At 61.1% G+C, this 119692-nt stretch overlaps 48 protein-coding genes across 48 annotated transcripts; 28 read left to right on the plus strand and 20 right to left on the minus strand.

Moving 5' to 3' along the window:
* Positions 1-414: 414 nt before the first annotated feature.
* COLE_03628 (uncharacterized protein) lies at positions 415-4719 on the minus strand (the record flags this gene model as incomplete). Its single annotated transcript, XM_018420695.2, has 2 exons — positions 415-4577; positions 4611-4719. 2 exons carry the CDS (start codon positions 4717-4719, stop codon positions 415-417), a joined length of 4272 nt encoding a protein of 1423 aa, XP_018281497.1.
* A 589-nt stretch (positions 4720-5308) lies between these two features.
* On the minus strand, positions 5309-5788 carry COLE_03629 (uncharacterized protein; the record flags this gene model as incomplete). The annotated part of the gene is made up of 1 exon (XM_018419714.2): positions 5309-5788. One exon carries the CDS (start codon positions 5786-5788, stop codon positions 5309-5311), a length of 480 nt encoding a protein of 159 aa, XP_018281498.1.
* Positions 5789-6513: 725 nt separating this feature from the next.
* Positions 6514-7788, plus strand: COLE_03630 (uncharacterized protein; the record flags this gene model as incomplete). The annotated part of the gene is made up of 3 exons (XM_018420211.2): positions 6514-6590; positions 6720-7453; positions 7487-7788. The coding sequence occupies 3 exons, from the start codon at positions 6514-6516 to the stop codon at positions 7786-7788; spliced, it is 1113 nt and encodes a 370-aa protein (XP_018281499.2).
* An 83-nt stretch (positions 7789-7871) lies between these two features.
* On the minus strand, positions 7872-9812 carry COLE_03631 (uncharacterized protein; the record flags this gene model as incomplete). Its single annotated transcript, XM_018421175.2, has 4 exons — positions 7872-9096; positions 9131-9483; positions 9559-9668; positions 9707-9812. 4 exons carry the CDS (start codon positions 9810-9812, stop codon positions 7872-7874), a joined length of 1794 nt encoding a protein of 597 aa, XP_018281500.1.
* Positions 9813-10922: 1110 nt separating this feature from the next.
* On the plus strand, positions 10923-11273 carry COLE_03632 (uncharacterized protein; the record flags this gene model as incomplete). The annotated part of the gene is made up of 1 exon (XM_018419715.2): positions 10923-11273. The coding sequence occupies one exon, from the start codon at positions 10923-10925 to the stop codon at positions 11271-11273; it is 351 nt and encodes a 116-aa protein (XP_018281501.1).
* Positions 11274-13081: 1808 nt separating this feature from the next.
* On the plus strand, positions 13082-14407 carry COLE_03633 (uncharacterized protein; the record flags this gene model as incomplete). Its single annotated transcript, XM_018419716.2, has 1 exon — positions 13082-14407. The coding sequence occupies one exon, from the start codon at positions 13082-13084 to the stop codon at positions 14405-14407; it is 1326 nt and encodes a 441-aa protein (XP_018281502.1).
* Positions 14408-15597: 1190 nt separating this feature from the next.
* COLE_03634 (uncharacterized protein) lies at positions 15598-17209 on the plus strand (the record flags this gene model as incomplete). The annotated part of the gene is made up of 4 exons (XM_018419717.2): positions 15598-15972; positions 16004-16724; positions 16770-17025; positions 17056-17209. The coding sequence occupies 4 exons, from the start codon at positions 15598-15600 to the stop codon at positions 17207-17209; spliced, it is 1506 nt and encodes a 501-aa protein (XP_018281503.1).
* Positions 17210-17500: 291 nt separating this feature from the next.
* On the plus strand, positions 17501-18961 carry COLE_03635 (uncharacterized protein; the record flags this gene model as incomplete). The annotated part of the gene is made up of 5 exons (XM_018422158.2): positions 17501-17714; positions 17753-18134; positions 18169-18287; positions 18320-18766; positions 18810-18961. 5 exons carry the CDS (start codon positions 17501-17503, stop codon positions 18959-18961), a joined length of 1314 nt encoding a protein of 437 aa, XP_018281504.1.
* A 1271-nt stretch (positions 18962-20232) lies between these two features.
* On the minus strand, positions 20233-20952 carry COLE_03636 (uncharacterized protein; the record flags this gene model as incomplete). The annotated part of the gene is made up of 1 exon (XM_018421176.2): positions 20233-20952. One exon carries the CDS (start codon positions 20950-20952, stop codon positions 20233-20235), a length of 720 nt encoding a protein of 239 aa, XP_018281506.1.
* A 271-nt stretch (positions 20953-21223) lies between these two features.
* On the minus strand, positions 21224-22253 carry COLE_03637 (uncharacterized protein; the record flags this gene model as incomplete). Its single annotated transcript, XM_018422160.2, has 3 exons — positions 21224-21339; positions 21680-21897; positions 22195-22253. The coding sequence occupies 3 exons, from the start codon at positions 22251-22253 to the stop codon at positions 21224-21226; spliced, it is 393 nt and encodes a 130-aa protein (XP_018281507.1).
* A 1287-nt stretch (positions 22254-23540) lies between these two features.
* On the plus strand, positions 23541-25238 carry COLE_03638 (uncharacterized protein; the record flags this gene model as incomplete). Its single annotated transcript, XM_018421177.2, has 4 exons — positions 23541-23952; positions 24006-24994; positions 25043-25127; positions 25174-25238. 4 exons carry the CDS (start codon positions 23541-23543, stop codon positions 25236-25238), a joined length of 1551 nt encoding a protein of 516 aa, XP_018281508.1.
* A 247-nt stretch (positions 25239-25485) lies between these two features.
* Positions 25486-26305, plus strand: COLE_03639 (uncharacterized protein; the record flags this gene model as incomplete). The annotated part of the gene is made up of 3 exons (XM_018426389.2): positions 25486-25572; positions 25606-26074; positions 26106-26305. 3 exons carry the CDS (start codon positions 25486-25488, stop codon positions 26303-26305), a joined length of 756 nt encoding a protein of 251 aa, XP_018281509.1.
* Positions 26306-26478: 173 nt separating this feature from the next.
* On the minus strand, positions 26479-32592 carry COLE_03640 (uncharacterized protein; the record flags this gene model as incomplete). Its single annotated transcript, XM_018419718.2, has 4 exons — positions 26479-27544; positions 27579-28297; positions 28335-29396; positions 29434-32592. The coding sequence occupies 4 exons, from the start codon at positions 32590-32592 to the stop codon at positions 26479-26481; spliced, it is 6006 nt and encodes a 2001-aa protein (XP_018281510.1).
* Positions 32593-33276: 684 nt separating this feature from the next.
* Positions 33277-34079, plus strand: COLE_03641 (uncharacterized protein; the record flags this gene model as incomplete). The annotated part of the gene is made up of 3 exons (XM_018426390.2): positions 33277-33378; positions 33424-33518; positions 33551-34079. The coding sequence occupies 3 exons, from the start codon at positions 33277-33279 to the stop codon at positions 34077-34079; spliced, it is 726 nt and encodes a 241-aa protein (XP_018281511.1).
* Positions 34080-34178: 99 nt separating this feature from the next.
* On the minus strand, positions 34179-35042 carry COLE_03642 (uncharacterized protein; the record flags this gene model as incomplete). The annotated part of the gene is made up of 4 exons (XM_018426391.2): positions 34179-34365; positions 34402-34482; positions 34528-34720; positions 34775-35042. The coding sequence occupies 4 exons, from the start codon at positions 35040-35042 to the stop codon at positions 34179-34181; spliced, it is 729 nt and encodes a 242-aa protein (XP_018281512.1).
* Positions 35043-35210: 168 nt separating this feature from the next.
* COLE_03643 (uncharacterized protein) lies at positions 35211-36263 on the minus strand (the record flags this gene model as incomplete). Its single annotated transcript, XM_018421178.1, has 4 exons — positions 35211-35418; positions 35522-35901; positions 35939-36094; positions 36126-36263. The coding sequence occupies 4 exons, from the start codon at positions 36261-36263 to the stop codon at positions 35211-35213; spliced, it is 882 nt and encodes a 293-aa protein (XP_018281513.1).
* Positions 36264-36469: 206 nt separating this feature from the next.
* On the plus strand, positions 36470-36845 carry COLE_03644 (uncharacterized protein; the record flags this gene model as incomplete). The annotated part of the gene is made up of 2 exons (XM_018420217.1): positions 36470-36619; positions 36663-36845. The coding sequence occupies 2 exons, from the start codon at positions 36470-36472 to the stop codon at positions 36843-36845; spliced, it is 333 nt and encodes a 110-aa protein (XP_018281515.1).
* Positions 36846-36864: 19 nt separating this feature from the next.
* On the plus strand, positions 36865-38127 carry COLE_03645 (uncharacterized protein; the record flags this gene model as incomplete). Its single annotated transcript, XM_018421179.2, has 2 exons — positions 36865-37699; positions 37733-38127. 2 exons carry the CDS (start codon positions 36865-36867, stop codon positions 38125-38127), a joined length of 1230 nt encoding a protein of 409 aa, XP_018281514.1.
* Positions 38128-38377: 250 nt separating this feature from the next.
* COLE_03646 (uncharacterized protein) lies at positions 38378-39822 on the minus strand (the record flags this gene model as incomplete). Its single annotated transcript, XM_018422161.2, has 3 exons — positions 38378-39030; positions 39386-39604; positions 39693-39822. 3 exons carry the CDS (start codon positions 39820-39822, stop codon positions 38378-38380), a joined length of 1002 nt encoding a protein of 333 aa, XP_018281516.1.
* Positions 39823-40935: 1113 nt separating this feature from the next.
* On the plus strand, positions 40936-43304 carry COLE_03647 (uncharacterized protein; the record flags this gene model as incomplete). The annotated part of the gene is made up of 3 exons (XM_018426392.2): positions 40936-41645; positions 41681-42215; positions 42336-43304. The coding sequence occupies 3 exons, from the start codon at positions 40936-40938 to the stop codon at positions 43302-43304; spliced, it is 2214 nt and encodes a 737-aa protein (XP_018281517.1).
* Positions 43305-43864: 560 nt separating this feature from the next.
* On the plus strand, positions 43865-46012 carry COLE_03648 (uncharacterized protein; the record flags this gene model as incomplete). The annotated part of the gene is made up of 5 exons (XM_065626303.1): positions 43865-43891; positions 43925-44494; positions 44526-44946; positions 44992-45328; positions 45361-46012. The coding sequence occupies 5 exons, from the start codon at positions 43865-43867 to the stop codon at positions 46010-46012; spliced, it is 2007 nt and encodes a 668-aa protein (XP_065482384.1).
* Positions 46013-46073: 61 nt separating this feature from the next.
* Positions 46074-48686, minus strand: COLE_03649 (uncharacterized protein; the record flags this gene model as incomplete). Its single annotated transcript, XM_018426393.2, has 9 exons — positions 46074-47246; positions 47285-47352; positions 47389-47494; positions 47532-47862; positions 47897-47990; positions 48026-48106; positions 48141-48403; positions 48438-48568; positions 48657-48686. 9 exons carry the CDS (start codon positions 48684-48686, stop codon positions 46074-46076), a joined length of 2277 nt encoding a protein of 758 aa, XP_018281519.1.
* A 1654-nt stretch (positions 48687-50340) lies between these two features.
* Positions 50341-50856, minus strand: COLE_03650 (uncharacterized protein; the record flags this gene model as incomplete). The annotated part of the gene is made up of 1 exon (XM_018419719.2): positions 50341-50856. One exon carries the CDS (start codon positions 50854-50856, stop codon positions 50341-50343), a length of 516 nt encoding a protein of 171 aa, XP_018281520.1.
* Positions 50857-51681: 825 nt separating this feature from the next.
* COLE_03651 (uncharacterized protein) lies at positions 51682-52696 on the plus strand (the record flags this gene model as incomplete). The annotated part of the gene is made up of 2 exons (XM_018421180.2): positions 51682-51821; positions 51898-52696. 2 exons carry the CDS (start codon positions 51682-51684, stop codon positions 52694-52696), a joined length of 939 nt encoding a protein of 312 aa, XP_018281521.1.
* A 1814-nt stretch (positions 52697-54510) lies between these two features.
* On the minus strand, positions 54511-57600 carry COLE_03652 (uncharacterized protein; the record flags this gene model as incomplete). Its single annotated transcript, XM_018426394.2, has 9 exons — positions 54511-54847; positions 54883-55269; positions 55302-55629; positions 55664-55794; positions 55828-55925; positions 55959-57232; positions 57268-57354; positions 57390-57417; positions 57451-57600. 9 exons carry the CDS (start codon positions 57598-57600, stop codon positions 54511-54513), a joined length of 2820 nt encoding a protein of 939 aa, XP_018281522.1.
* A 223-nt stretch (positions 57601-57823) lies between these two features.
* COLE_03653 (uncharacterized protein) lies at positions 57824-58368 on the plus strand (the record flags this gene model as incomplete). Its single annotated transcript, XM_018421181.2, has 3 exons — positions 57824-57861; positions 57974-58261; positions 58296-58368. 3 exons carry the CDS (start codon positions 57824-57826, stop codon positions 58366-58368), a joined length of 399 nt encoding a protein of 132 aa, XP_018281523.1.
* A 1007-nt stretch (positions 58369-59375) lies between these two features.
* COLE_03654 (uncharacterized protein) lies at positions 59376-61076 on the minus strand (the record flags this gene model as incomplete). Its single annotated transcript, XM_018422163.2, has 6 exons — positions 59376-59783; positions 59826-59952; positions 60006-60133; positions 60183-60293; positions 60339-60407; positions 60453-61076. The coding sequence occupies 6 exons, from the start codon at positions 61074-61076 to the stop codon at positions 59376-59378; spliced, it is 1467 nt and encodes a 488-aa protein (XP_018281524.1).
* A 2707-nt stretch (positions 61077-63783) lies between these two features.
* On the plus strand, positions 63784-65060 carry COLE_03655 (60S ribosomal uL13 domain-containing protein; the record flags this gene model as incomplete). Its single annotated transcript, XM_018426220.2, has 4 exons — positions 63784-63948; positions 64124-64207; positions 64492-64929; positions 64983-65060. The coding sequence occupies 4 exons, from the start codon at positions 63784-63786 to the stop codon at positions 65058-65060; spliced, it is 765 nt and encodes a 254-aa protein (XP_018281525.1).
* A 483-nt stretch (positions 65061-65543) lies between these two features.
* COLE_03656 (uncharacterized protein) lies at positions 65544-66593 on the plus strand (the record flags this gene model as incomplete). Its single annotated transcript, XM_018420214.1, has 4 exons — positions 65544-65684; positions 65756-65872; positions 65912-66379; positions 66411-66593. The coding sequence occupies 4 exons, from the start codon at positions 65544-65546 to the stop codon at positions 66591-66593; spliced, it is 909 nt and encodes a 302-aa protein (XP_018281526.1).
* A 428-nt stretch (positions 66594-67021) lies between these two features.
* On the minus strand, positions 67022-67639 carry COLE_03657 (60S ribosomal protein eL32; the record flags this gene model as incomplete). Its single annotated transcript, XM_018426395.2, has 2 exons — positions 67022-67294; positions 67523-67639. The coding sequence occupies 2 exons, from the start codon at positions 67637-67639 to the stop codon at positions 67022-67024; spliced, it is 390 nt and encodes a 129-aa protein (XP_018281527.1).
* Positions 67640-70828: 3189 nt separating this feature from the next.
* Positions 70829-72616, minus strand: COLE_03658 (uncharacterized protein; the record flags this gene model as incomplete). Its single annotated transcript, XM_018421182.2, has 4 exons — positions 70829-71097; positions 71147-72313; positions 72364-72496; positions 72536-72616. 4 exons carry the CDS (start codon positions 72614-72616, stop codon positions 70829-70831), a joined length of 1650 nt encoding a protein of 549 aa, XP_018281529.1.
* A 2377-nt stretch (positions 72617-74993) lies between these two features.
* On the plus strand, positions 74994-75686 carry COLE_03659 (uncharacterized protein; the record flags this gene model as incomplete). The annotated part of the gene is made up of 1 exon (XM_018422164.2): positions 74994-75686. The coding sequence occupies one exon, from the start codon at positions 74994-74996 to the stop codon at positions 75684-75686; it is 693 nt and encodes a 230-aa protein (XP_018281530.1).
* Positions 75687-75770: 84 nt separating this feature from the next.
* Positions 75771-78011, minus strand: COLE_03660 (uncharacterized protein; the record flags this gene model as incomplete). The annotated part of the gene is made up of 5 exons (XM_018425142.1): positions 75771-77348; positions 77381-77486; positions 77523-77608; positions 77641-77770; positions 77806-78011. The coding sequence occupies 5 exons, from the start codon at positions 78009-78011 to the stop codon at positions 75771-75773; spliced, it is 2106 nt and encodes a 701-aa protein (XP_018281531.1).
* Positions 78012-78349: 338 nt separating this feature from the next.
* On the plus strand, positions 78350-79313 carry COLE_03661 (uncharacterized protein; the record flags this gene model as incomplete). The annotated part of the gene is made up of 3 exons (XM_018419720.2): positions 78350-78512; positions 78549-78725; positions 78910-79313. The coding sequence occupies 3 exons, from the start codon at positions 78350-78352 to the stop codon at positions 79311-79313; spliced, it is 744 nt and encodes a 247-aa protein (XP_018281532.2).
* Positions 79314-80385: 1072 nt separating this feature from the next.
* COLE_03662 (uncharacterized protein) lies at positions 80386-82210 on the plus strand (the record flags this gene model as incomplete). The annotated part of the gene is made up of 3 exons (XM_018422166.2): positions 80386-80553; positions 80585-80784; positions 80893-82210. The coding sequence occupies 3 exons, from the start codon at positions 80386-80388 to the stop codon at positions 82208-82210; spliced, it is 1686 nt and encodes a 561-aa protein (XP_018281534.1).
* Positions 82211-82321: 111 nt separating this feature from the next.
* COLE_03663 (uncharacterized protein) lies at positions 82322-84568 on the minus strand (the record flags this gene model as incomplete). The annotated part of the gene is made up of 7 exons (XM_018426221.2): positions 82322-82737; positions 82774-82837; positions 82873-83007; positions 83048-83834; positions 83868-84248; positions 84382-84430; positions 84466-84568. The coding sequence occupies 7 exons, from the start codon at positions 84566-84568 to the stop codon at positions 82322-82324; spliced, it is 1935 nt and encodes a 644-aa protein (XP_018281535.1).
* Positions 84569-89283: 4715 nt separating this feature from the next.
* On the minus strand, positions 89284-93411 carry COLE_03664 (uncharacterized protein; the record flags this gene model as incomplete). Its single annotated transcript, XM_018425718.2, has 11 exons — positions 89284-89519; positions 89564-90232; positions 90270-90568; positions 90604-90693; positions 90730-91461; positions 91496-91541; positions 91579-91653; positions 91690-92419; positions 92455-92546; positions 92585-92687; positions 92728-93411. The coding sequence occupies 11 exons, from the start codon at positions 93409-93411 to the stop codon at positions 89284-89286; spliced, it is 3756 nt and encodes a 1251-aa protein (XP_018281537.1).
* Positions 93412-93940: 529 nt separating this feature from the next.
* COLE_03665 (uncharacterized protein) lies at positions 93941-95720 on the plus strand (the record flags this gene model as incomplete). Its single annotated transcript, XM_018422167.2, has 3 exons — positions 93941-94266; positions 94300-95274; positions 95333-95720. 3 exons carry the CDS (start codon positions 93941-93943, stop codon positions 95718-95720), a joined length of 1689 nt encoding a protein of 562 aa, XP_018281538.1.
* A 1585-nt stretch (positions 95721-97305) lies between these two features.
* Positions 97306-98178, plus strand: COLE_03666 (uncharacterized protein; the record flags this gene model as incomplete). The annotated part of the gene is made up of 1 exon (XM_018419721.2): positions 97306-98178. One exon carries the CDS (start codon positions 97306-97308, stop codon positions 98176-98178), a length of 873 nt encoding a protein of 290 aa, XP_018281539.1.
* A 247-nt stretch (positions 98179-98425) lies between these two features.
* COLE_03667 (uncharacterized protein) lies at positions 98426-99279 on the minus strand (the record flags this gene model as incomplete). The annotated part of the gene is made up of 3 exons (XM_018422168.2): positions 98426-98664; positions 98908-99102; positions 99165-99279. 3 exons carry the CDS (start codon positions 99277-99279, stop codon positions 98426-98428), a joined length of 549 nt encoding a protein of 182 aa, XP_018281540.2.
* A 179-nt stretch (positions 99280-99458) lies between these two features.
* On the plus strand, positions 99459-100853 carry COLE_03668 (uncharacterized protein; the record flags this gene model as incomplete). The annotated part of the gene is made up of 4 exons (XM_018421183.2): positions 99459-99761; positions 99851-100337; positions 100383-100741; positions 100788-100853. The coding sequence occupies 4 exons, from the start codon at positions 99459-99461 to the stop codon at positions 100851-100853; spliced, it is 1215 nt and encodes a 404-aa protein (XP_018281541.1).
* Positions 100854-101276: 423 nt separating this feature from the next.
* On the minus strand, positions 101277-102137 carry COLE_03669 (uncharacterized protein; the record flags this gene model as incomplete). Its single annotated transcript, XM_018426396.2, has 2 exons — positions 101277-101580; positions 101773-102137. 2 exons carry the CDS (start codon positions 102135-102137, stop codon positions 101277-101279), a joined length of 669 nt encoding a protein of 222 aa, XP_018281542.1.
* A 1812-nt stretch (positions 102138-103949) lies between these two features.
* Positions 103950-105196, plus strand: COLE_03670 (uncharacterized protein; the record flags this gene model as incomplete). Its single annotated transcript, XM_018422169.2, has 6 exons — positions 103950-104027; positions 104080-104184; positions 104222-104347; positions 104384-104462; positions 104681-104900; positions 104938-105196. 6 exons carry the CDS (start codon positions 103950-103952, stop codon positions 105194-105196), a joined length of 867 nt encoding a protein of 288 aa, XP_018281543.1.
* Positions 105197-106287: 1091 nt separating this feature from the next.
* Positions 106288-108344, plus strand: COLE_03671 (uncharacterized protein; the record flags this gene model as incomplete). Its single annotated transcript, XM_018420206.1, has 5 exons — positions 106288-106661; positions 106698-106768; positions 106804-107184; positions 107220-107447; positions 107488-108344. 5 exons carry the CDS (start codon positions 106288-106290, stop codon positions 108342-108344), a joined length of 1911 nt encoding a protein of 636 aa, XP_018281544.1.
* Positions 108345-108501: 157 nt separating this feature from the next.
* Positions 108502-109524, plus strand: COLE_03672 (uncharacterized protein; the record flags this gene model as incomplete). The annotated part of the gene is made up of 5 exons (XM_018422170.2): positions 108502-108729; positions 108873-109085; positions 109118-109186; positions 109219-109292; positions 109326-109524. The coding sequence occupies 5 exons, from the start codon at positions 108502-108504 to the stop codon at positions 109522-109524; spliced, it is 783 nt and encodes a 260-aa protein (XP_018281545.1).
* A 1022-nt stretch (positions 109525-110546) lies between these two features.
* COLE_03673 (60S ribosomal protein eL13) lies at positions 110547-111319 on the plus strand (the record flags this gene model as incomplete). The annotated part of the gene is made up of 3 exons (XM_018420697.2): positions 110547-110618; positions 110697-110832; positions 110904-111319. The coding sequence occupies 3 exons, from the start codon at positions 110547-110549 to the stop codon at positions 111317-111319; spliced, it is 624 nt and encodes a 207-aa protein (XP_018281546.1).
* A 1233-nt stretch (positions 111320-112552) lies between these two features.
* On the plus strand, positions 112553-114009 carry COLE_03674 (uncharacterized protein; the record flags this gene model as incomplete). The annotated part of the gene is made up of 4 exons (XM_018422171.2): positions 112553-112615; positions 112648-112791; positions 113162-113312; positions 113489-114009. 4 exons carry the CDS (start codon positions 112553-112555, stop codon positions 114007-114009), a joined length of 879 nt encoding a protein of 292 aa, XP_018281547.2.
* Positions 114010-115920: 1911 nt separating this feature from the next.
* On the plus strand, positions 115921-118135 carry COLE_03675 (uncharacterized protein; the record flags this gene model as incomplete). Its single annotated transcript, XM_018424930.1, has 5 exons — positions 115921-116355; positions 116396-116459; positions 116504-117867; positions 117903-118016; positions 118058-118135. 5 exons carry the CDS (start codon positions 115921-115923, stop codon positions 118133-118135), a joined length of 2055 nt encoding a protein of 684 aa, XP_018281548.1.
* Between the last annotated feature and the right edge of the window lie 1557 nt (positions 118136-119692).

Here is a 119692-nt window from a genome sequence, read left to right on the forward strand (position 1 = left end):
TTGTTGCGTCTGCACGACTTGACGGCGCATCGGACGGACGTACGGGGCGATGACAGCTATGGATGTGACGGGGAACATGTGGCGCGTGCGCGAGCTGGGGTGGCGCCGCTGGGTCAGGTCTTGTGCGGCTGGATACCTTCTCGGCGACTATGCCTGCCATGGCCGTCGATGGGGTACTGAGCCGGCTGCGGGATGTCCGAGCGGGGAGTTGTTAGTTGACTGGTCAGGGGTTTAGACTGCCAACTCGTGCCATGCTACAGCGCAGAACGGCCCGCATCACTCCCGCCTGTGATGGCGACAATCGTGTTACCAGCTGAGATCAGTAGTTCACGTTAATCATGCTGCCCCGTGGATCGGATCAAACTGCTGATTGGGTATGCAACGAGTGGTGATGCTATGATATGGATAAGTAGACTACCGTTTGGCGCCGGTGCGGCGCTTGCCGCGCAGGTTCTTTGCGCCGCGCGCAGGCTTGTTGGACGGCACCGCGCCCTGGATGTACTTGACGAGCTCGTCTACGTCCATGTGTCCGCGCTCGCCGATCTTGATGCTTCCGGCGGGGGCCTCGCCCTCGCCTGCGGCGCCGGCCGCGCCAGCCTCCTCGGCCTGCTTGGCCGCGGCGGCGCGCACGGACGCAGCCAGCTGCGCCGCCTGCTCGGCAGTCAGCGTCGTGCCGCCTGGCAGCACCTTGCGGGGCGGGGGCACGCCGCGCTGCGCGGCCTGCAGCCGGCTGGCCTGCTGCTGGCGCAGCAGCTCCTGCTCCTGCTTCTGGCGCTCGACGTTATCGATCACGGCCTTGAGCAGCTCGACGTTCTTCGCGACCTCCTTGGTCTGCGCGTGCTCGGCGCCGTACACGTCCGTGAAGATGGCGAGGGCGCCCTCCGAGCTCGCGAGCGCGGCGGCGAAGTCGCCGCCGAGGAAGTGCGCTTGCGTGAGCTGGTGCAGCGCGTTGCCGTATTGCACGTGCTTGCGGCTGAATTGGGCCGCGTTGCGCTCGGCCGCTTCGTGCAGCAGCGCGATCGAGAGCTGGTGCTGGTTCAGCGACTGCAGCACGATGCCGGCGTTCGAGAGCAGCGTGTTGATCTCCGGGTGGTCCGCGCCGTAGATGACGTTCCACAGCATCAGGATGTGGCGGAAGTAGCGCAGCGCTGCTTGCGCGTTGCCCTCGAGGTTCTCGAGCATCGCGAGCTGGAAGTAGTACGCCACCGTGTCGTGGTGGTACACGCCGAGCGTGCGCTCCGCGATCAGCACCGCGTGCCGCTGCAGCTTGAGCGCCGTCGCAATGTCCAAGCCCAAAGGCTGCTCGGGGTCCGCGTTCTCCGACGCAGCAATCTGCTGGATCTTAATCCGCGCAAGCTGGTGCAGCGTGCTCGCGTACTGGTGGTACACGGCGGCAACCTCGGGGTGGATTACGCTGTGGATCGACTCGTACAGCTGCACGCCCTCGAGCATGAACTCGAGGCCCATGTCGATGTCGCCGCGGTTGATGGTCGCGCGGCCGGCCTCAAAGATCTCCTCGGCGACGGCGACGCTCGGCGCAGTCGACATCACGACGGGGAGGAGAGTGAGGACGTCGGCGGGCTCAAAGGTGGTAACGCGCTTCGAGGGGCCGGCCGACTTGCCCTTCTTCTTCTTCGACACGGCCTTGTCGGAGTCACCGTTGACGGCGGCTGCCTCGGACGATGCGTCGAATGCGTAGTCGCGCTGGGCGATTTGGAAGGCGAAGCGCGACGCCAGCTCGCGCAGCAGCTGCGGCTTGCGCAGGCCCGAGGTGAGGCTCGCCTCGTCAAGCTTCCAGCGGAAGCGGGTCTCGACCTCGGAGACGATCTGCTTGCGGAGCGACTCGGGGGTGAGCGAGACATAGGCGGGCTCGGCCGAGGGTCCGACCTCGAACTGCTCGTACACAGCCTTAGGCGAGGCGTTGTAGTCGGTGCCGAGGAGGCAGTTGAGGAAGTGCGAAATGGCGTTGGGCACCTGCTCGGGAAGCAAGCCGCGGACGAGGTCGCGGAGGATGTGCTTGGCGCCACGGAAAACCATCTCCTGGATGACCACCGAGCGGAGCGCGCCGAGAAGACCCTGCGTCTCCTTGGACTCGCCCTCGGGCTTCTTGCTAAAGTTGTCGATGGCAGCGGCGAGGATACCAAGGTAGCGCATGTTGATGCCGCGCGCGTGCATGATGCGGGTGAGCGAGGCGCCGTCCATGACGCCCGAAGCGGAGCCGGTGAGGACGTCGACGACGATGGCCGGGATGCTCATGTCGCGCAGGAACTTGGACGCATCGCGCACAGACTTAATGGCCGGGTCGCTCTCGTCAGTGTACTTGGAGGGCCCGAACGTCTGGCCGTCCTCGGAAGGCGAGTCGACGAACGCGTCGGGGTTGAAGCGGAGCTCAAAGTCCTTGAGCGTGGCGATAGTCTCGGGGTCGATCGCGTCCGTCTTCTCCTCGGCCTTCTCCTGCTCCTTGGCCTCCTCGCCCTCCTTGGCCTCAGCCTTCTCAGACTTCTCGCCCTCAGCCTTGGCCTTCTCCGCCTCCTCAGCCTGCTTCTTGGCGGTGATCTCACGCGCCCAGAGCTTGAGCTCGCTCTCCCAGAAGATCTCGATGAGCTCGGGGCGGAGCAGCGTCATGCGGTGGGGGTAAACGGGGGCGTCGGCCTGCTCGGCACCAGGGCCGACAAGCTTGCCCTCGTAGTTCTTCTCGAGCCACTCAATGTCGACGGGGCTGAGACGCGGGAGGTCGAGGAAGTAACGGCGGCCATCCGAGCCGCGCAGACCCTTGACCTCGGACGAGGCGTAGAACTCGTACTCCTTGTCGCCAGCCTGGAGCTTGTGGGGTGCGAGGCGCTGGTGCGCAGCGATCTTCTGCATCACCTTGTGGGTCGCCTCGTCCCAGTGCAGCGTGGTGGTCTGCTCCGAGTCGGCGCCGTAGATGATGAGGGGGTTGAGCGCGGGCTCCTCCTCCTTGTCACCCTCGACCTTGACCCAGTCCTCCTTCTTCTCCTCGTCCTTGGGCTCGGTCTCAGCCTCGTCCTCAGCCTCGGGGTCGCGGCGCGAGAAAATGCCGGGGAGAACACTCTGGCAGATCCAGCGGTCGCCCTGCCAGTCGACAACGGTGTGGCCGAGGACGTTGGCGCCGTCAATGTCGAGGCGGTTGAGCAGGCGCACACCCTCAGCGTCCTTGGCGTGCGAAACGTGGGCGGCGGCGTCGCCGCCAACGTGCGAGTACGCGCCGATCGAGTCGACCGCCTTGGTGACGAAGATGTTCGAGACGAGCCACATGTGCTGGCGCGCAGGCTCGTTGGGGTTGAGGGGCAGGATGTCGCCGCGGGCGACGTTCATCGCGGCGCGGATCGACGCCTGCGTGAACTCGGCCCAGGTCTTCTGCGCCATGCGCTCGCGGAACACACGCTCAGGCATGGTGGAGTGGGGCAGCTCCTTGACGCCCTGGATCTCCTCGTTCCAGTCACGGGCGCTGTCGAGGCCCTCAGCTGAGGTCGCGCCCGAGTGGAGGTACGCGAGCTGGGTGCGGAGGATTTCCGGGCCGGTCGCTGGCTTGGGCTCGGCGATGATCCACGGGAACGCGGGCTCGGCCTGAGGGATAGCGACGGTCGAGAGGGGGTCGCGGGCAGGCGCGGTCGACGAGAGCGAAGGGAGCGCGAAGAGGCGCTCCGTGAAAAGCGGCGAGAGGGAGTGGAGGAGGTCGAAGAGGGAGTGGGTCACCGAGCCGTCGCGCGGAGTGGGGTCAAAGTTGTTGACGTTCGACTTGGAGACATACCACCCGCGGGTCGTGCACACGAGAGTGAAGACGTCGCCCTCGAGGATCGAGACCTGGAGGTAGAGCTGGTGGCCCTTCTGTCGGAGCGGGGCGGGAGGGGGGTTGAAGGGCGAGAGCTGGATCGAGCGCAGGCAGGCGTTGACCTCGACGGGTGCCTGCGAGACGGGGAGCTTGGAGAGGGGGAGGCCGTTGGAGGCCGGGGTCCAGTCCGAGAACGCGTGCTCGGTGACCTCGGCGTCCTTGGCATCATTGCTGTCCTTCTTCTCGGCCTCCTTCTGGGCGGCCTTGGCCTTGGCCTCGGCGTCCTTGGGCGAGTCGCCGGCGTACAGCGAGCCGGTGCGGACCTCCTCAAAAATGGAGGCGCCGGCACCGACGCCGAGCGGAGTGCTCAGGTTGTTCACGGTAGTCCCGGCAGGCTCGATGAACTCAAGGAGGCGGATAACAGCCTGGCGGGCCGACGACTCCGAATAGGGCTCGGGGACGACGTCGAGCGTCCGCTCTCCGTCCTCCGGAAGGTGGGCGAAAACATCGGCAAGCTCAAGGAAGTCGCTGAGCTTGTCGCCGGCGCGGATCTCGATGCCGTCCTTGGAAGTCGAGAGCACGTCCTCGCCCTTGCCGGGGAGGCGGAGCGAGTGAGGGCCGAGCCAGTACCCGCCGACCCACTCGGAGACGGCCAGCTTGATCTCCTGCACGGTCTCAGAGGGCTGCGAGTACAGGCTGAGCTTGGAAAACGACTCGCCCTCCTGGGGCTTGGGGAGGGTACGCGCGTTCTTCGGGGTGGGCAAGTGGACGGCGACGGGCGGGACTGGTGTGAGTGTTTGCGGGGCGGTATGCTCACGCTGGGGCTGCTGGGGCTGCTGCTCAGCCTGCTCGGCCTCGGTAGCCTCGGGCGCCTCAACGGGAGCCTCGACCGGCGTAGCCTCGGGCTTGGCCTGGTTGTCGGACATGATGGGAATGAATGTGTCACTCGACCGGAGTCGGGGTCGGGCGAACGGGTAGACACAGGTCGGGGCCGACGAGCTGGCGAAGGAACCGGAATGAAGGGGTGGGTTTTAGTCGATAGTCCCACTCCTGCTTTTGCACACTCGCTTGCGATAGACGCTGGAGAGAGGGTGTGGAAAGAGATGGAGAGGAGAGAGGAGCGGCTCGAGTGGTTTACGGCCTTGCAGTATCTTTGCCGACTTTTCGTCGAGCATCTCGCGGGGCGCAGGGCGGAGGCAGCTGGGCGGACGGATCAAAGTCACGTGGCCCCGCTTCAGGTCCGTCTCATCCATGTAAGACTCAGCCCAATCATCATCCGATTTTAGCCGAGCCTGGCATTGAGGCCTGCGTCGTTGGCCGCGCGAGAGCACTGGCAGCCGCTGTCCTTCCGAAGAGAAGAGGCGCGTTAAGGCTTCATTACCAGAGGTGGGAGCGGAGATTGGTGTATGGTGTGGTGGGTAGTGGCAAGTGACACCGACGCCGATCGCAATGGTTGAGCGCGCCCAAGGCTGGAGAATGAGAGCCGAGACAGAAGACGGAGACGGAGCGACGAGCTCAGGCACGGAGAGAGAGAGAGAGAGCATGAAACCAAGCCACCCGGCAAACGGGAGTGTCTGGACAGGACACGGGCGACTGGCCGAGTGGCCGAAGAGAGCAGTGCGGGGGGTGGAATAATGGGAATACTGGGTGACTGCCACTCATCCCTTGGTCGTGAGACAGGCGACATGAGAGTGGATGTCGGCTACAGTAGGAATGGTTGTCTGTGCACTTCGCATCGCCCCGCTGTATGTTCTCGACGAGCATCGCCGCGCTGTTTACAGAGCGTGCAGTCGTCAGTCGTGAGTGTACGCTCGATCTGCCTAGCGGTGAGCTGGCGTGGCGAGGAGTTTCCGCCGTGAAGCTGTGCACCAAGATTTCAACGCTAACCTTGAATGTCCATGCCGATGGGAGGTACAACAGGCCGGAGGAGTCGATGCATGACCGCGTTCCGCTGGCCTTGCTGGAAGCGAAGTCATGTGCATGCTGAGTGTGCATGGTGTTTATGCAGTTGACATGGTCTCGAGGCACGTGTATGGTGCAAGTAATAGCGCGGGGACGGGAGAGAGACGACTAATGTGATTAGTCACCGGGCTAATACCGCTCCCTTAGTCACCTAATAATCGGCCATCCTCCACGTCGACGCCTCACACGTAGCCGCCCTGTGGCTGATCAAGATCCCGACCATCTCTCTCTCAGCCTTTATTGTCGTGCTGTCACCCCCCAACCACTTTCTTTCTCTCTTTCTTTCACTTCTCCCTTTCTCTTCCATCTCACAACAATGAGGCTCTCAGCTCTCCTCGCCCTCCTCCCCGCCATCGCAGGCGTCTTCGCCAGCGACGTCCTCGACCTCAACCAGGAGACCTTCATGTCCGAGGTCTACGATGAGGACCTTGCCCTCGTCGAGTTCTTCGCTCCCTGTAAGTCTCAGAGAACAATAGACGCAGAATGGAACATTGCTGACTCTAGGGTGTGGCCACTGCAAAAAGTACGCTTACCCCCCCACTTTCTAACTTACTCACCCCAGCCTCGCTCCCCATTACGAGGAGGCCGCCACGACGCTCAAGGGCGAGAACATCAAGCTCGCAAAGGTCGACTGCACCAAGGAGGAGACGGTGTGCAAGCAGTACGATGTCCAGGGCTACCCCACCCTCAAGGTGTTCCGCAAGGGCGAGCCGACCAACTACAACGGCCCCCGTGAGGCCGAGGGCATCATCGCGTACATGCGCAAGCAGGCCCTCCCTGCCGTCTCGGTCCTTACCACCGAGAACCACGACGAGTTCACCACCAAGGACAATGTGTGAGTGGAGGTGTGAGAGCAAGCGTCGCTTGAAGCGACGCGTGCTGCGTGTCGAGTGCGGCCGCCACGCGTCGGCTCACGACTATCGTTCTACCCTCGCCGACCCCCGCCGCTTCGCGCTAACACCAGCGTCCTAATCGCGTACGGCGACGACGCGCACCCCGTCCCCGAGGCGTTCTCGCAGTTCGCCGACGTGGCGCGCGAGAACTTCCTCTTCGGCAAGGTCGAGGGCTCGTCGCTCCCCGAGCTGCCGAAGGGCACCAAGCTCCCCGCGCTTGTGCTGTACAAGAAGTTTGACGAGGGCAAGGTGGTCTACGACGACGACTTTGCCAAGGACAACCTGGGCGACCTGATGGGCTGGGCGAACGCGCAGTCGGTGCCGCTCTTCGACGAGATCGGCCCGAAGAACTTTGCAAAGTACGCCGAGTCGGGGCTCCCGCTCGGCTTCCTCTTTATGGACCCTAAGGACGAGGCGACGCGCGACCAGATCCGCAAGGACTCGGCCGAGCTCTTCAAGGCGAACCGGGGCAAGCTGAACTTTGTGTGGATTGACGGCGACAAGTTTGGCGAGTACGGCAAGTCGCTTGGCGTCGCGCCCGAGTCGCAGCCCGGCTTTGTCATCCAGAACCTCCAAGAGCAGACCAAGTACCTGATGCCCGAGGCGTTCAACGCCAAGTCGCTCGAAAAGTTTGTCACGGCGTTCGTGGCTGGCGACGTCGCGCCGCACGTCAAGTCGCAGCCCGTGCCCGCGTCCCAAGACGGGCCGGTGTACAAGCTCACGACGCTGGGCTGGGACCAGCTGTTTGAGCAGACGGACAAGGACATCTTTGTCGAGTTCTACGCGCCATGGTGTGGCCACTGCCGTGAGTAGCTAGCCCGCGCTCGCTGACGCACAGAGCGCCTCGCGCCCGTGTGGGACACGCTCGGCGAGAGCTACAAGGGCTCGAACGTCGTCATCGCCCAGATGGACGCGACGGAGAACGACCTCCCCGCCGGCCTGCCCTTCCGCGTCGAGGGCTTCCCCACGCTCAAGTTCCGCGCCGCCGGCTCGCACGAGTTTGTCGAGTACGAGGGCGACCGCTCGCTCGAGAGCCTCACCGAGTTCATCGAGGCCAACAGCAAGGCACCCAAGGTCGAGAAGAAGGCCGACGAGGCCGACGCCGAGGACGAGGCCCACTCGAAGCGCGACGAGCTTTAAGCTGCTGCTCGCTTGTAAAACATGCATCTCTCACCGCACGCGGTCAGGTCTATATTATGACTGATGTATCCAATCCGATATAATTAGGCGGGGGTGAACAGCTCGTCCCACGACACGACGCGCCCATTGGACGCGAGGTGGCGTGTCCAGATCCACCAGAATGCGAGGGCGACGAGGAGGGCCTTGGCGAGTGTTTTGAAGTGCGCGAGCTCGGCTTCGGACTTTGCGCGTGTCCGGTATCGCATTTGCGCCTCGCGGAACTGCCTGTGCGCGAGCCGTCTCGACAGCGCTCTGTTGACACGGGAGATGCGCGGCGTAGCAGTGGGGGCGGGGACGGGGACGGCGGGGTCCAGCGCCGCCGGCGCGGACGGTGCCGACACGATGCTGACGTGCCGGTTGGCGCGCGCCATCCGCATCGCCTCGCGGTATCCGTCGACGCAGCGCTCCATCGCGTCCCACCACGTGTACCCGACAATGCCTTGTGTGCAGGCTCTGTGCGCCATGGCCTCTCTTTGCGTGTGCAGCGTACATGCTTCGGCGAGGAGGGCGGCGTACCCCTCCACGCAAGTGTCGAAGAGGGGGGTGGCGGTGTCGCGGCAGATGGCGGGCCACGCGCGTGATGGCGGTGCCGAGGTGTCTCCTTGCCTCGGCGCCGCCGCCCCTTGCGGGGGCAGTGGGAGGAGCAGCCCCGTGTGCCTGTGCGCGACGAGGTCGCGCGTGCCCTCGGCGTCGAGGCCGACGACGGGGAGGCCAGACGCCAGCGCTTCCAACACGACTTGGCCGAACGTCTCGGTGAAGCTGGGGAAGGCGAAGACGTCGGCGGACGCATAGCACTGCGCGAGCTCGGCGCCGCTGCGGTGACCCATGAATGTGGCGTCCAAGTCCTGCGCGGCGCATATGCTCTCGAGCTCGGGGCGCGCGGGGCCGTCGCCGACGAACACGAGTTTCGGGACGGCCGCGGGCGGCAGCGTGCGCCGCAGGCGGCCGTACGCGCGCAGCAGGAGGACGAGGTTCTTCTCCCATGACACGCGGCCGACGTAGAGCAGCACGTTGCGGGAGGGGAGGTCGCCGGCGCCCGCCGCGCTGACTGTGGGGCTTGCTGGTGGCGTGAGGGGCATATTGAGGCCCGAGATGGCCCGTCCGTCGGGCGCGTCGCCGACGCCCCATGAGGCGCGCATTTTGGGGCAGCGGTGCGCGCGCGAGAAGTGGGACAGATCGACACCGCGCGGCCACAGGCGCACGTTGGCGAAGCTCTGCGACTCGAGCATGTCGCGCGTCGACGGGGATGGGCAGAGGGTGAGTTTGGTTCTGGGGTTAGTGTGTGTCGGAGTATAAAGAGTACTTGGAATACAGCCACTGTTGGAGGCGCCACATGACGGGTTCGAGCCACGAGAGGCCGAACAGCGTCGCGTACGTCGCGAGGTTGGTGTGGTAGCTCGCGACCACGGCGCCGCTTATGCCGGTGCCAATGGCGGGGCCGCCGTCGCCGACCCAATCTTGCCCCGCCCAGCCGAGCTCGAGGGCGACGAGGGTCTGCGCGCCCAGCCAGATGGGGTCGACAAAGTGGACGACGTCGGGCTCAAAGTCTTGGATTACGCGCAAGAACTTGGGCCGCAGGAAGTTGAGCTTGAGGCCGGGGTACACAACCAGGGGCACGCCCGCGGTGCCGACGAGTGGGTGCGATGCATAGTGGCTCTGGGCGTTAGGGCGTGTGTACGGTGTGCAGTGTGCGTAGATGAAGAAGAGATGAAGAGGAAGACGGCGACTCACCATGCCCGTGCCAGGACCCAGGAGCATGCACTGGTGTCCCTCGCGCTCGAGATGTTCGAGCAGGCGCGCAAGCGTGCGCGTGACGCCGTCGACCTTGGGCAGAAAGTTTTCTGGGCTTTAGCTTTGTCTTGCGTCTGTTGGGGCGCACCAGTGACAATGACGATCCGGAGCCCGCTGCGCCCTCTCCCGCCCGAGATCCACGCCTCGCGCGCGTCCCTCGCGTCCCGCGACATGCCTGGGTGCCAGGCGTGCATGGCGGGCGTACATGGGCTCGACTGTGGGTCTGGTGAGGATGGGTGTGCGCCGGGGCGTGGGGCGGGATGAGCGCCAGCGCCAGCGCCTGTGTCGTGGGAGGCGTCGCTGCCGGGCGGCGGCAGCGCCGCGTCGGGTATCTCGCCGTCTGGGATGTGTGGAGGGGGGAGGAGGAGGGCGTCGGGGCTGGCGAGCGGGCTTGGGGGATGGGGGCGGGTGTACTTTGGGGTGAGGGGGGGCGAGAGGAGAGTCATGGTTGATGGAGGAGTATATAGTCAAGGTGGCGATATGCGATGGGAGATGGGAGATGGGAGATTGGAGGAGGAGGAGGCAGGAGGAGGAGGGGGGGGAAGAAGGGAGGAGGGAGAGAGAGGCAGGCCGGATCGGCTGTCGACACTTGGGCAATCTTCTGAGGTGAATCGAGGTGATCGGGCGCAGTGGTAGGGCGCACCGAAGGGCGCAGTACGAAGCAGAAGGTGCTGCGAAGACGGGGGGCGCAGCGGAGTCGCGTAGTCGCGGAGTCACAGAGGAGCGGAGTTGGAGGAGCGGAGTGGACAAGTGGCGGAGCGGCAGAGTGCAGTGGAGTCTGGAGGTCAGTTGGCATTGTTAATATCTTGTGTTTGGTTTGACTGCGGCCGTCTGGCTGTGGTCAAGCATGGGGTCGAACGTGTCTCAGCTGGACTCGGAGGGCCCGGGGGTGTGAGGTTGTTAGTACGACCGAATCGCGGAGACTAGTGGGGCGCGGCGCTGCAGACGAGTGTGATGGGATAGGAGGAGACGAGAGATGAGAGTGTCATTGCCGGCGAACGTTCGTCGAGCGGAACGTGCGTTTTGGCCTGCGCGGGGTATCCGCCTCCACCAAACGAGGAGGAGCCCAAGTTGCCACCCGCTTTGTGGCCACTTGCTTGATCATTGAGAGCAGCTGTGATGCATAGCGCTGCCAGCAAGCGGAGCGCTTCTTGAAAAAGAAAAAGAAAAAAACACCTGCCACAACGTTACTCGACTACAAATGAGTGGAACCGTAAGCCGCAAATTCCGTCGGCCGCGATCAGCGCGACTTGGCACAGGAGAAGCAGAGGGGTGGATGCTACGGTAATAGCTGTCATATAGTAATGAATCATAACCCCTGGGTATTCACCCTCTTGGCGACAATTTCGCTGGCACTAACTGGTATTGATTATTCTCAGTTCCAGAGCTCCAGAGACGGCGTGGTCACGCCCACCCCGCAGAAATCGGGAGAAGGGCGGAGGGCTGTGGAGAGACAGAGAGAGTGTGGATACAGCATGGTCGCCAGATCGCCAGCCAGCTGCCTGCGACGCGACCACGCGACGAGGGCTTGGTGGCGGCTGTGTCATGTCGCGTGGCGATATCGTGGTCGGAAGGATGAGCCACAGCAAAAATCAATCACACGCGTCCTCCTCCTTGTTCATTCGGTTCCGGCAGCCGATACAAATTGCAAATAGCCGAGTCGACTCGGATTGAGTCAACCCTGTATGCCCCAGGGTCCATCTTTTGTTTACGACTACTACTGCCATGAACCCTAAGTACGTCACCTGACCTGTGGCATTCTGGCTTATTACGTTTCCTATTCCCACCGAGTTAATGATGCATCGACTTATAGCGGTGAATGTAATTGAATAGCAACGTAATCAGAATCCAATTTGTTTCAGAGGACGACGTGGGCTGTGGATGAGTGTGGGCGAGGACGGGTGGACGGGTGCCATGGTGGCAAAGGACGTCGCATCCAACGCCAGTACACTGGCACTGGCTACACTGGCTACACTGGCTACCAGAATAGTGGATCACCAGCTCACTAGATGACTTGGTTTACAATGTTCTGGAGGCCTTGTATTCCGATGAAACTGCAAGTGAACGAAGGCTCGACGGCCGGCTGGTAAAACACGCCGCAGGACAGGGACTAGGCCCGCCCGAATTGGCGTTCTTGGTATCCCGCCGAGTTCCAGCGCGCTGCTGAAGAGCTCGAGAGGCCGACGATGCAGGCGATGCAGGCGAGGTGGCCCCCCCCAGCACGCCCCGCACGCCCCGCTCGGTCTCACACCCCTCACCCCTCTTTGCGGTGCCGTTGGGACCGGCGAGAACCAGGGTGTATGGCCGAGCACACAGAAGCAAAACGGCAGACGCGCTGGACCAATCACCCGTCAGATCGTCAGACCGTGGGTCTTTTCTCGTGGCAACCCTCCCCCCTCCCCCCTCCCCCTCTCCCTTTTCACACTCGCTCTTTTTACCATCCTCACTTTGTCTCCTCTCTCTTCTCTCTTTCCACCACTCTACTCCACGTCCTCTCCTCACTCTCTCTCACTCTCTCATCCATCACCCACTACCACGCCCCCATCCCATCACTACGCCTGACGGCCAACGCAGCTAACACCCCCAAGTGTCCTCTGATCAACTACTTGACTACACTTCGACTACCCGGTATGTCCTCCTCCTCGCCACCCCAACTCTTCTCTAACACTCCAGAAATGTTCTTCACCGCCTACTAAATCGCCGCACCCGCGGAGGTCCACCATCATCTTCATTAAGAAGACCTTTTACGTCCACCCCTACCCACTCCTCTACCCTCTCCTCTGAACCCCCCGGTTCGGTAACTGTTGCCCATCATGGCCTTCCAAACTCCCCCCTCCCCCTCTACGACCCAGCAACCATCATCATCCCGCCGCCCCCTTCTGGCATCTGCCCAGACAAGCTCATCAACACCCCCGTAGTCGACTCGCCTTTGCCTACGGGCCACACTTTGAATTCGTGAGTTTGCTTTTTCATAAATGTCCGGGACATGCGCGAACGCACACGCACACTATTTTTATTCTTATGCTCCAACTCTTGACGATCGTCGAGAGATTGTCACAGGAAAGAAGTGGCATCTCTGAAGAGTTGTCGTTCCGGAGAGGTGGTCAGGGTCCATCACGTGGCCCGCACGTGGCCCTCTAAAATAGGCGCCTGCCTCACTTCTGCAGGCCTGCTTTCGCAGTATATTCAGCGCTCCTCGTGCTTCCGGCTGGCTTTTTGCGAGGCCAATCAGCGCCCATCGCTAGCGACTGGCACACTTGTTTGTTCACCCGCACAATTCAATGCCGCGTGGTGCGGCGTGCATGGCGGCGCTGGCCAAGGCGAGCGCCGCGAGGACCTGTCTCAGACATCCCAGACAATCGCCGCTAGAGCTAACTTTTCCAGGCATTGCACTCTGCCGCTTGCGTCGCCCCCCGCCCAGGACTCGCCCACTAAAAACAGCGGTCCCGCCGTCTCGACCACCATGTCTCTTTCGTACCTTTCTCCCCTCCCCGACTTTGTCGACCAGTTCTTGGATCTCGACGAGCTCTCCTCCAACAGCCCCGAGAACGACGCCCCCAGCGAGGTTTCCATCCTCTCTGGCGCTACGACCCCCTCAAAGTCGCCCGCACTCCCTCGTCTCCCTCTCGAGGGTCTGAACCTGGCTCTGGCTCTCGCCAAGTCCAACACAACCGACTCGTCCAAGGCGTTTGGTGTCTTTGACGACCCCAACCCGTTCTCTTGCGACTCGTCTCAGCAGAGCGTCACCAACAAGATGTCCTCCGCCACCAACTGTGACAACGATCTGCTTGCCGTGCTCTTTGGTACTCTTCCGGACGCGAGCCAGCCTGCACCCACGGGGTTCGAGGACCCTCTACTCTTCTCCTGGGAGGACACGTTTTTGGGCCAAGCTCTTGCCCAGCTGAACGCGCCCCCTGCAGCTTTCGACGCAGACGCCGACATTGCCGCCCTGGCCTCGGCTGCCAATGCGTCCAAGGTCTTCCCCGTGACGCCCAACGTGCCGATCGCTCTTGGCCCGTCGGCCACCACGTCGACTTCCTCCGGCTCCTCGCCCCTGTTTGCCGAAGTCTTGCTGTCATCAGCCTCGGACGCGGACCGCAAGGCCCCATTGTCTTTGGCGAGCCCCGCCCCCTCGGCGCCCAACCCAATGCTTTCGCTCAAGCGCAAGCTGAGCGAGACGGAGGATGCAGACCTCGGCAACGCCGGGATGTCGGCACCAGTGCGCACCTACAAGCGTCGCCAGTCGACCAAGGTCAGCCCGACGCTGCAGCAGATGGCTGCCGCAGCGTCAACGGGTTCTCCTGTATTCACTGAAACGCCGCAGGGCGCCCTCGGCCCTTCCCCCCCTGCGCCGACACCGGGTCCAGTCAAGGCGCGGAAGACGGCCACCGTCCGACCCAAGGCGGCCACCGCTCGACCCAAGGCTACTGTACCTGAAAAGTACATGGCCGACGCGCAACAGTTATCGGGCATGTCGCGTGCTCAGATTTTGTCGTACCCGACCTTTGAGGCGCTGCTGCGCGACGTCGATGAGGCCCGCCTTCCCCCTCTTATCCGTCTTGGCGAGCAGATCACTCTGACTCGCGCCAGGGCTGCGGACTCTGCCCAGAAGTCGCGTGAGGAGGCCCAGCAGCGCAAGGATGCTGTCCACAAGCTCGGTGGCCAGGTCAAGGTTTTGGAGGACAAGGTCGATACGCTCAACGGCAAGCTTGACAGTGTTCGCACATTTTTGCTGGAGCAGGTCCACCGCGGCGTTTTTACTGTGTCGCAGGTCCAGCAGTTCCTCTGAGCTGGTCTGTCGCATCGGCTGCATGGCCAATCCACTGTTCCACGCTTGCACATTCATCCGCTGTTAACGCGCTCGCAATCCAGCGCGTCCCCCGCACATGTCCTCAAGTATGCAGCTTGTCATAGCTGTTCGAAATGGCCCAAGTGCCATTCCTCAAGGTTCTCGTTCGTCGCACAAGCCGCGAGGAACGAGCGATGTCGAGCCTTATACGAGGTGCGCCTGCGGCCACCCAGGTTCCATCGTCAAGTCGGACGGGGCGCAAAAATCCCCCCATCCGCATTTCTCTTTCTGTTGTTCGTTTCGTTTCCTTCGTCCTTGCCAACTTTGCCCCTTTCAACTCGTCCCAGGCCAGCCTCTCACGCCATCCACTCCGAACCCTCACCAAAACGCTCCGCCCTTTGCAAGAATCAACCCGCGCGGCGCGCACGGCAGATGCTGGCCTGGCTTTATATTCGTTCGTATAGCTTATGGATACCGTGGCTGAGAATGGTTGCTGAGTTGAGGGAGGGTGGCCAAGTGGGCATGCCGGGTGGCGATACCCGACAAGGTACTGTATATTCGCCCCTTCCCACATCTCGCTCAACATGTGACCTTTGTGTTCCCAAGACGCGTAATGTCGGGTCATGCGCCCATAAGCTCACCATGCACGCTTCACACGACACATCATCGCCCGCACTTACATTCAGCATGAAAGACGACCGCTGGGCTCCTCTCGACGACGCATGGCGCGCCGCCGCCGGTGCGGGGTGCGCGCTCGCCGCCCTCGCCTCGCCATTTACATGTAAGTAAGTATGGCGACAGCGCTCATCGCAGCGCCTGTAACAGCCTCAACCTCAGCGTCGACAGCGACGGCCTCAGCGGCAAGCCCATCGCCAGCCCCGCCAGCCCCGCCAGCCCCGTCCGCCCCGTCAGCCCCGTCAGCCCCCATAGCACCGTCGCCTGCCACCGTACCACGGGCCCCGCACATCGCCACCGACCCTTCCCCGCCCGGCACCGACCCCTCCCCGCCCGCCCCCGCCGGCCTCGTTGCCCTCGCCGCCGCCCACCCGTACGCCTCCGCGTTCCTCATGGGCGCGGCATTCACGGGCTCGTGTCTCGCCGGCGCGGCCGCCGCCACCTATGCGTTCAAGCGTGGCGCGCGTGGCGCGGTCGCGATCGCGCCGGGCGACGCGCGCCTCGAGCTGCAAGCGATGCTGCGCGACGTGCTTGTGCAAAGCAAGTCGGCGGCGGCGGCGGCGTCAGCCGCCAAGGCAGAGGCGGAGGCAGCGAAGACGCAAGCGCAAGCGCTCGCCCCGGACATTGTCTCCCTCACGCCGCTCGCGACACATCTCGCCGAGCTCGACTACAAAGTCGCGGCGGGCGCAGCGGGCCAGCGCAAGATCCTGGCTGGGATCGATGCGCTGCGCGAGACGCAGCGCGCCGAGCTGCTTACGCTGCAAGGGGAGGTGCGGGACCAGCTTGTAGAGACCGCGAAGATGGTGGGCGCGGGGCACGAGCAGATGCGCCAGCGCCAAGAGGCGGCCGCCGCGGTGAGCGAGGGCGTAGCAAATAACGTCAAGCGTGTGGTATGTCCGCTTGGGGGCGGGCTGACGGCAGCTTGAGATGTTGGAGAGGGCCGAGAAGCGAGAGGCCGCTGCGGCGGCGGCGAAGGAGGATGCCGCCAACGCCGAGGCCAAGCCCGCGCCGGAACCCGAGCCCGAGCCCGACGCCACCGTCATGGACGTGAACGTCGACGACTCGGTCGCGCAGATAGCGGCCACGCCGCCCGATGTGCACGCCGACACACGTGCGGCGATCGACGAGATGATCGCAGAAGTCAAAGCGGCGGAGCCGCAGCTCGCCGAGCGCCTCGGCGCCGCCTCCGCCGAGTGGATGATGGTCCAGGCCGTCAAGGCTGCCGAGCCGTACCTCTCCGACGGAGCCGGCAGTGCGGCCGCCAAGCTCCTGCGCGCCGTGAAGGCCGCGGAGCCGTTCGCGTCGCGGCGCATCGCCGCCGCTAACGCCATGTGGAACATTGTGCTTACTGTCAAAGAGGCGGAGCCGCGCGTTGAGCGCAAGGCGATCCATCCCGCCGAGTACGAGATTCTGCGCGCCGTCAAGGCCGCCGAGCCGTATCTCGTGCAGGACCTCGATATGGGCGGGACCGCGAGCAAGCTCTTGCGCGCCGTCAAGGGCGCCGAGCCACGCCGGCCGCGCTTCGGCGCCGAGCGCGCCGCCGCCCAGATGCTCAAGACGGCCAAGTGGTCTGAACCCGTGCTGCGGCGGCCCCCGGGCGAGGCGAGCGCGGGCGCGGGCGCAAGTCCGGCTCAGACTAAAGGCAAGACTTTCCGCCGCGTCATGGCCAATTGCTCACCCCTTGAAGACGCGCACGCGTCGACGTCAAGCCTTGCGCCCTCCGAGGCCACGCCCAACGCGCCCAACGCGCGGGCGCGCCGCCCCTCCACCCAGCCCGTGCGCAACCTCGGCGTGACCGACTCCGGCGAGTGGCACTTCACGCTGCTCGCGCCGCTGGAGCGGACGGACGCGAGGGACGGGCTGCAGATCCAGTCGTGCGAGATCATGCTCTCGCGCGAGGCGCACCGCTCGTGGGCCGGCGACCTCTTTTCCCTCTGGCATGCGTGAGTCGCTCCGCCGCGCCGCTGATGCAGATCGCACGAGACGTGCTGGACCGTCGGGCCGTTCACAACCGCGCTGCTGCTCAACCCCGACGTGGACATGGTCGTGCTCGACGGCGGGTGGTGGCGCGTCTCGCGCGACGGCGACGTGTACACTGTGCGCGAGAGGGTGGCGGAGGATGCGTGACAAAGTGGCAGGGCGGGAGTGGGCGTGAGTGGGCGTGAGTGGGGACGGAGAAGAAGAAGATAAATACATGTTGCCACTCTATGAATGCTTGTCGAGTCAAGTGAGTCGCGATGAGTCGAGATATTTGAGGCTGGCGACTCGTGCGATCGCGCGAGCGGGTGGGTCAAGCGGAAGATGTGGAAGATGCGCGGCTTCGGCCGGAGCCGATCCGCCTTCCGCTCCCGAGCTATAAGTCGTTTCGTTTCGACTCACCCATTCCACCCTCACCTCCCGCCTCTTGCCTCACCTCACATGCCGCCCCCACCACACCTCACGCCCGCGCAGCTCGCGAAACAGGCCGAGCGCAAGGCCGCCAAACTCGCGCGCAAGCTCGACACCAAAGCCGCGCCCGAGGACACGCGCCGGCGGACCCTCGAGCGGCGATGGATTAGTGTCGCGGTCCCGTCGGCCGGCGCGCGCACCGCGCGCGTCGTCTCGTGGAACATGTTGGCGCAGACGTTGGTCCGTGAGTCTCGCCCCCCGTTACCCCCACCCTAACCCCAGGCCGCGAGCTCTTCCCCGGCTCCGACTGCCTGCGCTGGTCGGACCGCAAAGCGATGCTACAAGCCGAGATGGCGAAACACGCCTCGGCCGACGTCATCTGTCTCCAAGAATGCGACCGGCTGGGCGACATGCGCGGCGCCGTGCCGGGGCACGCGGCGGTCGAAGCCCGCGGCGAGGGCAAGCTGCACGGCCTCGTAGTGCTGTACGCGACGGCGCGGTGGCGCGTGCGCGCATCCCGCGCCGTCGCGCTCGACATGGAGCACCTCAATCCCGGCGAGGGCGCGGCAGCGCGCGGCGGGAGCCGCGCGACGCGCAACATGGGATTGATCGTTGCGCTCGAGAGCGAGGAGGGCGAGGGGATCGTTGTCGCGACCACACACCTGTGCGTATGTGGAACATGGGGAAGCTGATGCCAGCTTCTGGCACCCCAAGTTCGAGTACGAGCGCACACGGCAGATCATCGTGCTCCTGCGCGCCATGCGCGCGATGCAGGCCGACGAGGACATCGAGGCCTGGCCCGCACTCCTGGCTGGCGGTGAGTGTTGTGAGCTTTGACGCTGACGCCAGACCTCAACACGCAGCCCGCCGAGGCAGCGTACCAGATCCTCGCGGCGCCCGGCGCGCCACTCGACCCCGCGCTCGCGGCCTCCCTCAACTTCTCGCGGCTGGTACACACGAGCGTGGCGAAGATCGAGGCGTCCGCCCCGCCGTCAGAGATGCCCAGCGGCGCCGTGACGCCGGCGGAGAAGGACGACGAGGGCGAGCTGCCGGACACGGACGAGCGGTCGATCGCGGGCACGCGCGCGCCGACCGCCGCGGACGGCATCGCGACGCTCGACGAGCTTTTGGAAATGGCGCGCGACGTGCTCCCCGCCCCGGCGCGCAGCGCGTACGGCGCATCCCAGTGGGCGGGGGAGACATACGCCGCCCGCGGCGGGTTCAACCATGCGTCCGGGGCGGGTGGGAACGAGCCCGCGTATACGTGCTACACCCCTCTGTTCAAGCTTACTCTTGGTGCGTTGCGCGTTGTCGCGTGTCGCACGGTTGCTAACGCCAGATTACATTTTCGCCCTGCCCGGGAAAGAGGTTACGTTTACGCAGCTGCTCGAGCCGCCAAAGGTCGCGGAGCTTGGTGAGGGGCTGCCTAGGAAGAATATATCTGCGAGCGACCACTTGCCCGTCGCGTGCGAGATAGCCTGGACGCCGTGAGGAGAGCTTGAGTAATGGCAGGAGAAGTAGAATGTAGAGCAGTAGACAGCCTCTGCATCGAGCATGATGGCATCCGCCAGGTTCACAGCACACGCACCCAAAGTTCATGACAGCCCTTAGAACAACTACAACCGACTCTCCCACCGCACTGAACTCTCCACCCGTCGCCTACCTCGCTACGCCGGCGCATACAGCCCGACCTTGCTCGTCCGCGCGCCCATCCTAATGAGACCGAGACACATCTCCAGCCCGCACCGCACGGGATCCAGCACGACCAGGCCGGGCTGGCACGCCTCGCCGACGGCGTCCTCGAGCCCCGCCATCCCCGCGCATCCAAGGACGATGACGTCTGCGCCCCTGCGGTCCTGGAGCACGTCCGCGGCGGCGGTACACAGCACCTTGATGACGGATGCGCGCGGCAGCTCCTCGAGGTCGAGCACGGCCAGGCCGGAAGACACGACGCCCGCGGCGTTCTTGCCCGCCAGCCCGAGCGCAGCAATCTCGCCCTCGAGAAGCGGCTCCCACCGCGGCGACGTCGTGAGGATACCCACGCGCCCCCCGAGCGTGCTGCCCATCAGCAAGGAGGCTTCGAGGATGCCGACAGCGGGCGCAGCCGACAGCTCGCGCAGCGCCGGCACGAGCGGGTGCGCCGAGAAGCACGCGACGACGAACTGGTGTCAGTCTGCACGCGGGACCACCCACCCCGTCCCACTTGTCGACGTGCGCGCGCAGCTCGGAGAGGCACGCGGCGGCGGACACGATCTCGTCCGTCGCGCTCTCGATAGACGCGGGCGCGTGCGCCGCAGGCGCAGTGTAGAAGTCGAGCTCGACGTCCGCGCGTAGCGTGCCCCGGATTCCCTCCGTGAAGGCCTGCGTTAGGACATCCGCGGCACACGTACCTCCGTCGCATTCGGGTTGATGATCAGCACGCGCGGGCGGCGCGCCGGGTCCGGCGAGAGGATGAACGGCATGGATGTGATGTGGGCGACGTGAGATGCTGCAAGCTCGCCATCACTTATCATGGGCGGTGAGACAGTCCGTGGCGGCGTTTGGCGAGATATGCGCGGCAACTACCGGATGACGCAGGGTGATCGGCGCAATGCCGATAGCGGACCGAGCCGCGACATGTTCAGCGCCGATGACACTGCCCACCACCAGCCATTGCAGCGTGCGTCCTGAAGAAACACAATGTGCATGAGCCGGTGGCCGGTGGCACAACATTAACTACTAGTGTCATGATATCAATTATCCGCAAGAAGCGCCGACTCCGGCTACACCGCCACATCCCTGGCCTTGCCGCGCTCCGCCACCATCTTGGACATCTGCGCGCCCTCTGGCGTGCCGAGCGCGGCGAAGCCGCGCACGACGCCGGCCCAGTCGCCATCCCCCATCTCCTGGGACAGCTTAAACCGCCCCTCAATGCGGTCGATGCGGATCTCGAGCCCGATAATCGCCTTCTTCAGCAGATCCGTATACTTCTCCGGCGCGTCCGCGACCTTCCACCGCTCCCCTTCGTCGCCGCGCTTGCCCTCCATCATATCCGTAAGATCTGCGATCTGGCGCGTGAGGAACGCGCCCGCCGCTGCGTCGTTCTCCGCGTATACCCGCACACGCCCGTACACTTGCACCGCGGCGTAGTTCCACGTCGGCACGACCTTGCCCGAGTCCGGCTTGGTGGTCGTGCAGAAATTGGGCGTCACGTACGCGTGCACGGGCGCGTTGAAGAGCACGAGCACTTCGTCTTCGAGGACGCCGTCGGGCGACGCGGCCGCCGCCGCGCGCAGCGCCTTCGCTTGTGGGTTTGCGCGCGCCATGTGCGCGCGCAGCGTGCCCGGCCCAGAGGTGTCGAGCACAAAGGGCATGTGCGAGGTCTGCAGCGTCGGGCCGTGCTCACTCTTGATCGCCGTCGTTAGTTGGCCAAGCGGATAGGTTTGGATAAAGTCCTGCAGGACGCCGACGTCCAGCTCGGCGTGCGCGGGGCGAATGTACATGGCGGCAGCGAGGGTGCGGCGGAAACGGAGTGGAGCGAGGATGCGAATGGTGATGAACGACGGACAGGACACGATATTAAGCAGAACGGAACGGAGTGGGCTGACGACTCGACTCAACTAGAGTCAAGATCCAACTGCCTCCACCTCCACATTGCTTAGCGAGATCCGGGCCGGAGTTCCCGGAGCGCTGTTTATCCGGCCAACCAAGAGGTATTCATTTCACTTCTACTCGTCGTGTATGTTCTGCAGATGCGAGACCAATCCAGACAATTTAGACAAGCCAGTCGCCGAGCCACTGGAGAGCGTCGTCCCAAGACTGGTTGCGCTCAATCTCTTTGAAGCTGTCGATGTTCTCACCCTCGATCTGGGCGTGGAGGTGCGGGAAGCCTGCGAATTAGCCTGATTGGATGGGACGGTGGAAGGCGGAACGGGACACGAGCCTCGCTTGATGCGAGAGCGGTGGCACTGTCACGAAATGACATTTGGCGCGGAAGAGAAGGGGGAAGCAGAAGCCTACGGAGGCAGAGGCGAGCGCAAGCGCAAGCTGCCTGCACCGTTGGAGATACGAGTTCCACGAGCCTTGTGGAGACAAGGACTTGGCACGCGAGACTCTGCCGTGCCATGTAACACAGCAAGCGGTTGGACTGGATTTCGCTACGACTCTTGCACAGCCATCGCAGACAATCGCTTTGCCCTTCGCTCACAACATTGCCTTACGGTGACTCACTCTCGCCGCTCGAAGTCTGGTCCCAAGTCACGCGCTTAAAGGACGAGAGCCGCGCGTAATCCATGCGGAGGATGGCAACAGATGGCACGTCGTCGAAGAAGCGCTTCAGCACACCAGGCACCTGCTTGGCGGTCGACATGTGGACGAACCCGTCCTTGAGATCGAGCTCAGTCATCATGATCGTGTCAGACGCCGCGATGGGCTGGTTGAAGTAGAACCTGCGTGTCAGCGGGGTGTCGACGGGCTCCCAGTTCATGTCCAGCCACGCGCGTCGAACACAGCTCGGCTCTTCAGTTCCCAGACGGGGTCAGCCAACAGTTTGTTCTGGCGCGCGCACACATGCCCAGCACCCCAAGCCCGCCCGTGCCTCCAAGCGGGGGCGGGGGAGTGTGGGGGCGTGGAGATTGTGGAGGCAGCTCTTACGCAGGCCCGAAGCGCAAGACCATTGCGCGAAGAGCACCCTGAGACCACGACGACTCGAACCGCACAGGAGCGCATGTCCCACGCATACTCACCGGCTGTCGACTGAGGCCGAGGGGATGATCTTGTAGACGTATTGGGGCTGCTGTGCCATTGTGCTGAGTCGGCGAAGGGTTCTGAGCATCAACAGGAGGGGTGGATGAGTGGGAGGAGGCGAGTTGTTTGCGGCGGGATCGCATCGTCATCACGGCCCTTCGGCACGAGGCGTGGCGGCGTCGATCACCGGATGTGTTGATCAGAAGTACGTCAGGAATTCGCCACCCATATGCCACGTGCCCCACCACGTGGCTGAGCAGGCCCCAATATCCGCTGCAACGCCGGACTCCGCGGGCGTTCATCTCTCGGGGTCGCCCGCGACTTCAGTCGCCGCTCGACCTTGTCATCGAGCAAGAACCCAGGCCTCGGGACCTCAGGGTCTTGTGAGCTGGCCCATGACTCAATGACAGACATGAGCGACGGCACGCCGCAATTCTCGGTGGAATCGACAGTGATTGGTCCCAAATCATGAGGATCATGAGGATGATGGCTACAAATATTGCTGACACGATCACGGAAGTCCGTGAAGTGAACCGAGTCCAGGCTGCGAAGGGGTGATGGCGACTAAGAAGCTAGGGTCAAGGAAAGTGGCAGGGTGTTGCACTGAGAGGGTGGTTGGGCGCCGCCGCTGCGCGGTTGTAGGTCTGCTGTGCACGTTCGCTCCTCCTGGTGCTTGCGGGAAGCGGAGCCCACGGGCCTTCAGAACGTGCCAACTCTGGAAGATGACTCTTCAGCGGGGCAGCTGTCACCTTCCGGGCCTGGTTGTGCCTCGTGATAGACTGGCGTGAGCGCACCAGTCTGCCACGACCTCGACGGCGTGATTTCACGGCAGACCGCCACCGACGCGCGCCGCCATGGAGTTCTAAGAACCGTGCGCCGGAAGTGGCGTGCCTCGTGTCTGTGTGGGGACCGCTGGTGGCGATTGGCCCGACGGAGGATGATGTCATCGCATCCACTCAATTTCTCACCCAAAATATCTTGTCGCTCCGGACTCGGCCGCGCGGCAGGCTCTCTTTGGCCATGTGATCCCCACGTGATGCTCCACTTCCCACTCCTTCGCCGAAGCGTTGCGCGGAGATTGACGGACACCTCTCACCACTACTACTCCACTTCACCGTGTAAAGCCATGGACCGCCATCCTCTGTCCGCCGACAGCTTGCGCGCGCAGCGAGGGCGTGCAAACTTGAAGGCGACGCGCTATAATACTACTCACTGGCCTCGCTGACCTCCTCACTCTCATCTGCTCCGTTGTGTTCACCTCGCCGCTGTATCGACTGTTATTTCCGACTCTTCAGAAACTTTAGACCACTAGACCACCTCTCCCGACCACTTCCAAGCACACAGCATGATCGAGCCTATCGAGGCCGAAGCAGCCCGCCCACCCATTTTCAACGCGCAGCAGGAGGAGACGCTGCGCGACGAGCCAGTCGAGCGCGATGGCGCCATCACCGGAAGCAACCACTCGGATACCCACACATTGCACGAACACGTCGAGGCTGAGAAGGCCAAGGGTCGCATCATCGTTGACTTTGAGCCGGGGAGTCGCGAGGACCCACGCAACTGGGGCAAGGGCCGCAAGTGGTTCTGCACCCTCTCGTGCGCCCTTCTCTGTCTCACCGTCGCCCTTGGGTCGGCCATGCCAACGGGGGACCTCAAGTCGCAGGCCAACACCCTCCACGTCTCAATGGAGGCCATTTTCCTCAGCATTTCGCTCTTCGTTCTGGGCTTCGGCGTCGGTCCTCTCATTTTCGCGCCTCGTAAGTCGCCTCGCCTCAATTTCCTGCACACATTGAGATTTGCTGACCTCAAGTCTCCGAACTTATCGGCCGCAGGCCCGTCTACTGCATCTCCATCTTCTTCTACTTTATCTTCACCTTGCCATCGTGCCTGGCGAAGAACATCGCCACCATGCTCGCCGGCCGCATGATCGCAGGTATCGCCTCCTCCGCACCCATGACCAACGTCGGAGGCTCGATCGCCGACGTCTGGGCCGTCGAGGAGCGCGGCATCCCCATGGCCATTTTCTCCTCCACGCTGTTCATGGGCCCATGCCTCGGCCCCCTCTTTGGCGGCTGGATCGCACTCCGCACCGGCAACTGGCGCTGGATTTACTGGGTCCTCTTTATCCTCTGCGGCGTTGTCTCGGCATTCACGTTCATCATGCCCGAGACGTACGCGCCCATCCTCCTCCGCCGCAAGGCCGCCAAGCTCAACAAGGATAACAACACGAACGTCTACGTTTCCAAGCACGACCTCGACACCGTCCCCTTCAAGCAGCAGCTGAAGACGTCACTCCTCCGCCCCTTCATCCTCATGTTCTGCGAGCCCATCATCCTCTTCATGTCGTTCTACCTCTCTTTCATCTACTCCCTACTGTACGCGCTCTTCTTCGCTTTCCCCATCGCGTTCGAGGAGATCCGTGGCTGGAACATCGGCATGACTGGCGTCTCGTTCGTCTCGATCATCATCGGCATCGGACTCGCCATGCTCTCCATGCCCATCCAGGAGCGCATTTACGCTCGCCACTGCAAGAACGGCCCCGTCCCCGAGGCCCGCCTCTACCCCATGCTGATCGGCGCCATCGTCATGCCCATATCGCTCTTCGTGTTCGCATTCACCTCGTACAAGGGCATCCACTGGATCGGCCCCGCCGTCTCAGGTGTCATGTTCGGTTTCTCCATGCTGGTCATCTACATCTCGGCCAATTCTTACATTGTTGACTCGTACTCCAACTACGCCGCTTCGGCCGTCGCCGCCAAGACCTTCATGCGTTCGTGCATCGGTGCCTCGGTCCCTCTTGTGAGTAATGTGGCTTCTAAGAGTGGTAGGGCTGTCGCTGACAGATAGTGGATTACCCAGATGTTCCACAACATGGGCTTCCAGTACGCCGGTCTTCTTCTCGCGCTCATCGGCTGTGTCATTGCTCCCATCGGTAAGTCTCACGAGCTCCTCTTCACCTATCTTCCCGCTGACATCAGCGTACATCTTCTTCTTCAAGGGTGGCCGCGTGCGTGAGCGCTCGAGCCGTGCGACCAAGGGGTAAGGCTTGTTAGCTCCAGAAACCTGCCTCCAACAAGGCGCCGGAGCGCCCAATCTCCACACTGCATTTCCTACGCAACACCAGCATAGCATCTATAGACCCATCATGCATTAGCGGTATAATATCGACTCGGTGCTTGTGCATCATTGTTGAGAGAAGCCTCCATCAGCTAAGGGAGGGTGCGAATAAGGTCCATGTTGAAGTCGATCTGTCCGACGTCCACTGACTTTCAACATCACAACACGCTGCCATGGCGGAGATACCTCCCGGTCTCGCGCTGGAGCGCTTTATCGCGGACAAGTTCGCCGCGCTCTCCCTCTCCGTCCCTTCGGACGATGTACGTCCCCCTCCATCCATGCGCTGACGCCAGGTGGAGATGATGGCGCGTTTCGTCGAGGAGGACGGCATCGAGCGGGCGGACAAGCTCGACGGCGTGCGGGGCATGCTCGAGGGCGCCGTCGACGCGCTGCCGGACGACTCGGCGCTGGACCCCGCCCTCGCCGCGATCATGGACGAGCAAGATCGGCTGGCGGCCGCCGAGGCGGCAGCGGCGGCCGAAGAGGCGGAGCGCGAAGCCGAGCGCGAGCGGAAGAAGAAGGTGGATGTCGACGCCGTGCTGGCTAGCATGACCGAGGAGGAGATTGCCGCCGCGCGCAAGGCCGCGCTGCTCAGGCAGTATGCGTATGTCGAGGGCGGGGAGGAGGAGCGGGTGGAGGGCCCGCCGCGCGGCGCCGCGAAGGAGGAGGCGGAGGCGAAGCGCGCGGCCGAGGAGCGCCGGCGGCTCGTCGAGGAGGCGTTGCGGCTGGATGGGCGCAAGAAGAAGTATCGCAAGCAGCAGAGTGAGTTGCAGATGGGGCCCGCTGATCCCAGTCGACGACCCGCTCGAGTGGAACAACCTCAACCGCGAGAAGGTGCAGGCTGTCGCTGCGATGCAGCGGGCGGCGCATGCGGAGCAGGCTAAGGCGCGCAAGGAGCGCGACAAGGCCGCGCTCGACAAGCAGCGCGCGGACCAGGCCAAGGCCAAGGCCGAGCGCCAGAAGAAGGCGCAGAAGCAGGAGCGGCGGGCGTAGGCGATGTGCACAACCATCTTTTACGGTGTTGCGTCACCCGTCATGTCGACTGCGGCCTTGCGTCCACTGTAGATTCATAATATACATCAATCACACATAATTTGTCTAACCCAGGCAATGACCCTCATAAGCATTGAACCAGTCCACCTTGATTATTCCTACAACCACTGTACTCATCGGTAGTAGCTCTGCCCTCCTCCCTGTCCCTGGAACCGCTGTTGTTGCTGTTGCTGTTGCTGTTGCTGTTGCTGTTGCCGTTGCTGTTGTTGTTGCTGTTGCTGTTGTTGCTGCTGTTGCTGCTGCTGCTGCTGCTGCTGCTGCTGATACTGTGGATACCCGTTGTAGTCGGCGGCAAAGTGTTGCTGCGACTGGTACCCGCCAAACTCGCCGGCCTGGCTTATCTGCTCATGTTCACTGTAGCGCTGCGGCGTGGGAGTGACATCGTTGTCGTCAGCCTGGGACACTTGTGCGTAGTCGCTCGGGCCGCGCTGCGGTTGCTGATACGCCTGCTGGTGCCCGTAGTTAATCTGCGCGTGCGCATGGGCCTGCTGCTGCTGATACCCGCCCCCGTAGTTGTCGTAGCGGTCTCCCGACCCCGCCGGGAGCCCCGGTGACGACCATTCATTCGACGGAAGTCGCTGCGGAGACAGCCCGGCGCTCTGCTGATAAGGACCGCGGTCGTACTCTCGACTGGCACCGCGGTTGTTGAAGTACTCGTAGTCGTCGCGCACTTCGTTCTGGTACACGGTGGGCATTTCGAAGACGTTCCCGCCTGTCATTGGGGGTATTGAGGGCGTCGACATGTCGCTCACGCGCCGTCCCAAAGGATTCAGCATGCCTGGCTGCGGCGTCGCGCCCATCAGCTGCGTCTGTGACGTGAACCCGTTCGGGTTCGGGTATGTTGTTGTGCTTGCTGAGCTGATGCTCCGCCTGTCCATGGCATACGGGTCGCCGGCGTACCCGCCGCCTGCGTATGACGAGTTGCTCATGCTGGTGCGGTGGTTCAGGGGGGCAGGAGGGAAGTAGTTCGGATCCTGCGTGTGTACGGGGTTGAGCAGTGGGTTGTTGAGCAGCAGCGTCGGCGTGAGCTCGAACACGTGCTGCCCAATACCCCTGGTACGGCGAGGGTCGTCGGTACGCTTGCAAATGTGGATGCGCGGGTCGGTCGACTTCACCTCCTCGCCCCAGCCCTTGGGGCCCGGCGCGTCGTTGTGTCTCTTGATCATACCACCCGTGCCACTGAACGTCAGCCAGATTTCGCAGCACGACTTACTCCCAGGTGCACCTGATGTCGACGCCGGTGTAGATTTGCAGCAACTTGGCCGAGTCGATGTGGCGCACCTCGATGAACGACGGCGAGATGAGCAACAAGTATGGCGGGTGGAACACAATGTTCTCGGGCGTACCCTCCCACTCCACCGCCTGCATGTCTCGGTTGGGCTCGCCATGGCGGTCGACGTAGATGCCGAATCTGTCGTAGCAGAGGAGGAACTCGCTGTCTGTGGAGCGGAACATGGCAATCGGCTTGGCATTTTCGCATCGGCGAGCAAGATCGCCCAGAGCAGGTCTGTCGCGCGTCTTGTTGGGATCGAATATTGGGATAGAGCCGCCGCGCAAGTCCGTGAGGCCCATAATCTCGAAGCCCTTGGCGCACACAATCGCGATCTTGGCCTTGAGGAAGTGGACGTGCAGTGCTTCTGTCGGGATAAAGAACTCCTTGTACAGGCGGAACCACTCAGACCGTTGGCCCAGAAGACCGCCGAGCGCACCGCGACGACGATCCTCCGCTCCACGGCTCAACACTGGCTCAAGAACCCTAAAGACCGAGTCGATGCCCTTACGCTTGACGTAGAGGACCAACGTCCGGCCAGAGATCTGCCCGACAACGAAGAAGACGATGTCACGCACGCCACTAAGTCGCTGCGGTGCAGACCGCACCTGCGGCGACGCTGCCGTAGGCACCAAGGCCTCCAGGTGGTAAGCCAACAAGCTCTGGACGCGTCAGTTCTCTCATCATCCTTAGGCGCACCTTGTCTGCCAACACCAGGAAAATGCCAAACTCTTCGAGAACAGCAATCTGCGTCACGCTCTTCACGTGCAAGACCTTGCGCAGCGAAGGGGGGTCATGCTGCACGCCAATCCAGACGCCCTGCTCGCAGCCCACGGCCACGAGTTTGCGGTTGTCAACGGTCACAAACGGCACGGAGCACGTCACGCGGCCGGTGTACTCCTGTTGCGCGTGAGGGTGGACGCCGTAGCCAGGCGCCATGTAGAACGTGTCCAGGCTCAGCGGCGTGAACTCGAACACCTTGTTCGCCTCGTCAACCTCGCTGCGCAGCACTTTGGCGTGCTTAAGCTTTTCGTGCCACTCTCGGCGCGCAGGCTCCGAGTCGGTCCACAGCGTGTACTGGCCACTGCTGAGACCCGCACCGATAATAGAAAATGTGAATGGGTACACTGTCCTCGAGTCGGATTGGGTCTGCTCCTTGCCCTCGCTATGACCTTTGCCGCCGATCTTGTTGAGAACACCAATCGAGCGCGTCTGAGCTGGCTGGAAGAAGTCTCCGAGCGTGAGGAGCTCGAGGGGAATCGGTCGCCTGTTGATACTGTATCGAGGGGGATCGCCGCGGTTCTTGGACTTGGTCTGCTTGACCTGAACGAGATAATTGTCGAAGAGGAGGAGATGGAGCTCGGTCCAGGAGCCACCAATTGTGCCTTCAGGCTGTCGGAATACCTTGCCCTGATGTATGAGCTCTCGCATTGCGTTGAGCAAATCGAGGTCGCGAACGGTGCGTGGACCCAACTTGCCGCCGTCGAGAGTTGTCTTCAATGCCCACAACGCGACCTTGGCCTCGTTGACGGCGACACCCTTGTTGCCCGCTTTAGCCAGGCTCTCCGTGAGATCAATGACCTGAGGGATGCCAGCGATATCGGGGTCTTCCTCCGGGGTCTGACCCTTCTCCATTAGGACGGCTGTCTTCGTCTTCGCGATGCTCTCGAGCAGCATTTTGTAGCGCACCAGACGGGCAATTGGGCGATAAATGTAGTGAGTGATGTCGAACTTGTTGGCGGCCGGGTTCTTGAAAGCGTCCTGCAGTGTCAGCACCGACCAGGGCCTCATTACTCACGTCAAGGAACGCTGCAAAAGCCGGGTTCCTTGCCTTCTCGTCGTCAATCTTGGCTTTGGCGATGGGGTAGTGAGGCATGTACTCCATATATGCCTCGTGCCAGTGCAGAACGGCGTTGAGCATCAGGTCCGACACCATGCCGAAGTTGGGGTGCTGCTCGAGCTGGCGTTCGTGGAAGTCGGCAAGCAACCTCTCGTGCACATCAAGAATGGACCGGTAGTTGTGAAAGGCGTCATCGATAAACACCTCGAGGCGCGAGCGTTCGATGATCGGCCGGTCCGCCTCGCGCAAGGGGGTGATAAAAACGGTGTCGATGGCCTCGAGGTCTGCGACGTACTGCATCTCGCCCTCGATGAGCTCCCAGATATTGTGCTGCAGCCGGCATTCCTTCGGCGACATGGACTTGAGGACCTTGGGTGACACGATGTCGTGCCACTGCAGCTTGCCATGAGGGCCGCGACCTTTGGACGCCTGGAACAGTTTGAGACGCGAAAGGTACGAGATGTTCTGGATCGACTCAAGAGCCTCGGTCAAGAAGTCGCAATCAGGTGACTCGGGCGGCGTTTTGTCGAGAATACCTTGGATGAGGCTGGGGTAGTTCTGGAGGTGCGTGGCAGGACGCTTGAGAAGGTAGCGCAAATCTAGGCGCCGGTCTTGTGTCCCACTGGACACCTCCATCATCCAGTGTGCGAACGGCCGGTGCTCCTCAAGTAATTTGTTGAGCAGTGTCTCAGCTTTGGGGAGATTGTCGATGTATGAGGGGTACAGGGAGCGGAACTCGATAGCTGCTTCGAGGAAAATATCGCCAACGCTCTGAATCAGTGGGCCCTGCTCGCGCAAGTGAACCGCAAAGTTGTCCAGCAGCGCGCGGGACGAGCGACGGATCTCAACAATGTTGCTGAACAATTGGCGCATATACTGGTCCAGCTTGCCATACGGCTGCACGATAGGCGGATTGGCGGTCTGCAAGGGAATGATGAACGACTGTTCCACGATGGCAAGGTCAGCCTCGTAGCGCTCCTCTAGGAGGATTGCGTGACGGATGAGCGTCTGGCGACCGCGCCCCTCCTCCGTCATCTGCGCCAGCTGCGACGCTGGAATATCCTCAGTCCAGTCCGTCTCGTTCTTGACCATGGCGACGGGCTGTCTGCTCGGTCCAGGCTCTTCGTCGACGACAGTGAGGAATGAGTTGGGCGGCGTGGTGTAAGGGCAGCGAGGTGAATAGCACCCTCCTGCGCCGTTGCAGCTTGAAGAGTAACACTTAGTGGCCATCGTGAGAACGCCCTTGGGAAGGGAAACGTCCTCGCCCATGCCGTCCAAATCACTCATGAACTTGAAGACGTCATCGGGGGAATCACGCATGGGACGAGGCACCCAGTCCGCTTCGACAACCCACAGCTGGGAGTGAAGAGATTTTGCCGTCTGGAGGGCGAAGCGTCTATCCGCTGGGCCATCTCGGGTGAATGGCGGGAGAAGGTTGCCGATAGTGTGCACCAGGTCTGTTCCGGTGAACGACCCGGCATAAGTAATTCCACCTTTAACGTGCGAGCCTCGAATTACGCGGTCACGAACCTGGACGGCCGTCTCACTTAGGTAGGCCGGGTTGAAGAAGCGGAGCTCGTTCATCTCGTCCCCTGCCTCGTCCTCCTCGCCACTTGACTGGTACTCGTAGCCGTCCTCGTCGTACAAGTCGCCGTCGCCGGCGGCTTGATGAAGCGCAAGTTTGTCCCGGTACCACCTGGCCGGGTGCCTCTGGCCCATGTCCGGCTCCCCCATCCCGCCGTCCGCGCCATTCGGAACTTGATGCGCGTAGGTGCTGGATCCCGAGGCGATAGGTTGCTCATACTCAGCCTGATACTCGAAATCGCGCCCATTCATTCGCTCGGGCTCGACCCCCAGTTGCTCGTTGAGGTCGAGACCGCGCACATAAGGAGACTGCTGTGCCGGGAGGGTCTGGGAAGGGTAAGCGGCAGAGGAATAGATTATGGCCCCGGTATCAGAGATGGGCCGAGCTTCTGGGAAGGCGACAGGAACCGGAGCGGGTGAAGGAGTTGGAATGGGAGAAGGAGTTTGCACAAAGGGCGGAGGCGTTGGTGCTGCCTCAGTCTTCAGGCTGTTGATGCTGGGCGACGCAGCGAGACGAATTTGAGCTTGCTCGTGCGCCCACGACGATGCTGTAGGTGTGCTCGACAAATAATTGTCATTCCCGCTGGTTGTGCGAACTCGTTGGTTAGAAATCTCCAGCCTAGAGCCGTACGCCAGGCCGCTGTCGTTGGCAGGCGACTCGCTACGGATGGTAAACATCTCGTGCGAGAGGTGGTTCGGCTTGTGTGGGTAATTGGAAGTCAGCATCGAGTGTGATGTGGCACTGGTGGGCACAGTTGACGACGACCCAAAGTACGAGTCGGTAGTGTTATGAGACACCCTAGAGTCGTAGGTTGACGACGCGTTGCTCATCTGCCGCACCGGCGGATCGGGCGAAGCTTGTTGCTGTTGTTGCTGGAGAGAAGAAGTTTGAGGAAGCGCAAGGCCGGTGCGCATGGCTGAAGCTGGGTTAGGAAGACTCCGCGGAGACGAGTCTTGTGTCGGATACACTGTGGGTGCCAATGGCGGTTTCGAGGAAGATTGTGCAGTGGGAGGAGTGGGCAATGCGCGTCTTTGTGTTGCAGACCGCACCGGTGACACTGATTGCGCGTACGAGAGCTCTGATGGCGTTGCAGGTGCAAGAGCAGGTGCAGGGGTGACGGGTGGCCTGGACGCCTTAATCGCACCGTCCGCCCCTGGTATCTGTGGAAGTGCGCGGCGCACACTGCCTCCTCCATAACGACGGGCTGGCGCGGCGGGCGGGAGAGGCGGCAGCGAGCCATGCATCTCACGCGTCGAAAAGGCGCCGTTCCGCTCGCCCGGACGCAAGGGCAGTGTGGTCGCTCGCGCGGAAGGATCGTGGCCAAACTCGCTCGCGCCCCGCATGCTGTCGCGGCTGTGCGAGCCGTGAAGCGTGCCGCCCATCGGCGGGGACGAAGGCTGGGCATGCTGGACACCCGTAGCTGGCGTGTAGCCAGGTATCGAGGGGAGGAGCGCGCCAGGGGGTAGCGACGAGCCGAACTCGAACGTGTGGTGATCCACAGGTGGCGGAGGTGCTCGGTTGTAATCGACCATGGCGTCGGTCACAGCTGACACGGCGCGGGCGTCGGATGCGACGAGCTAGACGAGGATGCGCGACCAGCTGAAGGAGAGGATACTGTGGTGATGCAACTCCGGCGGGTTGGGTGAGATCTGGGAAGGGGGGGATGAGGGACGTTGTAGGATGTTGCAGTACCGCCAGAAGGGAAGGGTGGATGCGTGTTTCGGGCGGAGGTGATTGCAAGCAGTGTGGAACGAATGTGTCGAGGGGAGTGGGGGAGGAGAGGATGGCGTGAGTGGATGTGATGAGGATGATAAAGAGTAGTGGACAGAAGACGGAGGACGGCGAGGACGACGAGGACGATGAGGACGCGGATGGAGGTGGTGCCGTCATGCACGGTGGATGGCCGTGGGTTGTACGATTACTAGGAATAGTCGCAGCTGCACAGCCATACTTGTCCTAATATCCAGGGTTAATCCCATTCCATCACAGCGCCCAAGCACAGCTTGGATCCTTATGGTTCCTTATGGCTCCTTATGTTTCAGGGCAATATCCCCCTTGTACCCCTAGGCTCATTCCAGGCTCTCTCCAGGCCCCCTTTTCATAAATACACACATTTAGATTCCGGTGTCTCCACCTCCACTTCCAGGATCGAGGAATCTTGGAACGCAGCATCCGCCTCTGCCCTCGTCGATTGTTGTTGCTCATTGCCACCCACCATGGCCGACCTCCCCGCCATCTCCCTCGCCATCGGCGGCGGCAAGACATGGGACGACCGCGAGCTTGTCAACGCCTACGATGCTGCCCTCCTAGAGTTCCATGTGAGTGCTATCCCTTCCCACCCATCTAGCTCTGCTGACGGGCAGATTCATAATCCCGGTCCTGGCTCGTGGCTCGACAAGGCGACTGCGGCGCTCGCAAAGGGCCAACCATTACCCGGGGCGGCGGACTTTGGCACTGCGTGCGTTTCCCTCCCTGCCGTGCTGACTTAAGATGGTACTCTGCATCTAAGGAGGAAGAAGCCGAGGCGGAGAGGGAGGAAGAGAAGGAGCCGCCGAAGAAAAAGGCGAAGAAGACCAAGAAGAAGAACCCGTACAGCAAGGCTGTACCCGTTCCCGCGAGTCCGACGTACCAGCCCGTGTCGCCTGGCGGGCAGTACGACGCCGTCGAGTGGCCGCCCGCTGCGGCAGAGGCCGAGGGGGAGGAGGAAGAAGACGGGGACGAGGACTACGATGAGGACAGAGATGAGTGGCAGGGATATGACGGGCACGGCGCCGACGAGGTCGGGCAGGTTTTTCCCGCTCCCGCTGGGCAGTGGCCAAGTGGCAGCAGCGTTGGCCGCGACGAGGCGATCGGGTACGCCCTCCATGCGCAATATTGGGCGGGCTACTGGATGGGTATTGCTGCAGCTGGGGGAGCAGCTGGCGCAAACACCAGTGGCGCCGAGGGCAGCCATGCTCCTGGGATATCATCGAGGTCGCACGGCAAGGATCGCTCGTCGCCCAACGGGCTGAGGCGCTAAGAGAGTCCGGCTGGGAACAATATACGCCTGCGGACGAGATAAAACACCAGCAACGCTGGTTCTGTATAGTAGCCACGTCCTATGTATGCATGCTCTATATCATCGGAAGAAGCGGCCGACGCTGCTGCGCACGAGGCCGCCAACAAGCTGGCCGCCGAGGCCCATCCCGCCGAAGATGTTGGACCCGGAGGCCGCCCAGCGCTTCTGCGCGTCCCGGTCGGCATAGGTGAACCCGACCACGTTTGAGAAGTTGAACACGAGCGCAAGCAAGACGATGGGGAGGAAGCTGGGTAAGCTTGAGCTGTGCCAATGGCCGACTCACGAGATGTTGAACTTGAGGATCGAGACGATGAGCAGCGCAACCCAGCCGAGGGGGTAGGCATACAGCGCGATCCAAAACATTCTGATATCAGACTAGGTCGTTGGGGCAGGGGAGGGGAGGACTCACTTCGCGTCGATGGGGTTGGCGGGCTGGCTAGGGTCGCGGCTCTCGAAGACCCACGCGCTCTCGCCCTCGTCGTCCACTTCATTCCAGTACCGCAGCCCGACGAGGGTACGCCCCGCGACGTTGCGCGTATTCCAAAAGTCGAGGGAAAGGAGGACGACGACCACCGTGATGGAGAGGACGTAGTTGTCCGTGACTGGGGTCAGCTCGCTCGGCCCGAGCGAAGGCAAGAGCCGGAACTTATACTCACACAATCCGCACAGCACATAAACCGCGATCGCGGCCGAGCGAAACGCGTACAGCGCGAAGAGCGCAGCGGGGTGCGAGCTCGCTTTCAAGATGCCTGTGATGCCGGCCTCAGCCTGCGCCGCCGTGCCGGGGACTAGAACGACGGGCTCGCGCCGCGGCGCTTGCGCGTTGGGCGCGTCGCCGATGTTTCCACGCGGGAATGACGTCGCCGTCGGCGTCGTGTCGTCGTCCGCCTCGATCGTGCCGCTTAGCAGGGGAGCTGACGCCATGGTGGTCTAGTGGGAGTGGAGGATGTTGATGAGTTGTGACGTGGGATGTTGGGGGTGGAGGTAATGTCGGGATCTATTTCGTCCGCATCCCACCTGTCCGCTCCACCGCCCCCCTCGGACGACACCGCATGACGCCCGCTCGGTCTAACAATATGCATCTATACGGGCCTACGAGATGAAGCTTGCGGCGATGGGGTAGATCTTCTCGTATACCGAGAAGACGATGCCGCCGGACAGCACCAGTCGCCCGAGGCGCGGAACCGTGCCCTTCCACAGCTTGAGCACGCCCTCCTCCGTCACGATGCGATACGCGCAGTGCAATGCGTTGCGGTACTGCTTTTTGGCCTCGATCGTCTGCATACGCGTCTTGATAACACTGAGGTAAGCGATGGGACATGACAAAGAATCGTCGGCCGGTCGTGTGACTCCCACCGCCTCAACTCCCACATACGAACCATCCCGCCACTGGATCGACTCACTCAAACGGCATGGTAGTGTACACTGTGATGATGCCCGCCATTGATCCAATCCCGAACGTCATCCAGCCGGGCAGCACGCTTCCGGGCGGAAGCGAGCCTTGTGCGAGCTGCTTGATCGTGGAGTAACTGGAGAAGCGGACGGCCGAGTTAGCGCCCTGGCGGAGCATGACGGGCCCGAGGCCGCGGTAGAGCCCTCCGACACCTTCCTCGGCCACGATCTTGCGCACGCCATCGACCATGCCGTTGTAGCGTGGCACGTCGCGCTTCGAGTCCTCGATCATCTTGGTCTTGATCGTCTCGCTGGGCGTGACGGCAATAATGGCCTCCATCATGCCGGCGCCGAGGCCGGCCAACATCGAGCGGGGCGCGGACAGGTGCCCCTGGCGTCAGCGGGTTCAGGTGCTTGGTGCAACGCACCTCCTCGTCCTTCAGAGCCGACTTGAACTGGTCGTACGTCGTGAACCGCACGCCAGCCTTGGCCGCGTTACCGATCACGACGGCGGGTACGCCCGCGTACAGACCCTTGATGCCGCGCTTCTGCACCGTGTCCTTCAGCAGGCTCCAGGGCGTGGTCTGGCGTCAGACAGTCACACGAGCTACTCACCTTCGCATCGGCCTGGAACTGGAGCTGCGTCTTGAGACTTTCGAGGGGGTACGTCACAAAGGCTTCGAAGCCACCGGCCGTCGCGCCGGCAATGAGCGAGGCGACGGGCTTCTCCTTCTCTTTTCCCTTGGGCGACATATTGCTCAAGTTGCTTTCAGAACTAGAGAAAGAGGAGCGGAGGAGCGGCCGACGTCCGAGTCATTATCGGGCAAGCACGCGAGCGGCGGAACCAAATTTCCCCGCCTCCACCAGACCTCGCAGCTCCCAACGCTGACACAAACAGACGATTGCATCCCTCCACCACGCCAACTCCGACACCATACTCCGCTAGCTCGCTGTTCACCATGATCCCACAAGCGACGGCCGGGTTCTCGGACGACGCACAAGTCCATCGCACGCTGGAGCATGGCCGGACTCTTCTCGGCCCCGGGTGGCGCTGCGTTGACAGCTTCGACGATATAAATGAGGACGCGTATGAGGACGATGAAGAGGAGGTGCGCCTTCCCCCCTTCCCCAGCGTTCGCTCACACTCAGGAGTACGTTCTCATGGACCTCGGCACTTCGGTCGATACGCGAACACTTCAGACGGAAGCAACGTATCAGCTCATAGGGCTCGACACGCCTATACCGTTTCTCAAAATTGGAGAGAACGTGTTCGAGGGGCGCGTGAATCCTCTGATCGGGGACGAAGTTGTGTTTGATGTCGTCCGGCGTGAGTAGGCATCGATGCTAGGGCTAAATGGCAGAGGAGGATTCCCAGAGGCCTCACTATCGTCCTCTGCTCAAGACCCGCTCGCGCATCGAGTTCCGTGGCATTTCCCTCGTCGAGCGAGGAACTGCGCGCGAAGTTCCGCCTCCTCAAACTCCTAAGATTTCAGGCGCGCTCGACCGAGGCATGTTCCCCACGCGGCGGCGGCGTATCCCGGAAGAGGAGCGTGCTGCTGAAGAGCTCAAGAAGGCTGCGGCTTCCAAGGGCACGAGCACGCCGCTGCGCCGGAGCGGACGACGGAGTCAAGCCGCTCCGACTGTGGCCGATCTCACAGCCGACCCAGGGGCCGGGCCGAGCGTGGTGCTCACGACGGGTGGCGTAGAGGCGGAGATGGTTATTGATCTCGAAGAGGCACGGCGCGGGGATATCGCCGACGAGGATATGGCTGAGGATGCGCCCGAAGATACAGCCGACAGTAGCCCAGGCAAAAAGAGGAGTCCGAGTAAGGGCAAGAGCGCAAGTAAAGCCATGCCCAAGCCCAAGCCCAAGCCATCGCCCAAGGCCAAGCCTAAAACAAAGGGCAAAGGCAAGGAGAAGGCGACAGATGATGTCGAGATGGCTGAGGAAAGCGAAACGCCCGCACCCGCACCTGTCGAGGAAGTCGAGGAGGACCTCGAGGCCCAGACTAGCGAAATCGACGTAACTCCAACTGTCGTCCGTCGTCGCGGAGGCCCCGGCCGACCCCGTGGCCGTCGGCAGGACCCATCGACACCGCGGATGGTGCGCGCTGCTGTTGCTGTCTCCTCTCTAGCCGATCTGGCGGACATCGCGTACGCCGGCGGTCTCGGGCCTTCGAACATCCGCCGTGAGTGCATTACGCAGGCGAATCTGACAACAGTGGACGTCGCGCCTAATGCCGACGCCGAGCTACTGGCCGCCGTTGCCGCCGTGCGCAAGGGCCAGCCGTGGACTCCGGGCTCGAAGCTTACGCCGTCGCAAGAGGAACGACTGCTGCGCAACTTGCCTGCCAGTGGGCCAGGGTCGCGGGGTGGTCGCCGTGGAAGCGGAGTGGGGCGCGGGCGCGGGCGTGGACGTGGACGGCCAGCCACGAGACGCAGGCCGCTGCATTCCAGTGGGATGGGATTGGGTGACGACTTCTTTGGTGTGGGCTCGTCGAAGGATGGCGCGGAGAATGCTGAGAACGATGAGGGTGAGGAAGATGACGGGGACCACTTCGAAGACGACGATGGAGAGGAAGGGGAGCATGAGGAGATGGAGGTCGACGAGTCTTAGTTCTCTTGTGATGTATGAAGTGTTGTGTACGCTGCAGTGACGCCTACGGACGCGGTCTGAAGAGCGAGGTTCAATCCGTGGCACCTCAGTTCACAACCTAGCGCGCCACGCGCGCCGTACCGCCCAAAACAATCCCTGCATCCATAGCTTCCCCATATTTCTCTCCACATCTCCATCGGGCCCCACACAACCACCTCTACGCAAACGTTCATGCATGCTCACCGGATGCTTTTGACAACAGGCCTGGCGCTTATCCAGGGGGAAGGAGGGAGAGGTCGACCTCCTCGGTGGGGTGGACGGGGAGGTCGTCCTCAGTGTACCGCTTGATGGGGGTACGGGGGAGGGTCATGACGCCGGAGCGCGCAGCCTCGAGAATGCCGAAGGGGCGGACGAGGCCGAGGAACGACTCGACGCGCGAGCTCTTCGCGGTGAGCTCGACAATCGCCGACTCCTCAGCGACGTCGACGACGCGCCCGCCAAACTGCTCCGCGAGCGTCTTGATCGCGCCGAGGTGCAGGTTCTTGGCGATGAGCGCCTCCGAGGGCGAGATGTCGCGCCGGCGCGACGGGTACAGCTCCTCGCCGCCGATGGCGGACGGCAGACCCGAGGGGTTCTCGCCCGCGCTCTCGAACGTCCGCACAAGCGCCTCTTCGCGGTGCTGCAGGTCGTCGTCGCGCGTGGGGTTGAGCTGGGCCTCGGCGAACTCGGGGCCGAGAATCGACACCTTGCACAGCAGGAGCTCGCGCTCGACCACCGACGTGTGCGTGTAGTCCAGCACGGCCCAAACGGGGACGAGGTCCTCGAGCTGGCGGCGCGCCTGCTCGATCACGGCGTCCTGGCCCTTAAGGACGATGGACATGCGCGAGAGGTCGCGGATCTCGGTCTGGCACACGACGAGGGAGTCTGGTGTAAGCAGCGATAAGGGCACGGGGGGAGCCATAACACGGGGGAGCGCAAGCGGAAACATGTCCCGGCAGGGGCATGGCGGACGGCCTTGCCTCTGCGGCCTCTGCAGCCATGGAGGTGCAAGTAGTCCAGAATGGGCAACAGCTGGGAGCGAGAAGCGAGACAATAAGGAGCAGCCTCCAGCCCTCTGTATGGCGCCGGACAGCGCTGCACGCATCAAGAACGCGGTCAAAGAGACCCAAGAGTAACCACCGACGTCCAAGCTGTCACCCAAGCTTTGTTGATTCACTCCAGAGACCATCTTTCGCTTTCCCCGCTTTACCCCCGGACGTGCTCCCCAGACGGTACTCACCAATGTTGAAGCCACGGCCGGCGAGAATACCGGACACACGCGACAGCACACCAGGCTCGTTCTGCACGAGACAGTTAAGCAGGTGGCGCTTGAACGGCTCGTTGCTCGGCGGGGGGGTGTTGTACAGGATGTTGGTGACGGCCTCCTCGGCGGAAGCGGCGCGGGGGTGGCTCATCGTCGCGAGGTGCGCGAGGCGGCGGGTGGGGCGGTGCATCTTGTCTGGGTGTCAGCGTCTCTGCGCCGAGAGGCAGTGTTGACGCCGGCTTATCGGCTCGCATGACGGCCAGCCTACGCATCTTCGACTTACAGTCCAACGCGCTCGTCGAGTCGTCGATGGGCTTGGGCGCCGCGGGGGCCTTGTCGGCGGCGCGGGCGGCCGAGGTGGCGAACGCACGCGCGAGGCCGAGGGGCCGCTGGGCGGTCCGGAGGGTAAGCATGGTGTGGTGAGGAGAACGAGGAGAACGAAGATTCAGTCCGGCCGTCGCTACTGGAGGGCGGAAACTGGAGGGCTGGAGTGGACCGGCAAAGCCACCCGAAAAGTCAACCCGAGCGAGTCGAAGGCGGGAACAAATTGAACAAGTCCGAAAGCACGTGACATTGTTATTTGGTCCCTGCCTATATATACCTATTATACTGCCCCACTCTTCTTTGCTTGGGATCAACAAGAGGGCTGAAGGACGGTTTCATCATTTCATGATTGCCGCACGCACCACATCTCATCTCGCATTGCAACCCATCTCATTCGCTCGTGGTCGCCCAAAATACCGGTGCCCAATGCTCACTTTCCTCAATCACAGCGAGCAGAGCGTACAGAGCGTGCAGAATTTGCAGAGGCCGGCGCAGCACTGCTTTAGGCGCCGCGCAGCCCTCGCGCAATCGGCGTCACTGCTCATCCGCGCATCAGCTTGGGCGCCGTTTCGCGCTGGACCTGTTGCCTGGCATGCATGGAGCTCGAGCAGTCATCGCACAACGGTACAATGATCAGATGCGCGGTGGTGCTTCGACGGCCGCAACGGTCTCAACGCCCCCGACGGAATGACACAGACCTCGCTACTCGTACTGTCGACGCCCTCGAACCCGTGCACTGACCTGACGAGCCGCGATCATCGCGCTCGCCCCTCGTAAGCCGCTCCTTTCTCCTTGCAACATCTCACGGCCCTCGCTGCATCGCCGCCGCTGGCGAAGCTGGAACGCGCACACGCCATGCTGACAGGAGAGAACGCTGACGGCTGGCCACAGCTTGGCTGGAATGATGCTCTTGTCATTTCTCTACTCACCTTCTTCTAACTACCGCTTCTTGACTCGCCGCCCGTTCTTCTTGCTCAGCATTACTCTCCCCTGCTCTTCTCTCCCATCTCTCCTTCGATCCTCCTCCGATCCTCCGATCCGCTTTCGCCTTCTGATCCGCACACCGCACGCCGCAGTCCGCTGCCAGCTGCGGCCCGCTGCCTTCCTTCCTCTTCCCTCTCCCATCTCCACCGCACCGCACTCATCAAAGAGCGTTGGACTCGCAATCACCCACACTCCTTCACCAACTTCTTACCACGACCATGTTGATACAGGTCCTCCTCGCTCCGCTGCTCGCGCCCGTCCTCGCGCTTACTCTCTACAACGGCAAGGACACGCACACTGACGTGCCCACCGTCTCCGTCGTCGTCGATGCCCCGCCACCCGTTTATACCGGCCTTAGAGCGTATGACCCGACGAGACTCGTGCCGCCCCCGCCGCCGCAACCGCCCACGACACAGGTCACCATTGGCATCCCGAACTCGCCCAACACCCAAGGGTATCCCCTCTCGATCAAGCAGCGCGGCAACTTCCTCGGCTTTTCCATCGAGCTTAGTATAGCCACCAGCGTCATGGGGTTGTCGCCGCAGCGCATCAAACCTTCCTTCCTCAACTACATGGCCAACATCCGCAACCGCGCTGGCGTCGGTCCCATCATCCGTGTCGGTGGCAACACACAAGATAGAAGCTCTCTGTTCGTCAACGGGCTGCCCGAAGGAGGAAGTCTGCAGAAAGTCAAGGATAACTCGCCCAACATGCCTACCAAGACACCCATCGTCTCATACTCTCTCGACCTCCTGTACACTCTCGCCAACATTTCCTCGCTGGTCGACGCCAAGTGGTACTTCGGCCTTGCTTTCAACCAGAGCAACGCCGCCTCGATCTCAGACAACATGCCTATCGCCGCGGGGTACGCCCAGAAAATCTTGGGCTCCCACCTCCGAGGCCTTGCCCTCGGCAATGAGCCTGATTTGTACGCCCCAGGTATGCTCTGCTTGCTAAAACCAGGTACCTTAGACACGGCAAACGCCCGCAGCCCTGGGGGATGGTCGACTACATCAACGAGTTTAATACCGCGCGCACCAAGATCATGGGCAACCCGGACGTCACGAACCACCAGACCCTCCTCGGCCCCAGTGTCTGCTGCAGGGTGGATGGCTTTGACCTCCCGGACGTCCTGGGCACCACTTGGCTCAACGAGAACATCGACTATCTCGCCGCTGTGACGGTACAGCGCTATCCCGCCAACAACTGTCAGATAAACGGTAGAGTCATAGACCCCCAGGCTATCTTCCCCAACTTCCTCAATCATACAGGCGTGCAGGCTCTTACGGCTGAGTACCTGGCCGGCTCAGCGATTGCACAGGCTAGAGGCAAGGAGATGCTCATGCTCGAGTTTAACACGGCATCCTGTGGTGGTTTCCCCGGTCTAAGCGACTCCTTTGGCGCTGCCATGTGGATCGCCGACTGGGCGTTCCAGCTTGCGTGGGGCAACTTTTCCACAGCACTGTTACACGTTGGTGGCCAGAACGTGTACTACAACGTGAGTGCAGACGAATTGGCTGCGGGGCGCGACTGAGGGTCCACAAAAGTACCAAGCGAAAGCAAGGTGCCGCGGGTGATGCGTGGGAGGGGAGGAGAGATGAGAGCATCCTGACGGCAGCCTTTCACTCCCCCGCCATTCGACGGCGTTGGCAAGCAATGGACTACGGGTACGACCTACTACTCGACCCTCATTGTCGCCGAGGCCTTTGGGCGCACTGGCACTGCGCAGGTCGTCGACCTTCTTCCGGACGGAGGCGACATGTTCCATCCCGCGTACGTGGTCTACGAAAACAGCGCCCCTGCCCGCGTCGTGCTCTTCAATTACGTCTCAGATCCCAGTGGCGCGTCAACTTACAACGCTGTTATCTCTCTCTCAGACCTTGTTCGTGTAGCGCCTCCCCCTCCGCCTACTCCACCAGTCACGGACGCGAGCCCGAGCACCCCAGACGATGGCACCGCCGAACCCGCAGATGACCCAGTTGTCCCGGTCGCTAACCCCGCACCTGGAGCCTCCGATGCTACCACACCTGCGGCCTCCGAGCCGGCCCCGGCCCCAGCCCCGGCCTCAACCCCCGCAGCTAGCGACCCCGCAAGTACCCCGCCCGCTGCGGACCCAAACGCCCAATCTCCCCCCGTCAAGCGCGCGACGCTTCCTTCGTCCGTCTTTGTGCGCTACTTCCGTGCCCCTACCGTGTCCGAACAGTACAACATCACTTGGGCAGGTCAAACCTTGGGCTACTCGTTCGCATCGGACGGACGGCTTTACGGCGCGACTGAGACGCAGGAGTTTGCCTGCCATAACGGCGAGTGTGTGGTCCCCGTCCCTGCGCCAGCTATCGCCATCGTTTACCTCTCCCCCGACGCTCTGTACGAGTCGACGCCCGAGCCTCAGGCCACGCAGACGTATGCGACTACAGCACAGCCCTTCGGTACGTTCTCGATAGACTTCATGGGCGCCATGGCGACTGGCAATGGCTGGTGGCCGGGTGACTCAATCTACGGCGCTGCTAGCCGCACCCAGGTGCAGGTCAGTGTGGGGCTGCTCGCCGTGGCTCTTACGACGGCATACATGCTCGTGCGCCTCTAGTCGACCACTCTCACTCGGTTGTGTATCGCGCGGCTGCGCATGTTGTCATTTCCACCTGTTAATAGTCAACACCCCATCTCTGTTCATATCTCGACTTGATCTCCACCGCACCACCAAACGGACGCTGCCTAGCGCATTCCTGTGGTATCACTCCGACTCTCATTAGGACAATTGTAAAGCATACGACCTAGATGCACCTCCTCTGACGGCCCTTGATTTCGGCGCTCTTAAACGCGGCGACTTCCCGACACGGTGGTGGTCCCCGCCCTGAGTCTGCCGCTTCGGATCCTGCGCGGAATGCGGGTGGAGGCTGACGTGACTAAACGCCCACCCGTCACTTGGCCAGGCTGGCAGCGGCCGCGGCTGCCTGGCCTCGGTGCCTGGCGATAACCGCAAGTTGGACATGGGGCTCCCAGGTTGTCCAACAATCCCGCCATGTTTTCCAACAACAACCGTTGGCCATCAGCCCACATCATCCTGGGCCCATGCAGCGGCATGCCGCTGCCCGCGATACTTAATGACCTGCGTGCACTGCAGTCCTCATCGCATACTCATCCATCATGCTGCGACGACTGGGAACCAGCTCTGTACGTTCCCGCCGTGTCGGCCACTGACGTCAGCTCGCGCGCTCGGCGATGCGCCCCGCCGCCGCCCGGGTCAATGCCCCGCTCCGCCCATCCCTGCTCCGACCGTCCCCGCTCCGCTCGGCGGTTCCCTCGGCGCCGGGGCGGCGCCACCTCTCCCTGCCGGCCGTGAACGACGCGCTTTCCCCCGCCAACATCCCCACGTCCCAGCTCCCGCCGTCGCAGCAGCCCGGCGCCGCAAAAGACCTGCCGGAACACGCGGTGATCTCGACCTTCGACCTGTTCTCGGTGGGCATCGGCCCGTCGTCGTCGCACACGGTCGGGCCGCAGCGCGCAGCCAAGATCTTCACCCACTCGCTCCCGCGGCCCATGTTCGACCACATCCACTCGCTCAAGGTGTCGCTGCACGGCTCGCTCGCCGCGACGGGCATGGGGCACATGACGCCGCACGCCGTCCTCCTCGGCCTGATGGGCGAGGACCCCGAGACGGTCGAGGTCGGCCGGCTCGGCGTAGTCATCGACGAAGTGCGGGCGGTGGGGCAGATTGACTTGGGGCTCGACGGGGGCGAGCACCGCCGCGTCCGCTTCGACTTTGACAAGGACTTGGTGGGTCCCGAAAAGACTGGGCTGACGCCAGACATGGCACCTGAATCCCCTGCCGGCGCATCCGAACGGCATGACGTTTACGGTGTTTGATGCCGAAGGCAACATGCTCGCGACGAACCAGTACTTTTCGATCGGCGGCGGGTTCGTGGTCAACAACGAGACACAGGTAGCGGAAAACATGTACTACCGCGACATCCACAGCGGGCACGCGGAGGAGTCGAGGCGCGAGTTCTCCACGAGCCGCGGCGAGCCGATCGTTGCCATCACGGACAAGGGCACGGACGGGCCCGGCACTGAGGCCGCACTGTCCCACCGCCCCAAGTTCCTCTTCGCGACCGCCGAGGAGCTGCACAACATTTGCGTGGAGCACAACATGACGATCGCGCAGGTCATGTGGGAGAACGAGCGCGCGTTCCGCACAGAAGAGGAGATCGAGGCTGGCCTGCTGCACCGTGAGTGGCGAGCGACGGGGACGAGCGACGCCAGACTCACACCAGTGTGGGAGACGATGGACAGCTGCATCCGCGCGGGCGTGACGACGACCGAAACGCACCTCCCCGGCGGGTTGAACGTCAAGCGCCGCGCACCGGGCCTCTACCGCCGCCTGCAGCAGGGCTTCTACCCGTCGATGCCGGTGCCGAAGGCGCACGGCGTGGGCGCCGGCACGGCGCTCGACAAGCCTGAGCGCCCGACGCGCATCGGCCGCGTCGAGCATCCCGTCGAGATCGTGCCGCTCTCCACGCGCCCCGTCTTCCCCGGCATCGAGTATCTCTCGTGCATGGCGATCGCGGTGAACGAGGTGAACGCGAGCGGCGGGCGCGTCGTCACTGCTCCGTGAGTAGACGTCTGTCGGAAGCTGACGGCAGCACGAACGGCGCGGCCGGCGTCATCCCCTCCACGCTCAAGTATACGCTCGAGTACATCTCGACGCAGCCGCGGCGGGACACGATGAACTTTCTGCTCACGGCGTCGGCGATCGGCATGCTCTTCAAGCGCGGGGCCACAATTTCCGCCGCCGAGGGCGGGTGTATGGCCGAAGTCGGCGTCGCGTGCTCCATGGCCGCGGCGGCGCTCGCGTCCATCCTCGGCGCGGAGCCCGCGGTTATCCTCCAAGCGGCGGAGATCGGCATCGAGCACAACCTCGGCCTTACGTGCGACCCGCTCGGCGGCCTCGTGCAGATCCCCTGCATCGAGCGCAACTCGCTCGGCGCCGTCAAGGCTGTCACGGCTGCACAGCTCGCCATGGCCGCCAGTGGCGAGCATACCGTGTCGTTGGACGACGCGATCGAGGCGTGTCGCACAACCGCCATGGACATGCACTCGCACTACAAGGAGACGTCGTTGGGAGGGCTTGCCGCCAGCGTCAAGATTCCGCTTTGTGAGTTGCAATGTGGCCGCGCTAACCGCAGCGTCGCCCGCGTGTTAGACAACATGACTGCATGGACAGGGGAGCTGAGACCGGCGCGACTGCAAGAGGACGATGCTGTGTGTGATGTGTGGTACAATGGACTAGCCTAGTGTCATCATGTAAAAAATGTATTGCTGCAATAAGACGCATGTGCGTATGAGCGCTTATGTCCTAGCTGTAGTGCGAGTACCCATTAGGTGGGCGGGGTGGGGGGCGGTACGTGCTCGAGTATCGGGCTTGAGGCTGGGCAGAATCGGCAGCTCTTGGGTTGGGCGGCATGGACGGTGGCGGTGGGTTAGAGGATGCATGAGGTCGTGGGCCGAAGCGCTCTGCTGCCGCCATTATCTGCGCGGCAGTCAAACCTGCCTCTGGGGCATTAGGGTTAGGGCGAGCCGAGGACGACGACGACGACCCCGCACGCGGGCCGAAGCGGTCGGCGGCCTGCAGAATCTGTGCACTGCTCAACCCCTCGGAAGAAAAGGAGGCAGGTTGATGTGACGAAGTGCGGATACCCGACGATCCGCCGTACACACCAGGTGCAGATACACCGGCGTTGGATGAGCCTCGCGGGTCGAATCGCAGAGTGACGCGCGGCCCCGTTGGGACAGTATTGCTCGACGGACTGGCCTGGGTAGTGGGTGTCGTCACGGGGCGCTTAGGACTCCACGTCGCGTGGGTCACAGTCTCAGTCGCCGGACGAACTCCGGACGAGCCGGCGCCTTCGCGACTCGTGGAACTTCCGCCCGGCTGGTGAAAATGCAGCTGTTCTTCGTCGTCTGTGTCCTCATCTGATGACAACGTCAAGTCAATGATGGCTGGAGGCTGAACCGAGGCCGTTGACCGCACAGAATGCGAGATAGCGCGCGAGTTGTGATTTGTGCTGCTATACCCACTGGCGCGGCCACTGGCAAGGGACGTTTGTGGCGTTTCACTGTCGTCGTCGTCGTCCGAGTCCGAGAGAATTTCGATGGCGCGCCGCTTGCCCGGCGTCACATTGACGCCGTTTGGACTGTCTGAGCGAGGACGCTTCATCGCCGCGGAAGTCGCCGGCGGTGCGGCTCCGTGCTCAGCTAGCCAGTCGATGGAGCCGTATTGGTTGTTCTGGGTGTGCCACTCGCCGTTCGGCTCCAGAGTGACTTCGTCAAACGTGTCGGGCACTGCTCGCAGAATACTCAGGAAGTAGCCGTCGCAGATGATACTTTCAAAGTCGAGCTCCTTGCTGCAGTGTGGACAGAGCCACTGTGGGTGGGTCTTGTTCGACTCAAGCCACCATCTAGCGTCAAAGCACTGCAAGTGCGAGCATTTGACTGAGCGAATAGGCTTCGTGATCCGCATGCCGGAGAGCTACATCGTCAGACCACTGTTTGGACATGGCAACGCACCGGATCTTTGAGCGACAATGTCGACGTGCCAACCTCGATGTCGTCGTCCTCTGCTGCCCGTTGGCGGACTGATGTCAGCTGTACGCCTTCCCTCTGCGACCCACGTTTTGCCAACTCGGCCTCCGGGTCTGTAGGCGCCAAACCCTCAAGTCTCGTCAAGAGGTCCTCCATGCTCGTGAACTCGCAGTACACAACCTGGAAGAAGAATTTCTGCTGTCAGTGATCCGCCTGCCCCTTACCTTCTTACCTTGGAGTACTCTTTCTTCTTACTCGGTGTCGGCCCCTGGTGCGCCATTATCATGCTCGCCATCCGTCCCGCCGTGCGTACCAGCCCACGACTAGACTTGTCCAAGTCCAGCGGAGGCGCACTGCCTGCCTTCCCTCGCAAACCTCGCGCTTTGAATGGCACAACATGCCCGTCGACAACGACATCGGGGTTGGCGGGGTACTCGATCGGGACGTTGCGGTTCGTGGGGACAGGTTGCCCAGGTTGCCCATACATGCCTGGTGGCCGGAAATACTCAGACGACGTGCAGAAGAGTCTCACAGAGTACACTGGGCGCACATGAGGATCAGATCTGATGTCAGTTCAGCCCCTTCCCTGGTGCGCACTTGGACTTGTTCAGACCGTCTATCACGTCGTTGGGCAAGGAGAAAATGACACGCTTCTCGCGGCGTACGTGGGAGCTCTCGCTCGTGTGGATGTCTGGAGGTTTAACGCTGGGGTGGCGGGTTGCTCACCTGGCAAGGCCTCCATGTTCGTCAACGCCTTGAGAGGCTTCCACATCGGGCTGGGCTTCCAGTCGATCAAAGTCGGCTCGCCTGTTGTCAGCACTGCATCCGGCGATTCACTCACGTCCACTACTGGAGGCTTGCGCGACAGCTGGGCCTCTCCACCCGCTCCCATTCGGCGCCGGATACCCGTTAGTCGGAGCACTCATGGCGTTGTGATACCGCGCTGCAGAGTTTGCGGCGGTCACAGTTCCAAAAGTGGGTGGAGGAAGGACGTGTGAGTGAGCCGAGTAATGCCCTGCGCCTATCTGTTCGCACTCGGCCCTTGCAGCCTGGTAGATGGCAACCTGGTCGTTGTTCTTCATGGTCTGAAAGGCGACCTGAATTCTGCGCGTTAGCTCGGAACGCACGCACTGCGCACTTGTGGACGACGTCCGCTTTCCGCTCTTGGCTCCGCAATATCAACCTCATTCTCGCATGCTTCTCGATGACGGCGGCGAACTGCCGCAGGCGAGGGACAGTCTGCTTTGGCACATAGTAGTTGATGAAGTGCTGCGGTTAGAAAGAAGAGCCATGGTCATGAGGTGAGACAGTGGTGGGCGGAGCTTGCTGGGCGCCGCGCGTCCAAGAAATGACTCACTTCAAAGTCTTTCCATGCTTCCCCCGACATGACAGCTGGAGACGTCCGCACCGGGTGGCTACGATGCGCGGGTGCGTTGGAGACTTGCGGTGGATAGAGAGAAGGGAGGAAGGGAGTGACGCGGATGTTGAGGAAGATGGGACGGAGAAGGGCGTAGCCGTCGTTGACGAGGCGGGGCGGGGGAGTACTTGAGGAGGGCGAGAATCGCGGGGGGAGGGAGGAAGTGAGTGGATCGAGTGCAAGTGAGTGATCGCTGTGCGCGCGTCCATGTCAGTCGCTCCATGATCACTCATCTCTTTCGCTCGCCTCCTCCATGGGCTGGAGCACGCGCCGCACACCTCACCACCCATTCCACACACATAAATTTGATCCCGTCGCCACCAAACCATGGAAATTCAATGTCCATTACGTCTCCGCTGCTCCATCCCTCTTGCATCTGTTGCAGCCTCACACTCATCGCGCAGAAGCCATCACCGTATACATCATGCATCGCAGCGTCAGCAAAACTCGCACCGCGCTTGGGGTGCCGCTCGCCGCTACATATAGCGGAGCACTGCGTCACCCGCCCGCGACTCGCCGTTGCTTCGGCCGTCAGTGATTTCTGGACGAAGCCTTCATGTTTCATGCGCGGGGGCGGTAGCCGGGGCGGCTCTGTCGAGAGGCAAAACGTATTGTGCAGTATCTTTGTGTCCTTGTGTCCTCGGCTGCAACGTGAAGGTGAAGGGCGTCTCACGAACGGCTGCGCCCAAGCAAGCGTCAGGGCACGTCACCAGCGATATCAGCATCGTTGCTACGTCGGCCGCGCGCCGCGGATGCCTGTCAACTGTTGGAACACGCCGGGTAGGGCGTGATAGCGTATTTCCAGTCCGACGTGCTGCCTCACGCATACGATTGAGCGAAACGCAACCCGCCGCCCGCGACACATGATATGCGCACTTGACCGCGGCTTGACTCTCCCACGCGGTGAGATATGACGAGGCATATGTATATGACAACATCGGACACAACCACATGGTCTCACGCGACGGCGATCTCGCACGGCGGAAGCGTGTAATTCGAAGCTTCTGTAACATGGATCGACACTGCCGATACTGCGTGATCGCGTGAGAGTGGAAAGAGCTGGAAATCCGAGTTGTCGAGCCATGAGCAGCACACGTACTCCGAGCATAAATCACACGACACGGTGCCGATCTGTCGATTGCGGAGATGTGCATGCTGGAGGCGGAGCGCTCGGACAACGGAAGCGCGACGCTTCATCCACATCCATGCTTGGTAGCTTGGTAGCTACGGTGGTTCTGCAGCGGAGCATCTCGATGTATTATCGGCCGCTTTTAATTGGAGACCGCGAATGGATGTGGCCTGTGCAACTGGTGAGCTTGGATTGCGATGCGATAACGCAATTGCCTCAGGCCTCTGAAGAGATCCGAGATGCGAGGCCCCCTTGGCACTCCCGCATGCCCGCCACGGCCCTGTGTCGCAGCTGGCCAGCTGTTGGTCAACCGATAAGTGCGATGGAGAGCAGGGCAGGGAGGGCTGGGGCTGGCGGTGGAGACAAGCTGGAGATCGGCGTCACAGCGTCTTGTCGTCTGAGAGTGCGTCAGAAGCGGCGAAGCACGCACAAGAGCGTATGTGGCGGCTCGAGAAGCCTGGAGCACCGCAGTGACCCCAGAAGGTTTGTGGTTTGTCAAAGCAGGCAAGTACCTTGGCATCTCGTCGCGTCGTTTGGCGTTTGAACCATCGAGCACGATGAACCATGAACCGTGAACCGCAAAGTCCGCCTAGCCGCCAAGGATTGTGCACCACCGAGAATGTTCAGGCACTCTGGCGGCGCGGGACTTGGGCCGATGTAGCTCCGACGATCCGACAGACGCGCACCAAGGTACCAAAGGGACGTGAGATTTTCCGCCCACCAAAAATGGGGTCGGGCCAGCTCGGGGCGCCTTGCTTGCACGCTTGCACGCTGGTGTGCTGATGAGCAGGTTGGAGCATGCATAGATAGACACTTGGGGACACTTGCGGCGGGGATGGTGTACATACGTTCGGCGTGCTTCGGGGCGATCGGCAGCTGGTAATCCTTGGTGATGAATGTCTCGTTTGACAGACCCTCTCCTCTCGGTGTGGTGTCTCTCTCTGGTGGACGTCGCTGTTTGGTTGGAGGGGGTGAGGGCGAGAAGGGCGGAGAGGCGGAGACACGAGCCATGTGGGGGATAGCCGCGGTGGGCCGGTGGTGCGCGGGTGTACAGTGAGGGGATGGGGGAGGATTGTGGATGAGCGACGGCCAGTCCGCCGTGGGGGGTTCCGCCGAGAGCCGAGAGCTGAGAGCATGAGAGAGAAAGAGAGAGCGAGGCCACGAGGGACTCTAGGGGCGGAGGGGAGGGCGGAGGGGGGGGGTAGAGTGGCCAGAGTGGCCAGAGTGGGTGATTGACCGCGCTATTGACCACTAGGGGCTAGAGGAAAGAGCGACTTGACCCGGCACAACCCTCACCGTTTCCCTGAAGAAAGCGTTGTGGCTCGCGCGCGTTGGGCGGCCGCGTTGTTGGGATGTCTACCTGCGGTGACTCTCTCCGGCTGCCCGCTTCTCGCCGCCCCTTGATCCGACACATATTCCCAAGAAATCCTGGTGAAAAAATGGTGTCGGGCACATTCGGCTAGGCGTGGCACTCGCGCTGGGGACGCTGGCTTGAAAAGCACTCATCCCCGTCCCCCCGGCTTTTCCTTTCCCCAACCACCTCTCTTTCGCTTCACTTTCCACCCCCGGTTCGAGAAGGTGAGCTCTCCTCTCAACTGCGCGCGCACATCCGCCTCCTCTGCACCTACGCCCTGCTACACACTCGTCTCGCAGCGCTCGATGGCAGCGACCATCTCAGCCTTCGTCGCTGTTGAGGGGCCTGCGCTGCCTTTTTTTCACTCTCCGACTCCACCCCGGGCAGCCTAGTTCCCACCCTGCGCGCGCACATTCCTCCCCTTCCTCTAGCACCACACATGCTCCGCTCCACGGCCAGTCGCTTACACTATAGCAGTAAAAATGGCGGAGATCAAGAAGCCAAAGGACGCTAAGGCCTTCCTTACCGACTTTATGATGGGCGGTGTTTCCGCTGCCGTCTCCAAGACGGCCGCTGCCCCCATCGAGCGTGTCAAGCTCCTTGTCCAGAACCAGGACGAGATGTAAGTACCTTCCTTTTTCTCACAACCGCGCAGCTTTGCGCGAGTTTTTTTTCTCAACTTTTGCTAACCTCGTCAGGATCAAGCAGGGCCGTCTCTCCAAGCCTTACGCCGGCATTGGTGACTGCTTCAAGCGTGTCATCGCCGAGGAGGGTGTCGCCCAGCTCTGGCGCGGCAACACCGCCAACGTCATCCGTTACTTCCCCACCCAGGCCCTTAACTTCGCCTTCAAGGACTACTTCAAGTCGCTCTTCGGCTTCAAGAAGTCGGACGGCTACTGGAAGTGGTTCGCCGGCAACATTGCCTCGGGTGGTGCCGCCGGTGCCTCGTCTCTTCTCTTCGTCTACTCGCTCGACTACGCCCGTACCCGTCTCGCCAACGACAACAAGTCGGCCTCGAAGGGTGGCTCGCGCCAGTTCAACGGCCTGATCGACGTCTACCGCAAGACCATTGCTTCGGACGGTATCGCCGGTCTTTACCGTGGCTTCGTTCCCTCGGTCGTTGGTATCATTGTCTACCGTGGTCTCTACTTCGGTCTTTACGACTCGGTTAAGCCCGTTGTTCTCGTCGGCCCTCTCCAGGGCAACGTCCTCGCTTCGTTCGCTCTCGGCTGGGTCGTTACCACTTCGGCTGGTCTTGCTTCGTACCCTCTCGACACCATCCGTCGTCGTATGATGATGACCTCGGGTGGCACCGTCCACTACAAGTCGATGTTCGACGCCGCCTCGCAGATTGTCGCCAAGGAGGGCGTCAAGTCGCTCTTCAAGGGTGCTGGCGCCAACATCCTCCGTGGTGTTGCCGGCGCTGGTGTCCTTGCTCTTTACGACAAGTTCCAGGAGCTCGCCTTCGGCCGCGTCTACTCGGGCGGCTCGGGATAGACGACTATCACGTCTTTTACGTAGATTCAATCCGTACCAGATGTACGACATGGACGGCAGAAGTTTGGGGGCAGAGGGAGTCATAGTTGTCTGGGTGAAGGCTCATGATTTGGTTCCGCTGTTTCGTTGCTCCAACCTGAGATCGTCGCACCTCTAGGAATGGCTGCCTACCTCGAGGGAGAGGGAGCATGACAGATCGTCGGATCCCCGAACTCGTTCCCTACACCATCCCAATGGCTATATCCCAGCGAGTGTGGCCGCAGTCCGTCTGTCTCACTCCGACTATCCGAACCAATACTCCCATACTCTCCTTCATGAGCTTCGAACAATGGTCGGTTCGACGCAGATCCGCAGGGCGCAGGCGCGATCGCCACGTGATCGTACCAGTAACGCCGGTACCTTGTCCCACCGTTGTGGCTGTATCTTGGCCCGGCACTACATGAGTAGTCTTTCGAACTGCTCCGGGCGCTCGATGATCGGTGATCCGTCCAGCACTGCTCTTGGTCAGTGGCATTCGGGAGTATTCCCCTGCCCTGGCAGCGGCGTATGACCACCGAGACGCGGAGACTCCAGAGGCAACTTGGCGGAGTGGTTAACGCGATTGACTCGAATTCCTGGGTATCCAGGTGTCTATCAATTTCCTTCGGGAGCGCATGTTCGAATCATGCAGTTGTCGTTTTGCTTTTGTCCGGAAGACTGCTGGTGTCTTGCTGAGTGCAGACGAGCATGGGCCTCACTCGTGATCACTAGATTGTGGTTGTGTCATATCTCTGTAATCCGGGGGAGTTTCGCGGCTCCCACGCGAGTCTCCAAGCGCGGGACGGTTCCCAACGTCCCCGCCGTAGTTATGCTGCCTTACCGATTCACAGGCGTGCGAGTGTCGACATCGGGGTTCATTCACGGATGCCCGCTGTGCGGTGAAGCATCTAGACACGCATTGGGACAGAGTCGCACAGTGTGGGCGACCCAAAAAGTTCAATCTCGGAATTGAACCAAGGACCTACAGATGTATTACAATTGTAATTGCAATCTGCCGCGCTAACCGCTGCGCCAATTGAACTTGCGAGTGGCGGTCGTGGGCGGCGCCATGTGCGGCCGCCACTCCCAACATGTACTATCGTCAAGCCTGGCAATGCGCGGCACTACAATGTCTCTCTGCCCGCCAATGCCCTCCTCTTGTGTGCCTCCCAGCAGGTCAAGGGCTCCGCCGAGTCCAGTCGAATGGTAGGCGGAAGTCAAATGTGGGATCTCCCACTGTCACTCTCTGTGTGCCACTCGCCACCTGCATTGTACTACCCAAACTCTCCCTCAACCGCGGTCCTCCATGACAACTAGAGATCCCGCCCTCCTTGCGAGCAGGACGTATCTTTCTGGAAGACGGTTGCCGTACGAGACCCAGCTGCTCCCCTCCGCCAAGCCCAACCTTATCCGTGCGCTTCACAACCGCCTCTCTTCCGCGACCCAAACAATGAGGCACCCCGCGCTGTATTCACATATAAACACAGATGCAGCGTCGCCCACATTCTTCTAGACCTCCGACACCATGGACATCCTCGCCCTCCTCACTCTCGCTGCACTCGCGCTCGGCGCGCCCGTACCGGTCCCCGATGCCGATGCCGATGCCGCGCCAGTCGCCGACCCGCAGAGACGCTTGAAGAAGCCATGCCACCGTCCGACGTGTATCATCCCTGTATTCCAAAAGCGAGGCCGAACAAGAACCGAGCTGACGGCAGGAAGTAGCAGTAGATCGTGAAACGTACGTACGTAAAATGAAGATGCAAAGTTGTACATGAAGTAGTGCTACAGAAACCAACTTACTTCCGCCGCTTCAGCTCGCCAGGCCGCGCCCAGCGCCCCTCGGGCTTACCCTCGTCCCCGGACTCGTACGTCCACTCGTCCTCCTCGCTGTCGTCCACAACGATCGGCTCGGGCGCCTTCGCGGCTGCACGCTTGCTCTTCCCCGAATCAGTACGTTTCGTGCGCATGATCGGTCTCCCGTCCGCGTCCTCCTTTGCTTTGACCCGACACACCTCGACGGGCACCCCTGCGGAGAGGAGGACGTCGATCCAGATCTTCTGTGTGTCCGACAATGAGTCGCCCGGCCCCTTTACCTCAACAAAGCGCGCCTCGCGTCTCGCGTAATCCCACACGCTGGAGTCAGCCGAGAGACGTGGTGGTCAGCTCACATGAGATCAGGAACGCCGCTCGCACGATACCGATACTCCTCGGATAGCATGCGACAGATAAGCGCCATCGCGTGCCCACCCATGCAAGTGAGAATCTCCTCCAGCTCGCGCTGGCCAAAGTCCCAGCTCAGACCGACGGCCCAGGTCCCCCGCTCGCGCTCACGCTTGTCTGTTTCGCGAAGCATCGCGAGCGCCGCATCGGTCGACTCCATTTCTGTGAGCCGCTCTTCAATCATTGAAGCGCGGGCGCGCGCGAAAGTATCCTCTCCGAGGTCGAGGGGAGCGGTCTGGTAGTATGTCTCAAATGCGCCGGGAAGGGGATGGAAAAGGACGGGCCACATGAGCAGCGCGAACAAAGTAGTGAGGATCGACGACTCGGCGTGGTAGCTGGAGTGAGCTATGCCGTGGCACTCACTCACCCTTCGTATCCCCTATCTTCCCACCACTCAAGCACCCAGCCCTCCACTGTCACCTCTCCATCGCGCCCTGCCCACGCACTCTTGCCGACTTGCTGCCAAGAGCCCGTATCCTGAGAGCCTTCGTTCAGTCCCAAGTCGGCTGACTCTCGCCGGCCATTGGTACCAGCTTGAGCGGACGGCATACCGATGTTCTGCTGCGACCGGACCGCCACAAGTTCGCGCGTCTCGCACTTCAGCAATTGCGCGTAACTGATATGGCGCTCATCAGCGGGAAGGTTCAGTCTGTTTTCGAGCCGGGTTAGGCGATGAGAAAGCCGCGGGCGGTAGACTGCGTTAGCCGTTGCGAACGGACAAAGACCTACTGAGATGCGTGTCAGGGTCGAGGAGTCCATCGATGCAAACCTGGGTCGCCTCCTCCATCTTCTCAAGCTTCTGTGCCTCGGATGCTTTGTAATGCGTCATCAGAACGAGGGCTAAGCGGTCGTACCAAGCGCTGTTGTTAGCCAAAGGCTACCTCTGAGCTCACCCTCGTTTTCCCCGACGCCAGCGCCGCTGGCGGAGAAGCGCTCGGAGGACCTCACACTCGAGGTCGTACTCGTGCAGTACACCAAGGGCATCCGCGCCCTGCCGTTAGCTTTGAGCGGGGGTGAATATTACCTTTGCTACGATGCGTGTGAGCACGTGAGCCGTTCGAAAACGGTCACTCGCCAGCGCGCCTTGTTCAGTCTTCTCGTCGACTGCCTCTCCGCCCTTGCCAGCGACTATTTCCTTCCACTGCGGCCACACATTCTCCCACACACGGCGCACGAGCTTGGCGCCCTCTGTGCGCGTGAGTGGCTGTCCTCTCCACAAAGATTGCACCGGGCCGCCACCTCTGCGCTGCTCAGCCCAATTGTCCCCCAAAACTTCAGAGACAAGCGCTGCGTAGTGCACCGCATGCTCCCAGTCGAGCAGCTCGCCTCGATCCCTCCAGATGACTGAGCGTGTGGGCGTCCCGTAATCGGGATATCGTCGACGGTGAGATGAGACAAGAATGGGCGGGAGGAGGAGCGCAGGGGTGTACGCGGATATTGGCGGTGTGCGAGAGAAAATGAGGTTAACGCGCGAGATGAGCGTGTACAGCGACGGGTCGATCTGAATGACGTGACCGCCGAGACACGGCATCAGCTGCGCGAGAAGCAGACGCTCCGACGTCGAGGTGACCCGAGTGGAGGAGCCGACGGGTCTCGCTTTGCCCTTGCCTTTGCGGTCGACGTGGGTGAACGAGAGCGTCGTCTGGTTGTGCGCGATGCTGCGGAGAGCCTTCATGACCGATTCGCGGGTAACGAGAAGCTGGGGCGGAACCTTGCGCGCACGGGCCACTCGCCGCAGATCGTCCGCCGAGACACACGACATGATGTCGTCGAGTGTGAGCTCGCTCTCGTCGTGCGCGAGCGAGCGAACCGGAGTCTGAACATACGGGTTCTCAAACATCTCCCAGAAGGTAGGAGCCGAGGATGGGCCGGCCGGTGCAGCGGGCGTCGTCGTACCGGACGATGATGCGCCAGAGGCGGACACATTGCCATTTGCGGTTGAAATATCTCCATGCTGCTCCGCCCACAGACTCTGGCGGATAGCCTCTGCCAGATCGGGGTCGGCGCGCTCCTCATCCGCGCTCAAGCCTGTCGGCAAATCCGTCCATGGACGGCGTGATGCGGACGGCTTGCGCTCCGGTATGCACTTCCGTGTCCCCCACAAGTCCAAGCGCGCCTTTTCGTTCGGCTGCTCCAAGATATCGTCTGGAATGTCTAGGCGCTCGCATAGCGTTCTCGCCGCGCGCTTGACGCCCTCCTCGCCGAGCTCCCCCGAGTACGTTGGCGCGATCGAGGCGATAGGGTGCACCTTGCCCCGACGCCGGAGGAGAAGACGCGTGAGGAGATATAGAGGATCATCTGGTGTAAGCTCGCACTCGGACCAGATTGCTCACAAGGAAGGTCGATGATGTGTTTCAGCACCCAGAGTTCCTGCGGCGAGAAGAGGTAAGATTCAAACTCGAGAACGGTCTGGATCATCTCTTTAGGTCAGTTTGTGAGGCTGCCGCATGCTCACCTTTGAACAGCCGGACATACATCGACTCCTATCCGTCAGAAAGTCAGTCGCGAGGACTCACGCGTCCACGCTCCACTTCCTCTGGGACATCCTCCTCTCTCGTGTCGGCGCCATCATTAGTGTGTGGTTGAGAAGCTGCGCGGCGTATTCGCTTCGACGCAGGTGATTCCGGCGGCGGAAGAACGATATCGGGTGGCGGAGGGGTGTTCATCGCGGCGCGCGAGGTGTGGGAGTGCGCGCGTCGCGACCAAAGCAACGTCCAAGATACATGTGCTGCGTGTGGAGGTGGAATGGAGGTGTCTTGGCCGGTGGAGGTGAGTGGACAGTGAGCCTGATACAGTTAGCTTCCGCGTCAGGCTCATCCACCCAATCAATCGCACTTGGTTAGCACGCCGATCCGTCTCCGTCAAACCTCATCTCCACCACACTCCGCCATGCTCCGCGCCACCCGCCCACTCTTCTACGCCGCTCAGTGAGTGCTCCGCGCACCTGTACCTCGGACGCTACGGACATGCGCGAGCCTCCCGCCTCGTCCGCCTTCTCCCTCGTCGGAGGCCGCTCCCCCCCTTCCTCGCTAATCCCAGGGCGCTCAAGGAGACCACCAACATCACGGGCCTGGCAGTACACCCCCGCCCCCTGCCGGCCCTCAAGTCGCTGTACACGGAGACGCTTACTGGCCTCGCGGCGCTCCCCGCGTCCTCCGTGTACCGCCAGGCGACGGAGGCGCTCACGAAGCACCGCATGGCGATCGTCGAGCGCGCAGGCGAGGACGTGGCCGCCGTCGAGCGCGAGCTCGGCACCATGGTCGAGGTCGCGATCCAGGAGGCCGAGTGCGAGAAGAAGCTCGTCGGCTCCATGGGCGAGTGGAAGGCGTGAGTGGGAGGCCCGAGGCTGCGCTGATGCCAGTTGGGAGTCGCTTGAGGAGAAGCCCGAGCCGAACCAGTGGCGGTACTTTGACCCCACTGGCGACTCGCTGTAAGACGTGGGCGATAGATGCAAGCGCAATGAGATAATCGGGGCGGCGCGGAGCAGTAGCTGGGCTGCAGCATTTGCGCTTTTACCCCGGGTCGGAGTCGGGGTGGTTTGCGCGCAGATGGTGTGATAACCAACGGCGCGTAAAGCTGAATGATGTGCGAGGCGTACTGTCGGAAACGCAGCCGACCTCATCAGGCTGGTGGACTCACACACTCACTTTCACTGAGCCGTCGAAGATGGTGGTATGATATCTTTGAGCTTCCTCTCGACACCGAGTACTGACAACAGTCTCATCTCACTAGCGCCTCTCGGTCCAGCTTCAACATGGATGCGGCGGACGTCCATATCTCACAGCAGATCTCGACGACTCCCAACACGGCCCGCACATGTCCCTTTCCACACCGGCGTCCCAGCCGCGGCACGCCTCCGCCCATCAGTCTACCTCTGCGATCGTGATACCAGGCCTTTGCTGCGTCGAATGGCGTGCGGGGGTCGCAGGAACGAGGCAGGACAGATCCACCTCCGCATAGATTGAGGCATAGGTTTTCGCTGTGGTGCTCAGTCGACGTTCCCGGACAACTGCGGCCCAACCCCCGACCCCGTTTAGACCCGAGGTGGGGTTGAAATCAGCTTCCACACTGAAGAATACTCTGTGGACGTCCATCACGTCGAAGCCGACTGACCGTGTCGCAGTGTCTGTGAGACGCGGGGTCTGAGCGCCAATGTTCGCCGGATTGAGCGGCGCAAGTATCGGTTGCTACACGCATTAGCGAGTGTTGTAGGTGAGATGGTGTCGGCATTGCACTATTTCAGATCATGCCCGACTGAATCATTAACATCACCACCCCCTTATCAACCCCGTACGCCAATTGTGCGAATGGCAATATGCATTGAGATCGAGAACAGACATGAGCAGCACTGGGCTGATGTGGGCTGATGTAGTGTGATGATAGGATGACTAGATGACAGTGATGCGAGGTGTTGGCCAACACGGATCTACGTATGGCGCTCTTAAGCCTTCTCGGAAAGCTTGACGGTCGTCTTTTGCCGCTTCTGCTTCTCCTTGAACTCGACGTAAGCGTACCACGCGCCGCCGCTCAGAGTAAGGCAAATGCCGATGCCGTTCGTGATGGAGATGTGCAGGTTAAATAGCACAACTGCAAGGGCGATTGTCAAGACCTGCTTGCAGTTGGCTGAGACAGTCATGGTGAGTGCGCCGGCCTTCTTGTTGGCGGTGAAGGAGACAATGTTGAGGCCGCACGCGATGATGCCGTTGATAAGCAGCGCGACTGCCTTTCCGCGCGTCATCTGCGTTGCGCCATAACGGCGCACACGTTCGAGCTCGCCCGTGTACCAGCTGTAGAAAACACACTGGACGAACGCAAGCGGCGACATGCGCATGAGGAGGTCGAGTGGATGCTACGGGTCAGCGATGCGGCCTTCGCCTCGGGGTCAACGTACCAGCTTGAGGCGACCGCCTCCACCCGTCTGAATGAGATTGGTGACCACAGTCTTCAACGCGGCAAGGAACGTGCCGAGCAGTGTGAGGATAAGGCCCCATGCTGTAAAGTAGTAGTCACCGTAGGTACTATGGTGTTAGCAATGGGCTTCTTTGATGTCGTCAGAAATTCGAGGACTCACGCAAACCCGACTCCGGCAACAACGGGCAACAGGCTGACGATCTTCATCATGCTGATCTTCTGACGCAAAAGGACAGCGGTGATGAAGATCGTGAACAGCGGCGTTGCTGCGCGCACCACTTGGTGGAACTGGCGTCAATTACGATAGCAAGTGGTCGCAAAGCATTAGCAAACTCACAGGCACAGTCACCAGTTGCAAGGAGATGTTGCTGACAGCAATGTTGATCGTATACAGCACGGAGAACGCGCCAAGGATGAGGTTCTCTTTTTGGGTCAATCGCGCAGGCGTCTAGGGAGTCAGTACCGAACAAAGACGCGGCCGTGTCAGACTCACGAAGGCGCCACGTTCAAGGGCAATATAGCAACCAGCGCACCCGGACAGTGCGTGGAGTCCAGTTAGAGTCTGCGTCGTCAGTATCGCGCGCTTACCAACTCCGCAAAGACTCACGTATGCAAAGGGGAAGGAGACCAGGACCACCTTGTTGAAAAGGGTGAGTCCAAGGTTGAAGAAGAAGTACATCCCGAGCCAGTATGGCGTTGAGCCGATAAAGCCTGTAGGAGCGGGGGGTTCATCCCGGGCAGAGTACGCGTGGACGCCGTTGGCGCCTGAAAGGGGGAAACCGTCCGTGTACGGCGAGTCGCTGTAGGCGGGCGAGTCTCTCCTCCCGTGTGGTGTGGACACTTCAGATCCTGGCGTTGGGGGTGTCCCAGGAATCAGTCCTCGTTCCGTCTGGACTCGTGGTAGATGGCCGCGGTGCTGGGTGGTGGTTGTGGGCTGAGCTGAACTTGTGTACGCCGTAAACGAGTCCGTGTGAGTGGAGTGCAGGTGAGGGGCAAAGGCCGGACGGGAAGGAAGGTCATCTGACAAATCGACAGTCGAGGGAGCGTTATCGCTGCTGGAGAAGTCGAGTCCGATGGAATTGGAGCTCTTGTGCCCCAAAGGGGCAGAGCTGATGTCGGTCATGGGATGGAGTCTCGGCGACAGCTGGCCTGGGGTCTGGAGACTGGGGCTCTCTGGAGGAGATGCCGAGGCGCTGTTTGACGACGAGTGGTGCGAAGGAGGGGCAGGCATGCGGAGGAAGCACGGGCTGTCCTAACGAGAGTGCAAGAGGGGAAGGTGAAGTGTTCACAACTGGTCACTGCCCTTCCAAATAAGCGGAGTGGCCTGAAAGATCGCGAAGACCGGGGATACGTTGTTGTTGTCTTTGACGCGACGCGCAAAGTGCAGTGCTCGAGATAGGACGTTAACGCGTGGGTGCAGCTGAGAGGAGGGCGAGAGCTGAAACGCGTATCAGAGGGGCACGTCGCTGCGGTGTTGCAGTGTGTGCGCAGGGGGGGGGGGGGGGGGGGGCTAGTTGATCTCGCGGCCAGCGATAGATGCAAGATTATGAGGATCGGGCGCGACCTGGCGGCTCGAGTCGAGGTTGAACGAGTGTACGAGGTTGGAAACGAGTGAATTGAAGCGCTAGGTGACAAGAATGGACGAGGAGAGAGGAGGTTGCAGGTTGCTAGGTTGGACAGGATGAGAGATGAGGGATGTGAGGATAAGGGTCGTGAGAGGATGTCAGATCGCCATTCACGAGGGCCCCGATGTCGACCTAGAAGCGAGAGGCAGTCGACGTTTGGCACGAGTGCACAGTTGCACAGCAAGATGGCAATGTCCGAGCGCAAGGGCGACGCGGTCCGTGGCACCTTGTCGTTCGGTCGCTATCCGGATTGGGTACGCAACTTTTGTTTTGGCGTCCCAGCAGCAACGTGATCGGGGCGGTTGGGGCGGTGTGCGCGTGGCTAGTATGGTGAGAGGGGGCGCTGGCGGAGTTGAGGTGATGGAGAGGGTGATACAAGCGACAAGAATAGAGGTAGAGGCAAGGAGCAAGAGGGGTGGGATGGCGAGGACTGGACGACTGGAGGTTGGAGAGAAGTGGAGATGAGCGTGGAGGGGGCCGAGGTGAGAGGAAGGAGGGGTATGCCGGCGGAACGAAGAATGGTGATTCCGACATGAATTGAGTGAGGACCGTACGGTGAAGGGAAGCACAGGGTATCCAAGGGTTAGAAAGGGTACGTGGCATACACGGTACGGCGTACGGCGTGCGGCGGAGTGTGTGCGGAGTGTGTCGGCCGCCGATGTGCGGGGACACGTAGGGGCTTGGGCAGGACCGCGGCGGGGCGGCGGCTGATACCTTTGGCAAGTGTCATGAAGGAGATCTAAAGCCTGTGGAGGCCTGGTCGAGGCCGGAGGCCGGAGGATAGTCAAAGTTGCTGCGCTCTCTGCAAAGCTCTCCTGTACTGTAGACGGCCAGAGGCCAGAGGGCCTGCAGATGGGATGGGGAGGGGAGAGTGTGAGAGCCGACTGCCTACAAACCACAGGGAATGTCAAAAGGGACGCGAACGGCACCACCACGGCACGAGGGTTTCCACCGACGCGACTGCGCCTCTCGCGCCTCTCACAATGTAGTAACCTTGCGACGCGAGTGGTGATATCACCCTGGCCGGGCTGATTAAACACCTGAATCTGCAGCTTGCATTATAGCCTTGATAGCTTGATAGTACGGCGTGTGGCGGCGTGTGGCGGCCTGATGGCTAGCTGATGGCCTTGGTCTCAGACCAAAGCAAAAAAGCAGGATGAGCCGAAGTTTCCAACGCCAGAAGGACTTTAAGAGGTCATCAGATGAATTAAACATCACTTTCAGGGTTTCAGTTCTGCCTGACTTTTGCGTTAGACCTTATCCTCCTCCCTCTCTGCTTGCATCCTCGGCCCCTCCCAGCTGGCCCCAGCTGGCCCAGCTAGCCCAGCTACAGTAGTTCCCAGACAACATCCAGACGCGCAATGCCACTTTGCCAAGCATGCAAGCGAGCACCTTTCACTCCATTCAAGGCCCAAGCCTCGATTCTTCAACACCAGTAACATCCCATGCATCCCATGACGGCCTTCTCCGTCCCGTAGGGATGTAGGGAACTCGCTTCCGTGATCTGTGGCCCGCCGTGCGAGATTTCCTCATTCCCCATAATTTAGCCCTCCCGAGCCAGACCTTCACCTCACCTTGGCACTTTGGTGTCATTCAAGTTGTCAAGCCCACCGTAACACGGTACACAAGAGCAGGCTGGCGGGCGGGAGGCGAGCAGGCTGACAGAGGGTGGCTGAGCCGGCTGGCAGCCGACAGAGCTCAAAAGCTATCTTTGGGTAATTGTTGTTCCTGGTGCCGATTCCGGCGACGCTCAGTTGATACAGGCACAGGCAAGAGGATTAAAAGGACCTCCTGCCGCCTGCCACCTGCCTGCCACCTGGCCGCCTGCATGCATTGAGTTTCGCTGCGCAGTTCCTGCTGCGCATCACCCCAACTAGCCCACGTCGACCACATCGACTCCCGCTCCCGCCAGATTCCGCTTCATGTCGAGAAGACGAAACCGACATTCCCGCGTTCAGGTCATGACGGGAGGCAAGTTGGCTCACCTCAGGTCTGTCAGGAGTCCTTGGCATTGACGATCTGTTCTGTCATGTCCAGCGCCGATCACGATCATAGACGATAAGTAGTGTCTGTCGCACAGACCAAATAGGACAACGTCGGCGCGCCACGCGCAGCGTGAAGCAGGTGCGTGGATATGGGCTCGTAGGCGGAGTGGAATAGATCGATGGGGCGGCCGTTGTAAGGCGGATGTTGCTTTCACATGCACCCGATTGCTGGGCCCGAACAGGCCGACGCCAGCGGCCCGATGGTTGAGATCAAAGGAGACAAGATCGCTCCACGAGGAGTCCACGTGGCTCCCTCGTGGCTGCACCAATGTCAAAAGTGGGGCAGAATCAGGGGGAGGCACCACATTCGCCACTGCCAATTCTCCGCGGAGTTTCGAGCGGTTTGATGCCGATCCCAAACTCGACCGAGTGCTGCCTGGTGAGTGCTGACCTCGACGTCCGACTTGGCCCTATCCCTCAACACCCCCCAAAAGTGCGTACTGAACGACGGCGACGACGACGACACAAGTGTGCTGACCGCCTGCTCTTCCGCGACTCTGCGCGATCTCGATTCTTGCCTTTCCCCCAACTTCCTATCTTCGCCCGTGCCCTCCCTACCTTCGATTTCGAACTTTCGCACTCTTGTCGCGCGCGCATTTCCACTGCAGATGTCGACCTTCTCGTCCCAGCCCATCGTCATCGACGGCAAGGGCCACCTTCTCGGCCGCCTCGCTTCGACCATCGCCAAGCAGGTGGGTATTTCGCGTCTCGTACGGAGAGGAGAAGACGCTGTGGTGGAAGCTTGACCAGCCTTAAGATGGGGCTGGAGGAAGGCGGCGCAGGAGGAGCGGATTGGCGAGCGCGCGCGGCCAGCGAGGCGAGGCGTGCAAGCGAAGCGTGTGCGCCGCTGCTGGTACCAACCGTCGCCCGCAGTGATCTGCGCAGATTTCTCACACCTCGTGAGATGTCGGTCAGGCGACAGCTACATCGAGGAACAACTTTTTCCCCCGTTCACAACAACATGCTGACCCCGCAGGCTCTCTCCGGCCAGAAGGTTTCGGTCGTCCGCTGCGAGGAGATCAACGTCTCGGGCTCGTTCTTCCGCAACAAGCTCAAGTACCACGCGTACCTCCACAAGCGCCACATCGTCAACCCCAAGAAGTCGGGCCCCTTCCACCACCGCGCTCCCTCGCGCATCCTCTTCAAGGCCATCCGCGGTATGATGCCCCACAAGACCGCCCGTGGTGCCGCCGCCATCCGCCGTATCTCGCTCTACGACGGTGTGCCGCCCGCCCAGGACAAGGTCAAGAAGATGGTTGTCCCCGCTGCTCTCCGCGTCCTCCGCCTCAAGCCCGGCCGCAAGTACGCTACTCTTAAGCGTATCTCGCACGAGGTCGGCTGGGGCTACAAGGACGTCGTTGACCGTCTCGAGGAGAAGCGGAAGGTTAAGGGCCAGGCCTACTTCGAGCGCAAGGTGAGTTCTGGCCGGCTATCCAGTAGAGTGAACAGCGGGCTAACATTGCGCAGGAGGCTGCTCGCAAGCTCCGCGCCAAGGCCGCGGCCAACGCTCCCCAGAACGAGACCCTCGCTAAGTTCGGCTACTAAGCGTGTCTTCTCGTCTGCATATAGGGGGTAGCATGCGGGAGCGGCTTTGGGATACTGGTCGGGTCGCCGCGCATGCAATGATGACTTGCCGCGGCTCGTGCTGGTGTTCTGGAGATGTACTTTTGCCATCACGTGTGGGGATTGCGCGCGAGGTGTAGCAGGTTTGATGAGGCAGGCGACTTGGAAGTGGAAGTGGTAGCCGTTCGGCAAGACGCGTTCCGCTCTGCTAGATCGCTGAGTGGCGCTTCGCTGTTCTCCATCGTCTCCGCAAACAGCTTTGGCAGTTACAACTTTCGGCGGGGCTGCGGGACTAAAAAGTTTGAACTGCCGCGTGGTGAAGAGGCAGGCCCGAATTTCCAGCAGATCGGCCAGCGCCGAGCCCATCTCGCGCGACGCCGGCTAACGGCCTGCCGAGCCCACTACCGTAGAGACGCGTCCAACAACCGACTTCTTCCATCTCTTCTTGCTCAACAAACGCGCAATATGCTCGAGTACATCTACGTGTGCCGGCACGGCTTCCGGTACGTTGCGTGCGCGATTCTGCTGACTGGCAGCTTGTCGGATGGCTCGAACTGGACGAGCAGCCACCACCACGCGCCGACGGGCATGGACCGTGACTATCCTGTGAGTAGTCTCCGTGTCTGTGGACCGACTTTAGGCCATGATGCGGCTGTGTTTGGACTCGCTGACGCCAGCTCGCGGCCCTCGGCCACATCCAAGCGGAGGACCTCGCGCGCTTCCTCTCCGACCCCGAGCGCACGGCCCCGCACCCGCCGCCGGAGCGCGTGTTCTCCTCGCCGTTCTACCGCTGCGTGCAGACGGCGCTGCCGACCGCGCAGGCGCTCACGAAGCGCCACGGCACCCCGCACTCGATCCACCTCGAGCACGGCGTGCAAGAGTGGTACTCGACGACGAAGGAGGGCACGGGGCTGCACCCGCGGCCCGGGGGGCCTGCGAGCTTGGCGCCCCACTTCCCCGCGGGCATGGTGGACATGGAGTACACGAGCACGGTGTATGCGAGCCGGCGCGGCGAGAGCCTGCGCGGGCTGCACGCGCGCATCGGCCTGTTCCTCGACACATGGGTCGCGCGGATGGACGAGGCGGGTGTCCGGTCCGCCGTGATCTTCGGGCACGCCGCCACCGTCATCGCCATCGGGCGCCTGCTTACCGGCGACATGGAGCGCGAAGTCACCGCCGGGTGTGCGGTTACGTCGCTGTACCGCCGCCGCGCGGGGCCGTTGGGCGGGTGCGGCCAGTGGGAGGGCGTGTATGACGGCCGTGCGGATTACATGCCCGGCGGCGTCGAGCGGGACTGGGCCGTGAGTGTGAGCAAGGGTGGGCTGATACCAGTTCTCGAATATCGAGCTTGCGGACGGCGAGGTCCTCGAAGAGCCGGGAGACGGGAAGTACCACCCACCAGAGGACGAGCTGCCGGTCGGCCTCGCGCCGGGCATGGAGCGATACCTCCGCAGAGATGGGGGCAGCTCGGAGGCCGTGATCGGCACCAAGCCGGCGAACTGGTCGCGGTTGTAGTGGGAGACAGTGAGGTGATTAGATAGGATGTAGATACGAACACGTAGAACTAAGATGTGATGGCTCATCGGGACGGAATTGTGCAGGCAAGAATTGGAGCTCTGCGTCTCGTTCTCACCTATGCCCCGCTGTGTCAATAACTTGGTCTGACGTGCAATCGTCGATGTGCCCGATAAATTCTGACGCGCAGTAGTTGATGTATCGACAATGAGTTCTGACGCGCTATCGTTCAGACGATTCGGACTGAGAGCCATTACCCTCGACCCCATGAATGTAGAGAGGGTATCCAGCAGCTCGGCATTCTCGCCCCTCGCCCAATTCCTCAAACTGCTGCCCCCTCCACACCAACCACCGCAATAGCCCAGTGCTGCATCAACGCGGCGCAGCCAGCCGCCCTCGCCTATGCAACCAGTCATACATCGGTCCCTCTAAGCCTCCTCGGTGCGGAGCTTGGCGGCAGCGTTGGTGATCTTGACGCCGATGAGCTTGGCGCGCGCGACGATCTCAATGCGCTTCTTCGACGAGACACCGTGGGCGACGGCGGCGGCGTACTTGCCCGAGTGCATGAGGAGGAGCTCGAGGTCACGGACGTTGTGGACGAGGACCTCCTTGTGGCCCGAGGGGATGAGGTGGCGGGTCTTCTTGTTCGAGCCGTAGCCGATCTTGGGCATGGGGGTCTGGCCCTTGAAGCGACGACGAACCTGGGGGTTAGCGTGGTTTATGTCTGGGCTTCGCCGGGATTGTGGGAGGTGCGGTGGGCGGCAAATTCTGCACCGCGCCCAGTGACTCGAGCACGCAGCTCTGCCGCACCACAGCCTAGCAGGCGCGCACGCAGACTACGCAGATGTCGCACTGCGTTCTGCGCGTCTGCACGCGCACGCGCTGGTCCTCCCATATCCCAGCGGGCCATCTCTCGGCTCGAGACTAACGCGGTTGTCAATACCCTTCGGCTTCCTCCACGACTCCTTGACGGAGTGGTAGCGGTCCGACTGGTGACGCTTGAACGTCTTCGTCCGCTTCTTGACAATAGGGATGGTCGACGCCATTTTTGGCTGTGCGGTGAAATCGATGGACGGTGGGAAGTCGAGAGTCGAGAAACAGGGGAAGGGGGAAGAAATTTAACGGGGTTCGAGAGCGCGGACGGGACGCGGAGCGGGACAGGCGAGAGTAGGCAAGAGCGGGGGCACGGTCAGCACGTCGTCGGCGGTAGGTGTCGGGATGCTCACTAGACTGGTCGGGCTTGACGGTTGGGTTGCAACACTGCTCGCGACCACCGACACCACCACGCACCCAGGATTCGTCGTTTCATCACGTGATGTTGAATCCTTGCCCCACGTGCTTTAGAGCCGAAACATGATAAGACCGACGAGTCCGAGGCAGAGTCGCGATTGTTGTGCCTGAGATTGACTGGTGGAGGTCGGTCGTTCAGATTTCGGCAACATCATGCGTTGTTTGTCTCCAGCTCACCAGCCTCGCAGCTGCACCCCTGACATCAGATGGTAAGCTGACCACGAAGACATCCGCTGATTACAGTCTGCCGACGACGAGGTAGATCACTTGTCGCTCAAGCTAATGCCAGCACTCATCCAAGCGCGTGCGCCCAAATGTGGGGTCCGCGCTCCGCAAGGGCCCTCCCGGTCCCGACTTCGCCAAGGGAGTCAAGTACTGGGACGGAATTGAGGCGAGCGTCGACGGCGTTCTCGGTGGCTTCGGAAACGGCCCCGTACCACACATAGACCAGCTCTCCTCGCGTCTCTTCATCCTCTCCCTGCTCCCCCAGCTCGCCACCTTCCCTAACCCGATCACCCCGTCGCCAACTCCTCGGACTCACCGCCTCACAGCCCTTGACGTCGGCGCAGGCATAGGACGCGTTACCAACACTGTACTCCTCCCGCTCTTCGATGATGTCGTGCTTGCTGAGCCCGTGGCGCACTTCATAGGCGAGGCGCATCGCGCCGCGTCCGCCGGCGAGTGGCGCGACATTCCTCGGACGGGCAAGATTCGCGACGAGGCCGAGGCTAAGGAGAATGCGCGGAGGGTGGCCGAGTGGAACAAGGGTCGCGGCAAGCGTGTCTGGTTTGTCCAGGCCGGTCTGCAGACCTTGGACCCGGCCTTCCCGGCGCGGGGCAATGCGACGGCCGGCTTGGTGGGGGAGGCGCGGGAGGGCGAGGGAGTGTTCGGCGAACCTGAGACGGCGGTGGAGTACGACGTGTGAGTGCTCATGGACCATAACGGACTAACGCCAGTGTGTGGTGCCAGTGGTGCTTGGGTGCGTCGGAACATGACCACTGAAATCATGCGCACGACTGACATACAGGACACATGTCGCATGCTGAGCTCGTTGCCTTTCTGCGCCGCGCCAAGGCCGCCCTGCGCGCGCCCCAGATGGGTGAAAGCGAGGATGCGGGCGGAGCGCCCCTCATTGTGGTCAAGGAGAACTGCTGCGAGGACGGGCCGGGCGGGCGGGCCGACGAGTTCCTTGACGAGGAGGACTCAAGTCTCACACGGTGAGCCAGCTTACAATAGAAGTTGACATCAGGTCGAACGGCAAGTGGCTCGAGGTGTTCCACGAGGCTGGGCTGCAGGTCGTCAAGGAGGAGGTGCAGCAGGGGCTGCCGGACGAGCTGTTTGTGGTCAAGACGTGAGTCGTATTGCAGGGCGAGCTAACGTGCAGATGGGCGCTGCGGTAGAGTGCGTATGACATTGGGATAGAATGCATCTTGTAATTTGCGTCATGTGTCTTACGCGGGTGCCTCTGACGCGCATGACGCGGGGCGACGCGGGTCGGCTTCATACCACTCGCCGAAAACTTAAGGTGTAGGATCTGTTAGTTGCTGCCAAGCTCGGAGGGCGCAGTGACGGGCGCAACTCTGCAGCTCCAATGCCGATCGCCCCCTTCCGCCGTCACACGAGCATGAATTGCCAGCGCACCCCTTCCCCTCGCCTCGCCTCGCCACCCATAGTTAGTGAAGCACCAGCCATGTCGGCCCCCTCCCTCTCGCCCGCTCTCGCGCAGTTGCCTCGCACTCGACTTTCATACGAATACTAGACATGAAGACTCATCCGTCCCGCGCCGACGAGTCGGCTCGTTCCGAACTGTAGCGAGTCGTTTACCTGGTGTCAGCGTGCTCCGGGCCGGCAAACTCACTTGGAGCGCGCACGCATCTTTCTGCGCTTGCGACGGAGCTTGCGCATACGCTTCTTCCTCCACTTGTCACGCATCTGTAGGGCAAAGAAGATTCGGCGGTGCGAGGGAAGAAGGGAAGGGGAGGGGGTACAGGAGAACGCGGCGGGCAGGCAATGCAGTGTTCGAGTGAGGCAAGCGTCAGCACGGGCAGCGGCAGGCGACCTCAATACGCACGTTGGTTGTTGTGAAGTGGGCTGAAGAGAGAAGCGTGCCGAGCTCTCGGTCATGTCATGTGAACGCTCCACCCAAACTGAGCAATTCCCGATATCTCCGAGGTGTGGCGCATATTACTTATTCGAGCCCACACATGACACGTGGTCCACACGTTCGTGCGAGCCGAGTGTGGCACATGCAGGTGCAATGCTCCGGTGTGCCATACCGGTTCACGGATCGTGCATAGCGAGCGAATCGCCTGGAATTCAGAAGAAAATATGGTGGTTCCGGTGATTGCTGGTCTCGAACCACCGGCCGCAAACGTTCTGCCTATCCACCCCATTAAATGGAGCCGTTCAGCCTGAGCTCGGCGAGCCAGCCTAGCATGGTCGAGGCGATGCGAGTGTTTCACTCTTTACAGCGCCACAGGCGCAGCAACACCACGCAACTGACGACTGCACATGTGACCGTGTGCCGATGTGGCGTGGGTGGGGGACACAGAAAATATCCGTGAAACTCGCCGAAATCGGGCTATTACGGGCTTCCGACCATGCCACGACTTCCTCCTCGACCGATGTACAGACGCGTACCACATGGTTAGCTGTGAGATCGAGATGATAATCCTTGGAAGTGAGGCTCCCTGACGAATCATCATATGGGGCGAGGCAATGGGGCAAGCGATATCGGTTCCGGCAAACTGCGCTCTCTCGCAGCTGCTCGCATGATCAATGGGATAACTGTGCATCGCCAAAAACCCTAGAGAACACAACCTTCCCTTCCGTCCTTCCCTTACTACTACCATCGTTGCGAGACATGAATGCTAAGAATGACAAAAGAGTGATGTGGCGAGGTGGCCGCGCGCGACCAGAGCCGAGGAGAGCCGAGGCGCCCGCGTTTAGTGGGTGGTGGCCTGGAAGCCGCCCTCGTCGACAACGATCTGCTTGGCGCGCTTGGAAGCCTTGACAGGGTTGGGCTGCTCGTAGATCCAGTCGAGCTCCTCGAGAGTGCGGCCCTGCGACTCGACACCGAAAAGGAACCAGGCGAGCGCCTCAATGCAGTCCCATGCCACGAAGACGAAGACGTAGCGGTAGCCAATGTTCTGCAGGCCGATAGGGCCGGCGAACTGGTTGATGAAGCCCATAGCGGAGACAATGAAGCCGGAAGCTGGGATCAGCAGAGATCCAGTGAAGGAATGGACGGCGCAGTGACTCACCGGCAAGACCCTTGGCGCGCATGGTGGTGGTGAGCGCCTCAACGGGGACGACACCTTGCAGCGGCGTGTAGGTGAAGGAGAAGAGACAGTTGAAGAGGAAGTAGGCGGCAAGAGCACCCTGGGCGACCGACTTGGAGATGGGACCCTCGCCGTTGAAGCCAGCCTTGTTGACCTGCTTGTCGAGGACGCTCGAGAGACCACCGTTGATGCCGAGGAGGACGGCACAGCCGAGAGTTCCCCAAGGCAGGATGGCGCGACGGGGCATGCGGTCGGTGAGGGTCGCGGCAGTGAGGGCGCAAGCGGCGGAGATGGCCTGGTTGAGAAGGTTGTAGCCGAGCTGGGCGGCAACAGTGGTGACACCGAGGTTCTTGAAGATGATGGTGTTGAAGTACGCGAGACCGTTACCCGAGAACTGACCGAAGACGGAAATCATGAGGACCTGGGCCATGCGCCAGCGACCGCCGCGGGTGAGGAAGAGCGGGCGGTAGTCCCACCAGCGCTTGTCAATGCCGTCAAGGGCGATCGAGGCCTTCATCTCGCGGAGCTCAAAGGCGACAAGCGCGTCGTTGGGGTTGCCGTTGCCGTGGTACTTGGTGAGGAAGTCGTGAGCCTCCTCAATGCGGCCCTGGGCGATGAGGAAACGGGGGCTCTCGGGAACGAAAGGGAGAATAGCCATGACGAGGAAGCACGCGACAGCCTGAAGGATGAGGGGGAGGCGCCAGCTCATCTGGCCCTTGATGAAAGACGTGCCGAAGGTAACGGCCGCAGCAGGGACGGAGCCACCGAACCAGCCACAGTTGTAGATACCGGTCGCGCGGCCACGCCACTGGGGCGGTGCGATCTCCATTGAGTAGGCGGGCGCAGCAACCGTCATGACAGCGATACCAAAGCCGAGGACGAAGCGACCAGCAATGAATTGACCGACGTGGTGCGAGGTCGAGGTCAGAATCATACCGATGATAATGATGCAAGCGCCCAGGAACATGCCCTTGCGGCGGCCCAGGCGGTCACTGATGATGGCAGCGAAGGGGGCACCGACCATCGAGCCAACCGTGTAAAGCGAGAAAATGACGCCAGTGAGCGTGCCGTTGGTCTGAATCTCGTTGAACACTCCGTTGCTGTCGTACGAGCCAAACTGGTTGTTGAAAGCGGGCATCGCCAGAATGGCTGATGTCAGCCTCGTCGCCAGTCACATGCGTGAGACACGCAGCACTAACCAGTCATGAGACTGCCATCGTAGCCATTGGCGAATGCACAGCAGCATGCGCAGAACACGCCAAGATAGAGCTTGATGGAGGAGGCGCTCCAGCGCGGGATGTTCGACTGGGCGATGACGGTCTTGAGCTCATTCTGGCATTGGCCCAGCTCGGGGAGATCAGTAGGACTCACCTCGCCGCCAGACTCGAGGTGCTTGTCGAGGTGCTGGAGGTCATCGATCTTCTCCGACTCCGCAGTGTGGATCGCCGACATGTTGGAGGCGAGGTTGAGGGCGAGGCGGGGTAGGTTGGGTTGAGGCGGGTAGGCCGGGGTGAGGTGAGGTGCTCGGAAGGCTGAGGCAGAGGCTGGGTGATGGCGATGGATAGCGGCCAGCCATGCCTTATAACGCCCTTGACGTTGATGTAGAAGTGAGAAAGATGTCGGGCCGCCAACTCGGCGGCGTGGTGGCCCGAGAGCCCCGCGATGTTGTCGGAAGACATTCGCGGCCCATTATCCATAAGAGACGGGGCCGGTGCCTGGCGGCGCGCGCCGGACTACCGGTCAGCTGCAGACGCTCGGCCCGAGATCTGGTAATGGGCCGTGGATTAGATCCCCGCGAATCGCGCCGACGCTCACGCCCATCTCTACCAAATGCATGGGAATGATGTATCTCCTGCTCCTCTCAGTCATGTGTCTCCTATCGTTCTGCACCTCTTCGTCATGAGAAGGTGTGGCGTTGGTTGTGTTTGCGGACAGACAGCTCGGCATCGGCTTCGGGTGCCACCAGCCTCGGCACCTTGTGTCTGTGCGTGAATGACCCCACTCTTCCCCTCTACATCCTGCGCTCGTCCATTCCGTTCCGGACAGCCATTTCCTCCACGAGCCTCGGGACAAACAAAGGTCACATGTAGACCCAGTACCGCTGATAGGTCAAAGTGAGCCATCACATGGATCCAACGAGTGCTAGGTCCCATCGCAATGAGATGGAAGCTCTCAGTCCGGAGAGGGAGGAAATGGCCCGAATCGAAATGTGCCGACCCCTCATCTTATCCGCCCGCCCTTGTCCTCCATCTCCCATGCCCTATCCATTTGTGCCAGACAAGCGTAGCCCATGGGCCCCCAGTGGCAGAACGGGCGGATTATAGTGTACAAGATCGACAGCGGGTTCTCCACACTGTCCGAGGTGCCGACGACCGCGGCTGTTTCGTCCGAATGATCTGATGAACATCGAACCAAACGTCCGTCCCGACGCATGAGCCGACTACCGCACAGTTTGGGGCTTGGGCGGTCGGCTCGTATCGCAATCGCTGTTTGTCTATGTGTCTGACTGCTGAAGATGTGTTGGGAGTCATCCCAAGCGTCCCGCAACTTGATTAAGTGAAACGAAAACTCGGGTCGACATCGGATGTCCAGTGGAACACAACAGCCCTAGGTGCTGGTTTGTGAGCTTTGTGTACAGTGGAGAGTGACCGCCACTAGGCCACCAGCCATTGCTGTACATACTTACATCCGTTCGTTGTGTTATCCCAAAGTCTGGTGCGGATTCAAGCTCAGGGCCGATAGTCCGGGACAGGGGACCTCATCTTTGTTTGGTTCAAGATGTTCACTCCACCAACGCGATCATGTCTGAGGTACGCAACTCGAGAATAGATTAATCTCGTTGCCGGTGGGCACGGAGTGAAGATATGCACACACTGACGTCAAACTCGCATGCACAAGCTTGACAAGGCCCAGGCGATCAGGCGATCCGAGGCTCCAGCAAGGCACGGGGCGAGCCTTGACGCGCCCATCCATCCGGCGCGTCGATGGCGGGCGGGGTGATGCTGGTTGTGAGAGGGAAAGCAGTCGCGACGCCATGACTTGTTGTCCGATATCTCTCCGAGTGCGACGGCATGTCGCACCAGCTGACAGACAAGCTGGAGACCGAGTTCCATCCGATGAGCGGTGGAGTGCGCGACTCGTGGGCCTGGTAGACTCGACTCCCAAACAGGTACAGCTCACGACATGACGCTCGCGGGGGTTATGTCTGCCCGATGGTGTGCTAGGAGGGGTAAATGTGGAGAATAGGTGAGTACATGACTACCTCAGGTCGCTACAGTCATCGACAACTCCCATCCATAACCTTTCAGTAGCCGTTCTCCTCGGTCGTGGATGAGAAGGCACGGACCCGGCCTCACAGCATTCGTCCTCCACGCGCCATACCCCACACCCGAACAAGTCACCTGCGTAGCATACCGCCCACACCTCCCTAGTCTTCTCATGTGCCCAGCACGCCGAACCAACATTCCCAGCCCCAGCCTATCGGTGCCGTAACTGCACAGGTTGACAACTGCCGCAGGGGACTGGGGGCGAGCAACAAGGGCAGGTCCTACAACGGACATCTCTTCGTGCGTCCCTTCATAAAGATGCACTGCGTCTTGGATCCCCCAACCACTCAGCATCCGATCGATCGATACACGCCCGGGGTGCGACACCCGCTTCTCAACACCGACACCGACACCGACACCGCCGTCTGCTTCTCACACGCAAAGAGCACACACCGGCGTTCCGCACGGTCACCTCTGATCCGCACAGCCTTAGTAGATCCCACTCTCACGTCCTCACGTCCGCACGTTAAATAAGCTCAAGCTTAAGCGTGCAACTCTCCATCATGTCTCGCGAGTCCTCTCCACCCCTCGAGCTGGCCCCGCCACCCTCGCTCGACCGCCTCGACCTTGACATGTGGTTTCTCGACCCGGAGCGCGCCGAACCCATGTCCAAGACCTCCGCCATCGACCCCGCCCTCCTCTCGCGTCTCCCATCCGGCGCCGAGGTCAGAGCAGCCCTTGCTCACCTCAAGGCCGCTGCCCCGTTCATCAAAAGCGCTGCGAGGTCCGCTTTCCTGCCCTTCCCCACCAAGGAAGTGCTCGACCCCGACGACATCCCCGAGCCGACACTCGAACTGGCGCCGCCTCAGCGGTGCGAGTCGGAGACCACCGCCCGCACTCCGCACAACCCATACCTCCCGGAACCCAAGCACCGCTTCCGCACCCTCGCACGCTCGCCTCTCGCCCTCAGCCTGCCCCTTACCGCTGCTGATCTCAATGAAGAGATCGAGCCACCCAGCCGGCACGACTGGCTCACTCTCTACCTCGCGACGCTCGCCCTCTTCATCTGGGTCGCCGTGCTTTACACTGCCCTCGATAGCGGCATGCTGGCGGATGTGTGGGCAGAGGGGTTCAATTGGCGCATGCTGCCCGCCGCTCTCACGGATCCCGTTCGCACATGGGCCGTTGTCGATGATGTAATCGGCGTTGCCGGCGTGTGCACTGGCGGCGTGTGTCAGTGGACGCCGCTTGTGTAGGACATTGAACTGGACACTACTCCATCCCACGCATAGCAGGTCTGTAACATACATTGTATAGGCTGTACAATAATGAATGACAAGTTAGAGAATCCTTTGCGATTGATATCGCTCCATGGCCTCGGCGGCCTTAGCCTGCCGCCACTCACACCCATCCTCAAACTCGCACCAGTGGCAACGCCGCACTTGCGTCGGGCCAACACCGCGCGGCTCCCTCGTCCCCCGCCAGTATTGCAACACCGAGCGGAGGTGCGTCCCAAGCGCGGTTGGGTCATGCGTGAAGCGATGCTTGCCAATAATCGAGCCTGATGCGGCGGGGGATGGCGAGCGGGTTCGCGGTTTCCGCTGCTGTGGCGACTTCACCCCAACTCCCGACGGGGCAGAGTCCTGCGACGCCAGGCTCATCTCGACAGCCCATGCGAGCTCCGCATCTTCGCGCTCTTGCTCGCTGTCAGACGTGTAGTACTTCGTATGACTTGAGAATGAGCGGTACGTGAGCTGTGATGGCGTGGGTAACCCGAGGCCCAAGGCTGAGCTGGACACAGCCGAGTTCAGGCTAGGTTGAGGTGCAGCTTCTGAGCCCGAAGGATGCGAAGCCAGCTCCATTTCTGTGGCGGTGTCGTTCACCGCAGGAATAGTCTCGGGCTCTGGTACGACGGCGACCGACAAGGAATGTTGCTCGCCAACCTTCGGCTGGGAGCCGGGGAATGTGTAAGAAGGTTCCTCGATGCTTCTGCTTGCGCTGGTTGCAGTCTCCACGCCCAGAATTTGAGATGATGCCGCTCTATCACCCTGCAGACTCAGCTGCAGTGCCAGTTGGACTTGCGTGTCCTCGTCCAGTTCGCCGTGATTCGCAGCCCCGACCGAGGCCACATGCAGCGCGCCGCGCTGTGCAACCTCGACCGAGGCTATATCGAGGGTTGTCACTTCCGACGAGTAGGGCGCAGCCGCCGCTTCTCTTCGTCTCCTGCCCTTCCCCTTCTCCTTTCGCCGTTTCCGCGCCGTCTCCTTCTTCCGCTTGGGCGCTGCGCGGCGGTATACAAGCTCGAGGGCATTGTCCGTTTTGCCCTCATCCGGGCCAGCGCCGAGTCCTAAGGCCGCGACGTAGCGAGACCACGACCGGCCGTAATCGGCAAGGGTGCGACCCTCACCAACGCCGAAGCGCAGGTCGTTACTCTCGACGATGAGGCGAGTCTGGGCTATGAAGTCGTCGGTGAAGTGAGCGGATGTGTCCAGCTCCAAATGCTCCCATATGCGCCACAGCCCCGATCCCTGTGGGCTTGCCGAGGGCAGGTACGCGTCGGGCGGTAGATCTGGCGGTTCCGCATTCTCCTCTCCTCCCATCTCAACCTCACCGCCATCGACCTCACTCGCGTCCCGCGGGGCTATGTCAGCCTCCCGGGGCTTAAGCAGAGCGTCCAGTAGCTCCTTATAGAGCATGACTTGTAGTCGACCGGCGAGTGTGTCTTCCTCCCTCGGAAGCGAGCCGCTCGTGCGGGTCTTCGAGTCGGACACGAAGAGACGGTGCGTTTGCGGTTGGGGCAGAGGCTTGCCACCAAAGAAATCGTTTAAAGACGCCTGACGCCCTGACTCCGTGCGCCTCGCCCGCGTCTGACGGCCTCTCGTCGGCGATTCGACTATCGGTACGCGCTTGATTTCATCCTTACGTCAGCTGGCCCATTGGGGGGAATCACGATGATGCCGAGGACGAAGGTGTCGTTCACGAACCCAGCAACGGGCAGCTCACGACACTTGCCGATTGTTATCAGCGCTTCAATCGCCGAGAACATCGTCAACATCCTGCCGTTAGCATTTAGTCAGTGGAGGGCTACCAACCGCAGGCCCCAGGTGTCTTCACGGGTAGTGGCCTTCACGATGACCTCTACGGGGTGGATTTCGCGCTCGAGCCGCTTGTGAATCGTCTGAGGTTAGCAAACATCGTAATCATACGTACCTCACCTCGCTTTAAAATGCGCTCCTTGCCCTCCACTTTGGCCTGGTCGACTGCGATGCTCGCGCCTTTGGTAGATTTTATTGTCGTGGGCCGCTTGCTGACGGGGAGGAACGGGAGGGTGCGCAACCGGCTGCTGTAAGCTACAACAAGGGTGGGAAATCTCACTAGTCAAACTGGACTTCGCACCAGACCGTGCCAACCAAGTCGGAGACTGAGAGGTTGCCGCGCCGCCGAAACTCGTCGAACGGCGAGATGGCTTGAGCCGCATCCTCGATGTCAGGGAGAGTCTCGGCCGCACGTAACGTCTCGTCTAGTTCCGAGTCATAGATTAGCTCGTCACCGAATTCGTCGTCCTCTTCGGTGGCCGACATGCTTGGGCATTGTGCGAGGTGGCGAAGAAAGAGATAGGGCGATTGATTTGTTGTGATGGCCAGGTGAGTGGACTGCGGATATGCCTAGGATTTACAACCACGTGCTCACAACCTTCACGTGGTATTGCCTCCACATGCCACCTCCACTCACCCTGGGCTCTTCTCGCGGGGCATTGTGAAGGAGAAGAGGTAGACGCGTCCTACTCCCATCCACGTTTGATTTGTCCAACTGCCATCACTCCCTCTGTCCGCTGTCGCACGGCCTCTCTTCTGTCATCTATTATTTCCCCAGCCATATCACTCATCGCGCATCCCGAAGGAGGCAGCAGTGAGCTGCAATGACGGACACCCAGTCGTTCATCCCTGTCGCCAGGGGGCGGCGCACCTCCCTCGCCTCGTCCATAAGCGGTCTCGCCCTCAGCATAAATTCAACGGCACCCAGATCACCTCGCAACTCGCATAGAAGGACAGTCAGTCTTGCACTCAGCAGTGGTGATGAAGGTAAGATCCAGACTGCGATGCAGAGCTGACGGGCAGGCCGGCGCAGCCCACATGTGCCCAGCCACGTGTCACTGACGCACACACGACTCGCATCCGCTGTTGAGGGCGTGGATCCCGCTCTCTCGCCAGAGTCAATTGTCCTGACTTTGGACGGCACTGGCACTGAGTTTGGAACGGACGATGAATCTTCCACAATTGATTCAGTAGACCGGAGTGAGTCTCCCTCTGGTCACAGCTCACGGGAGTACGCGCGCCCACCCGATCCTCTCTAAATAAGCAGAGAGGTTCAAGCAGTACCAAGCATGTGCGGCGCAGATCCGTTATACCCGATGGCGCCCGAGCGGACGAGAGACTGGGTCTCAGCCGTGAGTCTGACAGCAGTCACGCTAATGATGAGGAATACCGCGCTCAGCTGTGACACACGCAGTGTCACTGCATGCAGGCATGCACCGCAGCAGAGAGACGAGCCCTGCTCCCGAGATCGACTGTTCGCAGCTAACAGAAACCCTGTCAAGAGCTTCCAATGGCGTCAATGGTCTTTGTGAGAACGGCGCGTCATCCCTGGGCCTGCTGGACAACCTCTCACCGCCATCTCGTCCGCGTGACCCACTCTCACCGGTGGTTGGCGTGCAAAACACGTCTCGTATTCCAGCGGGTCCTCATGGCAAAACCTCGCGCATGATTGCTACACTCCAGACTGAGCTTGAGCACACCAAATCACATCTAGACCGTGTCAAGCAGGAGGTTAGAAACTGCCGCCGGGAGATCGGGACTGTACGTGGTTATTGGTGGCAATGTTGACCCCAGCTCACACGCCGAAGTGAGGATCTCCGCGAAACGCGTGACCGGATGCGTGGCGAGGTAGAGGCGCTAAACAACGTTATCGCCCGGAAGGAACGCATGATGGCTGGTGAGCGTCGACAGTCCATGTGTTGTGCTTACCCTAGATGTGCTTGCACGAGCACGAACCGCCGAGGCATCCGCTACTCAGAATGCTTCTGAACGCAAAGAGCTCGAAGCGCGCGTTAAGAAAGCTGAGGCCGATTCGCGCGGAGAAGTGGAGGTCGCGGCTGCAGCTCGCGCGAAGGCTGAGTCCGAGTGTAATGCACTACGCGATCTCGTACATTCCATGCGTGAGGCGTGGACGCGTGAGGCGGCCGCTCTTAGGGAAGAGGTGAATTGCTCCCAAGCTCAGATGCGCGAGGAGCGTGCAGCGGCTTCGAAGAAATATGAGGAGGCACTCGTGTTAGTTCGCGACCGAAGGTATGTTGCGCCGTGCCTCGTGACCATCGTGCGCTGACATCAGCGCCGAGTCTAGAGACGTGGCTGCCCTTATTGAAGAGGTCCAGACCAAGAATCGCGAGGCTCTTGAAGCCTACAGCGCCGAAGTACAGACGTTGCGCGCCGATGCCGAGCGCAGCTCACGCGAAACCACTGAGGCACGAGATATGGCTATGTGCGTCACCCCAAATGTTGGTGCTGACCTACAGAACGCTTTCGCAAGAGCTCGCTCGCCTTCGTCGCTTTGCGCGTCAGCCGCCGCGCGAAGACCTGGATGCCATAATTGCTTCTGACCAGGAGGAGCTCAGTTGACATCCAAGCCGTTACGTACATTCCCACCTCCTCGTTCGCACCTCAACTTCCCGCTGGTTCAAGTTTAGAGCACGCGGGGCAGGCCGCGGATGCACAGCGCTAATCCCTGCATTGCACTGCCCGCCATCTGTATCATTTCCTGTATGCATTATTTGTTTTGTGCACTCGAAGTGCGGAGCGGACGTTTCGGCCCGGATTGTGGCCTTGCCACCCGTGCCTGAAATTGCGGATTGCGGATGCTGACAAAATCTTGGACGCACAACCCATCTCAACATCCACCATGTCTGAGGCCTTCTACACCGCATCAGCACACGCTTTCGAGGATGTCGAGGTCGACGAACCTGCCGAGGCTGGTCCATCATCCATGGGTGATGCAGCGTCCAGCCTCGACGCGGCCTTCGACATCGAGAACACGGTCCAGCTCATCCTTGATGGAGGGTTCAAGACTGTGCGAAACTATGTGAGCTAGCTAACGCCAGATCGGGTTGCAGTTTCCTGATGCACTCCTCCCTTCAAGTGTAGCCGTCTATCGTGCCCTCCAGACCCGCATCGCGGCGAGCGGCGCACAGGCCTACGTGCTCGCCGATAGCACTTACGGTGCCTGCTGCCCCGACATCCTCAGCTGCTTGCACTTGCCCGCAGACTTGCTTGTGCACTATGGGCACGCATGCTTGACGCCGTGAGTGTCGACAATTGATCTAGTGCTGCCGATTCCTGCTCTTCTCATCCCCTTGCACCTTATCATGCGTGCAGTCCCTGCAGCCACCTGGAGCCCAGCTAACAGAAGCACCGACGCCATCCCGGTCCACTACGTCTTCCCGCGCCAATCACTTGACGTGTCCGCTGCTGCCGAGGCCCTCAAGGAATTAGCAGCCGGCGAGTTCGAGGGCGAAGACGCGAAGGGCGGTGCTCTCGTCGTGTGGGACGTGGCGCACGACTGGCTTGCCGACGAGATCCAAACGGCATTCCGCGATTGGCCTGTGCCGGTGTCGTTCGCGACCATTCAGAGGCCAGCGCTAGCTGGGAAGGCTGCAGCCAGCTCCAGCCAGACGAATGCCCCCGCGGGCTCCGGGTGTTGCACAACGGGACCGAGTCAGCCGAGTTCATGCTGCACAACCGAGGCCGCAGAGAAGGACTCAACAAAATGCTGCGGCAACGGCGCAGCCGCCTCGTCATGCTCATCCTCAACCCCCCCTGCTGCCTGCAGCTCTTTATCCCCAGTGTCCACCCCTACCACGTCTACGAAAGGCAAGGCTCCCATGCTCCGCCGCCTCACACCTCCACCCGGCGTCCCCCTCTCCTCTACCGTTCTCCTCTATCTGGGTCCCGAGGGCCGCTCCCTCTTAAACTTGCAGATGAACCACGCCACCAACTCCGTGTACGCCTACAACGCCGACCGAGGGGCGTGGGCGGTCCACCCAGCCTCCTCGCGTCTCCTCTCGCGCCGCCTCTTCGCCCTGCACTCCGCAATGGCAGCGGACGTGTTCGGCCTCGTGGTTGGGAACGTGGGCCTGGCCTCGTCTCGTGCCCTCGTCGCCGAGCTCCGTGAGGCGCTCAAGCTGGCGAAGAAGAAGTCGTATACGCTGAGCGTGGGACGCCTTAACCCCGCCAAGCTGGCCAATTTCGCCGAGATCGAATGCTTCGTGTTGGTTGGATGCGCGGAGGGCGGGGTCGTGGATTCCAAGGACTTTTTGCGACCCATCATCACGCCATGGGAGCTCACGCTCGCCCTCAAGGGCAAGGAGGGCGTGTGGGACCCTGCGGCATGGACGCTCGACCTCAACGCAGCGCTGGAAGAGGCCGCGGCTGTCGTTGCAAGTGAGCGCGCCGAGCCCCATAGCGACGAGGAACTCGACTTCTCCCTGGTGACGGGCGCATATCGCACGCGCAAGACATTTGGCGGCGAGGAGGAGAGGGTTGGCGGCACGGACGTCGCTTTGCGCAACAACGACATGTCGCTCGCCAAACTGGAGTCGGCAGGCTCCATGTTCCTCGCGACCCGCAGCTTCCAGGGTCTGGAACCACGGTATGGCATGGACGAGCCGGCCACACTTGAGCAGGGCCGCACCGGCGTCGCGCGCGGGTACACAGAGGAGAAGAAGTAATACAGACTAATCTTACGTGCTACAGCTGTACTTCTGCTATGGATGCGGCTGTCGCTTTCCGTAAAGCCTCTAATCTTGCGGAACTCCGCGTCCTTGCACTAAAACGCCCACTCACATCGCGCCTTGAAACTGCTGGCCCGGACCAGCCGCGCTGGTGTCGTATCCAAACAAGCTGGCGAGGAATGGCGGCCACTCCGCGACGGAGTTGCTTACAACGTCAAGGTTCGACACGGCAGGCAGCAGGCCGAGGTCGGGCACCTGGTCCATGAAAAGGAAGCCACGGTCCTGGTGCCCGACGACTTGAGCGGCTTGCATGGGCGGCGCGCCCGTTTGGAACTGCCAATCGACAACCTCAGCCTCATGTGGTACATTGGGGCTGATGGTAGGCAGCGGGCGGAGAGTGCGCACAGGCGTCCGCATCGCCTGCAGTGCCGTCTCGAGACGCGTGCTCAGTGTGTGACGCAGACTTGGAGCGGTCTGGTGGGTCCCATTCAGCAGGTTAAGATGGTATTGGACCAGGTCGATGTCTTCTGTCAGCTGCTTGTCAGTGGCTGCGCGCTTACCCTCCTGAGCACCGGCGCCCTGCGCGTACGCTTGGAGCAGTACGAGCGACGCGTTCGTTACCATCTGACGTTGGATGTGACGGGTTGGAGCCCACTCACGACAAGATCCCACGAGCTCCACACCTCAAAGTTCTGTTCAATTTTGAGCACAACACGCGCAGATTGTAGCAGTTCAATGCGCTCCGACGCGGAGGTATACGAGATCCCCCGAAGGGGGAAAAAGATGGAAAGAACCTGCTATCAGCTATCACCCGACACCTCGTGGCGGACGCACAAATATCTTGTGCAGGTGGTAATTGAGCAGCGTGATAGACTTGATATAATTGGTCGCGTTGATTGTCTCAGCCGCCACCTGATTGTACCACGCGTCGATCTCAGCAGCCCATGCTTGAATGGCCGCCATGTCCTCTGGCTCTGCACTTATGTCGGGCAAGGCGGACTGAGGGGCGCAAACCGTCGCCCACACGGTAGGGAGGCCGCGGCCAACAAAGCGCGGCATGCAGCGCTGCATGATTGCGAGGAGCTGGCCAATTGAACCGCCAGCATCGCGTGGCTCACGTTGCTCCGTCGCTGAGAAAGGTGGATCCGGCGGGTCACGAGGTAGTGCGGGGCAGATGAGGTGCAGGCTTGAGTGCTCAAGCTCGATCGTACGCAAACCTTCCCATAGGCTGCGCCAATCGTGAAGGCGCCGGCCCCGCTCCTCCGCCATCCCATCCAGAAGGAGGCGATAAGCGGTGTTGACCCACATGCCTACCGTGTCGACCCAGCCTAACGCCAAAAGACCGACAAGGATGATCCCCAGCACATCATCAAATTTGGCGCTGACGGGCTCGCCATCCTCTGCCGCCGAGCAAGTTCCACGGATCGGGCAGTCGGGGACCGCTAGCGTTCCCACAGCGCGCGTGAAAGCGGCGAAGTAGACGGGTTGGAAGCGTCCCATGCCGGGCGACGTGTAGTGTGCCGTGGCAACGTACAGAATCGACACTGCCAAAAGGGGGGTGGGGCGTGAAAAGGATACCTGCCCCGAAAAGAAGTGAAGGCCAGGCATGTGGTCACGGAAACTTCCATCAGCTAAACATATCGCAAGGACGCACTTCTCCCATAGTCGTCTAACGGTCTGCGGAGCCCACGCCTCATCGCACGCTAGATGAGCAGGAAGCTCACGTTTGAGTCGCTCGAGTGCCGATAGAACGCCCGCGAACTCGGGCTCCACGTCTTCTAATTCGGGGTCAAGACCGTTCTCTAAGACCGGGGCGGGACCGGCGATAGGCGGAAGCTTGTGCCCGGCAAGGAGCGCCTCGAGACGCTCTATGCGTGCATTGGCCGCCTCGAGGGCTTTGAGTCGGTTATTCACCTCACTACGCCACAGTTCCGTGCACGTGTGGCTCGGGTAAGGCCCTGGGGACCAGGGTCGTGCGGCGTTGGCACGCGGCACGAAGTCACACGCCGCTCCCGTCCGGCGGCAGCGGCGACACCTGGCGTGAGCTCGCTAATCCCAAGTGAAGGCGGAGGAGAAGTCGCGGGATGGCACGATGGAGGAAAGGAGATGCGGATAGATGGTAGATAGTCAATGGGTGAAGAAAGGTCATGCAGGTGAGGACAACGTACGGTGGGTCCGTTGCGCCGATACACTTCATCTTGAGACTTCGGCAGCGCGCTCCTGTCAGCTCTTACAGCTTCCGAGTAGCTCACTGCATGCCTGACTGGTGCGCGGAGTGTTGAGGCGACGCTTCTTATTGCCATTGCCAGACGGCGAGACGTCTGCCTCGTTGGAAGGAGACGACGCGCCCGTCATGGTGAATGTGAGAGAGGAGACAGAGAACGGAGATTGGTGTCTTCGATCGCAATATCACAAGCATCGCGTGTGGAGGCAACATGAGCCCGCTTCTCCGCGTTTACGTAACACCCAACAATTAATTGAAAGGCCGTCGGCCCGGTGAGCCGGTGGCGGGCAAGGTTGAGCGTTCGAATCCTTCCATGGTTCGTGTGGGCTCATCTGGCCGCCCTTTCAGGCCCACATGGTCGTGATTGTGGTTATATTCAACGGCGCGCATTCTAGCAGCTACCTCTGAAGGAACTCCTCGATAATATATGTCCGAGTGGAAAACGGAGAGAGCGAGCCTCCACCGACACCGCTACTCGTTGGACGTTCAAGATGCTGGCACTGTCTTGGATAACCAAGCCCAAGGCTTTGCAGCGCTCTTTCCACGCCTTGGCTAGCCGTACTATGTACATTCACTGTTGGTTGCCTAGAAATCCTCTGTTGACGGATAGGTTCTCCGATAACACATGCTGCAGGCAGTTGCGAGGCTGAGACGAGATCTGACATTCACAGTTACATCCCAAGTTGTTCACCATTGTTGCGTCTGATACGAGCAACACCACTGAGCGACCAGAGCCGGAGACCTGGTGGTTTAGTTGAAGTACTTTCGTCGCACGCTCGCACAGCGCACACAAAGCCTTTGCGCATGGGCCACGTGGGCACACCTCGTCTGCTTTAGCCCCATCTCCGCGCATCCATGACCGTGCAATCGTACTCTATTACTCTATTGATCAACGGGTAGCTCGCACGAGAAGCTGAGGCTTGGCACCATGTGTTACCACAACAACAACGTCATTGGAGCCTCTTCTGCCTTGTAAACTGGCGGTTGCTGTTTCCACGGCAGCCAAGGTTAGCACATTCTCGATAGGACGTGGGGGGAGACCATGTGCCCTGATGGCACTCATCGTAAGGCAAGACGAGCATCAAACTAAGAGGTTAGCTAAATGAACATTAACATCTTGACAACCAGGCCCGAGAGCAGGTGACCTACAACCACGCGGGGAGTGCTGATGTGAATGCAGGGGAGTCCGGGATACCTTCGACCTGTACAGTTCTAAACTGGCATCGTTGCCTGCCCCTTACCGCACAGCCTCACGCCCATCGCCGCAGAGTTGGACCGCTCACCATGCTGCCTTTTTCGAGCCCGATGCGCAGTGGTCGCTTCCCGCTATGATAAAAGATGACATCTTGGAGCACAAACGCGTCTTATACACATGGGCCACAACTTCGATTTCCGCCATACCTTTCTGAATTCAGCATCACTCAGTGACTATGAAGCTCGCCATCGTCCTCCTCGCCGCCCTGGCAGTCGCCGAACCGATCCCGAATCCCGACGCACGCCCCGAGGCAAACGCGCAGCCTATCCCTGCCGCAGAGCCCGGCATTCTGCCAATGCCGCCAGACGACGGTGGTAACAGAAGAGCCAACTGTTTCCGGTTCAGATCAAAGCGGTATTGCCAGTCCATGTGCGCAGGCCCAATTTACAGGGACGGGCCGAATTGCTGCTGCGTTAGGGATGCAACGTAAAAGTGTACGTGTGGAGTGGGTGCATCACTGACTGCAAGGAGGGGATCCGAAAGCAAGAGATGGTAGTACGTGAAGGTTTGAAATAAATACTGGATTAGGTTTGCTTCAATTTCCCGAGTAATCATGACAACACTGTTCAAAGCTCAAAAGCTCTTGCCATGTTGCTTGTGACTTGTATAGGCCATCCAAGAATCCCGGTGCTATAATCTTGTCCGAACTTGCAGAGCTCCTTGACTCACCATGAAGGTCGCGCTATTCATCTTCGCTAAGTTAATTGCCGCCTCACCCCTCCCTCACACCAAACCTGACGCGGCGCCACTCCCCTCGCCAGCCTCCACAGCCTCCAGTGTGCAGCCTGATGCCGAGACACTCGCTTCGGCAGGTGGAAGGCGTCTCTGCCTACTATCTGGCCCCACAACTTACGAGTCGTGCCGGAAGGTGTGCAAGGGCCTTGTGCTCTCGTACCTCAACAGCTGCTGTTGTTTATTCTGGCGATATGGCATAGTGGACTGAAGGTAGGGTAAGCGAGTCAGTTGAATCAACTACAAGGCGGAAAGCAGAGACCCGGGGGAAGCTGAGACGCTACTCGGCGTGGGAACCACCAATGAAGCATTCACCTCGATGTTTGTAGGAAAAAATTAAGCCTGCTTGCCGTCACGATAATCTCACGTACCCTAATCAGTGGTGCAGTTGGTACTGTCGGTGACGAACTGAGCTCGACGATGATCCCAACGTGGAGTAATACAGGAATCAGACTGTAAACCCCTGTCACGATATGTCTGTTCACCCGTTCCCTGTATTCAAAAGATCCGCCTAGCCCCCCGATCTCATTCTCAGTCGTTTCCTCCTGGTCTAACTTGTCGCAACAGCTGCCTCTCTTCCGATCAAAAGCAGATCTCGCCACTCGTTGCCGCTCGTGTTTCTAAAGCTATTTCATTGACGTCCAGCAACAGCTCCATCCAAAGGAAAGCGCCTGTGTCCTCCAAAGATTACGGCAGGTCCGGCAGGGCATGCTGACACTGGGGCGGTAGTCAAGGCGCCCCTATCAGCGCGTGGGGCTGCTGTGGGTGTCGGAGATGGGTTCGGAACGGACAATGGTAGCTGAGGAAACGTCAGTTGGAATTACGGTAAGCCGAGACCAGGGCACTTTGTGCAGCCAGGGCCCCGATCAGCACACAGTCAAGCACTCGAATGTCATTTCTTAAGATGTGTCTCCAACCGGGTTGTCTTGAGGAAACTCGCGGCGAATGATGCTGTTGTGAGGTGCCCTCTCATTTTTTCTCCCCAGATAATTCGACCTAACTAAGACCAAGATGCGGCTCACGCAGGAGTTGGCTCACAGTTACATTTTTACGCTCGTGCGCTAGCGCTCCAGCTGCGTGTCATGTGCTCAAAAGATTAAGACCACATGTGCGCACTGTGATCATGTGCGATGTAACAAGATTTAAACATATTCAGCTAGTCCCGCATTGATCGGAGAGGCACGTAAGCATGATGTAGTTACCTGGGTGAGGCTCGGCGATCACGGCAAGCGGCACGGCCTGTCAGATAGAAGGGCACTCTTTGCCCTACGGAGATGACAGAGATATATCGCGAGTTGCGAGTGAATGCTGTGACTCTCGCCACACATCATGAAGTTCAACATCATCGTCCTCGCCCTCACCACAGCCGTCCTCGCCAATCCAATTCCCGCCCCTGACGCGGGCCCCGCTGCAGCTCCCGAGCCCAATGCCGACCCCGTCCCAGCCCCAGAGCCCGCGCGTCCCCGTCTGTGCATAGGTGATGGCCTTTCGAGAGCTGGGTGCAAGAAAGCCTGCAAGGGTCGCGTCTGGAGTTACAGAGACTGCTGCTGCAACTGAGGAAGCAACACGTACTTCACGGCCTAGCTATCGGGAAAATATATGAGCTAAGGACAATGCAGTCAATTGCAAGCTTTGAAAACGTTATCAGAAGCGCCCCAGAAGCCTTTTTGAGCTGTGTGCGAGGCTGTGGGCTCCAATCCATCGGCGAGATGGCCGAGCGGTCTAAGGCGCTGTGTTAAGGTGACTCCCCAGACATCCTCTGGACTTCAGTATCTCCGCAGTCTTCGGACGTGGGTTCGAATCCCACTCTCGTCAAAAAGGGCATTAGCTTGCCCAGCCTACCATTTTGGGTTTTGTATGGGGCCTGATGGGTGTTGTCCTGTGACACGGCTGCTATGCGTGAGGCTTACGAGGGGTCGCGAGCGGATAAGAAATGTGGCGCAGATAAGAAACGTGGCGCCGATAAGAAGCGTGGCGCGCTCACTGAACGTGGCGCGGGTGAATTACATTAAACTGCATTAATTCCCTTCCGACAACGGGAAAACCCGCCAGGTATATATTGAGTTCCCCGTTTCACTAAGCTTCACCGTTTCATAAAAGAATAGCCGACATGAGGCGAAGACCAAATCCGGCAGCAGCACTTGGGCAAGATACCCCGACCTTGCCGCAACTGGTTGCATATGTACTGCTTCCGGCTGTCCCTAAGCAGACAGATGGTGTGGGTCGAGCCGGCTCAGCCGGCCGAGTTGGCGTTGGGTTCGCATAGTGCACGGGAATCGCAAGGGCGACGGGTCCACCGACGGAACCTCCCTTTATGGTGGCTCCGCTGTACAGTCTGTGACGAGCCACGCAGAGTTTTCTGAATTCCGTTCGTTATCGTTAGAGTTTGTAGATCAGCTGTCAACCGCCAATCATACCCACAAGAAACCATAGGGCTACGCTGGATACGTTTCCAGAAGATTTGGACGACACCTCTCTCACCGCCCCCAACTTCTGATATCCCGCTACAGCGTATGCTTCAGCAATATTCTACCACGGCATTCTCATCCGTCGGCGAGATGGCCGAGTGGTCTAAGGCGCTGTGTTCAGGAGATCCCTCTGCGAGAGCAGAACGAGGGAATCAAGTACCTCCGCAGTCTTCGGACGTGGGTTCGAATCCCACTCTCCTCAATAGAGGATTCAGTTCCTCAGCCTCTTCTTATTCTTATGTTGTACATGGACTAGCATGCGCGAATACATTGTTTTGTGTTGAGAGAGGTCCTCGAATTTGGTTAGCCTCATACAGGACTCTGGCATGGAGTGTGGATCGACTTCATCGCCTGCACTGCTCTGCGTACAGACCACATCACGTATGCTCGACTAGTAGGGCTTGAGCTCCTCGCGCTCGCGCAGCATGCCATACTCATAGTCGTCCGGGACGGGGCCGATCATCTCCTCATCGCTATCCTCGTCCTCGGTGAGATGGTCGTGGTCCCAGAAATCCTGTGTGTCTACGCGCAGACGAATTCCGCGTTCGAGCATGAGCTCAACGATATCACGGAGCTCGCGGGACGTGAAATGTTCGCGTAGTGTCGAGAACGGAAGGAGGTAGAGTTCTGGCGTCAGCTGCCTGTGGTATTCCAGCGTGGACGCTTCTCACCCTTACATCCGCTAACGGACGCCAATGAGCGATAGCACAGCTCCTTTGCAGTCTTGGGGCGGTTCATAAGCATCTCGAACTCGATGTAGAGCATCCACAAGCCTGCGCACTGTCGCCCTTTAGCCGAGTTGACACTTTGGTTTAGGGCGCGTCGGACACGCTCTGCGCCACTTCCTCCTTCGTCGAAGAATGTCCGCGAAGCGCTTTGGCTTTCCGCCCAGACTGCCCAAAGGAGGGGGGCAATACCGTGGTCCTCTGTGAGCAGGCGCGATGTAAGGCGATGAATGTTGCCATACACGCGGCGGTTGCCTTCTCCCCAGAGATAAAGCGAGAGGAATATCGTGTTGTTCGGGCACAACTCTATGGCCCGCTCAAGCAAACCTCGCATCAGCGACGCAGGCGCCGAGTGGCGGCTGTTGTGCACGAATACTATCTTGACGAGCAACTGGAGTGTTTCCTCGATGCGTGGATGGTCGGCTGGCAGAGCGTTGACGATGTCGAGCAGACGCCTCCGCACTGCTTCCGCGCCGTCTACCAATACGAAGAAGATTGCGGTCAGGACGAGTTGGTGTGTGGAGTCCGGACGAGGCATGTCATAATGTTGTCGCAACTTGAGCATCGCGATAGGCGACGGCTGTTGCGCCTTGTAGCCTGGCGCCGCACACTCTGCTGTATTTGTCAGCGACTGCACGGCTTATCCGCTCACCTATCCGCTCGCGCTGAAACCCAGCGGCCATAAACAGGACCTGTAGACACAAGGCCTCGTCGCCAGCCTCATACTCCAGCCCAGCCCAGGCAGCCCAAAGCTCGCCCATATCTTGCTCCAGATAGTCCTTGTCGGAGCCAGGCGCCGCAGCTCGTTGTTCGGCCGCCTGGAGGGCTGTTATATATACTTGCCGGGCGACCGCAGTCTTTCCGCGCTGCTGCTCAAGACGGGCGTAACCGTCCCAGAGAAGGAGGTTGTCGCTGTCACCGGAAAGAATGCTTTTCGCTATCTTTACTGCGCTTTCGGTTAGCTCTCAATTGTGAGATAGGCTCACCCCTTGTGCAACATCGCAGCCTCCATTGCAAAAGCTGACAGCACGAACGAAGGATCTGGAACCAGCGGGCGCATCAACGTGAGAACATTGCTTGACATCAGCGTTCCGCGTGGAGAGGGTCCTCACCGAGCAAAGTCAACGTCAACATGGAGCAGGTCGGTGGCTGTCACGTCACGGAACCACTTATCGTCCGCAAATAGCGTTCCGCGCTCCGACATCCACGACTTCGCAGGGCAGCCAAACGGCGAGCGGAGCGCGCGTGGTTGCTCGGCATCCATAGGCGTACCGCCAACCGTTTGCCATACAATACGCTTCGTCGTCGGCCGTGGCGGCCAGAATGCCCCCCTCATAACTTTGTTCGAAGCGAGTGCCCAGCGGACGTGCGGGTCGCTCGCCGAGGGGGATGATGTAGGGGCCTCTGGAGGAGCAAAAGGGAGACCTAGGAATGTCAAAAACGCATAAATGAGCTGGAGTCGGACCAACGGCGTCTGTACCGGGAACAGAAACGGGGCAACGTCCTCGAACATTATCATGTGAAAGGGGTCGTCGCCAGGTGGGTCGAGATCCCTTGCGCGCCCGGGAACGCTGAGAGCTTGTTCGGCACGCCGCTCGGCGCGATACCAACGGGCGTAAGGGTCCCCGTCCGTGCCGATATCAAGGTCTCGTGGGCGGAATGACGGTGGCTGGACCACTGTTTCCGACTCATGCGTGCTCCTCCAACCCTGCGCACCTGACTCGCCGATGCGAGGCACCTCGGAGTCCCAGAAGTCCTCGAACTCCATCAAAACGCCGTTAAACCAGCGCTCCCGATCGAAGGGCGAAGCCGGCGGTCGAAGGTACGAAGGCTTGAAGAAGGTTCTGCTGTGAGCTACGAGTGAATAGTACAACTTACACTTCCATGGCAGCTTGCATCGTCGCAAGGGCTCGCTCAGTGTAACCTGCTCAGTCAGCTTCTCCACTCAATCTTGAGCTCACCTGCAGCCTTCAAGAACAGACACGCTCGTAGCAAGAGGTAAACCTGATTTTCCTCTCTTGCTTCGTTGTCCCGATCTGCAAAAATTAGCGGGATGAGGATCTCATACTCACCGATGCTGCTAAGACGCCCAATGCAGTCGATGTAGACGGCAACAACCTCGTCCACGCCGCCCATGTTGCCGCCGCTGACCCCGATGCCTTGCCCTTCACGCCAGTCGATGTAGGCGAAATACACCTTCATCATCTCCTCCTCCGGCACGGTGCGGCCGAGCTCGACAATGACATTCTTCCATCTTCGAGTAACTTTGTCGGCCGGCCACAGTTGCTCCGCGGCGCGGAGGTAGGCGATGTGAAGGTCGGTCGAGGCGCGGTTGGTACGGTGCGCGTCTAGTGCGCGCTGCAGCACGGACAGAGTGACTTCAGCGTTTGCCCTAGTCTGAGGTGCCTTGGCTGGATCCATGTCACCGGTCACCACTGCACCTGACTCTTGCAGGTGCAGGGTGGAATACTTTATCCAACGCTCGACGTCTTCCGGCCGTGCCTTGAGCTCGCGCTCATACTCCGCACGTTGCGCTTTGATATCGTCCTCGACGTTGGGAAGATCACCAAGCACCGCAACCATGTCCTCGTACTCGGGGTCGTCCTCGGTTTTATCCTTGGTGATGGCACGATAATCGGGCAATTCGTCTTCATCCTCGGGTGAAACTCGGAGGCGTCCGTGGTCGAGAGGGAGAAAGTCGGCATCGAGATCGCCGTCTGACGTCTTCTTGGGTCGCATAAGAAGTCGAGCTCCATGAGATGACAGTGATCCATCGATGGCACGCGCCGAATATCGCGGTATCTGCGCGTCAGCAGTAGGGGTTAATTGAAGCTTACGTATGGGCGGCCAAATGGCGACGCTTCCAAACTCTTGTGCTCCCTGCTCCTCACTGCTCGCACGTCACCTGGAAGACCAAAAATACGCCCTCCTTGGAAGTCAGCCTACGATTATGCCACGTTAGCTTACCGTAATCGCGATGGTATCGAGGAGGGTTGCGTGTCGCGACCTCCCGATACCGCAGGATGTCGTCGTCGCCTACAGTATCGACAAACCAGTCGAGAGACCGAGTCTGACGTTAGAAATCACGGGCCGCAACGGCGTAAGCTCACCGTAGCAGTTGGCTTCGCTGACGCCGTGCTCTCGTACCATGGGCGCCCGTCATCCGGGTCCTTGCCCTTGAGCGCCTCTGCTCTTTCGCGGTCACGAGCGCGCCGCCGCTCTTTTTCGAGACGGCGCTCGTCACTCTCATGTTCCGCTTTTTCGCCCGTGCGTCGCTTTGTGAAGCGTCCTCCTTCGTGTCCTTCCTTATCGCGATCTCGATCGCGAGACCGTTCTCGATCGCGGGACCGTTCTCGGTATCGACGATCACGGCTGTCGCGCCCACGGTCCCGGGACCGAGAGCGCTTTCGACGGCGCTCTTTGTCGTCTCGTTTCCCCGAGTCGATATGTTCCTCCTGTCTCCTGCCGTGACCCTCCTCGCGATGCGAATGCCGCGACTCGTGTTCCCGCCGACCGCTCTTGTGTTCTCGCCGTTCACTGCGCTCGTCCTCACGCCTAGAGCGTTCTCTATGGTCGCCATGGCTGCTTTCGTCTATCCGTCGCCGCTTTGACTGGCCCTCTCCGCGGTTTCCAGCGGTGCTGCCATCCTTGAGCACGATGTCGCGACTGGGTGGAATGTCGGTGTCAGGGAACGAAGAGAAGGCCGGCGATGCGCTGGGGCCCGCTTCTGGAGCGCTCCCCTTGTTCCCAAAGTCGGGGAAGGAAAGAAAGGCGGGTGTGCCAGACTCCGACATGGCGGAAAGGAAGAGCGAAGCTGATAGTGAGGACGATGGCGCTGATGACGAGCTGAGACGCGCAACAACACGAAATCTCAACGCGGGGCCCACTCGACACGTGTTTCTGATCCCGTCTAAGGCTAAATGTGGGGATAGAATAAAGGCGGAAATGTCTCCGTTGACAGTCATCTCGGACCGGTTGTAGCATTTTCCGGGGTTAATAGCCGACCAGTTGTTTCCGTCACTCACCCGGCGCACGCGGCCCGGTTGAAACGAGGGATCGAGGACCGGTCGCCCCAGCTGGGCCCAGGTGGCGCGCGGTGCCCACTGTGGGGTCATGGTGGAGTGGCGTCTTGCATCGGGGCCACAAGCACTCCGCTGCCAACCACAGCTCCTCAACGCATATACCAGAATCTTTCCCCAGCGCCTATTGCGCAAGCACGCAGTCTTGGCTGCCCACTACTGTCGAATCTGTCGCTACTCATAACCGAACACAGCCCTCTTACCACTGTCCCTTCTTCCAAACCCCATCTCCCCACACTCCGCCATGCCCGAGATCATCTACGAGTCGGACCACCGCAAGCCGGACGTGCTCCCCGAGTGCAGCCTCTGGGACTACCTGTTTGGCAACGAGTCGCCTCTCCAGAAGTTTGACAAGTCTCTGCCTGCCTACATCGATGGGCTGGACGGGCGGACGCTGACTCGGGGCCAGCTCGAGGAGTCGTCGCTGCGCCTCGTGAGTGGCCTCCGCGCCCTCGGCGTTAAGCGCAACGACGTCGCGTGCCTTTGGGGCCTCAACTCCCTTGAGTGGGTGCGCACCGCGTACGGGTGCATGGCTGCGGGTGTAACTGTTTCGCCTGCCAACTATGCCTAGTGAGTATACCGGGCGCATGTTGCTGACAGAAGCGCGGCTCATGAGATCGCCCACCAGGTTAATGATTCGGGCGCATCTGTCATTTTCATCGACCCTTCTTTGCTGCCAGTATTTGATGCGGCCCGGAAAGAGCTCAAGCGCGACTTCCCCAACGAGCGCGTCATCCTCCTCTGCCCGCCCGAGAAGAAGCCGAAGGAGCTCGCACAGTACAAGGTCTTCGATGAGGTGCTTGGTGCGCGTGGCCAGCCAGAGCACTTCCCCGGTCAGCAGAGCCGTGACACGGCGTGGCTCTGCTACTCGTCGGGTACTACGGGATTGCCAAAGGGTGTGATGACGACCCACAACAACATGACGTCCCAGCTCCAGGCCCTCAACATTGGCTACCAGCAGCTTGTGAGCGGGCGGGACAAGGTGCTCGGCATTCTCCCATTCTCGCACATCTATGGACTTACAATCGTGCACTTCCAGCCTTTCACTGTCGGAGTGCCGGTCGTCGTTCTCCCGCGTTTCGAGGAGATTTCCGTGCTTTCGGCTATCCAGAAGTACAAGATCACGCACGGCCTCATCGTTCCTCCCATCCTAATTATCTTGCTGAACTCGACCAACGTCGACAAGTACGACCTGTCCAGCCTCCGCACTCTCATGGCCGGCGCGGCGCCATGTAGCCCCGAGCTCACCGAGAGCTTCAACAAGCGCTTCCCGCACATCGCCCTGACGCAGGGCTACGGCATGACGGAGTGCTCGCCCACGACGCACGTGTGTACCGGCGAGGAGGTTGAGGGGCGCGCGGGCTGGATTGGCCGACTGCTGCCCACTTTCCAGGCGCGCTTGGTGACCGAGGATGGCGAGGACGCCAAACGGGGTGAGCGCGGCGAGTTGTGGCTTCGCGGCCCCAGTGTCATGAAGGGGTACCACAACAACCCCGATGCCACGGAGAAGACGATGGCGCCCGGCGGATGGTACAAGACCGGAGATGTGCTCATCATTGACGACAAGGGGTGGTACAAGTGAGTCCGCGTGAAGCGGGAGCTTGAAAACTCACAATGTGACAAGCGCTTACATCAGGGTTGTCGACCGTGTCAAGGAGCTCATCAAGTACAAGGGCTTCCAGGTGCCCCCTGCCGAGCTTGAGGGCATTTTGTTGCAGCACGAGAAGGTTGCCGATGTCGGTGTGATTGGCGTGTGGGACGAGGCGCAGGCTACGGAGCTGCCGCGCGCGTACATTGTCGCGAAGAACGTGAACATCAAGACCGGTGCGGACCGGGACGCGCTCTCTGCCGAGGTTGCGGCATGGCTTGCCGAGCGCGTAGCGCAGCACAAGCGTCTGCGCGGCGGTGTCGTTGTTGTCGAGATGATCCCCAAGTCGCCATCCGGCAAGATTTTGCGCAAGGACCTGCGTGTGCGCGCGCAGGCCGAGCGCGATGCTGAGGTGCAGCTCCGGGCGAAGATGTAGAGCACGTTAATAGCATTGAGTTGTATGCAGAGTGCATGGGCGGCCGAGAAGGTCGGATGTGATTTCCAGGAATGAGCACGATCTGGGGTTATCTCCACTCCAGTGGTAAGTCATGCCATGCATGCCAGCCACGATCCGTGTACTCCGCCTGCTCGCTTCCCAGACCACGCCGGCCCGACCTTGTGATCCGGCAGGGACGTGCCGACTCCGGGGGCCGTTGCGGAGATCCCCACTGACGCCCCATCTGATGCTGACATGGACGAGCAATGCTGACGCGCTGTCGGAAATCCGGGATGGCGCGTGCGGCCGGAGACTGCCGCAGGGCAAGCGAGCGTGCTTCGTGAGGCGACGGACGTCGCATACATACAATATGCCATCGGGTGGCCCTCGGAGAGTGGGCACCCGGCTCATCTTCATGGCACCCTGGAGATATATGTACGGGTGAGTCGCAGTGGCGCAGGCACTGTGAGAAGTTGAAGACAATTTGGCGGAATAAATTTGGCGGGTTAGGTGGTAATCTAGAAGACAAGTTTTGCAGCTGATCCAACCGATAGAAGTATTACACTGGCTGCACGACGATGATTAGGAAGGTGAATGGGCATGGAGCTCGTATGGGGCTGCAGGTGTGCGAAAGGTCAAACTCACCGCGGCCTCAGCTGAGGTCTAATACTCCGCAGGGGACATTTGCTTGTGCTCTATAGAAGTAATCATCGAAGACGTTCGCGACACATCTGCAACGAGAGATGATCTGCCAAAGGCTACCGTAGGCGCTCGCCTAGCTTGCCTGGCCCTGGCCAAGTCACAGGCTGACAGAACAGCTAGAAAAGATTGCATGATCACAACCGCGCAGATCTGCACCGGCGTCTGCGTGGCGTCGACGCCACGAGCGCAGCAGAGATGACTCATACCGGGTACCGCCGTCTGTGCATCCAGGCCTAAGCGGCCAGGCTGCCTGGCATGGACAGCGCCGCAAACCAGATAAAGCCACGGGAAGGACGGCGGGCGCCGTTGGGTTCTGGTAAGTTGCGATCGCCGGGGCATGGACGTAAGAGCGGGAGGTGAGGGCGCAGGGCTGGAGCAGAACACCCGCCGATCACCTGCGGTTGAGATGCATGATGACGTACGGTCCTCGTTCCAGCGCCACCGCCACTTAACCTTACTTGACGATGTGCGTGTGGCGCGTGGGCGCGGCCGTGCCGCGGTTCGGATCGGCGTGCAGCTTGCAGAGCGCAATGGATGCAGCCGCGATGCGAAATCTTGCTGCTCATATACATGGAGGGTGATCGACAGCGACTTCTTCTTTGACTTTGACAACGAGCGACTAGTACGGGATAGTCCTCCCGCCCGCTTCACGAATCGACGGCGCACACAGCGGCCAGCCGCCAGCGGAGGACGACAGGCGCATCGCCGGTGAGACATTGCGGTTAAACCCAGCGGTCAAGAGCATCACGAAGACCTCGGCTGTCACCAAGACCGAACACCAGGACGGCCTCGCCGTACCGCGTATCTTTATCGCCTCGAGACTCGACTGTATCGCTAGCTTCATCACCATCACCACCTCCACCATCACTTTTTCCCATCAACCATGGCCTTCGACCCACCCCTCACATCGCCTGTTGAGGCATCGTTCCGCCTCGAGGCGGCGGCGGACGCAGCCGCCTCCGGCCCCGTCCCGGACCTCGTGCATTCGCCTCCACGGCGGAGTGCCACGTACCCACGGCGCCGCCCCGAGCGCCCAGCGCTCACACTGAACACCTACGCCGCACCCCAAGGACACGGATGCGGCGGCGTCTCAATGCTCCGCTCCATCTCGCAGCCCGTCCTTACCAGCGTCGAGCACGCAGAATACACGGCGTCACGAGCGGCGAGCCTCGGCCGGGTGGCTGGCGCGTATGCCCGCGGCGAGCTGAGTCGGCGTGGCAGCGCACGGAGCGCGAGCGTGCGTAACCGGAGCCGACGCAGTCTTGCAGAGATGCTAGGCGCATTGGAAGACGACGACGGTGACGTCGAGATGGACGAGCCGGGGGCAGAAGCACCCCCCGCCTTGCCAAATCGCTTGACTCCACCCGCGTATTCCACGTACGCCTACGGACATCCGACGCCGTACCACCCCCCATCCTCTGCACCGCCCTCCCTCGAACACACCGATGGACTCCAGCCGTCTCGCTGCTCCCCACACGCCTCCCCCTTATCCCCACATCCCTCCGCGGATGCGCGTGCATGGGCGCCGCGCACACCGTCGCCGTCCCCATCGCCGGCCCATCACGACCTATACGCCCCCCGTACGCCCAGCCCCGCGGCCACATCACAGCTGTCGCCGTCGGGGCGCAGCGTAAGGATCCGGCCCCGCGAGAGCTCGCCGACCCCCAGCTCTTCAGCACGGGCGACGGCGTGGCGCGCACGCGCAGGACGATGTCTCCCCCGGTTTGAGGTGCAGGAGGCGGCGCTGGGGATCTAGAAGCCCAAGCCACAGTTGTATAATCTGAAGTGTTCTCTACAACCACTATAGTCCGGCAAAACATGTCGCCGCGCCATCAAGCAGCCGTGAGCCATATGCATGTCTAGAGTCTACTTCTCCTCCTCCTTGAGCTTCTTTGCGAGAATCTTGCCGCCGATGTTCCGGATGTTGGCAAGAGCGCGCTCGACACCGCCAGCCAGTGCCTTGCGGTACAGCGTGAGCGCCGTGTCGAGCTGGTCGGCTGTCATTAGCATCCTGCAAACCATGTCACGGCGGACTCACTCGACTCGAGCACCGCCGCGAGGTTGAACTGGATTTCGGGGTCCTCGGGCGCAATCTCCATCGCGGCCGTCAACGACTTGATCGCCTCAGCCGTCTGCGGCGGCTTGCACATCATGTACGCGCTGCCGAGGTTGGTGTATGCGTCCGCAGAAGGCTCGAGGGCGATGCTCTGCTTCCATGCGTCAATGGCGCCCTGCGGCCCAGCTGAGGTCAGCCCATGTGCTCCGGGTAAATCGCAATCCAGTACCTGCAAGACGAGTGTTTCGGAACAGCGATATCGCTTTATTCTCGGGTGAGCGGTGATTCCCGTCGAGCGGGAAATACCCCGAGCCAGCTTGGACTGAATTGCGCATCCCTCGGCTGCAATTCGAGCTGCCCAACAGGCTCATCGGGTGCCGAGCACTGAATTGCGCAGTCCATATCTCGCGGCAAGCGCCGCCAACTCACCGAGTTGGTACTCGACCACGCCGAGGTTGAACCAGGCCCCGCTGGTCGGCATGACGCTGATGCTCTCCTCGTACGCCGCCTTGGCGCGCGGCAGGTCGCCCTCTTCCAGCGCGCGCGTGCCGTCCTCGAGCAGACTCTGCGCCTGCCCGAGCTTCGGGTCCGTCGGGGACACGGGTGACGTCCCAGTTGCGTAGGCTGGAGTCAGCGGGAGTCAGCGATGGAGTGAGGTGGTCAGATAAGCGGAGAAAGCGACGTACCGCGGCTCCAGGACGCCGCGGATGGTGCGCGGCGGGCGGGCACTGCCCGAGCCGAAAGAGAGGGAGCGCGGAGAGAGACGACGCGGCCGGCGCGGAGGATGGAGCGGGCGAACATGGGTGACTTGGAGACACTGAAAACATCGTTCCGCCTCCACCCATCTTGATGGCAAATCCACGTGGGTGTTGTAATAGCGGAGTTGCTCATTACGATACTCCCTAATAAGGCCATGGCCGACCGTTCGACAACTTCGGCGATCTCCACCTGCCATTGCAACGTCACCCCACACCATCACCATGTCAACCCCCGCCGGCCCCTCCGAGAACGAGCCCCTCCTTCCCGCGCCCGCAAACATGGGCCCGGCGAGCCGCTCGAAGCTACATGCGCGCCGCTACCTCCCGCAGTCAGACAAGGCGAAGGGGAAGCAGCGCGCGACGACGCCGCCAGATGACGAGCCGCCAACGTTGGACAAGGGCAAGGCGCGCGCCCCCGATGTCGGGCGCCCCGTCACTATCATCTTCTCGAATGAGGAAGATGCCGGCGGACACCTCGAGGTTTGGGTCGAGGAGGGCGAGAGTGTCGGCAAGGTCAAGGACAAGGTGAGTCCGCTGCCCATGTCCCGTCTACGCCTCACTTTCCCTCGGCCACCACCCATCACGCTTCCGATGTCGCACGCCACTGACGCCAGATTCGCCATATGCGCCCCAATGTTGCGGGCAACCAGCTCCGCCTGATCCACGCCGGACGGCTCCTCACAGATGGCATCCTCCTCCTTCCATGGCTGCGCAGCCTGGAAGAACGTGTGCGCCGTCAAGCGGGCTCCGCAGTCGGCGATGTCCTTCGGGAGGTCGGGCGTGGCCTGGCCGGCGACGAGGAGGAGGAAGCACCGCCCCAGCCGCCCCAGGAACGCGTGTACCTTCACTGCAATGTCGGCGGGCCGCTGGATGCAGCGCCGCCGAGCGAGCACGAAGAGCCGGATACGGCGCCGCGCCGGCGCGGATTCGACGCGCTCCTCGACGCGGGTTTGAGCCCTGAAGAGGTCGCGGCGATGCGGAGGCAGTTCTACGAAAGTCGGGGGGAGGAGGTGCCCGACCTTGGGGGGATGAACGACGAGCACGCGCGCGCGCTCGAGGAGCAGTGGATCGAGGGCGACCTGACGCCCGAGACGGCCACGAGTGGGTTATACGCGACGACCGCTACGACAACTATGCTGACCCCAGCTTCATCCGAGGGCATGTACACGGCGATCTTGCATGGCCTGCTCACTGGCTTCCTGTTCCCTCTTACGCCGTGGTTCTTCTTCCGCGAGGAGCCGCTGCCGAACTTCTTCGACGCCGAGGCTGAGGCAGACCAGCTCGCGCGCCGGGCAGAAGCGGCCGCGAGGCTGGAGGACGAGCGGCGCGCTGCGGCGCACACCGCCGCGATCCGTGGACATGGGGCGACGGGCTCCGAGACCCTCGAGGTTCCCGGGGTCGTGAGCCCCGTGCCAAGCCGCGAAAGTGTGTCCATGCGCGTGAGCTCGTCGCCCCTTGTTGGCGGCGAGCTGGTGGGCTCGGTCGTGTTCAGCAAGCGCATGCGGGTGAGTTGCATATGGCGTTGCGATAGCGTGTTGCAACTGATTCCAGATCGGCATCTACTTGGGCACCCTGATCAACGTCGTGTTCGGCGCCCTACGTTTCCTTGCGGTGTAGGCGTGACGTCGTCGCAGCATTTGGCAACTGGAACCCTCGTCTGCGCTGTATTTGCGCGTTGTACTGTACCTGATTTATGCTCCTACGGTGTTTCGTGCGCTCACGACACGCTGCGGTTGGCTGTCGGGTCTTGGCAGCCTTGGGGTATCGGCGTGATCGGGGCTGACCTACTTTTGCTCGAAACTCATCCCTCATACTCATGTCTCACACTAACCCTCACGCGCATTTCCGCACCCGCGTTTCAAAAGTCCCTGACGCACAAGACGCGCGAAGTGCACAACATGCAGAATCGCTATGAAGGCCCACCATCAAGGCGAGCAACCCTCAAACTAACGGGATGTAGAAGGCAATAATGGGAGGAGGGAAGGAGAGGAGGAAGGTGTTGTGAGGGGAGAGATGCGCAAAGCTAAGCGAGGAGGGAGCTTAGAGCGCAACGTAAGCGGCCATGACGGCGGCAACGGCGAAGCCGAAGGGGGCGATCATGGCCTCGGCACCTGACGAAGTGGTGGTGGCCGGAGCCGAGACGGAGGCGGAGGCGGACCGGGAGACAGAGGCCGACGACGACGCCGACGAGGGCCTGGCGGACGAAGCCGACGAGGGGGCGGCCGACGACGAGGGGCGGGCCGAACCCGAAGCGGAGCCAGACGCCGAGCCCGACGCAGTCGCGCCCTTGTCGTCGGCGTAGGTCTGCTGCTCGGCGGTAAAGTTGCCGGTCATGTCGGTAAGGCTAGGGTCAGTCATGGTCTTGGGGGTCGGGTGTGTGGGTCTGTGCGCGACTGCCGATCTGGGCAGCTCATTCCTAATGGGCCATGGGCATTAAACCCGAAGAGCGCCCACCCGGGCCACAGGTCAAAGAGGCAAACAGGCAGCAGCTGGGCTTCTCGTTGCCGCCCGTGCCCACCCCTGTGGTTGAACTCACGCAAAGCGCGCAGAGAACTGCATGTAGGCCTGGCCCTTGTCGGTGTAGTTGTCGGCCGTGTAGCGGATGAAGTAGGCATCGTAGTTCTCGCCAATGGACGCGTCGATGGTGGTCGAGATAGTGGAGGCCTTGGAGACGTCGACCGACTCGGCGAGGTTCTGGATGCAGAGCTGCTTGGTGGTGGAGCCGATGCAGAGGTCAACCGAGCAGACACCAATGGTCTCGAGGGAAGGGGCAGAGCCATCGTCCTGCCAGGTGATCTCGAGGACCTCACCACCCTTGGCCCTGGTGGAGGCGACGGGGTTGGTGGTGTAGATGGTGGCGAGGGCCGGGGCGGCGAGAGCGAGGAGGGCGGCGGCGAGCATTGTAGGAGGAGGGATGGGTGGGTGAGGGGTTAACGAGTGACTGTAGCTGGAGAGCGGATGAGGTGAGAGTTGATGGATAAAGCAACAAAGGAAGAATGGAGATGGAGGGGGGGGGGGATTAAGAGGGTGAGGGGGACCGTGGGCTGATGGGGGTCTCGAGCGAGGAGAGGAGGAAGAGGGGCAGGCGCCAAGAAAGCGTGAGCGCGACTTGGTGGCGTCGACCACACGGCGTACTCGGCGGCCAAACTCGAGCTGCAATACCTGAGAGCAACATCTGTGCTTGGGGTTTCCCGGGACCACGCGCCAAGGATAGCATTGATTAGGCCATATTAGGCCATATTAGGGCATATTAGGGCAGCCTTGAATAGACGGGGTTTCAGATACATGTCCCGCAACCGGACAGAACAAGACACGAGGCGCGACAGGCGGGTACGATGAGTAGCACATGCTAAAACTAGCGCAGATGAGAGAAGAACAAGGTGCGCGTGCTGCAGGCACATGTTTGGCATGGTTGAGATCAGAGCGAAAGAAAAGACGCGCAAAGACGCGACACACGTACAGTAATAAAGCGAGTCGACCGACCAAGCGAGTTAAGAGCGATTTGTTGCCTTTTGGTTGATGATTTGAGAGCAAACTCAAGAGTCAGGGGGCAATGTCGGCCCGGGATGGGTAGGGAAGCGAAGGGACCACAAATATGAGCGGGTGAATTGTCTCGATTCAGGAATCCAGACGCGCCCGTCGCGCCCATTAGTCCATCCCATGGACCGGGATGGCGTCCAGGTACAACACTTAACCCCTGTACCGTGTGTGCTTATCTCATCCATCCAGATACCCTCCACAATTCCACAAGGCACATGCTAGTTATAGAATTCTATTGTGATCTGCGATGATCGTAATGACGAAACCAAAAGTAGATCAGACGCGTCCAACGCGCCCTAGACTTTTTCCATACGATCCACACGATCCACACATGCCTGTCTCACCACTGCGGCTACAATACAGCATGGAAAGCCATTCATGAACAACCGACTCCCATAAATAGCCACGGCGTGAGTCGTTCGCCAGATCGCCGAGGAGGTCGAGGAGGGTTGTTTTGAGGCTGTGGCATACCCTGCTCGCCAGCTGCGGTGGTGGGTTGCGGAACTCGCGTTGATGTACGATGCACACCCGCCAGATGCATTTTCACCGCCGCTTGTGTGAGGCAGCTGGGCAGAGCGTTGTGGTATCTGTGGAAGCGTTGGGAATGAGGCGCTGGAGTTTCGGAAGGGCTCTTTGCTGGTGGTATGATGGTTGTATGACGATTAGGTGACTGCATCGGCATTACGACTATGACGACGGTGACAGTTGCCGGGCATGATGGCGGCTGCCATTCCGCTGACGTGTGTGTGGTGGCAACGACTATTGCCCAGCACCGCCTCACAACCCATCATCATGAGTCTCGCGGCCTTGCAGGTCTTCGGCGCGATCTCTTTGGGTTTGTTGGGATTGGAAGCCAAGGCAATAATAGCTCTTCCTGGCCACCCATCTTTCCGTCTCCGCAGCTCCGCCCCACTTGCAAAGCTTTTGGCACGCACCTCCACCGCTGTCCAGTGCCATGGTCTGAAGGGGCCGATGACATCATCGTCTCGCCTCTTCCCCCACAACCGTGCAGATCGAAAGCTGTGCCTGGACGTTGTGCGGGGGACACGGTCTTGTCCCATCAAACCCGCCTCACAACCACATCCGACATCTCCAGCCATCCATCTCCTTCTTCTTTCTCCATCACTCCATCACTCTCTTCCACTTCAAATCAACTCCATCCTCCCTTCTACAATGTCCACTGGCTTCACCATCCACGTCTCCGGCCTCGCCCCCGAGACCTCTGAGACCAAGCTTCACGACTTCTTCTCGGTCAGTTCTCACGCCCTTCCCTGGCTTTTTGCGCATCGCCACCTAACCCCAGTTCTGCGGCAAGCTTCAGAGCGTCAAGAAGCATGGCACCGAGGCCGACATCACTTTCGAGAAGCAGAGCGCCATGCGCACCGCCCTCATGCTCAACGGCGGCACTGTGAGCTGCGCCCTCTAAAGCATACCGCTGACGCCAGCTCGACGGCGCCCACCTCGAGGTGACTTCGACCTCGCCCGCCGCCGCCGACTCTAGTGTTCTCCCTACCGCTGCCTCGGGATCGACTCCCGTGGGCGCCGAGTTTGACCAGGAGGACAAGCCCAAGGTTTGCTGGCAAGATGAACATCAAGCTGATGCCAAGGCTGCGATCGCCGCCGAATACCTCGCCCACGGCTACACTATTGGCGACCACATCATCCAGAAGGCCATCGACGTCGACCGTGAGTTTCCCCGCGTTGAAGGCGTTCAAATTGGGGTGGCGTCCTTTCAGGCAAGCGGCGTCACATCAACGCCGCTTGGACGGCGGCATGGCAAGTTACCGCCACCTGACGCGTCGATGACGTCGTTGCTAAATCGTGCCTACCCACAAACTATCTACCTGACGCCCGAACATGCTGTCCACTCTCGCTATTACGAACTGATATCCACTAACACACAGAGAAGCAGGGCATTTCGTCGCGTTTCCTCGCCTTCCTCTCGCAGGTCGACAAGAAGGCCGGCGAGCGTCTTGTCGGTGAAGGTCAGACCCTCTCGTCTCGCCTCCACGACCAGGCCCACACCACCTATGTAAAGGCCCGTGAGGCGGACCAGCAGCGCGGCGTCAGCAGCACCTTCCTTAACTACTACTCGAAGGCGCTCTCCACGCCCGTTGGCCAGCGGTGAGCACTACAATTTGATCATGTCAGCTGACAGCAGCGTCTCGCAGTTCTACAACGAGGCTAGCAAGACTGTTCTCGATGTGCACGAGGAGGCTAAGCGTTTGGCACAGCAGAAGAAGGCTGCCAGCGGAGCTGTCACGCCTTCCGAGCACGCTGCGCCAGCCCACGCTGCCGCCGACGCCAAGGCTGCGGAGGCCGGAGCCCACCCCCTGGGCGCCGCCCCGTCTGCCGCGTCTGGCGCTCCCACTGACGTCCCTCCTGGTGTGAACGCTGAGAAGGTCGCCCCTCCCTCGTAAATGGTTGATTGGTGTGGTGTCGCGAAGTGATATAGGATTGAAGTCGTGGAAGCCGTGAAGCCCTGACTGGTATCTATAGCTTAGCTTTCTGGACTTGCTAGACTGGCGCGCTCTGAGACGGATGCACGAGTATGACGATGCTGAATATGCGTGGAGCGAAGGCAGGATGAAACCGGCGATTATACCGTGTGCTCGACGTCAGAGCGCTGATCTTGGTGTCGGTCGGCCCCAGACTTTGGCGGATCGGCGGACGGTGGCACGGCGGATGTGCGGAAAATTAAATGTGGAGGGACTGCATAAGATCTAGAGGTGGAGGTTCTTCAGAGATTTGGGACGAGCGGCAACATATCCACCACCAACAACTCAACCGACAACAATGCCGTTCCATGGCCAAGACTCGCGCGGACGCGGAGGGCGAGGAGGGCGTGGTGGCGGCGGTGCTCGTGGTGGTGGCCGCGGCGGAAGGGGCGGAGGAGGCGGCAGCTTTGGACGCCGCGGTCCACAGCTCCCATCTACATTGCTCGACGAAGTGGAGAAGGTCTACGGTGAGTGTACACTCGACACAGCTGACGCCAGGCGCATCGCGACCGAACACTGTGCGCGCGCGGAAAGAGGAGCGGGCTATGAAGCGGAAGGGCGCACCACGGCAGCGCGACGACGAGCCTGTGGCGCGGAAGAAGGCGCGGGCGGAGCCTGAGACTGCGATGAAGGAGCCGAAGGATAAGGGCAAGGCTAAGGAAATCCCTGCGGAGAGCAAGCCGCCGACGAAGAGCAATGATGAGAGCAAGGGGAAGAGCAAGTCTGAGAAGAAGGAGAAGGGGAAGGGGAAGGAGAAAGAGAAGAAGAAGAAGGAGCTGGTATTGCCTCAGGACGACGGCGACGTCGAGGACCGCGAAATTGCGTGGCTCGAGTACATGCTCAAAAAGGAGGGCGAGGAGGACGGGCTGGAGGACGGTCTTGATGGTGAGTTCGATGGCGGAGGAAGTCGATAAGCGCGAGAGCTGACGACAGAAATCCTCGATTTCACCGAGCGCCTCGAGACCGGCAAGCTTGGTCGCGAGGATCTTAGTGATAGCGATGACGACGATGGGATGGGCGAGTTTGACATCTCCGAGTCCGGAGGCGACGACGAGGATCTTGAAGACGAGGAGGACGACAGCGACGGCGAGGATGGGAGTGAGGAGGAAGATGGGGATGGAGAGGTCGACCTCAGCGAATCTGAGGAGGAGGGCACCGCCGAAGTCGACGAGGACGAGGAGTGGCACGGCATCGCCGAGTCTGATTCTGGACCGGAGCCGCGACCCGAGGCCAAGCCCGCACAACCGCCCACTCCGGCCCCCGCTCCCGGTCGCTACATTCCTCCCCACTTGCGCGCCGCGCAGCTCGCCGAGAAGGCTGCAGGAGACGGTGCGAAGGCCGCCGAACGCGCCAAGCTCGAGCGCAAGGCGCAGGGTCTTCTCAACAAGTGAGCTCTATTCTTAGGGCTTTGGTCTGACGCCAGGCTGAGTGAGGCAAATATCGAGAGTATTCTCGCAGAGGTGGAGAAGTTGTTTGGAGAGTACAGCCGCAACGGTGAGCATCCCCTGTGGTGATGCGACTGACACCAGACGTGACGACCACCCTCACAACGCAGATCATTCAGATGATCGGATCCAAAACCAACCTCCTGGACAGCTTTGTGATCCTGTATGCGACCCTCGTGGGGGCACTGCATCGCGTTGTGGGCCTCGAGTTTGGCGCGCACTTTGTCCAGACTGTCGTGAAGCAGTACAACGAGGAGTTTGCACGCACCGCGCCCACATCGACATCTGCAGACGGTGACGACGCGGCCAAGGAGGCATTCAATCTACTGACCCTTATTGCGGAGTTGTTCAATGCCGGCGTGCTTGGCTCCCAGCTGCTTTACGACTTGGTCCGCGGGTTCATCGGAGAAGGCGACGAGCTCATGTCCGAGCGGAGCGTTGAGGGCCTTCTCAAGATCCTCAAGTGTTAGTGGAAATGACCGCGGAGATGCTAATAGCAGGCTCCGGCTCGCAGTTGCGCGCTGACGATCCTGCGAGTCTGAAGGACATCGTTGCGCTCGTGCAAGAGCGCACGCGCGGACGGGAGAAGGAGATGACGACGCGTGCCAAGTTCATGATCGAGACGCTGGGCAACCTCAAGAGTGGCAAAGCGAAGGGCTTGGGTGCGGAGCGGGCTGATGTTACTCGCATGCGCAAGTTCCTCTCGGGACTGGGGAAAAAGCGCCGATGTGAGTGCCCGCTGTGGTGATCGTCTGTAGCTGACCACAGTGCTTGCCCCTGAGCCGCTTCGTGTCGGACTGAAAGACCTACTCTGCGCTGATTCTCGCGGCAAGTGGTGGCTTGTTGGCGCGGGATGGAGCGGCAACCCGCTGGTAGAGCGTCAGTCCACGAAGACAGCGGCGAAGGGCGACCAGGAGGACGAGGAGGTGCTGCTGGAGCTTGCAAGGAAACAGGGGATGAACACGGACGTGAGGCGATCGGCGTTCGTGGTCCTCCTCACCAGCGAGGACTACGTGCACGCATGTGACCGCCTGCATTCGTTCCGGCTTACAGCCGTGCAGCAGCGCGAGTTTGTGCGCGTGGCTCTGCACTGCGTTGGTATGGAGGCGGGCTACAACCCATACTACACACTCGTGCTCAACAACCTCTGCGCCAACAGCTACGACCACCGCTTCACGCTGCAGTACGCATTGTGGGATCTCCTCCGCGAGCTGGCGGAAGGCGGTGTGCCAGAAACGCGCGCATCGCACGTTGCCAGGGCACTGGCGTTCCTCATCGCCCGCGGCAGCGTGGACCTAACGATCCTCAAGGCCGTCGAGTTCACCGACTTGACCAAGGCGACGCGCAAGTTCCTCGACGTACTGCTCCGCACATTGCTGTTGGCGCTGCACACGCCGTCGCCCCTCCTGACCTTGCCCAAGAAGTTCAAGGTCGAGGATGCTGACTTGGAGGCCGTCGAGGCGACGTTTGACCGCGCTCTCGCGACACCCGAGCTCGCCGGCGGCCTCGCGTGGATCCTGCAGAGCGTCAAGAAGAGTCCTGGGAAGGATGTGGGCGCACTCGAAGGCGAGGTGATCGGTGTCGGGGCGGAGGTCGCGGTGGGCGTACTGGCGCGCGCTATCTAGACGGATTGTGGCTGTATGCATGTACTTCTTGGCTTGAGCCAGTCTGGCTGCCACATTCAGTTGTCGTCCTTGCATCTATCGGCAAATTGCTCCCGCTATTGACATCAATGGACCACCTCCACCACCAACAATCCACAACCACCCATCTCATCTCAACATGGCCGCCGTGCCCATCACGAACACTCTCTTCCCCCCGCCGCCGGGATACTACAAGGCGTTTACGCCGGAGGCTTTGGCGCGCCTAGCGGAGCTGCGCAGCGAGGGCGACAGCGCGGAGCCACTAGCACCTGGCGAGCTCGACGAGCTCGCTGTCGCACTCGACCCACCCCGCGCGGACTGGGTGCTCGAGGAGGGACAGTGGATGCTCTTCGGGCAGAAGTATACGGTGAGTTCCGGAGCAGGGAACGGCCCTACCTCGTCAGTTCCGTCAACGGCTGCCTCCCGCCCCGCTTCTCCCCTCCCCCTTCTCCCGCTTCCTTGTTCCTCCGCCTCCGCCTCCACCTTCCCCCTCTCCCCCACTGACACCAGGCCGAACCGCACATTCCAACCGCACGCGACATCGGCCTACCGGCGCTCGTCTCGGACCCCGTGTCAGCAGGTGGCGACTCGGAGCGCGCCGCTCTTCCCCTCCTTCTCCACTCGTTCCTGCACACGCTCCTCGCCTTTGTTGACGTGCTCACCGGCACGGCGCGTGTACCCGATGAACTGGAGGCCTATGGGCGGCAGAGCCAGGGCGACCAGGTGCGCTATAGAAGCGGCGTCGCTGACAACAGTACATCCAGCACATGTCGAATCTCGCCGCGACCATGATGGTGTCTGCGAACCAGCTGCGAGGCGTGCAGGTATGCTCGCGAAGTAGTCGTGCTGACAGCAGGCCGAAGCAACTCTCGTCATGCTCATGGAGAAGCAACTCGAGGAGCGACGTGCGCAGACGGAGCGGCTCAGGACGTGAGTACTCGCTCGGAGACGGTCTGACAGCAGCAAGAGCCGCGAGATTGCTGCCATGGTGCGGCGGCTCAAGGAGAATGCGACGGCGGAAGCAGGCGAGAGCCGCAACCCGAGCAGAAGTCGGACAAATAGCCACACTTTGGGAGAGAGCCAGGCCGTGAGCTTGAAGCTGTCGCCGGCGGCCAACGGACACGGCGAGAGCGATGGCGATGTGCTGATGAGCGAGGTGTAGCGCTCATTGCTGGAAGCGGCGGCATACCCTGCATATGTATACCCTCATGTCTAACCGTTCGTCACACTTATGAGGGACAGACGGATGATGCGTGCTACCACGAAGTGAATCCTAGTATGGTCACGGCGGCGAGAGGTTGGACATTGGTCTTAGGATCGTCGAGGCCTGGTCCGAAACGGAGTTGGCCAGTGCTGCTCTGCTCCGAGAGATCCTGACAGCCAACGCCGCTCCCATTGGAATGCTGAACTCGCGCCTTAGAATTTGTGACGCAACCCTCGCCTGGCATTGCAGCGCGGCTTTCCCTCTCACTCTGCGTCGACCATTAGAGCCCAGCTTCTTACTCCGGCGTCGCCCATGATCATCCAAAGCCACCCGAAGCTTCGCCCGCATCCCAGACCAGCCCACCCACTCTCCGTACTCTCCTCGACGCGTTCATGCAGATGATCCATGTGCCTCTCGGCGATGTCAAACCGGTCTTGGGTCCCCTGTGTGTATTAAGACAGGCGACCCACCCAATAACCCGTTTGTTACTCTCTTCTACAGTTTGACGGTCGGCGAGCCATGGCCTCAACCCCGAAGGGGAGGTGGGGCGTTGCCGATGCTTTTGAGTAGAATTATAATGCGTTAGAGGACACGAGATGCGCGCGCCGAAATTCATAGTATGCGCGTCTGGGCGGGACCAAATCTCGGCGCCACGAGCGGGACTTGGAATTGGCAGAGCGGAGATATCGCGAAACGCCGCTGGAGCCACCATGTTCAAACGGCGGAAGCAAATGCAGTTTCGGTGGTGTCGAGGACCATCGAGCTGCCAGTGTCGAATCTCAACCTTCAACAAAAGGAGCAAGTGAGTGCCGCGACGACGAGCGCAGGTGTGCCAGTGCTGACGCCGTCCTCTCCGTCTACAATCGTGCCGTCCCGTCTCCCGCGCCGTCATTCGCGTTATCCCCGTCCGCGTATATCCCGTCGTTCACCCTCATCCCACTCGTCCGACCTCTCCCACTCTCACTGTCGCACTCGCAGAAATGGTCAAGCACAACAACCAGCTCCCGAAGAACCACTTCCACAAGGACTGGCAGAGGCGGGTCAAGACCTGGGTGCGTTGCGCGCGGAAGGAGTGACGAGGGAGAGAGCGTCGCCGGAGTTGGCAGAGTAGCAGAATTTCTAACCATCAGTTCGACCAGCCCGGCAAGAAGAAGTCGCGCCGCGTCGCCCGCTCGAAGAAGGCCCTCGCGTCGGGTGCTGCCCCCCTCCAGCGCCTGCGCCCCGCCGTCCGCTGCCCCACCCAGCGCTACAACATCCGCATCCGTGGTGAGTATCGGCGTATAGGTGGCGACTTGCGCTATCTTCGTCCTGTACGCAGAACCCCCTCTGACAGACAGAGGGCCGCGGCTTCACTCTGTCGGAGCTCAAGCTCGCCGGCATCCGCAAGAAGGAGGCCCTCGGCCTCGGCATTGCCGTCGACCACCGCCGCCGCTCCAAGAGCGAGGAGGGCCAGACCCTCAACGTCGAGCGCCTCAAGGCCTACCGCAGCCGCCTCGTCGTCTTCCCCCGCGTCCAGGGCAAGCCCAAGGCCGGCGACGCCACCGGCGACGACCTCACCGCGCACATCACCCGCGCCCTCCCCGCCCTTCCCTCGACTTACGAGGCTGAGAAGCCCCGCGCCATCACCGCCGAGGAGAAGGAGTTCGGTGCCTACGCCGCCCTGCGCAAGGCCCGCTCCGACGCCCGCCACTCTGGCATGCGCGCCAAGCGCGCCGCCGAGAAGAAGGCCAAGGAGGAGGAGGCCAAGAAGTAATCGGTTTGATCGGTTGCGCTTGGTTTCGTTGGGGACGTGTATTCATATGCCGGGATGCACTCATGACCGGATAGCGGGCGGGGGGAGGGGACGCAATGGGAGCTAGGAGTGTGAAGGGGAGGGTTCGGAGTGCGGAGGTGAAGGAGCTCATGTCACTTGCGAGAGAAGGAGAGGTGCTCTCGATGGGAACTGAGGCTCGGTGCCAGGAAGATGTGACAGGAGACGATCTGCACAGGATATTGCTGTCAATACTGAACGCTGATCCGCTGATGACAGCAGTGTCGCTAGTGTCGGCTGCGCACGTTGCGAGATCCGGGTTCGACGTGTCAGACATCAGACATTAGGGCACAAGAGTTTTATGAGATCATGAAGTCGGTGGATATCTCGAGATGGAGATGTGGAGCGGAACGCAGATGTTGGTGGCGCAGCAAGATGGAGCAACACCCGTGAGCGTGTTAGCGAGCCCTCACCTAGGGCTTGAGCATCCACGGCGAGCAGTAGGAGTCGCCTCGGCATCCTCATGCCTAGCATAATCATGAACCAAACCCGTAATCCCGGATTTGGCAAGTAGACATGTCAACAATTGAACAAGAGGGTGGCGTTCTGCCCCATCTCCATCTGCTCGTACGATTGCAGATCTTCATCTGAAGACAACCGATCTGCTGTGACAACCAGCTGCCACGCTGCCGCAGGCGTCGGTGCGACCACTTGTGCATTATCTGATTCTTATCATGAGCTAACCCGTCGTCATGGGAAGATGTTAGTGCTGCAACTGCTGTACCGTCCCGCCGGGCCGTGTAGCGAAAAGCTTTATCATGGCGCGGCGTCAATTAGCTGTGGGGGTGAGCGCTTGGCTTCATGGGTGGGCGGCTGGACTGCCCCATACAAAACCTAATAGCCCAAAATACAATACGTGAGGGGTGGGCGATTAATAATATTTGGTTGAAGCGGACGGTAGATTCCGGCAAGCCTCGGACCGCCCGCCTGCGTACAGTGGAGACGCGCAGCCCACCCCGCCGCCCCGCCGCGGTCGCTGGGGCCCACCAACTTTCTGGGGTTGGATCGTGGCACTTGCCATCTCAATCTCTCCTCTCTTAAGCGCCGCCCCTTCCTCGCCATCCTCAGACACCCACTCCTCGTCTATACCCACGACCGGCTCGCTCATCGCTCACCACTGTATCTCTACCCCTTCCCCTCCCTCCCCCTCTACCCCCCCATCACCACATAATCGAAATGGCTCCCGTGGAGAAGGGCTTCAGCTGGTCCAACATCGCTGTTGGTGCCACCATGAACATGGTGCGTCGACGTCCAGGCCGCGCTAACCACAGTTCGAGGTCACTACCCTCGGACAGCCTCTCGAGGTGCTCAAGACCCAGATGGCCGCAAACCGGAAGCAGTCGATGGCCGACGCGTTTAGGACGGTTTGGAGCCGCGGCGGCATCAAGGGCTTCTACCAGGGCCTCATTCCTTGGGTGAGTAGTGGAGGACGGGGAAGGCGGGAAGGGCAGCGAGCAGACAGTCGGCGACGGCGCGATGGGCTCCATGTTTAGAGGTGCGAGACGCATGGGCGCGTTCCAAAATGCGTCCAGGGCTTGCCATGTCCGGCATCTTGCATCGCACCGCACGACCGTGGCAGCAGCGCCGAGTGGGCTGTGCGAGCAAGAGCTCGAGTATTGGCTCTGCCTCTGACAGAGTGCTCGGCGATGCTTGGTCAGCACCTCTTTTGATCTGCTTCGCTTCGCATTGCAGCAAAACGTCGCACGACCGGCGCGGTCACCTCCACCAATCGGCACTCTGATCTGCTGAAGACCGACCAAGGCCGAAATCAGACGCTGACTCCAGGCCTGGATCGAGGCGTCCACCAAGGGCGCTGTGCTCATGTTCACGTCGTCCGAGATTGAGAAGTGGGCCGGCAAGACTGGCTTCTCCCCCGCTGCTGGCGGCATGATCGGCGGTGTCGGCGGTGGTGTTGCCCAGGCTTACGCGACTATGGGTACGTTTCATGAGGCGCAGCTGTGAGCGCTTGGATCGCCGGCTACGGCTATGCGAGCTGCGAGCCGGTAGCTTGGACGTGCACGTTTCCGTGCTCGCTGCATTGGCTCGGTGCCGGCGCTCTACAGCTCCCTCCGGTCTGCAGTTCGTGCCGCTCGCGCCCCTGCTGACACACAGGCTTCTGCACCTGCATGAAGACCGTCGAGATCACGCGCCACAAGCAGATGGAGGGCGGTGCTAAGCCTGCGTCGACCTTCAAGGTCTTCATGGACATCTACCGTCGCGAGGGTATTGCTGGCATCAACAAGGGTGTCAACGCCGTCGCCGTGCGTCAGGCCACCAACTGGGGCTCGCGCTTCGGCTTTGCCCGTCTCGCCGAGACCGGTATCCGCAAGTACAAGGGCCTTGGCGAGAACGACAAGCTCACTGCCGGTGACAAGATCATCTCGTCGACCGTCGGCGGTGCGCTCGGCACATGGAACCAGCCTATCGAGGTCGTGCGTGTTGAGATGCAGAGCGCGATCAAGAGCACCGACCCCAACCGCCCCGCCAAGAAGACGATCATGAACACGCTCAAGTACATCTACGAGCAGAACGGCATCAAGGGCCTGTACCGCGGCGTGTCGCCGCGTATTGGTCTCGGCATCTGGCAGACCATCTGCATGGTTTCGTTCGCCGACTACGTCAAGGCCGCGTGAGTACCGAGTCCAGCGGCGGCGGAGCAAGCGGGGGATTGTTCCCCCGCCTCGTCCCGCCCCGCCGCCTCACCCTCCACCTTTCACCGTCCGAGCAATACTGACCCTTAGCATCGCGGGCAAGAAGTAACCGGATCAAACATGGATTTTGGAGTTTTGTCCTAGATGCGCATACATAGACCGCAATGCAGCATGACCTACAGAGTGAGGGTGATTGGGTTTGTTTTGCCACCAGCTGGTTGCGATAACGATGGTTATCTTGCCCACTTGGTCCGGGTACGCGGCCCCTGGAGTTCGTGTTCTCGGCGTTCGGCCATGGCCTTTCCGAAGGATCGCGAAGGAGGCGCTCGACGCGTTTCCTTCCCTCGATCCCCACGCGATAAACATGTTGAGAAACAGGCCAGCTAGGTCAGCCTCGACGATCGACGATGGCAGCTTGAAGTGTGCCACACTGTGTGCTCCCCGGCACCTTGCTGATAACTCTACAACATACTTGAGCTCCTCGCCACAAAGCCGACCTTTCTTTGGGTGAACATGAACAGCACAGAATATTTGGTTCCATTGAATAGATGGCTGTCTCAGATGCATGAATAGAGATGGAGGGCAGGATCGGAGCGGGTTGCCTTCATCCCCAGTGCAAAACATGACAAGGTCGGACCCGAGGCTGAAGGTGAATGTGGCTCACAACACCGAGATGCGCAGAAGGCTGCAAGGACTGAGTACTGACACAAAGTGCCGAGTCAGGCAGCAGGCAGCGAGCACTGCCTACGGGGCGACGCCCAACGAGACGCGTCTTTGAACAAGTGCAACGTTCAGTTCCCGCTAATGTGGAGTGGAGATTAGACATTGGAATAGCATTGAACACGAGGCAATCCTAATGCTACCATGTCCCTGGAACGTGTGCCCTTGTACGCGCACCCCCCGATGCCGTCAGGTGGAGGTTGTGTGGAGAATGGACAGTGGGGCGCACTGGGTGTGACATTTGGCGACCCTGCACCAAGCACTCTTGTGCCCTGTCACTCACTCTCACTCGCCCTCACCCCCCTCACCCCCCCTCACCCCACCGCCGCCGCCACCTTCATCTCACTCCCTTCCCACTTGCACTACTCACCTCCGTCTCACTTGTCCTTGTCACCATCACTTCCATCCTCCTCGACTTTTCCCACTGAAAGAGGTATGTCTTGCCATTACCTGCCCCTCTTCCCCTACTCCCCCCGTCTCCGTCACCCCCTACCCGACCCGCGTCGCCGGCCGCGTCGCCGTGTCGCCGCGTCGCTCATCCCGCATCACGCGCCGCTCGCTCCCCAGCCACCACCGTCTTCCTGTCGCACAGACCGTGAAGCGCGACCCGAGCGTTGTTCGACAATCCTCATCTCTCGGTCATCTTTCTGCCCCCTTGGCCTCGATTCTTGAAAGAGAGATCGAGGACGTCTGGCTCTTGCGCGTTGGCTTGGCTTCAACGTGTTCCTTTGGTGCGCGCAGTACCGGGTTCACTGCGGCGGAGTCACCATCTTGTCCTCGATACCTTTGCGTCTGCGCGTTTGGTTGTGTCTCGTGCAAGGGGCATGCGAACGAGGGAGTGACCAAAACGCGTCATGCTCTTACGCTTTTGGTGCGGAGCAAGCATCGGAGGAGGCAAGGTGGATTCAGGCGGAGGTCTGTGCACCCCGCGCCCTCGTGTCAACTCACATCCCACAATCCTCTATCCTCCATGTTCTCCATCCCCCGTTCCCCCCGGCCCCCTCCCTCCCCATCCATCCTCCCCATCCCCCCCCCCCCGCGCCCCATCCCCCCCACGTCGCCGTATCCAAACGGACTGACCTCTTTCCTGTGTCTCCCCCTCCCCTCTTACCCTTCTACACCGCGACACTCTGACACTCTTTTAGGTCCATTCCGGCTGGCCCGTTCCACACCATGGCCTCGTCTACTCTCCGTCCCCACCGCTCTCCCTCTCCTTCACCCGGCTCTGGTCAAGCCATCAACCCCAACAACCCCGCGAAGCTTACGCGTCAATCACTCGGTCCGCCCACCACGTCTGGCAACTCGTCGGCGGCGCGCGGTTTCGGCGCACTTGGCACTTCGCCCAGCAACAGCTCGGGCTTCTCCTCCCAGCCCCGCCACGTCTCGAGCTCGGTCGCCATGGGTCTCGGCAGCATGTCCAACCAACGCGACTCGCTCTCCCCGCGCCCCGCGACGCTGACCGGCCGCGCCGTCAGCGGCAGCTCTAACCAGGGGCGCCCCTCGTCCGAATTCCTGCCCACTGGCGCAGCGCGCGAGCAGGCCCGGACGCCCGAGGCGGAGCAGATTGACCAGTGGTTCAAGCACCTCGCCTCGTGGGAGGCCACTCTCGTAGGTTGTGTGTGCAAGACGCCACCACTGACATGTCCAGGAGGAGATGGCCGCGGCGAGCACGGACCAGAACTTCACTGAGGAGCTTGGTGCCATTGAGCAGTGTAAGTGGCCGAAGCAAGGAGGTTTGGAACTCACGCGTTCACAGGGTTCCGCGTTCTGTCCGAGGCCGAGCGAACCGCCGCGCTGTACTCGCTCCTCCAGCACTCGACTCCTGTGCAGATCCGTTTCTTCCTCAGCGTTCTCCACCACATGGCTCAGGCAGACCCGTTGACCGCGATGCTGTCACCAAACCCCGCGGCTGGCCCGGCTGCCGCCGCCGCTCACTCCCAGATGGACAGCAAGCTCGCTGGCATGGGTCTCAAGTCGCCATCCGCTGGCGGCGGCGGTGCCGGCTTTGCTGGCTCGCCCACTACAAACAACTACCTTGCGCCCGAGTCGGCTCTTGAGTCGGCCATGTCCAAGCCCAAGATACGCCAGAACCGCATCTCGGCCCCAGGTACGCTGACTTCGTCGAACGAGTCGCGCTGGTCGAGCAACCTTGACCAGGTCATTGAGCGTGGTCCTTCGCCAGGCCTCGAGAGTGTGCGTAGCCGCAGCCCTCAGCCTGACATGCGCCCCAAGTCGACCGACTTTGCAGGTGGCGCTGGCGCCCACGACGACCGTTACCACTCGCACTCGGCGAACACCCCGCGTCTCAGTGCTGGCCCTGGCTCGCTTGGTCTCGGCCTTCCCGGCTCGGACCAGTCGCCCAACGCGACTAGCCCACTGCTTAACCCCTCAGGCAACTGGTCGTCGATGCAGAACACGCCCATGAACACCATGTTCCACCAGGACAAGGAGGTCAACTTGGCGTCCAGCCTTGCCAGCTTGCAGATGGCCGCTGGCGCAGCGGCTGCCGCCAATCGCGTTCAACTTGAAGATGCCCGCAAGTACCGCCGTCCCATGGGAGGTCCCTCGGCGCCCTCAAGCCGCAACGTCTCGGGCGCGTCGGCGTACGGTGACGACGACGGTCGTACGTCGCCCTTCCCGCCCTCGGGCAACGCCTTTGGATGGAACAACGGGGGCAGCAACCGTAGCGGCGGCGACTTTGGTGGTTTGGGTCTCGGCGACCCAAGCCTTGCCAATCTGAACATGAATCTCGCAAGCCTCAACCTCGGTGGGATCAATGCGCTCAGCAACCCTCTCGCTAGTCCCAACGCCATGCAGGTCTTGGCGCTTGCGCAAGCTCAGGCTCAGGCCCAGGCCCAGGCGCAGCAGGTTGCGCAGGCCGCGCAAGCGCAGCTTGGGTACGGTGGGATGGGGCAGAACCTGAACGCGCCGCGTCCCAGCAACCGCGTCCCCTCTGGGCGCCGCAGCCCCATGATGGGCCACAAGGCGGCAAGCCCCGGCCCCGCCGGCGCATTGGGCGGTGGTGGTGCGGGTGGTGGTGCGGGTGTCGCGGGCCCCGACGACGTCGACCAAAAGGTCCTCGAGGATGTCTCGACGTGGCTGCGCGTCCTCCGTCTCCACGTGAGTGTACTGTGAGGTCCCCGCTGACTATTCAGAAATACACCACCAACTTTGAGAGCTCGCACTGGCGTGACATGGTCATGATGAACGAGGGCGACCTTGAGCGGCACGGCGTGACGGCGCAGGGAGCGCGCAGCAAGTTCCTCAAGGTGAGCTAGAGCTGGGTGAAGGATAGCTGGCTGACGTGCAGGTGTTCTACAATGTGCGCACCAAGTTTGACATTCCACACCCGCCCGGGCAGGAGGAGTTTGCCCCCACCAAGGAGTAGATGTGACGTGTGACGTGTTGCGACATGTCGTGTTTGCGCCCGTCAAGGCGAGCAAGAAGGGGGATGGCGGCCGATCTCTGCGCCGCCAAGGCCTTGCGTCGGGCCAAGTTACCACGATTAGAGCAGGATACCAGCGAACAGTGATAGGGGATGTAGATCGCGTTAATGAGATCCGGATGCATGGGAGTGCTTCGAGGCGGGCGTCGAACGTCGTCGAGTGTGGTGCGAACTGGATGCAGAATGGGGAAGGAAGGTTGAAATGTGCGGACACAAGGGCATTCACATAGACGATTCGTACAACTAGAAGGGAGCTGCGCGGGACGCAACATTGCGCTCGCAACGACTGCAGTGAGACAGAATGGAAAATCTACGCTCGAGAGCGATAGCAGGCCCAGAGTAGTCCTGATCGAGTTATCCCCCCTCGGCAGCGCCGAGGGTGAGTGGGGACGTCACCAAATTGCACTAAAGCCTTGACGCCGGGCGCGTGCTCTCTCGAGACGCGCCTCAGGACGCCAGGCATCCCCCGCCCTCCTACCAAGCCGCGCGCCGGCCCTCAGCTCGCCCAGGCCTAGGCCGGGTCCGCGTCTCCGGGAGTCGTCCGGCGCACAGCGCATTTCTGGTCGAGGGCGCCGCGCATGACGCGCGCGGCCTTTGGGCCGGGTGGTGGGGGTCGAATGCCAGGACCTTATCCCGCTCGCGAGGGGGGCCGGAGCCGTTCGGGGCGAGCATTGTGACCTTGGGCCTGCATGAGAGGAAGGAAGATGAATGGAAATTATGACGGCGGCGAGGGGACGGGGTGGGGGGGGACTGTGCGCGGCGTTTCGGGGTTTGCCGGTGGCACTGGTGGAGGTGGAGGTGGAGGTGGAGGTTCGGTGGAGGTTGTCCACTGAGTCGGATGGGAACATGGGGGATTGAGTGCTCGTGAGGTTGAGGCCTCGATTTCCAGCCCGTCATCCCCGGGTTGTCGCGTTACAACGATCTGACATTGCTGTCTCGGGCTGAGTAGCGTCTCTCCCGATGGTCTGGGACGCCCTCATCGACGAGCTCTTACCGACCTCTGGGCGGACGCGACGAGCGGCGCAGACGGCACCGATACCTGCTGCGTCGCGCGGCGTGCAAGGCACAGGCGCGTGCCTCGTGACAGCAATGTTCAAGCTAAACTGACTGGATCGGACGATAATCTAGGGCCTCGGACGTCGGTCTTGGTCCGTTTGTCCGTTAACTCGAGCGGGGGGGGGGGGGGGGGGGGGAAAGGGGGGGTTCCGTCTTCCCGGAGTCGTATCTGGGCTGATCACCCGCTGTCGCTCTGCTGACGGCGCCGTGGCAAGAAAAGTTGTCGGATTGATCCCTCTTACCATTCTGGCTGCGCATATGGGGCAGCATGTCCGGACAACGGAGGTGCACCTTGCGTCGGAGCTGAGCGGCGCCATGGCGTTGTCATCTCTCAGTGGACCTCACGTCTACTCTCAAGTAAAGTCGGTCTCGCATGGGACATCGTCTATGATGCCGGCACACGGGGACGACATGGTGAGTGCCGATGCCGGCAGTAACGGTTGC

This window comes from Cutaneotrichosporon oleaginosum (assembly GCF_008065305.1).
Source record: "Cutaneotrichosporon oleaginosum strain ATCC 20508 chromosome Unknown ATCC20508_contig03, whole genome shotgun sequence".
Lineage (NCBI taxonomy): Eukaryota > Fungi > Basidiomycota > Tremellomycetes > Trichosporonales > Trichosporonaceae > Cutaneotrichosporon > Cutaneotrichosporon oleaginosum.